This window comes from Dama dama, chromosome 12 (assembly GCF_033118175.1).
Source record: "Dama dama isolate Ldn47 chromosome 12, ASM3311817v1, whole genome shotgun sequence".
In the NCBI taxonomy this organism is placed as follows: Eukaryota; Metazoa; Chordata; class Mammalia; order Artiodactyla; family Cervidae; genus Dama; species Dama dama.
In genome coordinates, this window is record NC_083692.1 from 51,530,792 (window position 1) to 51,674,970 (window position 144,179).

At 39.2% G+C, this 144,179-nt stretch overlaps 3 protein-coding genes and 1 non-coding gene across 9 annotated transcripts; 2 read left to right on the top strand and 2 right to left on the bottom strand.

Moving 5' to 3' along the window:
• The first annotated feature begins 44,533 nt into the window (after positions 1-44,533).
• On the top strand, positions 44,534-50,222 carry GCNT3 (glucosaminyl (N-acetyl) transferase 3, mucin type). The gene is made up of 2 exons (XM_061157273.1): positions 44,534-44,726; positions 48,040-50,222. The coding sequence occupies exon 2, from the start codon at positions 48,091-48,093 to the stop codon at positions 49,411-49,413; it is 1,323 nt and encodes a 440-aa protein (XP_061013256.1). The 5' UTR covers positions 44,534-44,726; positions 48,040-48,090; the 3' UTR covers positions 49,414-50,222.
• A 16,316-nt stretch (positions 50,223-66,538) lies between these two features.
• On the bottom strand, positions 66,539-95,989 carry GTF2A2 (general transcription factor IIA subunit 2). The gene is made up of 5 exons (XM_061157280.1): positions 95,970-95,989; positions 73,438-73,558; positions 72,714-72,818; positions 69,235-69,361; positions 66,539-66,832 (listed from the first exon to the last, which is right to left on the bottom strand). Exons 2-5 carry the CDS (start codon positions 73,507-73,509, stop codon positions 66,807-66,809), a joined length of 330 nt encoding a protein of 109 aa, XP_061013263.1. The 5' UTR covers positions 73,510-73,558; positions 95,970-95,989; the 3' UTR covers positions 66,539-66,806.
• Positions 94,184-94,304, top strand: LOC133067558 (small nucleolar RNA SNORA19). Its single transcript, XR_009695339.1, has one exon. It is a non-coding gene; the product is annotated as a small nucleolar RNA SNORA19 (small nucleolar RNA).
• On the bottom strand, positions 95,980-121,199 carry BNIP2 (BCL2 interacting protein 2). Of its 6 annotated transcripts, XM_061157276.1 has the most exons (13): positions 121,022-121,199; positions 114,121-114,227; positions 113,179-113,246; positions 112,530-112,706; positions 110,593-110,769; positions 108,014-108,116; positions 107,300-107,431; positions 105,162-105,248; positions 104,948-105,046; positions 104,177-104,212; positions 101,607-101,654; positions 100,463-100,537; positions 95,980-96,115 (listed from the first exon to the last, which is right to left on the bottom strand). In XM_061157276.1, the coding sequence occupies exons 2-12, from the start codon at positions 114,168-114,170 to the stop codon at positions 100,480-100,482; spliced, it is 1,035 nt and encodes a 344-aa protein (XP_061013259.1). In that variant the 5' UTR covers positions 114,171-114,227; positions 121,022-121,199; the 3' UTR covers positions 95,980-96,115; positions 100,463-100,479. The 6 variants fall into 6 exon arrangements, with proteins under 6 accessions (XP_061013259.1, XP_061013257.1, XP_061013260.1 ...); XM_061157274.1 differs by lacking the exon at positions 100,463-100,537 and having other exon boundaries at positions 95,986-96,115; positions 121,022-121,194; XM_061157275.1 differs by lacking the exon at positions 95,980-96,115 and having other exon boundaries at positions 97,021-100,537.
• Between the last annotated feature and the right edge of the window lie 22,980 nt (positions 121,200-144,179).

The following is a 144,179-nucleotide window of genomic DNA, read 5'->3' on the forward strand; positions in this document are numbered from 1 at the left end:
TACCTGGGTTCAGTCTCTGGGTTGGGAAGATCCCCTGGAGAAGGGAATGGCTATATCGTACATTGTCTTTATCCATTTATCCAACAGTGAACATTTAGATTGTTTGCATGTCTTGGCTATTGAAGGTAATACTGCAATAACATGGGATTGCAGTTATATTTTTAGTTTCTTTTTGGATGAATACCCAAAAGTGGAATTGCTGGATCATATGGTTCTATTTTTAACTTTTTTATAAGAAACTTCCATACTGTTTTCCATAGTGACTACACCAATTTATCTTTCCACCAACAAATGCACAAGGGTTCTCTTTTCTCCACATCCTGGCCAATATTTGTTATTTGTAGACTTTTTGATAATAGTCATTTTCACAGGATAATAGTCATTCTCTGACTCAGCTCCTGTGAGTCCTTCTGTAGAAGATCATGGCATCTGGTCCCATCACTTCATGGCAGATAGATGGGGAAACAATGGAAACAGTGACAAACTTTATTTTTTTGTGCTCCAAACACACTGCAGATGGTGACTGCAGCCATGAAATTAAAAGACCCTTGCTCCTTGAAAGAAAAGCTATGACCAACCTAGATAGCATATTGAAAAGCAGAGATATTACTTTACCACCAAAGGTCCATGTAGTCAAAACTAGGGTTTTTCCAGTAGTTATGTATGGATGTGAGAGGCGGACTGTAAAGAAAGCTGAGCACTGAAGAATTGATGCTTTTGAACTATGGTGTTGGAGAAGACTCTTGAGTGTCCCTTAGACTGCAAGGAGATCAAACCAGTCCATCCTGAAGGAAATCAGTCCTGAATATTCATTGGAAGGACTGATGTTGAAGCTGAAACTCCAATACTTTGGGCATCTGATGTGAAAAATGAACTCATTGGAAAAGACCCTGATGCTGGGAATGATTGAAGGTGGGAGGAGAAGGGAATAACAGAGCATAAGATAGTTGGATGGCATCACCAACTCAATGGACATGAGTTTGAATAAGCTCCGGGAGTTGCTGATGGACAGGGAAACCTGGCGTGCTGCAGTCCATGGGGTCGCAGAGTCAGACACGACTGAGTGAATGAACTGAACTGATCTATTTTACATATGGTAGTGTATATGCTTCCATGCTACTCTCTCCTTTCACCTCACCCTCTCCTTCCTCCCCCAACCTGTATCCATAAGTCTGTTTTCTACCTCTGCGTCTCTATTGCTGTCCTGCAAATAGGTTCATCAGCACCATCTTTCTAGGTTCCATATATATATATACGTTAAATATGGTATTTGTTTTTATCTTTCTGACTCTCTTCACTCTGTACCTAGGCTCTAGGTTCATCCGCATCATTAGGACTGACTCAAATGCATTACTTTTTATGGCTGAGTAGTATTCCATTGTATTTATGTACCACAGCTTCTTTATCCATTCATCTGTTGATGCACATCTAGGTTGCTTCCAAATTCTAGCTATTGGAAATAGAGCTTCAGTGAACACTGGGGTGCATGTGTCTTTTAATATTAGTTTTCTCAGGGTATATGCCTAGAAGTGGTACTGCTGGGTTGTATGGTAGTTTTATTCTAGTTTTTTAAGGAATCTCCATACTGTCTTCCATAGTGGCTGTATCAATATACATTCCCACCAGCAGTGCAAGAAAGTTCCCTTTTCTCCACACCCTCTCCAGCACTTGTTTGTAGAGTTTCTGATGATGGCCATTCTGACCAGTGTGAGGTGATACCATCTCATTGTAGCTTTGATTTGCATTTCTCTAATAATAAGTGATATTGAAAATCTTTTCATGTAGTTGTTAGCCATGTGTCTTCTTTGGAGAAATGTCTGTTCAGGTCTTTTGCCCACTTTTTGATTAGGTTGTTGTTATTTTTTTCTGGTATTGAGTTGCATGAGTTGCTTGTATATTTTGGAAATTAATCCTTTGTCAGTTGTTTTATTTGCCATTATTTTCTCCTATTCTGAGGGCTGTCTTTTCATCTTGTTTATAGTTTCCTTCATTATACAAAATCTTTCAAGTTTAATCAGGTCCCACTTATTTTCGTTTTTATCTCCATTACTCTAGGAGGTGGGTCATAGGGGATCTTGCTATGGTTTATGTCATACAGTGTTCTGCCTATGTTTTCTTCTAAGAGTTTTATAGTTTCTGGTTTTATATTCAGGTCTTTAGTCCATTCTGAGTATACAGTGGGGTAAAGATAGTCTCTTCAATAAGTGGTGCTGGGAGAATTGGAAAACTACGTGCAAAAGAATGAAATTAGAACACTTCCTAAAACCATACACATGCATCTTTTTGAATTGTGATTTTTCTCAGGGTATATGCCCAGTAGTGGGATTCCTGGATCATATGGTAATTTTACTCTCTCTAATCTTATGGTTGGTATCCCTGGCCCTCAGCCCCCAACCTTTCAAAAGTCACTTCATTAACACAACGAAAGACACTTTTGCCACTCTAAAAACTTAGAAAATTTTAAGAGTTTTAGGAGCCCAGTGCCAGAAAAAGGGCTGAAGACCAAATATATGTTTCTTACTATAAATCACAGTACCACACCCAGGAAGGAAGTAATCCTCCCCTTCCATCCTCAGGATCCCTTTGGATATGTATCTCTACACTCAGGGATGACACCCCTTTAGATTCAAGTCTCCTCTTCTTGGGCAGGATCTGTCTATTTACTTTGCAACTCCAGAATAGCCCCGAAGTATTCCAAAATAAAAGATTAACTTTAGCACCAAAACTGAATACTGCCTTTCCTTTAAATGGAACACTCCTGGCAGTGTTGACATAGTGGTCTCTGCGGCTTCCAGCTATTAAGGTACCAGAATTGTTGGGTGCATCAGTCACTGTGTTGGGAGTCTTGGGAGCTTGATTCCTCTGGAGGTGGGTGCAAGTGGTCACCGTAAGTTCACATGCAGAAGGCTGAGGAGATTTGCTGACAGGGACTCACCTCAAGGAAAGAGAAATTCAAGTGCGGGGTTGTGGCTGGGCGTGGGACTGGGCGAAGAGGCGTGGGAGTTGAGAGTACAACACTGCAACATTGCGCCTGGGTCCAGTGGAGAGGGTGATGGCAGCAAACAGCAACTACTTATAGCAATGGTACAAACCAAACCAAAAGAGTGGATTTTTTGGGTTAGAGACACAATGTTGAAGAGGTTGAGCTAGCATTAAGCTCAGTTTAACACTTGGGGCACGCTGGTGAAGGAAGCAATTAATTCTTTGGGAAATATCTTTAAGATAGTCTCAAAGTGTCAGCAGGATCAGCTATGTGGGCCTGTGATCTATGCCATCTCCTAGGACCCTGCACTCACAAGGGCCCTGTGCTTGATTTAATGCTGTCACTGTCTTGATAGTCTTTTTTTTTTTTTGTCTTGATAGTCTTAACTTTTTTTCGCATGGGACACTATATTATCATTTTGCTCCAGGCTGTGCAATTATGTAGCCAGTCCTGGGTGTCGATCAGAGAGAGGGATGGTGCCAGCACGGTTGCACTCCTTTTGCCAGCAGTAGCTAAAATGTGAGGTCTTGGTGAAACACTGGAGGCAGGGTCTCCTAACAATGTTGGCTCAGGTTGTTCTCAGCTCAGCACCAGCAAGGTGTCTGTGTCTTTAAAGGCACAAGTAACTTCAGAGGCAGTGGGTGGCAGGGACTTGGCTTGGGCAACAGTGCTGTTAACAGGTGACTCTAGCTACAGTGGAAGCTGTAAGGTTCTTGCAGGTAGCTCTTCAGTCTGGAGATGGTTCAAAAGAGTAGTTCAAGAAAGGAGAATCTGACATCCCAGTGAGCACAGGACACACCCCCAGGGATGACTTTAAAAGGCCAAGAGTGGTGGTCCTGGTCCCCAAAGCCTGTGGGACTGGAACCAGAGACAGACTTCTAAAAATTTTATTTTTACCCCAAGACTGGTGCAGCCTGGGGAAACAGGTGTGACACATGAAAAGTGTAAATTCCAATACAGATCTGTTCACTAGATTCTGCAGCTGATCCTTTGTCGTCATTGCTAAGTTGTGTCCAACTCTGTGACCCCAAGAACACCAGGCTTCCCTGTCCTTCATTGTCTCCCAGTGTTTGCTCAAATACATGTCCATTGAGTCGGTGATGCTGATCCTTACCAGGCCCTAGTAAAGGGGGACCTTCTAGCCCATTGACATATTTGTAGTGGGGATAAACATAGTTCCCTGGTGGCTCAGACAGTAAAGAATCTGCCTTGAAATGCGGGAGATGTGGGTTTGATCCCTGGGTCGGGAAGATACCCTGGAGAAGGGAATGGCTACCCACTCCAGTATTCTTGCCTGAAGAATTCCAAGGACAGAGGGGCCAGGCAGGCTGCAGTCTATGGGGTCAGAGAGAGTTGGACACAACTGAGCGACTAACATTTTCAAACTTAGTTCTAGACTCTAGGCCAGTATGAATGAGTAATGACAGTAACGCCGGGTTATGCTCATGTCTGTTATTGTTTCAAGGCATTTTCATAACCTTTGACATGAATGAGCACGAGAACCAACCTGTGAGGCAGGTCAGGTCGGAACCATGCCCGGTGAGGCTAGAAACGTCAACTCACGTGCACACTGGGACCCTGCAGGTGGAATGCGGGTGAGTGTGTTCTTGTGTCTCCAGACTGGCTAGCGGAGTGCTTTCTTTATTTTGGCAACTTGGAACCCGGAATAGAAACTGGGGCACAAAGAATACATTGAATAAATCCTTGCCAGTTTCACTGAACTTGAAGTGAAATGATAATGTGTGGAATCCAGTCCCTAATTTTCTGATTGAGACTTGATGACCCAAAGAACTGTAGAGCTTCATGCTTGTTGGAGAGGGAGGTCTTAAGAAAAACTATGGCAGCAGAAACTAACACAACATTGTAAAGCAATCAGACTCCAATAAAAAATGAAAAAATGAATTTAAAACAAAACTCAAAAACAACAAAAAATAGAAAAACCATGTAAAACTGAGAAATGAGGCAAAGAGTGCTGTATACCCTTTCAAAATCATATTAGTCACTTTAAGCGTCGTCTAACACACCTGCTAAATCATCTGATACTGAGAGATAAGATTTTAGGCTGCTATTTCCTACTGATTAGGGCCCAGAGTCCATAAAAGTAGTGTTAACTTGTGGATTTTTGCCTTGAACAGATGAAAATGATTTTGTCTGTTAGAAAAGATAACCTGAAAGCTTACAGTTGATTTATCTTTTACAACACTGACCAGAAGGTTTATTTTGGCATTCTTTTTTTCCTTTAATTATATATTTACCCATCCTATCCTCCTTGGAATCAGCTCTAATATTCTACTGATTCTCATATTAATGAGTTAAGTATGTCTTTGACATAGGCTCCCTATTAATTTATGTCATGTGTTAAACTTCTTGAAATTTTTACTTTGATAGTTTAAACCTGTATTACTAAAATTTTGCTTGGACTGAGTTATATTTTAGATATTTTAAAAATGAGACTATGTTAAAATTCAGATTTGTCTATTACTATTCTATTCTTTGGTACATGTAATTATAAATCTCCAAGAAATAGTTTTTGACAGCTGTAATCACATCAGCATTGCATCAATACATTGGATGTTACCTTTCACATTACATGTATTCCTAAAAACCTTCATTATGAAGAAGTTTGAGCATGCATAAAAATGGACAGAATAGTAAAACAAGCCTCGATGAAACCATCATATAGCTTCAGTATTTATTAACCTATTAGCCCATCTTGACCTTTTTATACCTCCATTTACTGTTAATTTGAAACATTCCAAGATATATCATCTTATCTGTAAATATATTCTTAAATTATGACATAAAATGAGACACAGATTATTTGAGTCATTTTGTCTACCTCTATTGACATGGCCTGTCAATATATCCAATCTCAAATATTCACATACTTGGTTTTTTCTGATGAAGCTAAATGTCTGTCTTGGGAATTCCCTGGCAGTACAGTGGTTGGGACTTGGCACTGTCACCGTGGAGATTCTGTGTTTGATCGCTGGTTGGAAGACTAACATCCTAAGCCACATGACTCAGCCAATTAAAGAAAAAAAAAAAAAACACCTGTCTTTTTTTCAGTTGATATAACATGAATATATTTCTCTCACTGTTATTAGAAAACATTGCCTGGAAAAGATTCACTAATAAATCCATCTAACTTTAAAACTATACATATTACATATGTATATAACATGATCAAACATGGTCATATTGATTTAAATATTTTTGTTTGTTTTAAATTTTTAGGTAATAAAGACTAAGGGTAGTAGTAAGGAAAAAAAGACGAAACAAAAAGAGGAACTAATCTGTAGTTTCTTAACTTACAAGATAGACTAGGTAGCACAAGGGAACTATTCTAGTAGTATAGTTGATCTTTGAATAACACGGGTTTGAACTGCGTGGGTCCACTTATATTATTTCAATAAGTATATTAGAAATTTGTTTGGAGATGAGCAACAATTTGAAAAAGTGAGCAGCTGAATAGTGTAGCATTCTCTTTCCCTTAGGAAAAAAATAGCATATCAGTCTGTCATCACAGGTGAGTGGCTTAAAAAAAAGTAACAGTTTTCAATACAATTTTATGAATATAACTGTAATATAGCATACCATAAACATTTTATAGCGATTCATTCATTAGGGTAGAGGCTAGTCTGCTGTGAAGCAGTTGTATTGGTTATACGAGGCTACCATACAGCAACTATATTGCTGCTTTTCAATGCATGAGTCATTATACTTGTAAATAAATATGAATTTCTTTTCCACATTATTTTTCCACTTTTGATGTCTCATGTTGGTAATACATATAATACCTACAGTATTTTGTCTCCTATGAGGCAAAATTGATATAGGTACTAACAGACAATTCATCTCATAAACAGACAATGTAAACTTACAGTATCAATAAATACAATGTCATAAGTTATTTTCCTTATGAGTTTATTAATACTTTCTTTTCCCTAGATTACTTTACTGTAAGAACATAGTGTATCATGCATATAACATACAAAATAGGTATTAATTGACTGTGTTATCAGTAAAGCTTCTGGTCAACAGTAGGCTTTTAGTAGTTAACTTTGGGGGGAGTCAAATTTTCAACCATGAGGGCAGTCAGCATGCTTAAATCCCACGCTGTTTAAGGGTCAGCAGTGTAAAAGTAGTAGAGGAGCTTAAGGGAGATATGGAACATGATTGCATGGGATCAAGTCCTGGTCCTCCAATGAAGCAGCTGTGTAACACTCAACAACTTAATCTGTCTGTGTCCTCATCCAACAAAACAGGGGAAACCGTAGTACCTACTTTGTTAGGAGGTTGTTATGAGGATTAAGTACTATTTAATCCTAAACCCCATAGTCCAGAACCTGGCACATGGCAAGGACCAAGCAGATATTAATAACAAGAGGGAATGATGCTCATTTTTTCAGATTGTCTTCCAGATCTCACCCAAACTTTACAAAATTTACATTCTCATGATTATAGTGGGCATACAGTTTTGTAATCTGTATTTTTTCCTGTCTGTAATTTGTCTTTTTTCAAATAACAATTATATACACTATCCTGTGTGTCGAATTAGCTTTCACAATAATAATGTTGTTTAATATTTCATAGTGATGTGGCCTGCTTTGTTAACCTCTTACTCTAGTATATGTGTCCACTCATTTGCTAAGTTGTGTTTGACTCTGTGGCCCCATGGACTGTAGCCTGCCAGGCTCCTCTGTCTATGATATTTCCCAGGCAAGAGTATTGGAGTGGGTTGCCAATTCCTTCTCTAGAGGATCTTCCCAACCCAGGGATTGAACCTGCATCTCCTTCATTGGCAGGTAGATTCTTTATTTAGGTTATTTCTGTTGTTGTTGTTTAGTCACTCATTCGTGTCCAACTCTTTGTGACCCCATAGACTGCAGCATGCCAAATTTCCCTGTCCTTCACTATCTCCCAGAGTTTACTCAAACTTAACATCCATTGAATTGGTGATGCCATCCGACCATTTCATCCTCTGTCGTACCCTTCTCCGCCTGCCTTCAATCTTTCCCAGCATCAGGGTCTTTTCAAATGAGTCTGCTCTTCACATCAGGTGGACAAAGTATTGGAGCTTCAGCTTTAGCATCAGTTTTTCCAGTGATTATTCAGGACTGATTTCCTTTAGGATTGACTGGTTTGATCTCCTTGCAGTCCAAGGGACTCTCAAGAGTCTTCTCCAACACTACAGTACAAAAGCATCAATTCTTGGGTGGTCAACCTTCTTTATGGTCCAACTCTTCACCCACATATGACTACAGGAAAAACATAGCTTTGTCTCTATGGACCTTTGTCGGCAAAGTAATGCTTCTGCTTTTTAATATGCGGTCTAGATTTGTCATAGCTTTTCTTCCAAGAAGCAGGCGTCTTAATTTCATGGCTACAGTCTCTGACTGCAGTGATTTTGGAGCCCCCCAAAATAAAGTCTGTCACTGTTTCCATTGTTTCCCCATCTATTTGTCATGAAGTGATGGAATCAGATGCCCTGATCTTCGTTTTCTGAATGTTGAGCTTTAAGCCAACTTTTTCACTCTCCTCTTTCACTTTCAAGAGGCTCTTTATTTCTTCTTTGCTTTCTGCCATAAAGGTGGTGTTATCTGCATATCTGAGGTTATTGATATTTCTCCCCACAATCTTGATTCCAGCTTGTGCTTCATCCAGCCCAGCATTTCTCATGATGTACTCTGCATATAAGTTAAATAAGCAGGGTGACAATACATACTCCTTAACATACTCCTTTCCCAATTTGGAACCAGTCTGTTCCACAGTTTGTTGTGATCCACAAAGGCTTTTCATAGTCAATAAAGCAGAAATAGATGTTTTTATGGAATTTTCTTTCTTTTTCAATGATCCAATGGATGTTGGCAATTTGATTTCTGGTTCCTCTGCCTTTTCTAAATCTAGGTTGAACATCTGGAAGTTCATGGTTCATGTACTGTTGAAGTCTGGCTTGGAGAATTTTGAGCATTACTTTGCTAGCATGTGAGATGAGTGCAATTGTGTGGTAGTTTGAACATTCTTTGGCATTGCTTTTCTTTGGGATTGGAATGAAAACTCACCTTTTCCAGTCCTGTGGCCATCTCTGAGTTTTCCAAATTTGCTGGCATATTGAGAGCAGCACTTGCCCAGCATCATCTTTTTTGAGTTGAAATAGCTCAACTGGAATTCCATCACCTCCACTAGCTTTGTTCGTAGTGATGCTCCTAAGGCCCACTTGACTTCGCATTCCAAGATGTCTGGCTCTAGGTGAGTGATCCCTCCATCGTGATTATCTGGGTCGTGAAGATCTTTCCGTATAGTTCTTCTGTATAATCTTACCACCTCTTCTTAATATCTTCTGCTTCTGTTAGGTCCATACCATTTCTGTCCTTCATTGTGCCCATCTTTGCAGGAAATGTTCCCTTGGTGTCTCTAATTTTCTTGATGAGATCTCTAGTCTTTCCCATTCTATTGTTTTCCTCTATTTCTTTGCACTGATCACTGAGGAAGGCTTTCTTATCTCTCCTTGCTATTCTTTGGAACTCTGAATTCAAATGCATATATCTTTCCTTTTCTCCTTTGCCTTTCGCTTCTCTTCTTTTCTCATCTATTTGTAAGGCCTCTTCAGACAACCATTTTGCCTTTTGCATTTCTTTTTCTTGGGGATGGTCTTGATCACTGCCTCCTGTACAATGTCATGAACCTCCATCCATAGTTCTTCAGGCACTCTGTCTATCAGATCTAATCCCTTGAACTATTTGTCACTTCCACTATATAATCGTAAAGGATTTGATTTAGGTCATACTTGAATGGCCTAGTGGTTTTCCCTACTTTCTTCCATTTAAGTCTGAATTTGGCAATAAGGAGTTCACGATCTGAGCCATAGTCAGCTCCCTGTCTTGTTTTTGCTGACTGTATAGAACTTCTCTATCTTTGGCTGCAAAGAATATAATCAATCTGATTTTGGTATTGACCATCTGGTGATGTCCATGTATAGAGTTGTCTCTTGTGTTGTTGGAAGAGGGTGTTTGCTATGACCAGTGTGTTCTCCTGGCAAAACTCTGTTAACCTTTGCTCTGGTTCATTTTGTACTTCAAGGCCAATCTTGCCTATTACTCCAGGTATCTCTTGACTTCCTACTTTTGTATTCCAGTTCCCTATGATGAAAAGGACATCTTTTTTTGTGTTAATTCTAGAAGGTCTTGTAGGTCTTCATAGAACCATTCAACTTCAGCTTCTTAGGCATCAGTGGTTGGGGCATAGACTTTAATTACTGTGGTATTGAATGGTTTGCCTCGGAAACAAACTGAGATCATTCTGTCGTTTTTGAGATTGCATCCAAGTACTGCATTTTGGACTCTTGTTGATTATGATGGCTACTCCATTTCTTCTAAGGGATTCTTGTCCACAGTAGTAGATATAACGGCCATCCGAATTAAATTCGCCCATTCTTGTCCATTTTAGTTCACTGATTCCTAAAATGTTGACGTTCACTCTTGCCATCTTCTGTTTGGCCACTTCCAATTCACCTTGATTCATGAACCTAACATCCCAGGTTCCTATGCAATGTTGCTCTTTACAGCATTGGACTTTACTTTCACCACCAGATACATCCACAACTGGGCGTTGTTTCCGCTTTGGCTCAGTCTCTCTATTCCTTTGGAGCTGTTTCTCCACTCTTCTCTAGTAACATATTAGGCACCTACTGACCTGTGGAGTTCATCTTTCAGTGTCATATCTTTTTCTTTTCCATAATGTTCCTGGGGTTCTCAAGGCAAGAATGATGAAGTAGTTTGCTATTCCCTTCTCTGGTGAACCACGTTTGTCAGAACTTTCCACTGTGACCTGTCTATCTTGGTGGCCCCCATAGTTTCATTGAGTTAGACAAGGCTGTGATCCATGTGATCAGTTTGGCTAGTTTTCTGTGGTTTTAATTTTCATTCTGTCTGCCCTCTGACGGATGAGGATGAGGCAGTTGTGGACGCTTCCTGATGGCAGGGACTGGCTGCGGGAAAAACTGGGTCTTGCTCTTGTCGGCAAGACCATGCTCAGTAAATCTTTAATCCAATTTTGTGCTGATGGGTGAAGCTGTGTTCCCTGTTTGGGAACACAGAGAGTGATTTCTAGAGCCTTGCTATTATACAGAAGTTAGATATTTTTTAAGGAGTGAGAGAGAAAGAGAGGTGCCAGGAATGTGTAGGGGACAGCAAAAAGGGGGACAGGGCTATTGATGAGGAAGGTAGAAAAAGTGTTCCTAAGTACCCCCACCCTCATCTCTGTAAAAGCAGAAAAATTTAGGTGCTGCAGAAATAGTCACAGAGGTTGAGAGGGTTAACAGGGGCCTTAGAGGTCAAAGCCACTGAACCTGGAACTGGAAGGTCTGTCTTGGTGTGGGGACCCCAGCCCACCATCGGCGTACTGCTCAGCTTCTGTGCATCCCAGTGGTCTCACCAAGGTCCAGGGATCCCCACCTGCCACCCAGGATGATAGGAACCTGGAGAGCAGCCAAAACACTGAACATCAAAAGGATGGTTCTGGCTGCCAAACCTGCCATCCAGAAGGAGTTGGTAAACTTCTTCAGGAACAATTTCACTGTTTCTTGGAGCAGTGGGGTGACAGCAGAGAGAGAGGGATTGTGCAACCCATGGAATAATCCAGAAGTGAAACAGGGAGGCATATGGCCCTCTCCTCTGACAGCTGACCCAGGGAGGCTGAGCTCCAGTGGTTTTACCTGAGGCTGGCCAGGACCTCTGTCCTACCGTGTCTAGGAAACTGCCTTTGGCATAAATTCTAGAAATGGCAAATCTCTGCTCTGAAATCTCTGGGCATCCCTGGTAGCTCACTGGTAAAGAATCTGCCTGCAAGGCAGGAGGCCCAGGTTCGATACCTGGGGAAGATCCCCTGGAGGAGGGAATGGCAACCCAATCCAGTATTCTTGCCTGAAGAATCCCATGGACAGATGAGCCTGTTAGGCTACAGTCTATGGGGTCACAAAAGAGTCAGGCACGACTTAGCGACCAAACAGCAATTGCTCTAAAACCTTTGGTTCCAGTCCTCTCGGCGCTGGCCTTGCAACACTCTTTCTAAGATTTGCTAACAGGAAAGTGAGGTTAGTGAACCCTGGGGATTTACAGCGCAGACAAAAGAAGCTCTCACTGAGTACCATTTTTTTTTTAAGTAGTGAAGGTATTTGTAAAAATACATGCATAATTCACATAACTCTGTAAGTGATTCACTTCTCTCTTTCTGTAGAAAATAAGCTTCATACCATCAAATCAGACTAATGTGAGACTTTACCTTTTCCCTGGCCTGCTACCCCACACAAAAAGGAGCCTGGGGGTAGAGAGGAGGGAGTTGGAAGGTCCTGGGTAATTTCCCCACTTCTGCTTTTCTTCCTTCTCCTTTCTCTCCTCTTGCTAGAATACTTACTGTGTTTTAAAAACTTTTTAGATTGTAATAAAAATATGTTCAAACTGCTTTTATTGGTTAATTAAAGAAATACATTCAGGCTAACAGAAAAGTTGCCAAAATAGCACCCAAAAATCCCATATATGTTTCATTTCCCTAAATATTAACATTTCACTACTTTTGCTTTGTAGTTTTTTCTCCCTCCCTTATCCCAACTCCCTGGACACACAAAAGCACTTATTCTTTTTCTCTGGGCACCATTTAAGAATATGTTACTTACTCATGAAGCTTCCCTGGTGGCTCAGCAGTAAAGAATCTGCCTGCAAATGTAGGAGACATGGGTTTGATCCCTGGATTGGGAAGATCCCCTGGAGAAGGTAATGGCAACCCACTCCAGTATTCTTACCTGGAGAATTCCATGGATAGAGGAGCCTGGCGGGCTACAGACCATGGGGTCGCGAAGAGTTGGATACGACCATATAACAACAATAATTTATACCTCCTGATCATCAAGGCTGTATATTGTCACCGGGCTTATTTAACTGATATGCAGAGTACATCATGAGAAACACTGGGCTGGATGAAGCACAAGCTGGAATCAAGATTGCCAGGAGAAATATCAATAACCTCAGATATGCAGATAACACCATCCTTATGGCAGAAAGCAAAGAAGAACTTAAGAGCCTCTTGATGAAAGTCAAAGAGGAGAGTGAAAAAGTTGGCTTAAACCTCAACATTCAGAAAACTAAGATCATGGCATCCGGTCTCATCACTTCATGACAAATAGATGGGGAAACAATGGAAACAATGACAGACTTTATTTTTGGGGGCTCCAAAATCACTGCAGATGGTGACTGCAGCCATGAAATAAAAAGATGTTTACTCCTTGGAAGTAAAGTTATGACCAACCTAGCTGCTGTTGCTGCTGCTGCTAAGTCGTGTCAGTCGTGTCCGACTCTGTGAGACCCCATAGCTGGCAGCCCACCAGGCTCCCCTGTCCCTGGGATTCTCCAGGCAAGAACACTGGAGTGGGTTGCCATTTCCTTCTCCAATGCAGCAAAGTGAAAAGTGAAAGTGAAGTCACTCAGTTGTGTCCGACTCTTAGCGACCCCATGGACTGCAGTCTACCAGGCTCCTCCATCCATGTGATTTTCCAGGCAAGAGTACTGGAGTGGGTTGCCATTGCCTTCTCCGAACCTAGACAGCATATTAAAAAGCAGAGATGTTACTTTGCCAACAAAGGTCCATCTAGTCAAGGCTATGGTTTTTCCAGTGTCATGTATGGATGTGAGAGTTGGACTACAAAGAAAGCTGAGTGCTGAAGAACTGATGGTTTTGAACTGTGGTGTTGGAGAAGACTCTTGAGAGTCCCTTGGACTGGAAGGAGATCCAACCGCTCCATCCTAAAGGGAGATCAGTCCTGGGTGTTCATTGGAAGGACTGATGTTGAAGCTGAAACTCCAATACTTTGGCCACCTGATGTGAAGAGCTGACTCATTGGAAAAGACCCTGATGCTGGGAAAGATTGAAGGCAGGAGGAGAAGGGGACAACAGAGGATGAGATGGTTGGATGGCATAACAGACTCAATGGACATGAGTTTGGGTAAACTCCATGAGTTGGTGATGGACAGGGAGGCCTGGCGTGCTGCAGTCCATGGGGTCGCAAAGAGTTGGACACGACTGAGCGACTGAACTGAACTGGTCCATAACCCTGAAGACTTACTTCATTTTGTATTTTGTAATTAGAATATCCTCTTCCATGACCACAGCACAGTTAGCATGTTCAGGAAATATGACCTTGTCTGCATTCTAATTTTGTCAGTTTTCCCCTTAGTGTTGTTTACAGCACATTTTTGTTTATAGTACATTTTTCTATCTAGTATTTTTCCTATCCCAGTGCAGGATCGTGTGTTACATTTGCTTTCCGATCTCTTTAGGCTGCTTTAGTCTAGAACTCTTGCTCAGCCTTTCTTTAACTTTTCAGACACTGACCTTTTTTTTTGTTTGTTTTAATGTGGGCTATTTATGTTACAGAATGTTTCTCAATTTAGGAATGCCCTGTTTCCTCCTCATTATAGTCAAATCTGGCTGGAACATTATGTAAGAGAGTGTGTGTTCTTCTCAGGATGTTGCATCTGGAGGCAAGTTTTATCTACTTGCCACTCATTGGAGATGATAATTAGTCTCCAGGTCCAGGTGTCAAGGTGTTATCTAGTTTCCCCACTGTGTTAATTATTTTACACTTTGGAGTCAATAAATAATCTGTGGGGGCACGTTAAGATCATGCAGATATCCTGATCCTCTTCAAACTCTCTACTCTGTATTTAGAATCCATCCTATATTTAGAATCCATGATGGTTCCTGCATAGACCAGCCTTTACTGTGATAGTTGCAAAATAATGGTTTTCCCACTCTACCACTCCCTACAGTAGAATGCCAATATCAGTTTGTATTCTTCTGTAGGGAAGGGCACTCCCTCCTCTCATTTGCCTGTTTGCCATTCTGTCCATCCATCCACCCATCCATCTATCCATCATATATTGATCTATTTTATCAGTATAAACTCATGGATCTCTACTCAATTTGTTATACTCTAATACTGTTTAATATATTTTAACGCTCAATCGTTTGAGATAACCTCAAGTTGGTTCCTGTGTTCTTTTAACATGCTTCCACTATGTTTTGTGTACTCCCTTAATTCGTGGCACAGTAAGATATTCCAGTCTCATGTTGGTCCTTCCTTAGCCCAGCTCTAGAATTATGCACTTCTCTGAGGAGCCCCAGTTCCATTTAGGCGAGAAGCCAAAAATCTGGGCACTAAAGGTGCTTACGGTTTTGGGGGTATCATTGCTCCTAGGCTCTGTCAGTGGATTGATCTAAGGGAGGTATGTATATACACAAAAACTGATTGATAATTTCTAAAATTATACACGTACACATTCTAGAAACCATGAGTTCATCCTGGTACTCTAATTTTTCCCCATACGAGTTTTTTTCCTTTCCCACTTTATATTTTCCTGCTTCCATAGTGGGGACACTGGTTCTCACCAATGTCAGCGTATTTATCATGTTGCTTATTTGCTCAGACCTATGACAATAGTTTTAGATTTTCAGGCTCAACCACTGTGAAAAACAAACTTACTAGAAACAATTCAAGGTTTGTTTGCAGTTCTTTTGTCTTTAGCCTACAGGTACATAGGCTGCATTCAGAGTTATTTGGATCAGCTCTCCCCCTCGCCATCTTCAGTTGGGTTATATCACTTATTTGAAATACAGTGGGGTTTATTTATTTTTATTTGTCTTTAGTTTTATTCCCTCTACCCTCAGCTGCTTAATTTTATTTTTTGAACACACAGAACATTATCATGCTTCTAATAGGTAAAGCGGTTCAAAAAGATATACTCAAGAGAAGTATTCCTTTCACCCATATCCTTTCCATTTTTCCTCTCTTTCCCCTTCCCTTTTAGGTTTCATTACTTCTTTTTCTGTACATAAAAAAAAGTAGATACATGTATATTTTCTCCCCCCTCCCCTTTTTCTTTTATTTTGCTTTTTTAACTTGACTGTATATCTTGGAAATTATTCCATATTAGTTTAGGGAGGTCTTCCTCATTCCTTTGTACTGTTGCAGAATATTCCATTGTGTTGATGTACTATAGTACAAACATCTCCTATGTTTGGTCACTTACATAGTAGTTTCAAGTATTTTGCAATTGTAAAAAACACTGCACTGAGTAACTTTGTACATTTTTTTTTCCAAATTATTCAGTATGCAACTTCAGGGCAAATTCCTAGTAGTGAAAATTGTTACATCAAAAGATAAATATGTCTGTAATTTTGTTGTTCAGTTCTTGTCATTTGCCAAGTTGTGTCCGACTCTCTGTAATTTTTTTAGATACTGTCAAATTCCTTTCTCAAAAAATTACACTATTTTGTGTTCTCACCATAAATGTTTGAGAGGGTTATTTCCTCAGACTCATCAACATATGCTTTTCAAGGTCTGGAATTGTTAACTAGTATTTTTCTTATTAGTGAAGTCAAATGTCTTTTCACTTGTATTTAAGGGTCATTTTTTTTTTTAACCAACATAAAATAATTGTATTTATTTTTTTTAATTTATTTTTATTAGTTGGAGGCTAATTACTTTACAATATTGTAGTGGTTTTTGCCATACATTGACATGAATCAGCCATGGATTTACATGTGTTCCCCACCCTGAACCCCCCCTCCCACCTCCCTCCGCATCCCATCCCTCTGGGTCATCCCAGTGTACCAGCCCTGAGCACTTGTCTCATGCATCCAACCTGGACTGGCGATCTGTTTCACACTTGATAATATATATGTTTCAATGCTATTCTCTCAGATCACCCCACCCTCACCTTCTCCCATAGAGTCCAAAAGTCTGTTCTATACATCTGTGTCTCTTTTTCTGTCTTGCATATAGGGTTATCGTTACCATCTTTCTAAATTCCATATATATGCGTTAGTATACTGTATTGGCGTTTATCTTTTTGGCTTACTTCACTCTGTATAATGGGCTCCAGTTACATCCATCTCATTAGAACTGGTTCAAATGTATTCTTTTTAATGGCTGAGTAATATTCCATTGTGTATATGTACCATAGCTTTCTAAGGGTCATTTTTTTATCAGTTGATTTTCTGTTTGTGACTTTTATTTTTCTATAAAATATTTGGCCTCTTTTCCTTCTATTTAGAAACTTATATATTAAGGATATTAGCCCTTTAATTGTGATATATGTTGCAAGTACTTTCTTCCAAATTCATTTATCTTTTTATCTTGCTTTTGGTCTATGTACAGATTTTATATTTATGCAGTTAAATGTATCAGTCTTTTCTTTTATGGCACATGGATTTTGAGTCATTAATAGAAAGTCTTTCCTTATAGTCAGATTACATAGAAATTCATCTATTTATCTTCTACCATTTGAAAAGTTTCTTTACAATTAACATCTCATATTTTCAAATATTTTTATTGAAGTCTAATTTATGTATAGTAAAATATTTATTCTTACATGCATCACTCTGTCAGCTTTGATGAATGGATGTCCAAGCACAGAACACTTCTGTTGCCCTCTCTCTTTTCAAAGCTGTCAGATCTGCCTTGTGTTCTGAAGGTTCTCCTTTTCCTAGTCTGCCTCCTGCCCCTTGACCCATCACAGATATCTCTCCCACCCCCATCAGCCCGTAAAGCTCTTAGATGTTTAATCTTGTCTTGTTTCTGTCTCTTGGAGGACTGGTACTACTTGTTAGGCAGTAACAGAAATGACCTGTGACCCAAAGTGAGGACTTTGTGCTCCATCCTCACAACTCTTGAGTCCTGCAGGGCTGGAGTTTCCAGTTCCCGTGGGATGTACTCTTATCTGGAGAAAGAGCCTGTAATCTATACCTGTCACTAAGGTCCTTTGAACTACCCACATCCAACAGCAGTGGGTGAGGAGTCATCATGTTAGCAGGAGTATTGACCATAATCATCAGAAAGAGCCACAAAATGGGTGCTTTCACACAATGGGGGGCAGGTAGGAAAGTGTCTAGAAACTTGGGGGTAATCCTTTGTCTCATGTATTGTGAAGCAACAAAAGAAGGGTCTGATGACCAAAGGTGCAGACCCTAGAAAGTGAAGGTATATGTCACATTACTAATAAGACACCAAGGCCAATGAGTTGATAGATGAAGGTGAAGGGAATTTAGAGTAGATTCTGGATAAGGGACTGAGTGGCACCAGGTCCATTGCTGAGGCCAAACAGGGCTCTAATTCATCCCACTCAGGGATTCAACCCATCCCTGAGTTTCCTCTCAGGGAGAGAGGCCCGCGGGAACTCCAGATGCTGCCCTGTGAGTATTGAAGCTGCACTTTCCCTAGGATGACCCCAGCCTACGGGCTGCACACGATGGGGGCGTGTGTGCCCACAAATTCCTGCCAAGTACGGAACTTCTGTATCAGGCAACTTTGACTCCTTGTTATCCTTGCCAAAACTTTCTCAGAACTGCACTGTGGGCTGATGTTCTTCCTACATAATCCTTCATTCTCTCTCCCTTTGACACATGACCTAGGTTGTTGGACCTAGATTGTTGTTTGAAAATATCCCCACCAGCTTTATTCTTCATAGGCAGTCCGCCAGTAATCTTCTTGCATGTTCAATCCCATTTTAGTGTCAACAGCTCAAAGGACCTGAACCAAAACTTCAAGGTTGCTGAAACAGAGTGGTTGATTCTCTTCTGTATTTAAAATTGCCCCTCCCTAGGGCCTGGAGGCCATGTCATTTTTCATGTACTTTCTTTTCTAAGCATAATTCTCTCTCCAATTTCCATAAGGGTAATCATCCTCCTTTAGCGATCTCTTTTATGAGTCTGACAGAATCCTGGCCCATCCTTATCACCTGACCTTTAGACAAGCCCAGACAGGTCAGCAACCCTGAGTGAACACAGTAGGAGCTCACATGAAGACCCTAGACGAAGCAGTCACATTGCACCAGTCACAGAAACCAACTCTGAGGGTTCAGCTACCAAGCAGAAGGCTCATACTCATACTGCATTTGAAATAGAATCTCAAGAAAGCTGATGTTTCCTAGAAATTAGGGTTCCTACATTCTTCTTTTAGGAGCCAGTGAATTATACAGACTTTGGCGTCTACCCCAGGCTGGTATACTTTGATTTACAAAGGGTTTACATTATTGAAGAGTTCTTCAATGTTATACATATATACACACAAATATGTATAATGGTTATATATGTAACTTATGTGTAATTTATGTAATTGCATAGAAAATGCACACCCTGTATACAGTATATTGGCTTCACTTGTGGCTCGCTAGTAAAGAATCCACCTGCAATGCCGGAGACCTGGGTTTGATCCCTGGGTTGTGAAGATACCCCGGAGAAGGGAAAAGCTACCTACTCCAGTATACAATATACAGTATACAGTATAGAACTGCATCTTTATAGAAGTTTCATGAACATCCCTTTTCTCTTTTTTTCTCCTTATTCTAATAGGACAGTATCAAAAACTTCAAAGTGCAGTAATACAGTCGGTTCAAATCATGTGTAACGAGAATGATAAGATAATCTTCCTTTATCTTTCACCTCAAACACATCCTCAGAAAACATTAAGATGATATTAGACTAAAAATGTAATCACATTTTTATGGTCAAAATCTGAAAACTTGGACTTGGAGATTTTCAAGCAGAGGACAGTATCCTAATCGAATTATTCCCATTTTGGAAAGCGGGGAACAAAGGAAAAGAACTAAAACTGATCTGTGTAATAATGTGAGCTGGTGGCTATATCATTTTTGTTTTTTAGTTGGGGTATAGTTGCTTTACAATATTGTTAGTTTCTGCTGTATACTGAAGTGAATCAGCTACATGGGTACAGATAGTTCTCTCCGACCGCCCTCACACACTCCACTTGGCGGCCCGCCCCTCTCGGTGATCACAGAGCACCAGGCTGAGCTCCCTGTGCTATTCGGCAGCTTCCCACCAGCTCTCTGTTTACACATGGTAGTGTATAAATGTCAATCCCAGTCTCCCAGTTCATCCCCCACATCCCCCACATCATGTCCACACATCCGTTCTCTCAATCTGTGTCTCTTTCCCTGTTTTGCAAATAGATTCACCTTGAGAGGGAGTTACCTTGCAAAGAATGAATCCGTTGGGAGATGAGTTCTCTTCCTTCTTGGGATTAAACTATATTTATTTCTCCATGTTCTGTGCTGGACTGTTGAGAATGGAGAGTGGATGTTCTGAAAATTAAAACTGTGGGCTCTATTGTGAAGGGTTGGGAGTGATAATTGCCATCACTGAATATCCTACTGAGCCATGAACCCCTTGAATCACACACACACTCTGACTTGTCATTCCAGATGCAGACTGTGGAAAATGTACAGCAAGTGGAGGGCAGGGAATACTGGGGTAAAATTAATCCCTACAGATAGAGGTCCTGGTTTTTTCTTTGTTTGTTTTGTTTGCACCATGTGGGATGTGGGATCTTAGTTTCCTGACCAAGGATTGAACCTGTGGCTCCCTGGATTGGGAACTCAGAGTCTTACTGGACTGCCAGAGAAGTCCCTGGTCTGGTTATTTTGCATAGAAGGCAGAGGCAATATGAGGTAGGCAAGAGATCCAAATTAGGAGCTTGGGAGTGCTTTGAGAGAAATTTCATATCAAATTATAGCCGTTCTGTATTGATTGAATTCTCTTGTTCAGTCACTCAGTCGTGTCTGACTCTTGGCGACCCCATGGACTGCAGCATGCCAGGCTTCTCTGTCCTTCACCATCTCCCGGAGTTTGCTCAAACTCGTGTCCATTGAGTCAGTGATGCCATCCAACCATCTCATCCTCTGTTGCCCCCTTCTCTTCTTGCCCTCAATCTCTGCCAGCATCAGGGTCTTTTCCAATGAGTCAGTTCTTCACATCAGGTGGCCAAAGTGTTGGAGCTTCAGCATCAGTCCTTTCAATGAATATTCAGGTTGATTTCCTTTAGGATTGACTGGTTTGGTCTCCTTCCTGTTCGAGGGACTCTCAAGAGTCTTCAGCACCACAGTTCGAAAGCATCAATTCTTCAGCACTCAGCCTTCTTTATGGTCCAACTCTCACATCTGTACATAATTACTGGAAAAACCATAGCTTTGACTATTTGGACCTTTGTCAGTAAAATGATATCTCTGCTTTTTAATATGCTAAGTGTGTCATAGCTTTTCTTCCAAGGAACCAGTATCTTTAAATTTTGCGGTTGCAGTCACTGTCTGCAGTGATTTGAGAGCCCAAGAAAGTAAAATGTGTCAGTGTTTCCACTTTTTTCCTATCTATTTGCCATGAAGTGATAGGCCTAGATGCCATGATATTATTTTTTTGAATGTTGAGTTTTAAGCCAGCTTTTTCACTATCCTCTTTTACTCTCACCAAGAGGCTGTTTAGTTCCTCTTCTCTTTCTACCATTAGAGTGGTATCAATCTGAAGTTGATATTTCTCCTGGCAATATTGATTCTGCATGTAAGTTAAATAAGCAGGATGGCAATATACAGCCTTGATGTATTCCTTTCCCAATTTTGAACCAATCCAGTGAGTTTCTTCCAAATCCTTCAATAAAGACTGACACGCCCGGACAATATTGGTGGTTTCCTTGAGGACAATGAAATGAACCTTTCTCCTGGCCCCTGAGGACAAGGTGTGCCATCTTCTCACCAGAAGTGAAGCTCTAGGCAATGGCAATGGGAACTATCCTGAACAGAGTCAGCAGCAGGGCTGAAGAAGCATTCACTGTGGGGATTCCACTCATGTGTGATACCCGACAGAAATTCTGCCTCCCTGATATTTACCAGGAGACAAAAGGACCCAATCTGGAGGCCATCACTAATGGTCTCCACAGGGTCAGAAACACCATGTAAGTCACACGAGCCTGTGTGAGCAAAAAAGTGACTGCTGACCGTAGTACTCTGCCCATTTTGTGTGGCAAAAAGTAGGTCAGCTTCCTCCATGGTTTGCTGTGGGACAAAAAGATCCCAGACACAGAATGTTACAGTATTCTGAGATTACTCTTAAGAACTGCATTGCGGGAAGGATGGAGACGCATGATCAGACTGTTGGGCAATCACCAGAGACTGATATCTTACCACATCAAAATGACAGAATGTATTTTATTGATGATTATGACCTAAGATCCCTTTTGAGTGTTGCCCTGTGTCCACAGAGAGGATCACGTGACATCAAGGCAAGACAAAGGGACTTTGTGATATACCGTAAGGAAGGGAAAAGTGGATCTTATAATTCTCTCTTGGCAAACTTTAAATGGCTCTTTGAAAAAGCAGTTAACATGTATTTTAAAAAGATTCCAGTGTTAGCCAAAAAAGTCGTTAAGAATTGATTGGGTTTCTAAAAGTTTATCTTGCTTTCTGTAGCCATTTACCACTCTGTTGTGGTAGAAGGAATGATTTATTTCTTTCAAGTGTAACTTTCTTCTCTAGTTTCCAGAAAAACATAAGCGTGAGTAGCAGGGACACTGTGACGAGAAGTCTGTACTGATTTGGGGATCTTTATGGAAAAAAATAACAGAATGTACACTGTATTTATCTAGCATTAAGCATCAGAAATTAAAGGCAGAAACACATACCCTGAAGCTGTTAATAACTCTTTGTGGTACTGAATTGGAAAATTGATCAAAATTTTAGGTAAAATGAAGCTGGTAGTATAACATTTTATCTTTGCAATGTTAGCAAATTCTCATTTTTTTCATTTGATTAATATGAATTAAATGCACATGGGATGAAAGAGGCTGAGCCGGGTCTTGAAGGACTATGTGAAATAGTTGCAGGTCAACAGTTCTTTCACACAAGACATATTAACCGTGTTGGCCCACCCAATAGTAGGTTTTATGCTTTATGGTTACCATGAGACTTACATATAACAACTTATATTTATCACAATCTGTTTTAGGTTGATAACAACTTCAGTTTGAACACATTCTAAAACTCCACATCTTTACTGCCCCCACAGTGTTTTATATTTTTGATGTCACAGTTTTACATATTTTTATCTTATATATTTCTTAACTAATCATTGTGGCTGGTTAATTTTACTATTTTTGTTTTTAATCTTCATGCTAGTCTTAAGTGATTAAAACACTACCTCAGTCCTGTCTGACTCTTTGCGACCCCATGGACTGTAGCCAGCCAGGCTCCTCTGTCCATGGAATTCTCCAAGCAAGAATACTGGAGTGGGTTGCCATTCCTTTCTCCAGGGGATCTTCCTGACCCAGTAATTGAACCAGGGTTTCCTGCACTGAAGGCAGATTCTTTACCATCTGAGCCACCAGGGAAGCCCAGTTACCTTTATCTTTATACTCTCAGATGTTTTCTTATTCTTAATTAGCACCTTTGCCTTTCTGCCTAAAGAACTCCCTTTAATATTTCTTGTAAAGCCAATTTAGTGGTGATGAACGTCTTTAGCATTTGCTTGTCTGGAAAGCTCTTTATGTCTCCTTCAATTCTGAAAGATAACTTTGCCAGGTAGGGTATTCTTGCTTTTTGTCTTTTCAGCACTTTGAATATATAGTGCCATTCCTTTCTAGTTGCAAAATTCCTGATGATAGTCTCACGGGGAATCCTTTGTATGTGAGAGTTGTTTTTTTTTCTTGCCACATTTAAGATTCTTCCCTTGTCTTTACCTTTAGACATTTTGATTATAATGTGCCTCAGTGGGTTTCTCTGGGTTCCTCTTCTTTGAAATTTTCTAGACATTCTGGGTCTGAATGCCCATTTACTTCTTTTTGCCTTATGTTTCCTATCTCTTTGTTGAAGTTCTCACTGTGTTCATTCATTTTTCTCCCAACTTTGGAGAGTATATTTATGACCATTAGTTTGAATCCTTCATCAGGTAAATTACTTTTCTTTGTTCCATCAAGGGTTTTCCCCCTGAGGTTCTATCTTTGTCTTTCATTTGGAACATAGTCCTCTGTTTCTTCACATTGCTTGACTCTGTTGGTTTCTATGCAGTAGATAAAACAGCCATCTGTCCCAGTCTTGAAGAAGGGGCCTCATGTGGCAGATTAAACCCAGCCTTAGCTTTCAGTAGTTTCCAAACCTTTGGGATTGTCCAAGCAACTCATTTTATTTTTAATCACTCCCAGTGTTCACTTGGGGTGTTTACTTGTCAAGGACTGTCTCTAGAATTGTTCGTTTCTAGGGACCCAGGAACGCAAACCTTTCTGGCCACCAGAGCCAGGTGATTCAGAATCGTCCCCTGGGTAGCAGACAGAAAGCCCAGGAGCCAGACATATGTAAGAGCTGGCTGTGTGCTATAGATGTATCAAGACTTCCTTCCTTTTTTAGGCTGAATTATATATATATATATATTTACACCACATTTTATTTTATCCATTCATCCATTGATGATTTGCAATGCTTTTTAACATGTTTGAGGTATAACTGACATACAGTAAACTGCACATATTCAAGTCCACTTTCTCTCTCTCATATGGCAGGCCTCACCGTATCGTGCTTTGCTTTTTGGTGCTCAGGAGATACTGCATTTTTTAAAAACTAATTGAAGGTTTGCGGCAACCCTGTGTCAAGGGTCTATCAATGTCATTTTTCCAACAGCATTTGCTCACTTTGAGTCTCTGTGGTACGTTTTGCTAATTCTTGCGATATTTCAAAGCCTCCACCAGCAAAAAGATAACTCACTGAAGGCTCAGATGATAGAATTTTTTAGTGATCAGGTAATAATTATGGTATGTACATTTTTTAGACACAATGCTATTGCACACTTATTATACTGTGGTAGAGTGTAAACATAACTTTTACATGCACTGGGAAACCAAAAATTTTTCATAACTTGTTTATCACAATATTTGTTTTATTATGATGTCTGGAACTGAACCCACAGTACCTCCAAGGTATGCCTTTTTGGATATGTATGTGTATATATTCCCACAAAATCATCTCAATACATATATATTTCTATTTCTATAATATATATATTCCCATAAAAATCATCATCCATAAAGTATATATACATATATATAATCCTATAAAATATACATATATATATTTCCATAAAATCATCATTTCAATAAAAGAAAATCCCTTTATGATGCATCATTGAAACAAAACATACAAAAGGGGCATAGTTTACATAAGAGAAGCAAATGTTCATTGTTGGTGGAATAATCACAATCCTAAATTTTCTCCCAAATACCAGTAGAGTGTTTTTTGAGTGATAACAAAGAAGGTTAACTATAAAGCCATAAAAACTTGTGTTTTATTATTGATCCTGGGTCAGGCAGTGTGCCCGAATGTAGGAAGAATGAAAACATTCCTTGAAACAAATTTCAAAGCCATGGAATGTCAGTGTGACATGTATATCTCTGAACTATGATGAAGGAGTTGAGTGTTAACTTGTTAGGAACTTCCTGCTGAATTTGAACGGAAGCTGGTCAATACCCAGAAACAGGTGATTCCATGGGGCCAAGACCCAAGCTCCAAATGTGGCCAAATATAAAATGCTGAACAAACCCCAGGCTTTTTCATCCTCAAGATTACACTGTCAATGCTAAAAGTTAGAGCACAGGTTACAGGTCAAACTTGTTGAAACATGTTGAAAGGAACTCTTTCTATAAGCATAAAGTAAACATTCTAAATGACCAGAAAGCTTTGTGTCTAGCATATTTGTTGTAGCATTTGTTCTTCCTCAGTGGCTCATGAAAAGTGATGCATCTTTTAATCAACGGTATCTTACATCCTAAGAAAGGTGGTGATTAGGAAAATATATGAAAGGCAGTTTCAAGCTTCCAAGCATGGTGTTTCTGATTGTCACCCCTTCTTTAGATGCCTTTGTGTCCTGCACCCTAGAATTTGTGAGAAGGTTGGGCTCAGGCTTCACAGAATAGGATCCTACCTGGTCAAGCAGACCTCGGCAGTCCTATTTAAATATTATTACTAGCCCAAGCTAGTACATTTCACATGTATTCAAACTACAGTTGACCTTAGGATAACACAGAAGTTAAGGGAATTGACCCTCTGTGCAGTCAAAAATCCAAGTATAACGTTATAGTCACCCCTCCACATCTGCAGTTCCACATCCATGAATTCAACCAACCACAGACCGTGGAATGCTACAGTATGTATTTATTGAAGAAAAAAGTCTGTGTATAGCTAGATCTGTGCAATTCAAACCTCTGTTGTTCAAAGGCCAGTTGTATTACTTCAGACATGGTGAGTTTTCCCTGAAATGATGAAGCAAGGTTAAATGTCCAGACTTTTATACCTTTCAACTGTTGTGTAAGAGAGTTCAGCCTGTCTCACCCAGCAATAAATATTTATTTATGTATTTAAATAATATTTCTGTCTCCTTGCTCATCTCTTCCTTGGTGACTCAGACGGGAAAGAATCCGCCTGCAATGCTGGAGACCCAAGTTTGATCCCTGCGTTGGGAAACTGCTGGAGAAGGGTATGGCAACCCACTCCAGTATTCTTGCCTGGAGAATTCCATGATCAGAGGAGCCTGGTGGGCTACAGTCCATGGGGTGGTAAAGAGTCAGACACGACTGAGTGACTAACATATACACAGGTAGATATGTAGGTTTATTTAACCACTCTCCAGTCTGGGCCGATTGTGCTATAGAGTATTATAAGTGGCAACTGCCTGTGGAAGAGCTGGCTTGGTAAGTTTACTTCAGTGGAGAAAACGGAAGTCAAGGCAATGACTGGACTGAACTGATCACATTTTTTTTTAAATTGAAGTGTAGCTGATTTGGGGGCTTCCCTGGTGACTTAGACAGTAAAGAATCTGCCTGCAACGTGGGAGATCCCAGTTTGATCCCTGGGTTGTGAAGATCCCCTGGAGAAGGGTATGGCTATCCACTTCAGTATTCTTGCCTGGAGAATTCCATGGACAGAGAAGCCTGGAGGGCTAGAGTCTGTGGGGTTGTAAACAGTCGGACACAACTGAGCGATTGACATAGCTGATTTACAGTGTTTCAGGTGTACTGCGAAGTGATACAGTTATACACACACACACATTCTTTTTCAGACTCTTTTCCATTATAGGTGAATTGATCACTGACTGAACTTGTTCACCAATATAACCACATGATTTTATTTTCTATTCCATCCATTTCATTCCAGTCTGTTGGTTGGACATAAATACTAGCCACAATCCTAGGTCCTGGGGCTACATAATAAATAAGATATAGGCTTTATCTATAAGAAGGTGGCTGGCCAAAGGCATGAAATAGAGGAGTGCCAGGCCAGAGAGTAATTGACTATCTTTACCACATTGTGACAAGTGCCAAAGGAGGTTCAGGTTTTGACTGGATAATCCTGGTATCTAAGCCTTCTGCTTATAAAACAAAATGGAAAACAAAAATTAATAGGAACAAACATTAGGTCTCAGCCTAGGAGTGACCTTTCTCACAGGTCCTCCCTAACGCACATATTTGATTCCAAAGCACCTTATCATATCACCTAAAACATGGTCTAACACCAGTCTGTATTCTCTAGTAGTCTGTTAACTTCCTCAAGATAAGGGCCTACATTTGGCCCACCAAGAACTCCCTTGTATGCCGTATTGAAATGATAAATATTCTTTGTGAAAATATTCTAAAAAGAATGTATCATTTGCTTCCCTTGATGAATATCTTTTTTTTCTAGAGAACTTGCTCTTCATATTTATATTTATATATATATATATATATATTTTTATATATTTTAAAAACTCTACCTTTGAATGTTTAAAAGTAGCAAAATTAATTTTTTAAATGAAAAATCTAATGAAAATGTGTTATCAATCTACAGACATGATGTAGATGATCATAAGTTGTCATCTCACATTGGCATATTTATTTTGGGGTGAGAAAATATTTATCTAGCATGACAGATATGTTAATTGATATATCTTTGATATCTGCAGATGAGGAAGCTGACAAAGAGCAGGATGTCAAAGAAAGGCACGGGTGTGGGGAAGCCTGCATCTGTTCCGGGTGCCCTGGATGCTGCTGTCAGTGGTCTTGTCCCTGAGCAAGGTGGGTTAAGGATAAAGGAACCATGCTGAGCGAAGGTGTCTGGATTTTATTCTTTGAGCCCATTCCCCGAGCAAAGGGAAATTGTTGGGGATTTGTTTTTGGCAGGGGAGCTGCATGGGCAGAGCTATGTTTCAGGTGATAATCTGAAAACAAGGGAGGCCAGACTGGCACAGGGGAATAATTGAAGAGGCTGCAGCTATAGAGTTTAAAGGCAAGAAAGGAGGGTGGTAAGGATGGAGAGCTAATCAAGGAGGAATCTGAGGGCTTAGCAATCTGCCAGAAGACTATTGCACTCACTGCCCTCATTGCCTGGGAATTACTGCTCCATAAATGTCTTACTGAATGAACGAATTCCTGTAGATGGGAAGAAACAAGGAGGAAGCTAAGATTACTGCCAAGTCGAGCCCTGGTGCCTGGGTAGACAGTAGAGTTGGCCAAGATTTGGAATGATGGGTCTGGAGCAGGAACGGCAGAGAAGATGTGCTCAGGCTGGGTCAGCGGAGGGGTCATCAGCCTCTCTTTTCTTTTCCCAGTTGTACTTCCTATGACTGCGTTTCTGCCCTGCTGCCAACTTCTTCCAGTCCTATCAGCACTTTTTAGTTGTCACTTTTTGGGGGGAGCAAGGAGGTTCGATATTCTTGTTTTTTAAGAAACTTCTGGGCATTTGCATGCTCCATGGGAAAAATCTCATCGTCTTTGTTGCAACTGTAGTAAGATCTTAATAAGACAAAAGGTTCAATAACTGGCAAAGGGTGTTCTGTTTAACTGAATTTTTCTGACGTCCTTCAGGTAAAGTAGGAACCTTTAAAAAATACTTGGGTGACATACTTGTAAAAAGGAGAAGTCTACTTTACTTTGAAGGCAGATGGTTGACAATTATCATTAAGAAAAATTATTTAGAACTTGGGAATAAGAGGAAGAGGTAGGCAGCATACCCTTGCAGTCATGATATGAACACAGGGGCATTCTTCAACAAGCTCACCCAAGGGTTAGTTACTTACCTGAGGCAGGACTTCTCACCTTCACGCTATTCATCTTTTGGGCAGGCTACAGCTTGGAATGGGGTTTGTCCTCTGCATGGTAGGATGTTTAGCAGCATCACTAGCCTCTACTCACTAGTTGTCATCCCCCCACCCCCCGACTCCCAGCTGAGTTGTGGCCAGAAGCCATCATCTCCAGATGATGCCAAATATCCCTTGAGAGGCAACATCACTCCAATTTGAGAACCACTGATTTAGAGAATGAATATTTGACTTCGCTGCTGCTGCTGCTGCTAAGTCGCTTCAGTCATGTCCGACTCTGTGCGACCCCATAGATGGCAGCCCACAAGGCTCCTCTGTCCATGGGATTTTCCAGGCAAGAGTACTGGAGTGGGGTGCCATTGCCTTCTTTGTGACTTCGCTATTTGCTGTTAATTAAGGGCGCAGACTCAGTCAAGTAACTGCTCTATTTGCAAATCTTACTCTGTTGAGATGCAAACAATTCCTCCCCAGTAGAAGAGAGATTCCAAATGTTATGGTTTTCTATTATCTTGTAGGGCATGAGCCAGTGGAGTATCTGCAAGAGGAACTTGACTCTTAGCCTTCTTTTATCAGTTCAGTTCAGTCGCTCAGTTGTATCCGACTCTTTGCAACCCCATGGACTGCAGCACGCCAGGCCTCCCTGTCCATCACCAGCTCCCGGAGTTTACTCAAACTCATGTCCATTGAGTCGGTGATGCCATCCAGCCATCTCCTCCTCTGTCGTCCCCTTCTCCTCTCGCCTTCACTCTTTCCAAGCATCAGGGACTTTTCGAATGAGTCAGTTCTTCGCATGAGGTGGCCAAAGTGTTGGAGTTTCAGCTTCAGCATCAGTCCTCCCTTTGTAAGTGTGTACAAATAGCAAGTTTCTCAAAATCTCTTGGAACCAGCTTTACCATCTGACTGCTTCCATTAAGTAGTCAGCCGGGCATTTGATGCATTTCAGTGTATGTTTGGAAAGGGTTGTTTTTTAACTTTTGGGAAAATTATGCATTAGCATGGTTAACTTTTCCTGGCAATCTCATGACTTGGGGCTGCCAGTGTGAGCTCTGGGTCAGAAGGCTCCTAGCTTTCGGATTGGTTTCTAAGTCTTCTCAGATCTCTCCCTGTGGTGCTTCTACATTCTTCCTGTCCCTTGCAACCCTTTCCTCTGGCTGCTCCCATCGACCAGCCACCTACCTGGTTGGGCCCTCATCATATCCACTCGACCACTGTCATATTTGCCCTGTAGTCCTCACTGCCAGTCTTTTGCTCGCTCCTTCCTCCCATCCCTGGTAAAGTCCACCACTAAAGGATTTCTGAACCGTGGCTCTGACATGATGCTTGCTTGCAGGACGAAGACTCCAGGCAGCAGAAACTCAGATTTTTTTTTTTTCTTTTTAAAAATTTTGTTGCAGTATAGTTGATTTACAATATTGTGTTAATTTCTAGTGGACAGCAAAGTGACTCAATTATATATATGTATGTATGTGTATATATATATTCTTTTTCATATTCTTTTCCAGTATGTTTTGTCATAGGTTATTGAATATAGTTCCCTGGGCTATACAGTCAGACCTTGTTGTTTATCTTATACATAATATTGATAGTTTGCCTCTGCTAATCTCAAACTCCCGTGCCTTCTCTCCCCTACATCCTCCTCCTTGGCAACCACAAGTCTGTTCTCTCTATCTGTGAGTCTGTTTTTCTTTCATAGATATGCTGATTTGTATTTTAGATTCCACATATAAGTGACATACGGTATCTGTCTTTCTCTTTCTGACTTATTTCACTTAGTATGATGATCTCTTGGTCCATCCATGATGCTGCAAATGGCATTATTTCATTCTTTTTTTATGGCTGATCTAAACATTGTGTGTATGTATGTGTGTGTGTGTGTGTATACACACACGCACACACCACATTTTCCTTATCCATTCTCTGTCAATGGACATTTCCATGTCTTGGCTATTGTCAGTAGTGCTGTGGTGAAAAAAGTGGTCTTTCAGATTCAGGGTCAGAGGTTTGGATTAAGGTTTAGAGTTGGGGTTCCCACATAGAGAGGAAACGGAGACCCAGAGAAGTCAAATGCTGTGCTGAGTTGCTTCAGCCATGTCTGACTATTTTCAACCCTGTGGACTGTAACCCACTAGGCTCCTCTGGCCATGGGATTTCCCAGGCAAGAATACTGGAGTGGATTGCCATTTCCTCCTCCAGGGGATCTTCCCAACCCAGGAATCGAACCCACGTCTCCTGTGTCTCCTGCATTGGCAAGCAGTAGCTGACTATAAAATCACACAGAGAGGGAGGGAAATCATTTTGAAGAGGTTAGTAATCAGGTTGAATGTCCTGAGGTGGTCTCTGGACACTGGCTTTTGCATAAATCCCAGATATTACCTCTTCCCCTGTCATTTCCTTTCCATTATGTCATTCCGTTGCACTCCATAAATCCCAGGTGTTACCTCTTTCCCCGTCATTTCCATTCCATTTCCATTGCAGGGCAGAAAATGGTTTCATTCATGGGCGTGAGGAAGGGAGTGCCAGTTAACCCAAGCGTTTTGGGCTTCAATCAGCACTTCTCAGGGCAATCCTGACCAGCGTTCCTTGAGCTTTAATATCTTGCCTGCTTTTACCCCAGAAAGGGCTGCCTGGCTTCCTTCTTCTGCCACTCATTGGATTGTGCGGCTGGTTTTTCCTGATACTCCTGTAGTTAATCTGTTTGCTTTCCACTGGCTGTTTCTGCTTTCTTCCAGCCCACTGGCCTCTCAGTGTTACTTTATCTTCCTGCACGAATACTGCCTTCTAAACTCTCCTTTTTGTGCTTCTCCCGCAGAGAACCGGTAAGTGTGTTAGCCCCTTAAAAAACTTTCCCCCTACGAGTATAATTGAGTCAGCTTCATGTCAGATGCTGTTTGTCTTTGCACAATTGTCTAGATCACAATGTGTACCATATCCACTTTTCTTTCCTCAATTGGGATTGTGATTAGAGCCCCACTAGAGTATCGTATTTAATACCTGAGCTCTATCACTCAGAATGTAGCCAAGATTAAATGCTTCTTAATAGAGGTAATAAAATTTCATGTGGTGTGTATGTGGCTCAGTTGTGTCTGATTCTTTGTGGGCCCATGGACTGTAGCCTGCCAGGCTCCTCTGTCCTTGGAATCACTCCAGCAAGAATACTGGAGTGGGTAGCCATTCCCTTCTCCAAGGGATCTTCCTGACCCAAGGATCAAACCTTTTCCCTCATTGTAGGCAGATTCTTTACCATCTGAGGCACCAAAAATCCCATTATATAATACCAATTAAGATTTAGTTTGTTTGCTTTCTCTTTTTTTATTCAGGTTCTGATATTCCCCACAAAATCACCAGCACTGTATGGTTTTTCAAAATCACGAACTGGTGTTTATGTAATCAAAATTGAATGTATTTTTAGAGCTTAGTGACACTCCCCCTTCAGGCAGCACTGTGTTCTTAGGTCCCCATGCCCCCTCCTTCCCCCATGCATTGGTGCTTGGCATTTTCCTGAAGTACTAAGTCAAAAGGCTCACAGTTTTAATTCAAAGCATAGTTGTTTGATCCTATTATAATCATTACCTTGCCTATTTCATTCCATACATCAAAATATATTCCAGATGAATCCAAAATTTAAATGTTAAAAATCACAAAAATTTTTTAAAGAAAATGTGAGTGAATAGCTGTATGGCCCTGGAGTAGAAATGGGCATTCTAGGCATTATATGAATTTCAGAAGCCAAAGCGAAAGTATAGATAAATTGAACTACATTTAAGATAACTGCAAACTTGAACACATCAATGTTAACCGTTGGAAAGAACCCCATAAAACACAGTCAAAGTCAAACAACACATTGGGAGGAAATACCTCTAAAACCAGAACAAAGGATAAATAACTGATAAATTCAAAGAGCTCTTACAAATCAGTTAGAAAAACTAAAAGCCCTATAGAAAAATGGACAGAAAAAAAATCAACAGGAAAGAAATATAAGAAGAAATACAGGGACTTATCTGGTGGTCTAGTGGTTAGTACTTAGCACTGTCACTGCTAGGGCCTGGGTTCAGTCCCTGGTTGGGGAACTAAGATCCTGCAAGCCTCATAGTGTGGCCAAGGAAAAAAGCAAATGACCAAAAAAAAGAAAAGGAGCCCAAGCTCACTAATAATCAAAGAAAAGTAGACAAAAATCATAGTGGGATAGCATTTGTCATTTTCTGATTGTGGAAAAGACAAAAAAGAGAGAGATAATATCCCGGGATGCTGAGGGAAAACAATTACTTTTGTGGTTAAAGTGGGTAAAAGCTTTTGGGTAGTGCCAGTTTAGACAATTGTAAAGCTGTATAATCTTTGACCTAGAGATTATTCTTTTAGTAATTTAGTCAGTAAAAATAACTGAACAAAAAAAAAAAAAAAGAATAACTGAACACAACACAAAACTATAATTTTTAATGTAGCAATTTTTATAATAGGAAATGCATTGGGAATAACTCAATTTACATTGACAAAAATGTATGGACAGTGAATGACTTTCAGTGTGTATTGTAAAGAGAAAAAAGCAAGATTCAAAAGGGCAGATAAAACAGAATCCTCTTTTTGCATCAACATCATAATATTGGCTTCCCAGGTGACTCAGTGGTAAAGATTCACCTGCCAACATAGGAGAAGCAAGAGACATGGGGTTCGATCCCAGGGTTGGGAAGATATCCTGGAGGGGGAAATGGCAACCCACTTCAGTACTCTTGCCTGGGAAATCCCATGGACACAGGAGCCTGGAAAGTTGCAGTTCATAGGGTCACAAAGAGTTGAATACAACTGAGCATGCACACACACACAATAATAATAATAATAATATATGTTCACTGGTGTTGATATGCATTTTTCTAGAAGTTTCCTACCATGAGTCAATCATTAGGTTTCTGGGTGGATTCAGTGATCCTCCCTCCCTTCAGAGAAGGGCAGGTTTCAGACATTCAACCACCTGGTCACTCACTAATTCCATAAATGTTTGTTGTGCCCCTGAGGCAGTGAGAGTGAGGTTAAATAAACTGTCTCTGAAACTGACTGCCCGTGTGAACCCACCACATGGTACTCTTCTTGGGCAGATTAATTTCTTCCCTTAGACATGATCCACTCTGCCTTCCACTGTGAGTGGAGAAACTGAGGCCCAATGAAGGTAAAGCCTGCGTTCTAGATGGCTTCTCAGTTAGGGAGAGGCAGAGGCCTTGCTGGAATTGTTCAGGAGAGGCAGCCTGGCTAGGAATTGTATTCCTAGTGTGGTCAGGGAAGTGCGGATAAGGGAGTGGTTGTCAGTCAGACCCCAGGGTACAAATTCTGATCCTCCTGCCTGCTAGTTGTGTAGCTTTGAGTAAGTTACTCGGTGTCTCTCTGCCTTACAGGATTTGTTGTGAGAATTAAATGTAAAGGGCTTGAGACCCTGCCTGGAACACAATATGTTTCAGTCTATGTTGCTTATTATTTGCAAGCCTTCAGGGATTAAAAGGTGGACCAGCAAGCATGGTCCTTGTAACTGAAGGAATTTATGACATACTGGAGAAAGTGTTGGGAAATACTATGATGAAGTAATGTTTCAGGATCTTAAGAGAACAAGGAAGTAGGGGGGTCACAACCAAGCTGAGGCCTAGAGGTGGCAGGGGACCTTTCCCTCTGGGTGGAGAGAATAAACTGGGTCAAAGTCCAGAGCTGAGCACAGAAACGGTTACTTCCAGGAACTGAATGGAAAGTGGGAAAAATTCTTGATCTCATGCTAGGGTGAGGAATGCTATTGTTCTCTTGAGGATAAGGCAACTAAGGTGACCCTTCAGCCTGACTGTTTGCTCTGACCCTACTCTTTGCCTGACAGATCTGCACAGTCATCCAGCACGATCTAAAGGCTACCTCTTCCAGGATGTCTCCCAGGGATCCCACTTTCCCACAGAGCTTTCAGTCTACTTGGTACAAGTACCCTTGGCACTTTCCACATGTAACTGTCCCTGATTGTTGATTTCTCTTTGCTACTAAACTGTGAGCTCCTCCATGATTCTATATTTGCATGGCACTTGCTTACCAGTGCATGCCTGTTGGTATGGATGAGATAACGGAGGCAGGGAGAGGGTCTGGGAGCATCCCAAGGAGAAAGAGGTCCAATTTCTGCTTTGAGTCCTTGAATTCCACACCCATTCCACCATGGGTTCCTGTCCACTGTCAACCATGGGAAGCATACCCAGGCTGCAGCTGCCCACCTTTACCGTCCACGGCAAAGACAATGCTTGTATTTAATATTCTGTAATAACCTACAAGGGAAAAGAATCTGAAGAGGAATATATATATATATGAATGAGTGAAAGTCGCTCAGCTGTGTCCAACTCTTTGCAACCCCATGGACTGTAGCCCAGCCATTTCCTTTTTCCACGGGATTCTCCAGGCAAGAATACTGGAGTGGGTAGTCATTCCCTTCTCCAGGGGATCTTCCCGACCGAGGGATCAAACCCTGGTCTCCTGAACTGCAGGCAAATTCTTTACTGTCTGAGTCACTGTATATACATATACTTATATAACCGAGTCACTGTGCTGAAACACCTGAAACTAATATGACCCTATAAATCAATCATACTTCAGTTCGAAAAAATTTAACAAAGGAAAAAAAAAAAAAGACAAAGCTAGTCTCCCATGAGCTGGAACTACAATATTTGAAGCCTTGAGAGGTACCAAGGACCAAGTTCAGTCTGTCTGGCCTCCCAATTGCTCAGGAATCCACTCTGCCTTTCAGACCAGCAGGTGTAGGTGGGGGAGAAGTCACAGACACCACTGGTTCCTACAAGCCTGCACTCCTCCTCCTCCCCTTTCCCTCTGCTCCCCACTCAAGAAGGTAGACTCCCTCGGCCCAGGGCCCAGCATGTTGTTGCAACAGTCTATGACTGAAAGATGCCGATGACCATAACCACACACATGAAACCATACACTGTTGTCCACAGTGCATACTGTAGATACAACCTTCTGGGCTCAGATAGCCTAGAGAGGGCCCCATCCTAGAAATACTATTTTTTGTGCTCTCCAAAAGGATGGCATGAAGAGCCAGTAGTTTTCTTATTTCTATTTTGTTAAGCTCAAGAAACTAGAACCAAGATATGTGTTGTTTTGTCATTTAATGCATTTTTATATTTCTATATTAGTTGGCATGGTGGTCATTTTCCTTTAAAAGATCATATGAGTAAGTGAAGTGGCACTTTGTGTTTTGTGGTGCAAGTGTTCCAATTTTATTTAGGTTCTCGTTAAAACTTCCAATTTTACATTTGTTAAAAAGATATCTTCTATTAGTATCCAGCTAGACTTAAATACATGCACATACACACAATCCTACATCACCCCCTCCCCACAAAAAATAAAGACTAGATCTGTTTACACAGACCTGCAAAGAGGTAAAATAAGGAAAAAGCATCATGTTTGACTTCTGCAATCAAAGACAGCATGATTTTTTTTTTTAATTGAACTATAGTTGATTTAAAAATACTGTGTTAGTTTCTGGTATCCAGCAAAGCGATTCATATATATATATATTTCTTTTCATATTCTTTTTTATTGTTTATTACAGGAGATGGAATATAGTTCCCTGTGCTATACAGTAGGACGTTGTTGTTTATTCTATATATAGTCATTTGTGTTTGCTGATTCCAAATTCCCAATTTATCTCTCCCCTAGCCCCTTTCCTCCTTTGTAACCATAAATTTGTTTTCTGTTTGTTAGACTGTTTCTGTTTTGTAAACAAGTTCATTTGTATCATATTTTAGATTCTACATATATGTGATATCATATGGCATTTGTTTTTCTCTGACTTTTTTCACTTAGATAATGTCTAGGTCTATACATGTTGCTGCAAATGGCATTATTTCATTTTTTGTGGCTAAGTAATATTCCATTGTATAAAGATACCACATTCTCTTTATCCATTCCTCTATCAATGGACATTAGATTGCTTCCACATCGTGGCTATTATGTTATTAAAGAGTGGAGAGCACTATTTTGTTTTGTTTCCTAAGATGATTCTAAAGTAGCTTTTTTAAAAAATTAAAAAAATATAATGTCTGTGCATTCTAGATAAATTAGAAAACTGATGAGACAAAAAGGGGAAACTGAAAACCAGCAACAATCACACAACCCAGATTACCATGGTTAATATTTTAGCACATTCCTTTCCAGACATTTTCCTGAAATGTGTTTTCAAATAAGAAACAAATAATGGTGATGGTGTTATAGGGATAGGAGAGGTGGTGGTAGAGAGTATAGAAATTAGAGCTCCTGTTCGGTACTTTGCAGGTTTCAGAACTTTTTACTCCCCTGAAACCTATGCCTGTTTCATACCTATGTTTCTAAATGTCCCTGAGTTAGGAAACAGCTTCTGTGTTTGTGATTCATGTCAGAGACCTGAAAAAATAGTGGCCACATAAGGCAGAAAATTTCTTTCTCATATAAATGAAGCCTAGAAGTAGGCAGTCTAGAACTGGTAAAGTGGCTTGATAGCTCCCTTCCTCAATGTTGTCTCCAGGTCCTAAGTAGCTGCCAGAGCTCCAACCATTACATCTGCTTTCATGATAATAAAAAGAAAGGAAAGAAGGGCTTAGCCTCTCCCTTTTAAGGAGATTTCCTAGAAGCCCATTTTACACTTTAAATTGTATTTTTGTTTATGATTTTTTTCGCAGTCAAATCTGTTTCTTTTTTGTTTATAATTTTCAGGTTTTGATATAATAGTTAAAATACTTTCTCAACCTAAGTATCATTATTCTGTATATTTCCTGAACTTTTAGAACTCTTTTCCTATTGGTTTTAATCTGTAGTTTATTTATGTTTATAGTGTGGGGTAGGGATCTAACATTCTTTTTCTAAATGACTTCCATAAGGGGATGTTTTCTTTAATCCATAATATCTATTCTTCTCATAGCGATTAGCCAAGATCCTTCCTGAAACAATGCAGGAGGCATTCAGACAAATTCTTAATATTCTTTTTCTAGATTTCACTAAAACCTACACTAATTTGTTTGCACTTGTACTTCTAACCATTTATTTTTTAGTTTTAAATTCTGGTCCTCCATTATATCCAACACGCATCTTTTTTTGCACTTATACATGGCATTATAATCTATTTTCAAACATTTCTCCCACATGGGACTATAAACAGCTTGAGTTGTTGTTCAGTCGTTAAGTCATGTCTGACTCTTTGTGACCCCACTCTAGCACTCCAGGCTTCCCTGTCCTTCACCATCTCCTGGAGCTTGCTCAAACTTACGTCCATTGAGTCGGTGATGCCATCCAACCATCTCATCCTCTGTCGTCCCCTTCTCCTCCTGCCCTCACTCTTTCCCAGCATCAGGTTCTTTTCCAGTGAGATAGCTCTTGGCATTAGGCGGCCAATGTATTGGAGCTTCAGCTTCAGCATCAGTCCTTCCAATGAATATTCAGCTTGAGAGTAGGGACTGTCCTTAATCCACTTGGTATCTCTAATACCGAAATGTTAGCAGCTTCCTCAATGTTAAATGCAGTGAGCGAATAAAACAGTGTCATTGTATATGTCATTTGTTACAGGTTCCCTTTAAAAGGTTACTTTATAATGACTCAGTAGGAGGTAACATAATCTCAAATTAATATGCCTTTAAATTTGAATTTTGGCAAGTTTCTTCTGAGGAAGTTTCTTAAGCAAAATAGATTTAATTAATGCTGTTCGGATTTCAGTTGGCTTCAACTCTGTGATATTGTATTTTTGTGTACAGTTGGAGGGTGCCTCTATCCATCAAGTCCAGTAATTAGTAGTAAGCCTTGGTTTCAAGACTCCAGTACTTAGAGGATCTTCCAGGGACACCAAGGAAGCTGTTCAATTCAGGAAACATTTCTGCTGCATCTGTCATTTGCAAGTTCTCACACTAACTACTCTAAGCAGGCAGAGCTGAGTCAGAAATGGTCCTTGCCCTTGGGATCATGAGACCACGATGAGGACGAACAAGTGTGTCTTGATGTGTTCACGGAGTGGGAGTTGGGGTGGCATAGAAAAAGCCTGGCCATGGCTGCCCTTCCATCTGTGGTGCTGAGAAGCAGGAACCCTGGCCTTGGTAGAAAGCGGAGCATCACCCAAAAGGGCGGGCAGAGGGAGTGAGGAAAGGGGGCTTCCTTTATAACTTGGCGAGTGATCCACCTTGGGAATGGGAGGAGCAGGGAGAGTTGGATTAGTTTACCTGAGGAGATTGTTTTCTTTTCTCTCAGAAGTTTCCTCTGCATTTAGCAAGTAAGTTCTTACTGAGTTCTGTGGGGTGTTTTTTTTTTTTTTTCTCTTCTTCTTCTTCCTTTTTTTCTTTTCTTTCTTGAATCTTTTTTCTTTAGGAGTGTGGAGTGTGTCCAGGGGGAGGGAGAGCTTTGCGTGGGACTGGAGAGTGCCCCCAGGAAGCCAACCTTAGCTGAGCCTGAGTTGTGTTCTACATCCCTGATTGGAGACCAAGATGATCACACTGGGTCTCTGAACCACTTCTCTGTGGCTAGAGACCATAGTCCATCTTCTCCAAGAGCCTAATGATACAGAACACTGAATGAGGTGAGGGCTTAAAGTACCTACACCCCACCTTCCTCAGTACCTTCTATCTCTTTCAGACTCTAGTTCTACCAGTCTGATAACATATTAACTTGGCTTGGTTATCTCTCTTTATTTCCTTTGTCTCTGAGTCATGGGCCCTTCTCCTTAGCCGGTCAGTGGGGCTCCCCTTGCTCTCTCTGACCACAAGCAGACTTTCTCTTCTGGGTATCATTAGAATTCTGCTAATACCTACTGCACTAGGAAGTGAGATAGAATGAATATGTTTTCAGGAGCTTGCAGTTAATGAGAGGACAAAACTGACAGATACTAGAGATGAATACCACCCTAATGAAATAAGTAAAAGGATGCATTTGCTAGTTTGTAAACTCAGCTTCAAATGGTTGGATCTCTGCTGCCTGGACCTTCCTCTGACCCTCTTGTTGGAACTATAGGGTGTGTGTGCATGTGTACGTGCTGGGCTGTGTCTGACTCTTTACAATCTTTCTCAGAGTAGCCTGCCAGGCTCCTCTGTCCATGGGATTCTCCAGGCAAGAATACTGGAGTAGGTTATCATCTGCTACTCCAGGGGATCTTCCTGACCCAGGGATGGAACCTGTGTCTCTTGCGTCTCCTGTATTGGCAGGTAGATTCTTTACTGCTGTGCCCTCTGGGAAGCCCAGGGTTCTCTGTACCTCCATCAAGGTTAACACCAAACTCTACCGCATTCTTCCAGATCCATCATGTTGAGCCTGCCTTAGTTTCCCCATTTTTGGAACTCCTAGACCATTTCACAGACAAACAGAGGTTTGTGATTAAAGACCATGGAAGAAGGTAAAACTGTTTGCCAATACTCAGATGAAACTCATGATTAGGAGAAAAGGACTGAGGGGTCTGAGTGTGAAAAGTCTGCTATTTCAGAAATGAAACCAAAGCAATAGTCATTGTGAGAACTCAGGACCGTGTCAGACATATTTATTATTGGGCTTAATGTTGCTTTTATTTTCAATACTTGAGGGAGGTGAGTGTGTGTGTGTGTACGTGTATGCTCAGTTGTGTGTGGCTCTTTGTGACCCCACTGGGATTTTCCCAGCAAGAATACTGGGGTGGGTTGCCATTCCCTCCTCTAAGGGGTCTTCCTGACAGAGGGATCAAACCTGTGTCTCCTGCATTGACAGGTGAATTCTTTACCATTGAGCCACTAGGGCCCTCATCAATTTCATTGCTTGGGACTAGTAAATATCTTTGTCCCCAGGCTCACCTGGCTTTACTGTATCTCAACAAGGCTAAAAGAAACCCACATGAAGGGATTCATTTCCTAGGTCTGGGCTCCTGCCTTGAAACTTGCATGGTCGCCAGGCACTCTGGGGCTGGGCTCTTCCTCCCTCCTTTTTTTTTTAAAGTATTTATTTATTCATTTTGCTGTCTGCATTGGGTCTCAGTTGGGCACTGGGCATCTTCCTTGTTTTGCTCAGACTTTCTAGCTGTGGCACAGGGGCTCAGTAATGGTGGTACACAGCCTTAGTTGCCTGACGGCATGTGGGATCTTAGTTACCCAATCGCAGATGGAACCTGTGTCCCCTGCATTGCAAGGCAGATCCTTAACCACTGGGCAGTCCCCTGTTCCTCCCTCTTGCCAGTGCTGAACTTTCTCTTCAAGGCCAGCATGGAGTTAAGGTGTGGAATCTGCTGTATTGTGATCTCTGTGGGTTGCCTGGCTCCTGATCTTCCTGTGTCACTCTCCAGCCATTCTGCTTTCTCTCCTGCATTTCCCTGGCGTCAGCTGACACCTACCCCTTCTCTCTGCAGTGCTAATACTGACCACGTATATGAAAAGCACAGAGAAGGGGCCAATTCCAGGTCTCTTCCCTGATCTACCTGTCTAGCCACATCACCAGCATCAACATTTTCCCTTGATCCAGAGTTAAAGACCACTATTTGTACCCTCCTTGAGCTATTCTGGGAGAAAACTAGGCCCCACTGGAGATCACCTAACAGTTACCTTCACCAAGGGGCTGCGTATCCAGCTTTAAAGTCAAGCTACTCACTGTTGTTGTTCAGTCGATAAGTGGTGTTCAACTCTTTGCAACCTTATGGACTGCAGAATGCCAGGCTCCTCTGTCTCTCATATGTTATCTTGCTTAATCTTCACAACAATTCAATAAAATGGGCATTATATATATAGCCCCATCTATATAAAGGAAGTCGTTGAGGCACAGAGGGATTAAAGAATCTGCCAATGGTCACACAGCTAGAGAGTAACAGAGCCAGGATTCAGAGCTAGATCTCTCCTGCCAAAACCCAGGTGTGCCACTTGGTGTTGCTAATATGCAGACTATCTTAACAAAATATATCCACAATTTGTTAATGTTCTATTAGCATATATTTAACAAGTAAAAGTGGATACCTGTTTCAGTTCAGTTCAGTCGCTCAGTCGTGTCCGACTCTTTGCGACCCCATGAATCGCAGCACTCCAGGCCTCCCTGTCCGTCACCAACTCCTGGAGTTTACTCAAACTCACGTCCATCGAGTCGGTGATGCCATCCAGCCATCTCATCCTCTGTTGTCCCCTTCTCCTCTTGCCCCCAGTTCCTCCCAGGATCAGGGTCTTTTCCAATGAGTCAACTCTTCGCATGAGGTGGCCAAAGTACTGGAGTTTCAGCTTCAGCATAAGTCCTTCCAATGAACACCCAGGACTGATCTCCTTTAGGATGGACTGGTTGGATCTCCTTGCAGTCCAAGGGACTCTCAAGAGTCTTCTCCAACACCACAGTTCAAAAGCATCAATTTTTCGGCTCTCAGCTTTCTTCACAGTCCAACTCTCACATCCATACATGACTACTGGAAAAACCATAGCATACCTGTTTAGGTTACCTTAAAAATCAAATATTTAAGATATATCTCTATTGAGAGATTCTGTGAATTTTTTTTTTTTTTTTAATGGGAAAGATGGTGAGACTTTGAGGTGGTCATCAAAGCAAAGAAAGATATAAAACAAATTAGATTTTGCTACATCCAGATACTGAAGTAAGTGTTATCCTTTAATTGTTTTTGCCTCCGAGTGACGAAAGCTGGTAGAAGACAAGAGCTGATGGGGGGGAGGGGCATAAGAGGGGGCGTATATGACTTCATATGGCTGTCTGCCATTGGTTTGTCTTCATCTATAGTCAGAAACCAGCAGTGCATACTAAGTTGCTTGTCACCTCTGACTCTTTGCAACTCTATGGACTATAGCCCACCAGGCTCCTCTGTCCATGGGATTCTCCTGGCAAGAATACTAGAGTGGGTTGCCGTTCCCTTCTTCAGGAGATCTTCCCGACCCAAGGATCGAACACACATCTCTTATATCTTTACCACTAGCCCATAACAGGCAGAGGAGGTCCCCAAAAGAAAAAGACCTAAATTCCCAATGCTTTACTGGGGGCTGTGTAAACAATTCTTGTAGAAGGGAGGCAGCACTAACTCGCCCCGGATATTACTCTGTTGTCTTTACATGAAGCCTGCCCTTCTGGACTCACCTTTGTTATGTGGAATGGGGGCGTCTGCAAACCATGTTAGTGCTTTATCAGCGCCCCCTGTTACACTCTGCCAATAGGGGGCGCTGGAGCGAGGCTGGAGGCGGAACTTCCTGTTGTCTTTCTCTGTACCTTGCTTACCGAGCATCACCATGGCAACGCCCTTCTACCTCGCTGTGGCCATTCCTTTCTGTGCCCGCACTGAATCCAGTTAACAGTAGCGGAGGACGGAGACACCAGGCTCTTCAGGAGAGGTCTGGATCTCAGGCGAAGAGGATCTCCTCTGAGCTCAGTGACCCAGGTACCATCTGCTTAGGGTTCCCCTCTCAGAGGTCTGAGTTGCTGCTTGTTGGCACCCTCTTCCCAAATTCTCAAGTAAACAAATCCCAAGTATCTCCCTCATTCCCGCCTACTTCCAGCAATTTCTACTTCCCTAATAATTTAGGATCGTCTATCCCTACCCCCACTTTCACTTACTTGATACCTAGTTAAATTCTTTCCATGAAATTATTAATATTACATTTGCTATTTCAAACATTTGGCGAGGAATGCTGCATTCTTGCCTGGAGAGTCCCAGGGACGGGGAGCCCAGTGGGCCGCCGTCTATGGGGTCGCACAGAGTCGGACACGTCTGAAGCGACTTAGCAGCAGCAGCTGCATTTTTGGAGGAGTGATTTGAGGGTGAGAGAGACAAAGTGGCAAGCAATGTGAGCAGTTTTTTGTTTTTTCTTGGGTGTGGCATATGAGGATCTTAGTTCCCTGCCTAGGAATTGAACCTGTGTCCCCTGCTTTGGGAGGTCATAGTGTTAACCACTGGATCACCAGGGAAGAACCTGTCAGCAAAGTCTCTGCCAGCAGTTTTGAAGGAGGCATTTTTCACACTGTATTGCCAAAACCATCTATGGGACTCTCTTGGTGTTATCCTTTGTTCAGACTGCCAGGAACCCTAGGGTCTCAGACATTAGTGAGGGAGATCTACAATTTGGAACCTCAAGGATATTTCTTCAGCCTAAAGATTATTAACAGTCATGGAAAGGCAAATGGATTTTTTGGGTTTTGTTTTGTTTTTTTTTGAGCAGTTGCCATGAAAGACCAAACTCTGGTTTTTACTTACCTTTTTTCGCTTCAAATAAAACAACAAAAGAAACAACTTTGAAGGTCATTTTTATTGCTTCAGTCTTGAGTGAAATTCAGCGAGTCTTCAGGGAACAAAAGAGGAGTGACATCTGATCTCCAGGTCAAAAGAAGGCAAGGGAATACCTGTATGTTTTTATGGCTCCTTGTTAAGAGGGAAAAAAGCTTTCAGGTTCTTGCATGAGTATTGACAGGTTGTTATGAATGATTTTGCAGCAGGAGAGCATGGCTACAAACTAGGCTGTTTTGGATCAAATAGCTGCTTGCCTTCTCAGACATTGCCAGCATTTTTTTCTGCTTGCTCACCTCCCTCGGTGACTTGTTCTCGCAAATACAATCCTGAATGATATACCTGAGCTTGCTCTCTTATCTGAGAGCAGGAAGCTGGGTGAGTGACGGAGGCACCTGCTGCTCTTTACTTTACAGAGATTAAGAAGAAGACTGCCACAGTCTCTCTTGGATGTCCTGTGGAAGTTAGAACACGTATTCTGGAGAGGCTGAAAGGAGACCAGGAGATATGGTGTTCATGTTCGCTTCCACAGAACCCAACCCTTGGAAAAAGAAACACCCCATGGCAAGAGATCTTCCCTAAATAGGACAGAAGCTATTAAAGGTGAGAGTTTTCTTTATTGTTCATTTTTTCTTCTTCTTAGATTTCCATAAGTTATTCCTCACGTGGGTACAATCTTATGTATCAAAGGAGATTGTGATAAGGGAAAAGAGTTATTGCTGGAAGGATATGTCACATTTTGTCTCTCTTTTTCACCTTTTAGGAATTTTTTTCCCCCTATAGTATCTGGTTTTCTTTGGTACTAAGTGTCCTAGTGATTCAAATAGACATTTAAATAGACATACTTTTTCATATTCTTTTTCATTATGTTTTGTCACAGGACATTGAATATAGTTCCCTGTATTGTATAGTAGGACTTTGTTTATTTTTAACATAGTAGTTTCTAAGTACCCTGTATTGTATTTAAAATGTAACTGTGGTGGAGGAACAAGTATCAAGCTTACAGACACACACACACACATACACAACTGGGGACGATGAGGGAACACACACACACATACACAACTGGGGATGATGAGGGAACACACACACACATACACAACTGGGGACGATGAGGGAACACACACACACATACACAACTGGGGACGATGAGGGAACACACACACACATACACAACTGGGGACGATGAGGGAACACACACACACATACACAACTGGGGACGATGAGGGAACACACACACACATACACAACTGGGGACGATGAGGGAACACACACACACATACACAACTGGGGACGATGAGGGAACACACACACACATACACAACTGGGGACGATGAGGGAACACACACACACATACACAACTGGGGACGATGAGGGAACACACACACACATACACAACTGGGGACGATGAGGGAACACACACACACACACACAACTGGGGACGATGAGGGAACACACACACACATACACAACTGGGGACGATGAGGGAACACACACACACACACACAACTGGGGACGATGAGGGAACACACACACACACACACAACTGGGGACAATGAGGGAACACACACACACACACACAACTGGGGACGATGAGGGAACACACACACACACACACAACTGGGGACGATGAGGGAACACACACACACACACACAACTGGGGACGATGAGGGAACACACACACACACACACAACTGGGGACGATGAGGGAACACACACACACATACACAACTGGGGACGATGAGGGAACACACACACACATACACAACTGGGGACGATGAGGGAACACACACACACATACACAACTGGGGACGATGAGGGAACACACACACACATACACAACTGGGGACGATGAGGGAACACACACACACATACACAACTGGGGACGATGAGGGAACACACACACACATACACAACTGGGGACGATGAGGGAACACACACACACATACACAACTGGGGACGATGAGGGAACACACACACACATACACAACTGGGGACGATGAGGGAACACACACACACATACACAACTGGGGACGATGAGGGAACACACACACACATACACAACTGGGGACGATGAGGGAACACACACACACATACACAACTGGGGACGATGAGGGAACACACACACACATACACAACTGGGGACGATGAGGGAACACACACACACATACACAACTGGGGACGATGAGGGAACACACACACACATACACAACTGGGGACGATGAGGGAACACACACACACATACACAACTGGGGACGATGAGGGAACACACACACACATACACAACTGGGGACGATGAGGGAACACACACACACATACACAACTGGGGACGATGAGGGAACACACACACACACACATACACAACTGGGGACGATGAGGGAACACACACACACATACACAACTGGGGACGATGAGGGAACACACACACACATACACAACTGGGGACGATGAGGGAACACACACACACATACACAACTGGGGACGATGAGGGAACACACACACACATACACAACTGGGGACGATGAGGGAACACACACACACACACACAACTGGGGACGATGAGGGAACACACACACACACACACAACTGGGGACGATGAGGGAACACACACACACATACACAACTGGGGACGATGAGGGAACACACACACACACACACAACTGGGGACGATGAGGGAACACACACACACATACACAACTGGGGACGATGAGGGAACACACACACACATACACAACTGGGGACGATGAGGGAACACACACACACATACACAACTGGGGACGATGAGGGAATATGGACGAGTCCCAGATTTGCTTCTTATAAGTATGTGATATTTGGCAAGTTATTTAGCTTCTGTTTTCCTCTCTATAAAAGAGGCCTAATAACACTGTGTTTTAAGCATGTTGTGAAGATCCAACAGGACAACGTAAAGAAATATTTCTGATTCATAGAAAGCACTCATTAAATACTGACATGCATAGCTCTGTGTGTCTCTGTGTGTGGATGGTGGTGGTTTAGTCGCAAAGTCGTGTCTGACTCTTGTGACCCCATGGACTGTAGCCTGCCAGGCTCCTCTCTCCATGGAATTCTCCAGGCAAGAATACTAGAGTGGGTTGCCATTTCCTTCTCCATGTGTGTAGATATATTTTATTTATTTTTGGCCTCACTGTGCAGCATGTGGGAAATTAGTTCTACAACCAGGGATTGAACCTGCACCCACTGCCTTTGAAGCGTGAAGTCTTAACTACTGGGCCACCAGGAAAGCCCCTGGATAGATTTTACATCTGAGTAGACTGAGAGTTATCTATATGAATGACTACAATGTATTTTTGAAATTATGTTCAATTTTTTGTACTTGTTTAAGAACATTTTCTTTAAAGCATGGCTAGATGCCATATCTAACCAGTGAATTATGTGTGGTGAAAGCATCTAAAATATGAACTGTCAAATAAGACCAAGAAGTGAACTTTATCTTTTAAAAGCACTTTGGAGTTCTAGAACTGAAGGTGAGAGTGTGAACTTCCTGTCTTTTCTGTCTAGACCTATCATAAATTCTGTCCTCCAGATAAAAGCTACTTTAGACACAGGGTGGTAAGGTGTGGGCAGAAGTCCTCTCTTCCTTGGAATAAAGGGTGGGGACTTCCTCTTACTCAGTACTCCGTCACAGCAGCAGGGCTGTTTCCTTTTCTCTCTCCCGGGTGGAGGTGGATCCGGGTCCTAACTCCAGGCTCAGCATGATCAGCTGGTTTGCAGCGTCAGGTTACAGATCTCCATCCACAAGGGTCCCAGGCAGGACTTGACTGAGGATATTTGTTTAGAGAAGAAATCTATCTTTGCCATCACTCTGGAGTTGGAACTTGATGTTCCTTGAGGATGTTCCGGATTAGTTTGTAACTAAAGGCATTTTGTTCTGTCCAAGGATCTCCTCCTCCGCCTTCCCTGTGCCCAAACTCTGCCGATCTCTCATCCCATGAAGATGACTGGGTGGAAGAAGAAGCTCTGCCGGGGTCATCATCTGTGGGCCCTGGGCTGCTATATGCTGCTGGCCGTTGTTGCTCTGAGGCTTTCTCTCAGGTTGAAATGTGATGTAGATTCCTTGGATCTGGAGTCCCGGGGCTTCCAAAGTCAGCGTTGTAGAGACGTCTTATACAAGAACCTGAAGCTGCCAGCAAAGAGATCGATCAACTGTTCTGGGATCACACGAGGGGACCAGGAAGCGGTGAGCCAGGCTCTCCTGGACAACCTGGAAGTCAAGAAGAAGCGGTTGCCTTTCACTGACACCGATTACCTCAACATGACCAGAGACTGTGAGCGGTTTAAGGCCCGAAGGAAGTTCATACAGTTCCCACTGAGCAAAGAAGAGTTAGACTTCCCCATTGCATACTCGATGGTGGTCCATGAGAAGATTGAAAACTTTGAACGGCTGCTGCGAGCTGTGTATGCCCCTCAGAACATATACTGTGTCCATGTGGATGAGAAGTCCCCAGAAACTTTCAAAGAGGCAGTCAAGGCCATTATTTCCTGCTTCCCCAATGTCTTCATGGCCAGTAAGTTGGTCCCGGTGGTTTATGCCTCCTGGTCCAGAGTGCAGGCTGACCTGAACTGTATGGAAGACTTGCTCCAGAGCTCGGTGCCATGGAAATACTTACTGAATACATGCGGGACAGACTTCCCCATAAAGACCAACGCCGAGATGGTCCTGGCCCTCAAGATGCTGAATGGGAAGAACAGTATGGAGTCTGAGATACCTTCTGAGTACAAAAAAACTCGCTGGAAATACCGCTACAAGGTGACAGACAGACTGTACCTAACCAGCAAGATGAAGGACCCTCCCCCTGATAATTTACCTATGTTCACGGGGAATGCCTATTTTGTGGCTTCTCGAGCCTTTGTCCAGCATGTCTTAGAGAACCCCAAATCCCAAAGACTGATTGAATGGGCCAAAGACACCTATAGCCCTGATGAACACCTCTGGGCCACCCTTCAGCGTGCACCATGGATGCCTGGCTCTGTTCCCTACCACCCCAAGTATCATATCTCAGACATGACTGCCATCGCTAGGCTGGTCAAGTGGCAGGACCACGAGGGAGATGTCAGCATGGGGGCACCTTATGCACCTTGCTCTGGAATCCATCAGCGGGCCATTTGCATTTATGGGGCTGGGGACCTGCACTGGATTCTCCAGAACCATCACCTCTTGGCAAACAAGTTTGACCCAAGGGTGGATGATAATGTCCTGCAGTGCTTAGAAGAGTATTTACGTCATAAGGCCATCTATGGGACTGAACTTTGAGCTGTACTGTGGGCGGATTGCTACCTGAGGGCCAGGGGCATGTGCCAACATGCCTAGGGCATGCTGGTACTGTGTGGGGTGGGGGACGAGGGCTGTGGAATTTGTGGCATCCCCCAGGGTCAGAGGCCTGCTCCTGGAGTGTGGAGAGTAGATATGCTGACTTGCAGACTACTGCCCTGGGTGAACACTGACTGGTAGCTCAGCCCACTTCCAATAGCTCCTTCATTCACTTTCTCACTGAGTTCATAATAAGAACCAGCTGTCTGGGTAAGTGTGGGAGGAGACCTGGATTTCAGTTGAATTGGTATTGACTTTTCCACTCTCTGGGGGTGCCCATTCCTAATAATTCTAGGCTTGGTAGTGGGGAGAGGACTTTGATGGACAGAAGGCCTCCTGTTTTGTACTATTAACTTAATAAATAGCTTCTGATTAAAATCTCTACCTCTTTTTTTTGGTCTAGCAAGCCAGAAATAAGATAAAACCACGAGACTTTTTCTCGTAACTCTTGGTGACATTTGAAATCCCTGGTGGCCAGCAAGAGAATCACCATTATTCCTTAGTGACCATGGCAGGCTGTATAAATGGCCAATGCACAAGAATGTAAAGCCCCCCTTGTTTTGTTAATGTTGCCAGAAAAAAAAGCCAGGGTGATTTAACCAATGTGACCATCCATATCCTTACAGGAAAATTACAGCACTAATTTTGCAAGCTTCACAGCCAAAGCTTAATGTTCCATAACAAAGATTGAAGCAGCCATTAGGTAAGGTCACCATATAATTTACTGTCAAAACTGGAACTCATTTTAGTTGGCGGGGGCGGGGCGGGGAGGGGGCGGCGAGGGGTACCGGGGTACAGGGGGGAGGGTGGGTAGCCTGTAGTATTAATGATTATTTAGATAATAAGAATAAACTAGGTCTGGTTACTCCATCTTTATGCCTCTTGAGTCAAAACTCTTATTTAGGTATGTGAATGGAATGGTCACTGATTTTGTGGTTTATACATTTCCTTGGGGGGAGACAGCTGTGGGTGTGTGTATGTCGTACGTGCATTCTCTGCCCCAGCCTTCTTAGCCACCTGCCCAACAAATGTTACCCGGTGAAACAGTTTCTTTTCTAAAGCTCCAGAGATAATTATCAGGTTGTGTTAGTTGCTTAGTCGTGTCGGACTCTTTGCGACCCTATGGACTGTAACCCACCAGGCTCCTCTGTCCATGGGATTCTCCAGGCAAGAATACTGGAGTGGATTGCCATTCCTTTCTCCAGAGGATCTTCCCGACCCAGGGATCAAACCTGGTCTCCTGTATCACAGGCAGATTCTTTACCGTTTGAGCTACAGGGAGATCTCAGGTTATCAGAAGGCAATTAGCTGCAAGTTACATTCTTCTATGATGGGGAAGTGATCCTTTGTAAACAGATAAGCATATCTTGTATATGGTAGAACTGGTTTTCTGCATACAGTACATTCTGGAAAAGTGATTTACACACCAGTTTGTATAATTTGGGGCTTCCCTGATGGCTCAGTTGGTAAAGAATCCACCTGCAATGAGGGAGACCCTGGTTAGATCCCTAGGTCTGGAAGATCCACTGGAGAAGGGAAAGGCTACCCACTCCAGTATCTTGGGCTTCTCTTGTGGCTCAGCTGGTAAAGAATCTGTCTGCAATCTTGGAGACCTGGGTTCCATCCCTGGGTTGGGAAGATCTCCTGGAGAAGGGAAAGGCTACCCACTCCAGTATTCTGCCTAGAGAATTCCATGGACTGTATAGTCCACGGGGTCGCAGAGTTGGAACACGACTGAGCAGCTCACTCACTCACTCACTCGTATAATTTGAATGACGTTCCCATTAATATGTCACGCTGCAATGTGCCTGTATTTCTTCACTTCTGATTTTGATTCAGTTCCTCGAGTGTTCTCTCACAATCAACTTTCCCAGCATTCCATGTACTCTGACATAGCTATGACTGTGTCTGGCACAGTGGCTTTCCTAAGTTAGTGATTGCTTCTGTAAGGTTGTAGTCCTTTGATAATGGGCAATGCCACCACCAGCTTACCTGCACTGTTGCAGGGTCCTTGTTGCCTTGCTCTCATCATGGAGATGACTAATGAGTAGTCAGTTGCTCTGCAGTGAGCCCTGTAAGGCCTGTCCTTAGCAGCAATGACTATAGACCTCTCCACCTATTAGCCTGAGTGTCCTTGGTCCTCCTGTGAGGGGGCTGCAAGGGGGCAGAAAAGTTTCCAAGTACACGTGCCCTGAAAAAAGAACTTGGGTCTTTGGCTTCATAGTCAACTTCCTCTTTAAATTTTCATGTGGAAAAAAAAAATGTCTTTATATAAATACATTGAAAAGATTAAAATGTGAACTTATCATTTTGGGGGGACAAGTTGCTGGAATTGTCCAAGCATTGACATTTCCTCTAGAAACATTATACATTCAGGTGAACAGGAAGTGCTGTTTATTTAATAACAAACACAAGGTCTTCATATCAGAAGGGTCAAATTTCGCCCTCCTTGGGTTAGTGTATTTTAGAAATTGTACAATTAAACCAACCCATCTGTTGATTTTTCCTCCTCTCATATCTGTTCCTATACCTTATCTCTGGAAAGGAAACATCCTATTAATGAATTGAGCAACTGTGTTTGTATTCCTTTAGAAAGCTTGAATTTCCTCTTTTGACTTGTGGACTGTTGATAAGCATTGCTTTAATAACTATATTTTTGCTGCACACTCTGCCCATTGTAATATGCCCTCTTTTCTTGATTTTGTGAAAATTTAAGAAAGGAAGTAAAGGCAGTTAATTTCGTTTGGAAACAGATGATATAATTTATTTGGGGAGAACAAGTATTTGAATTAAAAATGGACAGAATAATTAAATCCACAGCCTGCCTTAAGTACTTCAGCTGAACTGAATTTATCTACTGTGACTTCTTTCCCTTAGTTGGTCAGTCATTACAGAGATATAGTTCCCATCTCTATGATGCTTGAGTATATGACAAGCAGTGGAATAGCTCATTCATTCATTCTACAAATGTTAATTAAGCTCTTACTATTTACTAGGCATTGCTCTTGACACCAGGGTTAGTGTAGTCAATAAAACAGAGATTCCCATGCTAATGCAGTTCACATACTAGTGGGAAAACAACTATAAACAGTTAACATATATGTATATTAGAAGGAGACAAGTGCTAGAGAGAAATTGAAGGAAGTGAATGAGACCTTCCAGTGGGGAGGAAAATTTTAAATAGTGTGGTCAGGTCCGGGAGGTGACATTTTAATGAAAAATGTAACATTTGAGTAAACGTCCGAAGGAGATGAAGGAATGACCCGTGAGGATAAATGGAGGAAGAACATTCTAGGCCAAGAGGAAAGACTTGCATAGCCCTGAAGCAGGATCACACCTGTCATGTTTAAGGAGCAACAAGGAAACTGGTGTAAATGGAGCAGAGCAAAGGGAGGGGTGAAAGAGTTAAGAATACAGGGGAATCATCACAGCACTGTTTATAAATACCCAGGACATGGAAGCAATCTAGATGCCCATCAGCAGATGAATGGATAAGGAAGCTGTGGTACATATACACCATGGAATATTACTCAGCCGTTAAAAAGAATTCATTTCAATCAGTTCTAATGAGATGGATGAAACTGGAGCCCATTATACAGAGTGAAGTAAGCCAGAAAGATAAAGAACATTACAGCATACTAACACATATATATGGAATTTAGAAAGATGGTAACGATAACCCTATATGCAAAACAGAAAAAGAGACACAGAAGTACAGAACAGACTTTTGAACTCTGTGGGAGAAGCTGAGGGTGGGATGTTTCGAAAGAACAGCATGTATATTATCTATGGTGAAACAGATCACCAGCCCAGGTGGGATGCATGAGACAAGGGCTCGGGCCTGGTGCACTGGGAAGACCCAGAGGAATCGGGTGGAGAGGGAGGTGGGAGGGGGGATCGGGATGGGGAATACATGTAACTCTATGGCTGATCCATATCAATGTATGACAAAACCCACTGAAATGTTGTGAAGTAATTAGCCTCCAACTAATAAAAAAAAAAAAAAAAAGAATACAGGGGAAGACGATGTATCCTGACGGCCTCTGTGACACATAAGGTGGACTTTGTCTTCTCTGAGAGAGATTATAGGCCGCTGGAAGGTTTCGAGCAGAGGGCTGACATGATCTGACTAACACTTGAATGCGGCGTTGGGGACAGATTGGTTGTTTGGGAGGCGGGGGTGGGAGCCGGGAGGCTAGTGTAGAGGCCAGCGTGCTGATGCCAGCCCTCGTAGCCCTGGCGGAGACCCGGGGAGCAGCAAGAGAAGTGGTCTGAGTGGTCAGATCCTGGGAATGTTCTGAAGGTTCACTATGAGTCTGCTGACAGATGGAGTTTGTTCATGAGCAGTGGAGGGGTTGAGGATGACTCCAGGGGTTTTGTTTGGGTGTTAGGTTTAGGAGGACAGGGCTGCCATGAACCAAGACAGGCACACTGTGAAAGAGTGGTTGTTGAGGGGAAGACCATGGGTTTGCCTTTGAAGATATAACACTGAAGATGCCTATTAGACATCTGAGGACAGATGTTGAGGGGATGACTGGGACAGGAGTCCGGGTTCAGGAGAGAGGTCTGGACTGGAGACACTTAACCTGGTGTTCCTCAGCTTGTATACTATATAAAGCCATGAAATGGGATGAGCGTGCCCAAGGAGTGAACAGAAATAGAAAAGAGCCTCCCAGATGAGTCCTGAGGGCCTTCCAAAGTGCAGAGGTTACAGAGATTAGGAGGAACCAACAAAAGAAGAGTTGGAGGGGAGCAGCTGGTGTAGTAGAAGGAAAAGAGCTGGGTGTGTAGTGTTCTAGAAGGGTAAAGGAGAAAGTATCTCCGGAACGAGGAAGTTGATGACTATGCCCCAAACTATGCAAATCATTTAAGATGAGGATGAAGGCAAGACTATTGGATTTAACAATGTAGAGTTGGTCTTGATAAGATCAATTTTTTTGTGGTGTGTGGAGGTGAGAATACGATTGGAGGTGGTTCAGAAACAATGTCAAGAGCAAAATCTGGCTTTGCGCCAGTATAGATAAATGTTTTGAGTCTTGCTATCAGGCAAGAGAGGAGAATAAAAGTAAAAGAATGGAAGGTTAAGAGCAGTTTGTCCTAAACATTAGAAAAGTGATAGCATGTTTGTCAGTTGATGAGAAAGATCTAGTCAAGAGGAAAAGATGCAGGAATGAGATGGGTTACCTGCCAGAGTGACATCCTAGTGAAGAAGATGGGGTCATTATGTAGCGCACAGGAGAAAGGGCTTGTCTCTGATGGGAGCACGAACGACAGTTCACCCACAGGAACAGGACTGAAGGCAGAGTAGATGGGCTCAGATGTACATAGATGGGCCAATGTGGTGGTCTGTAGAGTTTGTGGAGTTCTATCCTTCTCTTTAATTAACATTTTATTTTAGGTATAATATACATAAAAGGGGCTTCCCTTGGCACAGTGGTAAAGAATTGGCCTGCCAAGGCGGGAGATGTGGGTTCTATCCCCGGGTGGGGAAGATTCCCTGGAGTAGGAAATGGCAACCCACTCCAGGATTTTGGCCTAGAAAATCCCATGGACAGAGGAGCCTGGTGGGCTGTAGTCCCTGGGACTGAGTCAGACACGACTGAGAAACTGAGTATGTGCACGTACACACACACACACACACACACACACGGAAAAGTACAAAAATCCCAGATACATAGCTTATAATTTTTACAAAGTGATCAAATCTGTGTAACTAGAACCCTGATCAAAAATCAGAACATTACCAGCAACCCAGAGGGCTCCTGTGCCCCTTTCCCATTACTACCTAGGCTGCAGCAAAGATAACTGGACATTGAAACTCAGCAGGACCCTGCAGGGCCCTTCTGGGTACAAGCCCTTCTGTGTCTCCAGTTCTTGTTTGTAGGAAAAGCTTTCCTTCCCTAGGTATTCCTAAAATTTCAAAGAGCAGACTTGAATTAATGACTAGAGAAAGTAAATGTGGAAAGAGCAAGCTTGAACATTGGAATCAGAGGATTTCTTGTTCCTCCTGAAGGGAGGTAGATAACAGTCTCAGGCATATCTTTGAATTGTCCTGCAGAAACTAAGACTCACATCTGGTGGAGGATCACAAGATCATAGACCCCAGGCTGGTAGAACCAGAAGATTAACAATTAACATTCCTGAAACCTCACCCAACCTGATCACACATCCTGCAACCCTCACCTCTAAAGTTGCCTTTAAAAACCAAAACCCACTGGGAACTTTGGGTCTTTTGAGTATTTAGCTGCTCAGTCTCCTTGCTTTTGTTGTTTAGTTGCTCAGTCATGACTGACTCTTTTGTGACCCTAGGGCCTACATGTTCATGGTTCCTCTGTCCATGGGATTTCCCAGGCAAGAATACTGGAGTGGGTTGCCATTTCCTTCTCCAAGGGATCTTTCTGGTCCAGGGATTGAACCTGGGTCTCATGCATTGCAGGCAGATTCTTTACCATCTGATCCATCAGGGAAGCCCACAAATAACAGTACTTTCCTTTATCACCATCCTGTGTTACTGGACTGGCTCGGCAGCATTCAGGTAAGTGGATCCAAGTTCACTAACACCACTACTCTGAGACCTGCTTTTGAACTTTTTGTAAGTATTATGTTCTCTTTTGTTTATGACTCCTTAAACTCAACATTCTGAGTTTCATCTATGTTGCATGTAGTCATAGCTCAATGATTTTCACTGCTGTGTGATATTCCCTATGTGAATATACCATAGTTTTATCCATTCAATTGCTGATGAATATTTGGGTTAACTTTTATGAATTGTGCTCTATGAACTTCTTGAAATGTTTTACAGGGAATATATGTATACATTTCAGTTTAGTAGGTATGTAGGAGTGAAACTGCTGGGCCAGAAGGTATACACATGTTTACCTTTAATAAATAGTTTTTACAACATGATCTCCCAATATAACCCCTACCAGCAAGGTGTGAAAGTTGCATTTGCTTCATTTCTTTCCTAATATTACTAATCTTTGTAATTTTAATCATTCTGGTGGGTGCTGGTGATATTGGATGGTGGTTTTAATTTGCATTTCCCTACTGTTCAGTAGATTTTTCAAATGCTTATTGCCATTTGGATATTCTGAAGTTCTATTTTGATTACTTTTATTTTATTCAGGCTTCCCTTGTAGCTCAGTTGGTAAAGAGTCTGCTTTCTATGCAGGAGTGAGTGAGTGAAGATGCTCAGTCCTGTCTGATTCTTTGTGACCCCATGGACTGTAGCCTACCAGGTTCCTCTGTCCATGGGATTTTCCAGGCAAGAATACTGGAGTGGGTTGCCATTTCCTTCTCTAGGAGATCTTCTCGACCCAGGGATTGAACCCAGGTCTCCCACATTATAGGCAAATGCTTTACCATCTGAGCCACCAGGGAATGCGCGAGTCCTGGGTTGGGAAGATCTCATGGAGAAGGAAATGACAACCCACTCCAGTATTCTTGCTTGGAGAATCCCATGGACAGAAGAGCCTGGTGGGCTGAGACAGCAAGATGATTTTATGAGGAAATGGGGAAGAGATAGTGGAGGTTTAGAAAGAGGAAAATGTATTAAATGTTTCAGCTTGGGAACTGGAAAAGAAACCAGGAAAAAAAATGATGCCTGGCAGCATTAAGAACCCATTGACATTAAGGAAAATGAACATAAAAAGAAATCAGCCACTCATTCACATTCGGCTACAAGAGTACAGGTGTGTAGTAGGAAGAGAGGCTTTACTCAGGTTTGTGGTTTATCCTAGCAAGTATGAGAAAAAATTATCAACTCCTGGCCAACCTGCTTAATCTACATGCAGACTAAGTTTCTAACCCCAACTGGGCTATTTTGAAGTAAAGCCCAAATATATTTTTATTTTTTTTAATAATTTTATGTATTTATTTATGACCATGCTGTGTCTTTGTTGCTGTGAGGGCTTTTCTCTAGTTGTGACAAGCAGCGGCTACTCTCTACTTGCGATGTATGGGCTTCTCATTGCAGTGGCTTCTCGTTGTGGAGCACATGCTCTAGGGCTTGTAGGCATTACTGGTTGTGGCACATGGGCTTAGTAGCTCTGAGGCACAGGGGATCTTCCTGGACAAGGGATTGAACCCATGTCTCCTGCATTGGCAGGCAGATTCTTTTATCACTGAGCCACTGGGGAATCCCCTAAATATATTTTTAAATTAACTTATTCTTCAGTATGTAAATCTCAACTGAGATAAGTAATAAACATTTAAAAAACTCAACATATTGTATTATACCTAACATAGTAACAGTAATTCTTTGATACCAAATGTTTTTAAATTTTGTCCAGTGTCTTAATTACGTTGTACAGTGGCTTATTTGAATTAAGACACACTGGGTTGATAAATCTTGTAAATCTCTTTTAATTTTAGATTCCTTTCTCTGTCTTTTTTGTTTTGGCAGTTTGCTAAACAAGTTTTTTGTTTTTTTCCCTGAATGGTCACCATGTTTTGGATTCTGCTGATAGGATGCCAGCAATATTATTTAACACATTTAATATGTTCTTGTCCCCAATATTTCTTATAAACTGGTACTTAGATTTAGAAGCTTAAAAGGATTCAGGTTTGAAGTTTTGTCAAAAAAATTCATTTTGGTATCTTGTATTTCCTATTCCATCACAGCAGGAGGTACATTTGTCTGTTTGGCCCTTTTTTTTTTTTTTGTCGGGATTGAACTATGGGGTTTGGAAGTTGTCAGGTGGATTATACATTTCCTATAAACTTTTCACTTAATCATTTAAGCAGCCATTGAAGATCATTGTTTAGTCCTATTATTTTATAACAAATTACAAAATGGTGGTATCCTAATTCTATAAATCCTTCATTTAAAATTTAATGTGAAGCAAAACTTCCTTATCAACTGTATTGCTACTCTGAAGAACAATTATTTCCCTTTGCCAGTTTGCAGAATAATGAATTGGTTACCTAATGAAAATGAATCTACGTGTATTTATTTATAACTCCAGAAATGTTAAAAAACATAATTTATATGCTGTGATTCACTGCACTTATCTTAATGATGCTCCATCTTTGGCTAGTGTATTTTCCTATGGCTAAAGGACCAAAGTACCACAAACATAGTGGCTTAAAAAAACAGAAATTCACCTGTTTCACAGGTCTGGATGTCAGAAGTCTAAAACCAGTCTCACTGGGTCAGGACAGCGTGTTGGCGTGGCCATGCTCCCTCTGAAGGCTTTCGGGGAGAACCTGCTCCTGTGTCTTCCAGCTTCTGTGGCTGCCAGCATTCCTTGGCTTGTAGCTGCATTGCTCCAGTCTCTCCCTCCATGGTCATATTGCTTTCTTTTCTCCTGTATGCCAAGTCTCCTCCTGCATCCCTCTTATAGATACATGTGATTGCACTTAGGACCCATCCTGATTATCTTACACTTTCCCGCATTCCAAGATCCTTAATAACATTTGCAAAACTTTTGCCACATAAGGAAACATTTACACATTCCAGGGATCAGGACTTGGTATCTCTGAGAGTCATTATTCAGCAAAGAGCCTTTGATTTCAAGTTGGCTGTTTCCTTGGGATATGATTCCAGTAATTTTTGATAACTTCCTCATTTTCTGTTATAAAAAGCCTTTCTAAGATTGTACTTCTATCCTTTACCTTTAGTTAGCTATTCTCATAAAAATTTTCTGGTTTTTAAATATGAATAGTATTTTTAAACCACAATTTTGGCATTAGAGATGCTCTTTGTAAATGGGTTGTCACTGAAACAACGGATCCAGGAATCAAGAGGGTGAGTATGGCTCTTGGCAAAGTTACATTCAATAACCCATTGAAAAGAATTTTTGCTTCCTGTACCTGCAACTTTGGGCTCTGCTTTTTGGGCCCCAAGGGAGGAATTCTTCTACCAGGAAACCAACAATGTTCCCACTGAACTGGAAATTGAGATTCCCCCTTGAGTATTTAAGGTTCTTGTGCCCCTGGACCAATGGGAAAACAACGGTGTTATTATATTGACTGCGGTGAAAGGTGAGTCACTTGACTATGTCTGACTCTTTGCAACTCCATGGACTGTAGCCCGCCAGGCTCCTCTGTCCATGGAATTCTCCAGGCAATACTGGAGTGGGTAGCCATTTCTTCTCCAGGGCATCTTCCCAACTCCAGGGGTCGAATCTGGGTCTCCTGCACTGCAGGTGGACTCTTTACTGTTGGAGCCACCAGGAAGCCCATTGACTGGGGTGGTTGATCCCAATTATCAAGGGACATATCGCTGCTGCTAAACACTGTGGTGCTGGAGAAGACTCTCGAGAGTCCCTTGGACTGCAAGGAGACTCAACCAGTCCATCCTAAAGGAGATCAGTCCTGAATAGTCACTGGAAGGACTGATGCTGAAGCTGAAATTCCAATACTTTGGCCACCTGATGCGAAGAGCTGACTCATTGGAAAAGACCCTGATGCTGGGAAAGATTGAGGGCAGGAGGAGAAGGGGACGACAGAGGATGAGACGGTTGGATGGCATCACCGACTCAATGGACATGGGTTTGGGTGGACTCTGGGAGTTGGTGATGGACAGGGAGGCCTGGCGTGCTGCGGTTCATGGGGTTGCAAAGAATCAGACCTGACTGAGCAACTGAACTGAAATACTGTAACTCACTGGAGTGCCTTAGTGCCCCTATATTCAGTTGTAAAAGTTAAAGGAAGACTGTAGCAATTCACTAAAGGTAAATTCACTAAGAACTTAAATACTTCAGCAATGAAGTTTAGGGTCTCCTACAGAACCCCAGTCAGCTATGGTGCTGACTGGAGGCAACTGGAAAATGGTATGGGCTGTGTCAAAAAGACCAGCCTGGTGGCTAATTTATAAAAACGAGGGCTATGCCATTCATGTTTGTTCGTTCTATGGTGTGTGTATAAACTACATGTTTGATTCCTTTTTAAAATGCTGCAATTTTCAATCACCACAGCTTTCCTAAACTCTGTGTCTTCTCAGCTCAGCAGGGTTGCCAGGCTCTGTTTGGGTTCCCCTTCTCCCTGTGTCTTTAGTCTGGATATTGCTCCATGTAGACAGCTGGACGACTATGGACCTCATCCTTACCCCCGCCTGATTCTCGGGGATTACAGCCTTGTGTCCTGCCTGTGGTCTACTGTCTGAAGAACACAGTTTCATACATTTTGTGTACTTTTCCAGTTGTTTACAGAAGGAAGTTAAGTCCTGTCCTTGTTATTCTGGCATGACTTGAAGTCTCTGAAGATGGCAACTTAAAAAAAAATTGACATTGACAGGTAACGTTTTATTAATCTTAGATGCACAAAGTGATTTTATATATGTGTATATTGCAAAATGATTACCATGATGTTAACATCCATCAAGACAGAAAATTTTTTTTCTTGTGATGAGACTTAAAAGTTAGATCTACTTTCAGTTCAGTTTAGTTGCTCAGTTGTGTCCAGCTCTTTGTGATGCCATGGACTACAGCACGCCAGGCCTCCCTGTCCATCACCAACTCCTGGAGCCTACTCACACTCATGTCCATTGAGTTGGTGATGCCATCCATCCTCTGTTGTCCCCTTCTCCTCCTGCCCTCAATCTTTCCCAGCATCAGGGCCTTTTCCAATGAGTCAGTTCTTTGCATCAGGTGGCCAAAGTATTGGAGTTTCAGCTTCAGCATCAGTCCTTCCAATGAATACCCAAGACTGATCTCCTTTAGGATGGACTGGTTGGATCTTCTTTCAGTCCAAGGGACTCTCAAGAGTCTTCTCCAACACCATGGTTCAAAAGCATCTATTCTTTGGCACTCAGCTTCCTTTATAGTCCAACTCTCACATCCATACATGACTACTGGAAAAACCATAGCTGTGACTAGATGGACCTTTGTTGGCAAAGTAATGTCCCTGCTTTTTAATATGCTGTCTAGGATGGTCAGAGATTTTCTTCTAAGGAGCAAGCGTCTTTTAATTTCATGGCTGCAGTCACCATCTACAGTGATTTTGGAGCCCAAAAAAATCAAGTCTGTCACTGTTCCCATTGTTTCCCCATATATTTGCCATGAAGTGATGGGATCAAATGCCATGATCTTAGTTTTCTGAATGCTGAGTTTTAAGTCAACTTTTTCACTCTTCTTTCACTTTCATCAAGAGGCTCTTTAGTTGTTCCTCACTTTCTGCCATAAGGGTGGTGTCATCTGCATATCTGAGGTTATTGATGTTTCTTCAAGCAATCTTGATTCCAGCTTGTGCTTCATCTAGTCCAGCATTTCTCATGATGTACTCTGCATATAAATTAAATAAGCAGGGTGACAACATACAGCCTTGACGTACTCCTTTCCCTGTTTGGAACCAGTCTGTTGTTCCGTGTCTAGTTCTAACTGGTGCTTCCTGATCTGCATACAGATTTCTCAGGAGGCAGGTAAGGTGGTCTGGTATTCCCATCTCTCTCAGAATTTTCCAGTTTGTTGTGATTCCCACACTCAAAGGCTTTGGCATAGTCAATAAAGCAGATGTTTTTTTTTAACTCTTGCTTTTTCAATGAACCAGCGGATGTTGGCAATTTGATCTCTGGTTCCTCTGCCTTTTCTAAATCTAGCTTGAACATCTGGAAGTTCATGGTTCACATACTGCTGAAGCCTGGCTTGGAGATCTACTTTTAGCAACTTTTAAACACCCAGTTGACCCCTGAACAATGAGGCCCAGGGTTGATGACCCTTTGCAGTTGGCCTGTGTGACTTACAGCTGGCCTTCTGTATACGGTCTTCCTGAATCCGCAGTCCCACATCTGTGGATTCAACCTACTGTGCGTCGCGTAGCACTGTTGTGTGTGCTCAGTCGTGTCTGACTCTCTGCAACCTCATCGACTATAGCCTACCAGGCTCTTCTGTTCATGGGATTTGCCAGGCAAGAATAATGGAGTGGGTTATTTCCTTCTCCAGCATTGTGGTACTATTAAAAAAAAAAAATCCCTGTATAAGTGGACTTGCACAATTCATACTGGTGTGAATGATAGTACTTTTTAAAAAAAAAATTGAATTTCTTTACAATGTTGCTTTGGTTTCTGCTGTACAATATGAGTCAGCTGTAAGTTTACACATCCCTCTTCCCTCTTGAGCTCCCTCTCACTCTCCCCATCCCACCCCACCCCTCTAGGTCATCACAAAGCCCTAGGCTGAGGCTCCCTGCAATACAGCAACTTCCCATTAGCTGTTTAAACACATGCTGTGGATACATTTCAGCGCTCCTCTCATTTGCTCCACGCTCTCCTTCACTCGTCACCTACAGCCACTGTGCTGTACAGATGTCCTCTGGACTTGTTTATATTGCTGCAGGTTGGTATCTTATGACACCTCCACTCATTTTGCTCACGCAGGTCACCACCTGCTTCTGGCAATAAATGTTCTCTGTAGCTATGAGTTCAGTTTATTTTAGATTCTACATATAAGTGAGTTTATACAGTCTTTCTCTTAACTTTTTTCACTTAGGATAATGCCCTCAGGATCCATGTTGTGGCAAATAACAAGATTTCCTTTTTTAAAAAATGGCTGAAAAATAATCTGTTTATTGTGGGCCACAGATTACACTGTACGCATTCATGCACCCATGGTCACTTATTTTCACATCTTGACTATTGCAAATAGTGCTGCTTTAAACATGGGTGCAGGTTATGTTTTTAAGATAAAAGATTTCATTTACTTCACATAAATATTCAGAAGTGGAATTGCCACATCATATTCTAAGGTTTTAAATTTCTGAGCAATCTCCAAAGTCTTCAATAGTTGTTGCACCAATTTACATTCCTGCCAACAAGGCATGATGGTTCCCTTTTCTCTCATCTTTGCCTGTCTTTTTGATAGCAGTATTCTAATAGGTGTGAGGCGATATCTTACTGTGGTTCTGTGTTGCAATTCCCTGGTTCATGATGGGCATCTTTTTGTGTACTTGTTGGTGTTACTTATGTCTTCTTTGGGAAAATGTCTATTCAGATCTTCTACTTTTAGCTATTGAGTTGTCTGTTTTTTTGGATATAAATCCATCAGATATGTAATTTGCAAATGTTGTCTTCCATTCTTTAGGCTGCCTGTTCATTTTATTGATGGTTTCCCTTGCTGTACAGAGAAGCTTTTTAGTTTGATGTAGTTCCACTTAGTTTTGCTTTTGCTGCCTCTGCCTTTGGTATCAAATACAAAAAAAACACACAATCCCTGCCGAGACAGAGGTCAGGAAGCTTTCCGTTTTCTTTTAGGCCAATGACTTCTGGTCTTAGGTTCTTCAGTGCTTTCTGAATTAATTTTTTGGTGTGTAGTGTAACATAGTGGTCCAGTTTTGTTCTTTTGTATGTGGATGCCCAGTTTTCCCAATGTCACTTATGGACAAGACTGTCCTTGTCCCACTGAATATTCTTGCCTCCTTTGTCATAAATTGACCATTTATGTGTGGGTTTATTTCTGGGCTCTCTTTTCTGTTCCATTGATCTATGTGTTTGTTTTTATGCCAATGTACTACAGTGTTTTCATTACTATAGATTCATAATATAGTCAGAAAGCAGAAAGTGTGATGATTTCAGGGTCGTTCTTGCTTTAGCTATTGAAGGTGTTTTGTTCACTTTGGGGAACAGAATGAGTAAAAACAGAGGAAGAAAGGATTAGAGAATAAGACAGTTGAAATATTCGAGAGAGAATACTGTTGACAGTTTTCTTGCACAAGGCTCTCTTGAACTAATCCTGCTAAATCCTTTGCTGCATGCGTGTCTTAAGACAAGGTAAATGCCTTGCCTCAAACCTTGTGCACATTTTTCTACCTGTGTACTAGAAAAATAAGATTCTATCGTTACTACAGCATATAAAAAATGGTTGAATTTTCACCAATTTAGAGGGCAATTTTAGAATGGATTGACAAAATGAAGGTTGCAAATTCTTATTTTAGCTCTAATAGAGCAATAGACTTTTCTCCTTGCACATTAAGAGGCAAGTAAGCTTATTATCACTAGAGCCTGTGGGAGAGCACAAAGTGGTATACGCTCTGGCCTTGTCTCTCCTGTAAAGTCTGAGTACTACCATGGTGGGAAGATTGGAACACCTATGTCACTATGCAAATGTTAGCCATGTGATGTGTATGCAAATAATTAGAACTGAGAGGGACTGTCAGGCTGTGACTTCTGCAGTCGTGCCCAGGGAAAAACAGGTGTGTGTATGGTGGCTGAGCTAAATACAAGAACTGGTTTCAACCTGTGGAATGTTGGTATAATCCCTACGGACTACACCTGGGGCATTACAGGTATATCTTAAACACTTGGCACTCCGTACCAGTTACCTGGGTGAATATGAGTGAGTACTGAAACCCATGCAAATCCTTCCTGTCCTTTGCTGTGTTTTCTCATGACTTCTTTGTTAAGAACTCATAAGGAAAGAGATCAATATGGGTTACACTCAATACAAGTGGGTTTAAGTTCTGAAGGATGGGTAGGATTTTGATTCTGAAAGGTAAGTCATGAGAAATGAAGGAAACTGCATAACCAAAGACAGAAATCTTTTTTTGTGTCTTTCTCAAATTAACTGAGCAGACTATGCGATAGCTGGTACGGAGGATTAGGAAGAGAACACTGGAACAGATTATGTAGAATGGGCTGCAAGAATGAAAGTTAACTTTTAATGTTAACAAACACTGACACACTGAGGTAACACTAGGGGCACCCAGTCCTTCCTACCATTACTAGGTTACAGTAGTCAACCATTTCCTACAAGAAGCTCAAGACCTAGGCCAACGTGCTTCTGTATCTTTTGCAAACACAATCTAGTGACATCATTTACAGGATTTAAAATTCCCAAAAGTATACACCTCCAGTCACAGACTTCTTTCTGTAAGATCTCCATGACTGTTCATAACATGAAAGTTTAAACCATTATTCCTTAGGAAACAAATTTCTATAACCATTGTTAAGGCTACTATCAACATTACTTGTCTTGTAACCAATTACTTGTCTTGTAACCATTATGTTGAACCTTCAAAATAAACAGGTATTGATCTTGACTAACTGCAGTTAAGACAAATCCTAATTACATAAAGCCTTTGGTAAATCTGTAAAAGGGGGAACAAAGTTCTTCCAGGGTAGTTGTGAGGATTATCTAGAGGAAAAACACATACAGCACTTAGCATTTACCATAACGAAGTTAGTGATGTTGGCCCTTCTCTTACACAGATCAGACTTGAGCACTGATTAGTTAAAAAATGATGACACCTATAACATGCTTTCTCAACAACAAAAGCTGAGGGATTGTGTGCAATATAAAGATCTTTTAAATATTTTAACAGGTTTATGATGGAGAGTGAAAAGACAGCATCACACTGAAAAGGGTTGAACTGGGGGGGGACCACAGGATGGGGCTGTAAAAGCCTGCTTCTACTAAATGATAAACACTCTGCGAGACATTTTAGAAATGCCACATTCTTCATCATGTATTCCTAGACTGACAAAACTTTTCCTTCAGGTACACAAAGATATGGCAGACAGTTAATAGGACTTTTTACTGAAAGTCTAATAACTGGTAAGATGTAGCACACTCTAGAAATGAAACTTGACTGTTACGGCCAATTTATTTATATGTCATGTGAAGACTATTTTATATTGTTGCAAATAGGTTTTTTGGTTTTATTTTAGCTATGAAGGTCACTCAGTCGTGTCCAATTCTTTGCAACCCAGGAATTCTGCAGGTCAGAATACTGGAGTGGGTAGCCTTTCCCTTCTCCAGGGGATCTTCCCAAACCCAGGTCTCCTGCATTGCAGGTGGATTCTTCACCAGCTGAGCTACAAGGGAAGCCCTTATTTTAGCTATATAAGCTGTCTAAAGATAGTCTAATTTTTTCCTAGTTGAGTTTTTCACACCAGTGATTACCCTTGTTTTTGCACTTTGAAAAAAAGATTTTTATAAGGAGAGTTCCAGTCTGGAATTTTGGTTTTGCCCTGCTAATGCTTTCATCAGTTAAACTTGCAACTGATAACTAACTTGACTCAATGAAATGAACGCATGTTCTACTTTCCTCTGCAAGGAACATGGTACTCTTTCAAAATGCTTAACCTAGTATCTTCATATTGTGAGTTTAGTAGCTCTAGCAGTTATTACTCACATTGAGTTTTAAAATGAATTTATTAAGGAATGGTCCTAGGAAGGCAACAATGTTTGATTTGTCATAAAAAAAAAGTTCTGTTTTTTTCATGCTGTATACTAAAGAGGGTACAGAGTTATGAGCTTCTTTCTATTGGAATTCTCTATAGCACAGAGTAGTCATTTCTGCAATGCTAGAATAAATTAAAAAAAAAGTCTCTTCTATGCTTCTCTTCAAAAAGCGATGAACATTAACAGGATGGCATTAAAAAAGCCATTTCTTTTTTCTATTCATTCTGTAGTACTGGAGCCAGTATCTAGGAAATAGAGGAGAAAAAGAGTAAATTCAAGAGGCAACTTAAATATTTCGAGAAAATCTTTCAAAAGTAAAACAGGAACTAACAGTGGTGAAGAAGGGGAGACAAAAAGCTGACCACAGTAGTATATTCTGTGCTTAAATGTTGTTTTACCTTAATGGGAAAGTCAACCTTTAGCCTCTATATTTATGTTAAGAAAAATCATGTTACATTACATTTGGTTTATATACTTTTTTTCAGGTTCTCTACTTTCCCAAAATTTAAAACCACAAAGGACAATAATGTATAATCAGAAGAAATTTGTATTTAATTCCTGGTGAGAAAAAAAAAACCCCAAATTCTAGCCACTATCACTTTTTCTCTGCTTCTCTGTTAGGAACAGAACTGTATTTCAGAAAGCTGACCTGTAGAAAAAATGGTTTTATTTCACAGTAAGCACTGCATTTATCTGGTTAGGAATGGATAACTGCCACAGCCATTTATATTTTAATGACTTTTTTCTGCTGACACAGAGGAACATGGAACACAATCTAAACTTTTCTTGAATACTCAATTTTTTTCTTTGAAGAGCAATCACTTATACTGTGCTGTAAGTGAAGCAAGCTCCTCAGAAGCCACTGAAGGAGGTAAGGCTGATTTGTACTTTATATCCACTAAAGTTTGAGAAAATAAGATACATCTTTTATCTTTAAGAAACAAGAGAAATATACTTTAAGGACCACTTGTAAGTAAAATACATATGCTTACATGGACTCCTTGATATTAAGTTTGCTCAGGGGCCTTCACTGACTTTTTGGCTATTAAATATGTTTCAAATAATTGAAACTGACACTCTGCTAGTCTATATCTGTGCTGTCTAATATGGTAGTCACTGGCTAGGCATATGTGGTTAAAGGTTAACTAATAAAAATGAGACCATTAAATATCTCAGCTACCCTAATCCCTTTCAAGTGCTTAATATCAGATGTAGCTACAGGAGAGTACAGACAGAAAATTTCCATCAGGATACTGATCCATATAATTAACTCATTTTGGTAGAGATCTAGAAATTACACAGTAGTGCTCAAATTCTATAGTAAAAGTTTGAAAACCTAAGGGTTGTAAGGATGCTATTAGCCTAAATTATAAGAAAGACTTGGAAAAAAAAATACATTAGCTGACGTACAGAAATGTTATCACTTGTGATCCAGGAGCTATTTTTAAACACTTTTGTTGTTGCTGTTATAACAAGGACCAAAGTATATGATAACTATATAAAGTCATCCTAAAGTTCTTAGAATGATTATTCCTAGTTAACCTTCTGAAACGTACAAGCCACTATAACATTGCTCATTTTAGAGAGACTGACATCTGAAAAAGACAATTTCTTTAAAAACAGAGAAAGGTATAATTTTAGGCAGCTATCAAAAATCAGGTTTAAGAGAACAACAGTTAATGAGTTGTGTGAAAAACAATGTATTCACAAATGAGTATTACTATAAAGATACATATAAGCAAAGGCTAGCCGATCATATACTCAAGTGATACATTGATACGTTATCTCCAGATGATGTTACAAATGATGTCTTTTCTTCTGTGTGGTTTTCTGTCTTTATATCTTTTCAGTGATTAGAGCGTTTCTTTCAAACGCAAATTATAAAAATAAAGACCTATAGCCCAAGAAATGTAGTGTTTTGCTTTCCACATTTGTCTTTCTGTTGCTTTTCACAACACCCCTTCTTGGAATGTGACAGTCTTCTCTACTGAATTTCAGGAATAATTGCTTTAAATACAAACTGTTCAGAATACAAAGTAAAAAAGTAAGTATATTTAAAATACAATTTTTATATTTTATTTTTGCTAATTGAATTTAATCATGGGACAGAAAGCAGAGAAAACAGTTTCTGAAACATTAAAGGCATGAACAAGTTCCTAGGTCTGATGTGAAAATATCTGCGAGTAACAGATGAGAAGACTAGAGGTGTACCTTTATGACTGACGGGGCTCTTATAATTATTTAAAAGATTTTAAATAATCACTTTAAAATGTATAGCTATCCAACAACAGAGAAACCATAGGATAAATTGTTGAAATTAAACACTTCCTTAAAGAAAAAGAAAAAGCTTGAGAAATACTTCAAACCTGTAACAAATAGGGAAGAAAAGCTTACTAATTTGTTCCCCTTTCCCCCAACACAAATTCAACTTGTGCAAGTAGTCTATGTGTCATATGAAATGTTTACAGCTAAAGTTAGTAAGAGGACTATTTGAGATCCAGAATTTAGAATCTGAGAAAGAAGCCAGGTCTCTAGTTGGGAGCAGATCATTAGCCAACTTCCCCCCTTACTTTCAGATAACTGTCCAAAGACACATGACAAGATTTCAAGTAGCTTTGCTTTCATAGTAATTAGGGTAGACACTTACTTTTACCATCACAGGCTACAATTTTCACTTTATCCACTTTAATAAGTTCTGTCACCTCTCTGAATTCAACATCATTCAATACAAAAGTCCACACGTTATCGCAGAATCTGTATGTATTTAGAGAGCCCTTTAAAACAAAACATTGAGGCAAACCATGAAAAGCCATTTTTTCCCCCCTCACATTTTTCTCCAGACAACTTAAGAAATCCTAGCTACAAGTACATAATTCTCAAAATAGGATGAAAATTAAGGAAAATAAAGCAAACAAGCTAAGTGTTAAAATACCATACTATTACTTAAAAAAAAAAAAATCCTAGATAAAGATGCAAGTTAAGAGTTTATTTTAGTTAACAGACTATTTCCAGCACTGGAAGAGCCTGCAAATTACTCACCTGAAATCTGAAGAAAAGCTGAAGGGAAATTTGAATTTGTATTTCTACTGCCCTCATGTGGTGAAATTATGAAAATGCATTTGAATTTTTATGAAAATACTTTTAAAAAGCAACTTATTTTATTGTGTATGTTAATTCTCCACATTTGTACAAATCCATGGAATTCCTAGAAACATTACTATATTAGCCACTAAGATGATAACATCATTGTCCTGTGTAACTGACATTCTTCTAATTTCTTTTAGGAAAAATGTGTGTCTGAACATTAAAAGGGTCTTTTGGAAGAGTGTAATGAAGGTGCAAGGATGAATGCCAGCAGAATATAATCAAAACCTGAGCGACATACACACGCACATGGATTCACAAAATACTGAAATTTAGTATTTGGTAAGATAAGTTATATGCCTACGACCTTCAAACCAGAAAAAACAGTGTTATCTAGAATACCAAAATGTGAGTTCTCATTTACTTAATGTCTCATAACTTAATGTCTTACAAAGTTAGGATGACTAGGGAAACTATAATGGTTATGACTTAATTTACTAAATTCATTAAATAACAGGAATAATTACCATCCTAAGTGCTAAGGATACAATGGTAAGCAATACACATATGATCCCTGCCACCAAAGAGGTTTAGCTGAGCAGGGAAGATCATTCAAACAAGTAAATACATAGTGTGAAGTGCTACGTGAGCTTGAGTTACTTGGAGTCTAGCAGGGGCACCTATGGGTGTAGAAGACAGGACAGAGAATGCTTGAGTTCCAAAGACTAAGGAGTCAAAGGAAAGAAAGGTGGGATAGCAGAAATGAAGACAAATACTTGGAATGGGATAATAAGTTCCAGAAACCAGAATATGACAAGAGGTCCTAAGTAAAAGAGATCATGAACTTTGGGAAAGCTTTCATATCCTGAGGGTAATAGGAGGTCAATGAGGGATTTCAAGCAGAGCAGTAATGTACCAAAATTGCATTTTTGGTGATGGCATGAAGACCAGACTAGAGGGGAGTCTGACTGGAGGAAGGAGAGCCCCTAAGACGCTGATACTTTAGCTGGCTGTGTCAAATAGGTGAAAGAGGCTGGGCAATAGCAGGAGCAAAGGGTCCTGAGAAGTGGAGAGGTTTTAGAAAGCAGATCTGTCAAAACTTGACAACCAACTGGATATGGTTGGATAGTGAAGAGAGAAGTCTTTGTTATTCCCAAGTTTTTGGCTCGTGTAACAACGCATTCATAGAAAAAGCTGGTTTGAGAGGAAAGTTAAATTTGAGTTTGAGCTACAACTTACTGCGCATCCAGTGAACAGCTGGACTGTAAAAGCAAGCATGGGAGAATATCAGCTTTAAAGTCAAAGACTGGATGAGATCATGAAAGGAGCATATGTGAAGCCCTAGATAACCCCTTAGGAAAACCAACAATTAAGTAATACAGACAGTAGGAAAATTACAAAGCAGCCTGAGAGAAGGGTCAGAGGATAGAAGGAAAGCTATGGTTTTCAAGAGATTAATCAACAGTATTACTGATTGTACACTGGATTTATCAATAACTTGGCAAGAGAAGTTTCAGTCGAGGTGTGGGATTAATGCATTGAAAATCACTCAGAACATATTGTTAAGTAAAAAGACAGAGTTGTAAGTGTAAAAAAAATTTTTTTTAAATTAGATCTGTTCTTTTGACTATAGTTTGAAGCTTTTGGAAGGCTGAAAAACCAAATGCCAACTTCAATGTTCATTTCTGGCATCCCTGAGTGTGTGTATAATCCATGATCCTATGAACATGTAGGTTACTGTCATATCCAGTCGGTGGTAGCTGTGTCAATAATGTGAACTAGGTAGGTCACTGTCATTTACAATTAGCATGTGAACATTGAAATATGCTGAAATTCAATACTTTCTATTCAAAATACTCCTTGTATATGATAATATGCAGTTACATTGTATCTTTAATATACATTTTTCCCACATTTTTTTTACCTGTATCTATAACTAACACTTTTTAAATCCTTTAAACAGATTCATACTAGAAATATACAATAAGTAGGTGATCACTCAGACCTTATGAACCCTATGACTCTGTAAACAAATTCTCTACATGGGCTAAAGTTTATGTACCAACATGGCTCAATTTAAAGGATCAAGTTTTGAAATAAAAAACTAGGCAGATGTGTATGTATGACCGTACAAAAAAAAAGCTAACTCTGCCAGAATTACTACTGTTCAAGAATCTAATGATGAAATTTTATAAAGACATATTTTACTCTAGATAATTATTAGGCATGTGAAACTGGTGTGACTTGTTTACAAATATAAAATACATGCAGATTTTATCCCTTCACGTAACTAAGTCAAATGTGGCACTGTTTGTCTTCTTTTGCCCTCTATACCCAATATCCAGAACAATGCCTTGTACTGACAGGCATTGAAATGTTTGCTGAATAAATGGCATTTTGTCTTTTGTGTTTTTCATCACCAGCTAAAACCAAAAACCCCAAACACTGACATTCTCTTAAATGCAAATTAACATCTATGTTCTTTTTATATGATGATTTTCATATCTTTTAATCTGAATTTACTATCAAATTAAGATTTTGTTCAGTTTGGGCTTACTGTTCAAAGTATAAATGATTCCTATGAGACCTAGCTACCAGAAGAGATCATTGTCTGCCAGTAAGCCATGCCATCTAAGAGTAGGTGGGACACAACATGAAATTTCTAGAAATTACATTATACTTCCCTGGCCAGAGTTTAAAAATCATAACTGATCCTTAGAGATTACTCTCACTTACCTTCAATCCTGAAGATACTGTTTCAGATGTTTGAAATCTCAGTAACTCTTCAGGGAAGGTAGCCAAACATACATAGGCTGATTTATGAAATAATGGAATAAAAATCCAAAAACAACTGTGTCTCACATTAAGTGGATGAACTGGTAGATATATCATTTAAATATAAAACAGGATTCAATTGTTCTAAAACAAGTTTTAAAGTTTGATTAAGTCATCTCTTTTTATGATTAATAAATACAGAGGTACTGTAAAATCACTATTGTAACAACCATGGTGCAGCTTCTAGATTTAAGAATATATCCTTACCCTGAAGTTGACTCGGTTCCTGACCCTCTGTGCCAATGCTGCATTTATAGCCTTATCAAACTGAAGTAGAACTTGAAGGGCAAGTTGGGGGGTAATCTGTTGAGACTGAGAAAAAATAAAGGTCATGAATCCTGTTTGGGAAGAACATTAAAGACAAAAATAAAAATACATGAGTTATCATCTAAAATTTAACTAAGGTTAATCAGAGCCTCTAAACTTGAATTCCTTGTTCTTTTTTCTGTGATAACAGGCAATTAATAAGCAAAACCTGACAGTATTTTCTTACCCTATCTTAAAACAAACATAGTTTTGAAAAGAAAACATGCAGTGATGTTACAACATGAGGACAAAACTTTTGTCTGTCACTCCTTCACAGTGTCTGGAAAGAAGTTTTCACTGATAAATGGAAGGAACCACGTCTTGAGAGAAAACTTGGGATCAGTAGTAATATGTTAAAAAAAAAAAATCTAATAAACTTCATCAAAGTTCAAGATATATGAAAATAAATGGAAATACACAATATGTACTTGGATGAGACGTTTATGTAAAAAACGTTAATTTTCCTAAAATTAAAAATATGAATTCAAAAATTCTAATTTACATCTCAAGACTTGCATTAGTTGTCTAAAGTTAAAGCTGCACACAATATGCTATTTTCATAATTATGAGAACAAGAATTACTATACATCCATCTGAATAAAAATGTTGATATTTAGTTTCTCACCTGTATAAGCTCATCGAGGCTCTCCTGAAGACTGTTTCCCAATGTGGTATTTCTATACAACTGATATGCCATGGCTTAGGAGGGAGAAATTCTTTTTTTAATTCAGGCTTGCATTGATGTCCTAAAAATTTAATATGAAAGTATTAAAAAAACATTATAAAATATGTAATACAGTCTACTTCATATATTCAAATATACACTATTAGTGGGCTTCCCTGATGGCTCAGTGGGTAAAGAATCCGCCTGCAATGGAGGACACACAGGCGACATGGGTCCGATCCCTGGGTCGGGAAGATCCCCTGGAGGAGGAAAATCACAACCTATTCCAGTATTCTTGCCTGAAAAATCCCACTGACAGAGGAACCTGGTGGATTACAGTCCAAAGGATCACAAAGAATTGGACATGACTGAATGACTCAGCACATACTACATATACTATATAATAACTTAGGAATTACAAGGAATGGTTAAAAATGATTTTTCTGTTTTTCTATTATTTCAACATAGGCATTTGCACTCCTTTATACAAAGTGTGTGTGTGTGTGTGTATATATATATATAAATGTACACCTTTATCATTTCTTTCAAACATCTACCTTTTGACCTACTCTGGACTTTACCATGTACCATTTTTTTCCACTTACTGCCAAGGCAGTGATTCAATCTCCAGCTCACATTTGTGTGCCTTCCCCTTCATTTTCCTATTCTCTTAAAACACAGTATTTATAGTGCCTATCAAGAAGATAGCACTGTGACAGGTATCATGGGAGAGGAAGATAAAGATATACTCTGATTTTAGATAATTTATAGTTTTGGGAAGGTAAACATACAAAGACATACAAAAGAAATTTAATAGAGAATAAGAACTGTGACAGATTACACAGAAGCTGAATGAGTTGGCTCACAAAACCTTCCTGATTTCTTCAAGCTAGACTTTAGCCAAGCAAAGGAGGAAAGTCACCTCAGGCTGAAAAAATAGGAGGAGTAAAGCCACGAAAGGATGAAATCATACAGTCTATAGAGAGAACTGCAAATTAATCCATATTAGGGTATAGGTATATGAATAGGAAGTGGTCGGACATGAGGCTGAAAAAGATGACACAGATGGATTTGTCAGGAAAGGTGCCAGAGTTTTACAGTGAAGGTAAGGGGAGCCCCTAAGGCTCTTTAGGCAGGAAAGGTCAGACAAATGGGCAGCAATGTAAAGGACGTACTTGAATACAAGTTTAGAGAGATGAGGGATGAGGGCTTGAAGAAGAGTACAGATTCAACAAACTCTGAGCTTCGACCACATGTTGCGTGTAAGATCCCTGACCCCGTGACACTTTCAGTCTAGAGATGGACAGGAGACAGCTGTACACAAGAGTAACCATCAAGTAAAACTTAGCAAAAAATAACAGCCGCCTGCACATTACATACTTTGTGAGCATCTGATACACCTGATCATTCCTGCCTTCCCGGTCTTTCCTCTGGCTTTTGCGACCCCGCATTCAGTCTCCTCCCACCGCACTGGGTACTAGTTTCTTGTTTCCTTTGGTGGCGTGCTCCTCAGTAACCTGACTTCTAACTTCTGACTTTTAAGTCCTGAGTACCCCAAGGCTTCTTACGTCCTTTCTGTATTTGTTTACTCCCTTAATTACCCTATCTAAGCTACAACTTTAAATACACTGTATTTATTGGCTGGTGACACGCAAACTTTTTGCCAGTCCTGACCTTTCATATGCCCATGCTGCTGCACACAAAATGGCATCCTTGACACTGGATGGAAATATCAAATAGTAGATCAAATTAAATTAGTCAAAACCAAATTCTTGATATTCTTTCTTCAAAACTTTTCTGCCCCTGGTTTGCTACCTCAATTAATAGTAAATCTAGCCTTCCAGAAAGATGGCCCAAAAACCTTACGGTCAACTTCTCTCTCATCCTGCATGCAAGCTATCAGCAAATCCTTTCAGCTATTCCTTCTGAATACAGCCAGAATCAAACAACTTTGACCATCTCCACTGCTAGTACTAGATCACCATCATCTGTCACTAAGATTTACAGTGACAGAACAAGATGTCACCCTCTTTCTACCCTTGTCTGTCCCACCTCTGCCTGCCCCTTGATTTGTTACAGTGAACTTTTTAAAACAGAAATAAAATCACATCACTCATCCATCAAAACCTCTCATGGCAGCATCCTACTTCAAAGTAAAAACCAAAGTCCTCCTAATGGTTTTCAAGGCCTGAATGATCTGGGCCCTCCACTATGTCTCTGGAACTTGACTTCTTCCACCCACTCCCTCACTGACCCTGCTTCGGCCGTACCAGTCCTCTGCTCAAATATGGCAAGATGTTCTTGTTTAGGGCCTCGGCACTGGCTGTTCTTTTTGGTTCAAATGTTTTGTGCAGGTACCTGCATGGTTTACTCTCTCATTTGATTCAGATCTCTGTTCAGCTATTACTTCATCGGAAATGACTTTTGTGACCAACCTAGAAAAAAGAACTGCCCCGCTTTCCCTTTGCACTGTTTCATTTTCATTCGTACCATAAACTGAAGCTGATATAAATATGCTTATCCTGTTTCCATCCCCACTAAAACAGATGTTCCCTAAAGATAGGACTTTCATTCACTTATATATTTATCATCTGGAGCAATGCCTAGTACACAGTATGAATTCAGTATCTGTTCGTGAATAAATAACTTGGTGATATGTCAAAATGCCAATATCAAATTGTATTGCCATTAGGTGCATTTATAATAGGTTTTCTACTTTACTGAAGGAAGTGAAGCAGTAAGAACTTTAACTCTCAAAACTACATCTAAGCACCTATCAGTATCTACATACTCTGCTTGTCACTAAAGTCAAACTATCCATGTTGTTACCTAAATACAATCCTTCTACCTGTGTACCAGGCCCTAACCTCTCTAGGACAGGATATTGTTCTAAGAATTCAATTATTCCTTCTCTATCAAATTCCCCTGTCTATGGATCTTTCCCGTGAACAAACAGGAGCTATATCTCTCATCTTAAAAAGTCTCAACTTGATTTTCCCGCCAGCCTCACTTTATTTCTCTATTCCTCTATGTAACAAAAACGCCGAATAGTTGTTTGTATTCACGGTCTCTCATTCCTTTTCTCACATTTTGTCTTAAACTTACTCCTTAAAGTTTTGCCTCAAGCATTAAATGAAACAGATTATGAAGGTTATCACTGGCAATGCTACAACTAATAATCCTCAACTCTTAGTTCTCACCAGACTTAAGCATTTGGCAAAGCTGATTGTTCCCTCCTCTTTGATAAAGGATCTTGTCTTAGTTTCTGGGCTAGTACACTTTTAGGGTCGTTCTCTTAAATTTACTGGTCCCTCCTCCTCAATATCGTTTGCTAGTTGATGCTTTTCTCCCTTAACTCATAATTTCACAAGACACCTCCTTGGTTCTCTGACTTTCTGTCTACACTCATTCCTTGCTGCTATCACTCTGTCTCATGGCTTTACACACCACTGCTGAAGATCCTCAAATTCGTATATTGGCACAGACCTTGCTCTGAACTCATTCCTGGATCCAACTGCCTACTCAGGATCTCTATTTGTTGTCTTTCCTATCTCAGTTGATAAAACTCCATACCTCTATGGGCTTAGGCAAAAACCTGTGAAGCTATTCCTGACCACCTTTTCCTACCCCTGGTCTGGCCACCTTACCTCCACATCCAATCTCTAGCATAACCTGTTAACTCTACTTTCAATATGGATTCAGAATCCAGTTGTTTCTCACCATTTGTACTGTTACCACCCTGATGTCTGCCACTATCAACTGTCATTGGGATTACTGAAATAGCTTCCTAACTGGTCTCCTAGTTTCCATGCTTGCCCTCTATATGCTAATCCCAATTCAGCAGCAGGTGCTCTTTTAGAACACAATATTTCTCTTCTTTGTGCAGAACTCTCATGTAGCGCCACCCAAGCTGGACAGGTGATAGTGGAGAGTTCTAACAAAATGTAATCCACTGGAGGGAATGGCAAACCACTCCAGTATACTTGCTGTGAGAACCTCACGAACTATATAAAAAGGCAAAAGGATAAGACACGGAAAGATGAGCCCCCGAGGTCAGAGGATGTCCAATATACTACTGGGGAAGAGTGGAGGACACCTACTAACAGCTCCAGAGAGAATGAAGCGGCTAGGCCCAAGTGGAAAATGACACTCAATTGTGGATGTGTCTGGTGATCAAAGTAATATCCAATGCTGTAAAGAACAAGTATTGCATAGGAACCTGGAATGTTAGATTCATGAATCAAGGTAAACTGGACATGGTCAAGCAGGAGATGGCAAGAGGAAACATCAACATTTTAGGAATCAGTGAACTAAAACGGATGGGAATGGGTGAATTTAATTCAGATAACCATTGTATCTACTACTGTGGGCAAGAATCCCACAGAAGAAATGGAGTAGCCCTCATAATCAACAAGAGTCCAAAATGCAGTACTTAAAAATAACAGAATGATCTTGGTTTGTTTCAAGGCAAACCATTCAATATCACAGTAATCCAAGTCTCTGTCCCAACCACTGATGCTGAAGAAGCTGAAGCTGATCAGTTCTGTGAAGACCTAGAAGACCTCCTAGAATTAAAACCAAAAAAAGATGTCCTGTTTATCATAAGGGACTGGAATGCAAAAGGAGGAAGTCAAGAGATACCTGGAGTAACAGGCAAGTTTGGCCTTGGAATACAAAATGAAGCAAGGCAAAGGCTAACAAAATTCTGCCAAGAGAATTCACTGGTCATAGAAAACACCCTTTTTCAGCAACACAAGAGATGACTCTCCACATGGATATCACCAAATGGTCAATACCAAAATCAGATTGATAGCATTCCTTGTAGCTGAAGACAGAAAAGGTGTATACAGTCAGCAAAAAGAAGACTTGGAGTGCCGAAGAATTGACGCTTTTGAACTGTGGTGCTGGAAAAGATTCTTGAGAGTCCCTTGGACTGCAAGGAGATCAAACCAATCAATCCTAAAAGAAATCAACCCTGAACATTCACTGGAAGGACTGATGCTGAAGCTGAAACTCTAATACTTTGGCCACCTGATATGAAGAGCTGACTCACTGGAAAAGACTTTGTCGCTGGGAAAGACTGAAAGTAGAACAGCAGCGTGAAGGAGGATGAGATGGCTGGATAGCATCACTGATTCACTTGGGCAAACCCCAGGAGATGGTGAGCGACAGGGAAGCCTGGTGTACTGCAGTCCATGGGGTCACGAAAAAGTTAGACACAGCTTGGTGACTAAACACCACCACCTATTTTCTCGATGACCTCATCCACCATCTCCCCCTTGTTGTTGCCCTTCTCCAGAAACAATGGCTTCCTTATTTTTCTTAGAACATGACATACATGTTCCTGCTTATATAAGCCTTTGTGACAGCTGTCTTTTCTACCTGGAATGATCTTCCCCTGGATATCCACTTGGGTTTCTTAATCCCTTTAAGAACTTAATGGGGCCTAAACAGACCACTTATTTAAAATCCCACCCCCACCTCCACTCTGCAGCTCTCAATCTCCCTCACTCTGCTCTATTTCTTTGATGGCACCATGACCTTCTAATACATTATATAGTTTTCTTATTTTATGTTTACTTTTCTGCATCCTCCAGCAGAATGTAAAGCCTACCAGAGCAAGGGCTTTTATCTGCTTTTGTTCACTGACGTAAACCAGCCAACAAGAACAAACACTACCTGGCACACAATGGAAGAAAAGTAAACATCTGTTCAAAAAATAAATGAAGGCAAAAAACCAGTAAGCATAATGTGTGGAGTAGGTTAGGGGGATAAAGAAGGCAAGAAGGAGTACCAGTAGGAAGATATAAACTTGACAAAAGTAAGAGTATAGAATCTCGTGTCCTCCCCACTTCCCATTTAAGATAAGTCCAAAAGTTACCTAGAAAGCAACTAGACGTTACTAATGAATTATCGGGAGAAATAAATAATCCTGTTTACAACTGCCTCAAGAAGAACCAACCATGTAGAAATAAATTTAGCCAAAGAGATGAAAGATCTGGATATTGAAAACTGCAAGACAATGATGAAAGAAACTGAATATGATACAAATAAACAGAAATTCCATGCATGTGGATTGGAAGAATCAATATTATTGAAATGTCCATAATACTTAAAGCAATTTACAGATTCAACACAATTCCTATCAAAATTCCAATGCCATTTTTCAAAGACATAGAACAAACAATCCTAAAATTTATATGAAACCAGAAAGACCTCAAAATGCCAAATTCATCTTGAGAAAGAAGGACAAAGCTGGAGGCATCATGTCTGCTGACATCTAACTCTATAATGAAGCTACCATAATGAAAACAGTATGCCACTGCCAATAAAAACAGACGTACAGATGAATGGAAGAGAATAAAGAGCCCAGAAATAAACCTATGTGTGTATGGTTGATTAACTTATGATAAGAGAGACAAGAATGTTGTACATGGGGAAATGACAGTCTGTTCAATAAAGGGTGCTGGGAAAACTGGGAATCCTCATGACAAAAGAATGACACTGGACCACTATATTACACCATACACAAAACTAAACTCAAAATGGATTAAAGGCTTGAAATATAAGACCTAATACTATAAAACCTTAAAACTCCTAAGAAAAAAACAGAGATGGTAAGCTCCTTGATACAGATCTTGGTGACGATTTTTTGAATCGGACATCAGAAGCAAAAGCAATAAAAGCAAAAATAAATAAGTGGGATAAGATCATAGTAAAAAGTTTATGCACAACAAAGGAAACCATAAAAAAATGAATAGGTTACCTACTGAATGAGGGAAAACATTTTCAAATCATGTATCTCATATGACGCTGCTGGCCAAACCATATAAGAACACAAAACTCAACAGCAAAAACCCAAACAATCCCAGTAAAAAAAATTATAAATTGCATATGTAATATAGTCTATTTCATATATTCCAATGTATACTATTAGCAGTTATCAAAAAGACAATTAACAGCAAGTACTGGCGAGGATGTGAGTTAAAGGGAACCCCTGTGACTTGCTGACAGGAATGTAAACTGGTACAGCCACTATAGAAAACAGTATGGATGTTTCTCAAAAAAGGAAAACAGAACTCCCACATGCTCCAACAATTCCACTTTAGGGTACTTATCAAAAGAAAAAGAAAACCCTAACTGGGACAGATATATGCGGCCCCATGTTCACATGTATTCAGAACAGCCAAGTTATGAAGACAACCTAAGTGTCCATCAAAAATGGAACGGATAAAGAAACTGTGGGATGGGAGACAAGATGGCAGAGTAGAAGGACATGAGATCATTTCCTCTCACAAAAACACCAAAATCACAGCTAAATAACTGGAATACCAAAACAAACTTTCTATATCCACACGTAAAGAAGCCAGGACACTGGGAAACTCATAGGATACTAGGTCAGACCTGTATGCTGGTACTGGAGGGCCTCCGACAGAGGTGAGTAGTGACAGCAGCTCATTTCGAGGACAAAGACGAGGGTGGCAGGAGTTCTGGAGAGTACTCACTGGTGTGAGCCGTTCTGGAGGCTGACATTTTCTTACTAAACAGCCTGTAGGCCCCAGTATGGGGATGCCTCAGGTTAAACAATCAACAGGGCAGGAACACAGCCCCACCCACTGGCAGACAGGTTGTCTAAAGTCTTCCTGAGCCTACAGTTTCCTACTAAACACACCCCTTGACACGGCCCTGTCCACCAGAGGAACAAGACGCAGCTCTACCCACCAATGGTCAGGAGCCAGTCCTTCCCATCAGGAGGCTTGTAAAAGTCTCTTAGATCAGCCTCATCCAAAAGGGAGCAGACAGTAGAAATAAGAACTACAACTCTGCAGCCTGTGGAAGAGAAACTGCAATCACAAAAAGTCAGATAAAATGAGACAGGAGAGAAATATGTCCCAGATGAAGGAACAAGGTAAAGCCCCAGAAAGGGAGATAAGTAATCTACCCAAAAAATAATTCAGAGTAATGACAGTAAAGATGATTCAAGATCTTGAAAAAAAGAATGGAGGCACAGGCCAAGAAGATGCAAGAAATGCCTAACAAAGACCTAGAAGACCTAAAAAAGAAACAAACTAAAATGAACAATACAAGAAAATGAAATGAAAAATACTCCAGAAGGAATCGATAGCAGAATAAATGATGCAGAAGAACAGAGAAGTGAGCTGGAAGACAGAATGGTGGAAATCTCTGCCATGGAGCAGAATAAACAAAAAAGAATGAAAATAAAAAATGAGGACAGTTTAAGAGACCTCCGGGACAACAACAGATGCACCAGCATTTGCATTATAGAGGTTCCAGAAGGAGAAAAGAGAGAGACAGGACCTGAGTAAGTACTTGAAGAGGTAGTAGCTGAAAAGATCCCTAATATGGGAAAGAAATAAAAGATATCCCCAAGTCCAGGAAGCAGAGTCCCATACAGTATAAACCCAAGGAGGACTACACCAAGACACACAGTAATCAAACTGACAAAATTTAGGATGAAGAATAAATATTAAAAACAACAAGGGAAAAACAACAAATGAAAAAGAAGAGAAATCCTGTAAGGCTATCAGCTAATTTTTCAGCAGAAACTCTACAGTAGGGAGTGGCACAATACATTTAAAGTGATGAAAGGGAAGAACCGACAATCAAGAATATTTTACCTAGCAAAGCTCTTGTTCAGATTTGACAGCGAAATCAAAAGCTTTACAGATAAGCAACAGCTAAGAGAATTCAGCGCCACCAGACCAGTTGATAAAGGAACTTCTCTAGGTGGAAAACAAAAGACTGCAACTAGAAACAAGAAAATTATGATTGGGAAGTTCACAAGTAAAGTAAACATACCGTAAAAGTAGGAAATCATTCACACACAAATATGATACTAAATCTAGCAACCATGAATAGAGTACAATGCAGGATAATGGAAACACATTTGAAATTAAAAGAAAAGCAACTCATGGTAACTGCAAACTGAAAATCTACAATAGATACATACATACACACAAAAGAAAAAGGAATCCAAACACAATTCTAATTATCATATCACAAGAGAACAAAGAAAAAATAAGACTGTCAAAAACAAATCCAAAACAATTAAGATGGCAATAAGAACATGCATACCGATATACTTTAAATCAAATGGATAAATGTGCCAACCAAAAGACATAGCCTGGCTAAATGGATACAAAAACAAGACCTGTATGTGTGCTGTCTACAAGACACCCACTTCATATGAGGGAACACATATAGACTAAAAGTGAAGAAAACATAGGCAGCATACTCTTTGACATAAACCACAGCAATATGTTTTGGGATAAACCTCTTAAGAGTAATGAAAATAAAAACAAAAAGAGTGAAAGTTAGTAGCTCAGTTGTGTCCGACTCTTTGTGATCTCATGGACTGTAGCCCACCTGGCTCGTCTGTCCATGGAATTCTCCAGGCAAGAGTACCTGAGCGGCTTGCGATTTCCTTCTCCAGGGGATCTTCCAGACTGAGGGACTGAACCTGGGTCTCCTGCATTGCAGGCAGATTCTTTACTGTTTGAGCCACAGGAAGCCCTCAAATGGGAACTAATTAAACTTAAAAGTTTTTGCACAGTAAAACAAACCATAAAAAAGCAAAAAGACAACCCACAGAATGGCAGAAAATATTTGCTAAGGATGCACCCAACAGGGGATTAATCTCCAAAATTTATAAACTTATATAAATATAAACTTGTAATTTATATAACCTTATAAAAATATAAATTTATAAGCTCAAGGAGGCAATATCAAACAACTAAACAACCCAATCAAAAAATGGCTAGAAGACCTAAATAGACATTTCTCCAAAGAAGACACAAAGATGGCCAAGAGACACATGCAAAGATGTTCACCACCACTAACTGTTAGAGAAATGCAAATCAAAAGTACAATGAGATATCACCTCAGGCTGGTCAGAATGACTATCATCAAGTTGTCTACAAACAACAAATGCTGGAGAGTGTGTGGGGAAAAGGGAATGCACCTACACTCTTGGTGGGCATATAAACTGGTAGGCACTATTGCCAACAGTATGGAGGCTCCTTAAAAAACTAGAAACAGGGACTTCCATGGTGGGTCAACGGTTGGGACTCCACACTGTCAACACAGGGGGCACGGGTCCCATCTCTGGTGGGGAACTAAGATCTCACGTGCTGCATAGCCAAAAAGTTTAAAAAAATAAATAAAAGTGGGTGTTAAAACACAAAAACTAAAAATAGAACTATCATATGATCCACCAATCCCACTCCTGGGCATATATTCAGAGAAAGCCGTTGTTCAAAAGGATACATGCAACCCAATGTTCATCACAGTGCCGTTTGTAAGAGTCAAGACATGGTACCAACCTAAATGTCCATGGACAGATGAATTAAGATGTGAGTGAGATATATATATAAAATATAAGATGGAATATCAGCCATTAAAAAAGTGAAATAATCCATTTGCAGCAACATAAGTGAACCCTGACATTATCATACTAAGTTAACTCAGAGAGAGGAAGGCAAATATCATATGATATCACTTATACATGTGACATAATACAAATGAACTTGTTTACAAAACAGAAACAAGCTCACAGACTTAAGAGACACACTTATGATTATCAAAAGGGAATGGTGGAAGGAAGGTATAAATTTAGAGTTTATAACTGAATCACTTTCCTACACACCTGAAACTAACACATTGTAGCTCAACTATAATATAAAATATACATTTAAAGAAATAAAGAAATTATGGTATCTATATACACAATGATCATTCTGTCAGAAAAAGAATGAAATCTTGTCATTTATGGCAGGGATGGAACTTGGCATGATACTAAGTGAATTAAAAGTCAGAGAGGAAAAAAATACCAAATACTCTGTCTTGTTTGTGCAATCTATAAAACAAACAAAAAACCCAAGTGCACAGATACAGACAGACTGACAGTTGCCAGAGGTGAAGGGAGTCAAAAAAATGCAACTGCAAAACAACAGAAATTTTCAATCATATTCAAAAGGCAGACCTTATAATACACAGATGTATATGTTTATGCATGCATGCATGCCAAGACACCTCAGTTGTATCCAACTCTTTGGACTATGGACTGTAACCCACCAGGCTCCTCTGTCCATGGGATTTGCCAGGCAAGAATACTGGAGTGGGTTGCCATGCCTTCCTCCAGGGGATCTTCCTGACTCAGGGATCAAACCAGCGTCTTTTATGTCTCTTGCACTGGCAGGCAGGTTCTTTATCATTAGCGCCACCTGGGAAGCCCGTACATATTTACATATATGTTAAAAATACATATGAAGACCTACAAGACCTTCTAAAACTAACACTCAAAAAAGATGTCCTTTTCATTAAAGGGGACTGGAATGCAAAAGTAGAAGTAAAGAAACACCTGGAGTAACAGGCAAGTTTGGCCTTGCAGTACAGAATGTAGCAGGGCAAAGGCTAATAAGAGTTTTGCCAAGAGAACGCACTGGCCATAGCAAACACCCTCTTCCAACAACACAAGAGACAACTCTACACATGGACATCACCAGATGGTCAATACTGAAATCAGACTGATTATATTCTTTGCAGCCAAAGATGGAGAAGTTCTACACAGTCAGCAAAAACAATACTGGGAGCTGACTGTGGCTCAGATCATGAACACCTTATTGCCAAACTCAGACTTAAATTGAAGAAAGTAGGGAAAACCACTAGACCATTCAGGTATGACCTAAATCAAATCCCTTATGATTTTACAGTGGAAGTGAAAAATAGAGTCAAGGGATTAGATGTGATAGGTAGAGTGCTTGAAGAACTATGGATGGAGGTTTGTGACACTGTACAGGAGACAGGGATCAAGACCATCCCCAAGAGAAAGAAATGCAAAAAAGCAAAATGGCTGTCAAAGGAGGCCTTACAAATAGCTGTGAAAAGAAGAGAAGCGAAAAGCAAAGGAGAAAAGGAAATTCATCCATTTGAATGAAGAGAAGCAAAGAATAGCAAGGAAAGATAAGAAAGCTTTCCTCAGTGATCAATGCAAAGAAATAGAGGAAAGTAACAGAAAAGAAGAGAAGCAAAAAGCAAAGGAGAAAAGGAAGGATATACCCATTCTTTGAATGCAGTCCAAAGAACAGCAAGGAGAGATAAGAAAGCCTTCCTCAGTCATCAATGCAAAGAAAGAGGAAAACAATAGAACGGGGAAAGACTAGAGATCTTTTCTAGGAAATCAGGGATACCAAGGGAACATTTCATGCAAAGATGGGTTCAATAAAGGACAGAAATGGTATGGACCTAACAGAAGCAGAAGATATTAAGAAGAGGTGGCAAGAATACACAGAAGAACTGTACAAAAAAGATCTTCACGACCCAGATCATCACAATGGTGTGATCACTCACCTAGAGCCAGACATCCTGGAATGTTAAGTCAAGTGGGCCTTAGGAAGCATCACTATGAACAAAGCTAGTGGAGGTGATGGAATTCCAGTTGAGCTATTTCAAATCCTAAAAGATTATGCTGTGAAAGTGCTGCACTCAGTATGCCAGCAAATTTGGAAAACTCAGCAGTGGTCATGGGACTGGAAAAGGTCAGTTTTCATTCCAATCCCTAAGAAAGGCAATGCCAAAGAATGCTCAAACTACTGCACAATTGTACTCATCTCACATGCTAGTAAAGTAATGCTCAAAATTCTTCAAGCCAGGCTTCAAAAGTACATGAACCGTGAACTTCCAGATGTTCAAGCTGGATTTAGAAAAGGCAGAGGAACCAGAGATCAAATTGCCAACATGTGCTGGATCATCGAAAAAGCGAGAGTTTCAGAAAAACATCTACTTCTGCGTTATTTACTGACAATGCCAAAGCCTTTGAGTGTGTGGATTACAACAAACTGTGGAAAATTCTGAAAGAGATGGGAATACCAGATCACCTGACCTGCCTCCTGAGAAATCTATATGCAGGTCAGGAAGCAACAGTTAGAACCTGACATGGAACAACAGACTGGTTCCAAATAGGGAAAGGAGTACGTCAAGGCTGTATATTGTCACCCTGCTTATTTAACTTCTATGCAGAGTACATCATGAGAATCGCTGGGCTGGAGGAAGCACAAGTTGGAATCAAGATTGTCTGGAGAAATATCAATAACCTCAGCTATGCCGATGACACCACCCTTATGGCAGAAAGTGAAGAAGAACTTAAGAGCTTCTTGATGAAAATCAAAGAGAGTGAAAAAGTTGGCTTAAAACTCAACATTCAGAAAACTAAGACCATGGCATCTGGTCCCATCACTTCATGGCAAACAGATGGGGAAACAGGGACAGATTTTATTTTTTTGGGCTCCAAAAATCACTGCAGGTGGTGACTGCAGCCATGAAATTAAAAGACACTTACTCCTTGGAAGAAAAGTTATGACCAATCTAGACAGCATATTAAAATGCAGGTGTGTTACTTTGCCAACATAGGTCCATCTGGTAATAGCTATGGCTTTTCCAGTAGTCATGTACGGATGTAAGAGTTGGACTATAAAGAAAGCTGAGTGCCTAAGAATTGATGCTTTTGAACTGTGGTGTTGGAGAAGACTCTTGAGAGTCCCTTGGACTGCAAGGAGATCCAACCTGTTCATCCTAAAGGAAATCAGTCCTGAATGTTCATTGGAAGGACTGATGCTGAAGCTGAAACTCCAATACTCTGGCCACCTGATGGGAAGAACTGACTCATTTGACAAGACCCTGATGGTGGGAAAGACAGAAGGCAGGAGGAGAAGGGGACGACTGAGGATGAGATGTTAGACAGCATCACCGACTCAATGGACATGAGTGTGAGTAGGCTCCAGGAGTTGGTGATGGACAGGGAGGCCTGGTGTGCTGCAGTCCAAGGGGTTGCAAAGAGTCGGACATGACTGAGCGACTGAACTGAACTGAACAATACATAATGAGTTAAATGTTAAATTAAATTGAGCTGATCAGAGAACATATGAATTGGTATTCTGAAAACACTGAATTTATCAAAATACAATTAGGAGTTTTCAAAGTGATGTAACATATAGAGTTATGCCAAAAAACTAAATAGAAAGGCAATGTAGATGTTTTCTTTTTTTTTGGCCACACTGAGGGATGCATGAGGGATCTTGTTTCCCTGACCAGAGATCAAACCCAGGCAGTGAAGTGTGGAGTCCTAATTACTGGACCACCAGGGAACTCCCAACATACAGACTGGGAGAAAATATTTGCACATCATGTATCTGATAAGGAGTTAATATTCCAATATATTAGGAGCTCACACACCTCAAGCGCAAAAAAGCAAAGTAACCTGATTAAAAAATGGACAGAGGATCAGAACAGACATTTTCCCAAAGATGACATACAGATGGCCAAAAACTACTCATGATTAATTACCAGGGAACTGCAAATCAAACACACAATGACATATCACCTCACACTCATCAGCATGGCTATAATCAGAAAGACAAGAAGTAAGTATTTGGTGAGGATGCAGAGAAAAAGGAATCACTGTACAACGTTGGTGGGAATGTAAACTGGTACAACAAATATGGCCAACAGTATATAGGTTCCTCAAAATATTAAAAACAGAATTATCATATAACTCAACAATTCCACTTTTGGCTATTTATCTGAAGGAAAAGGAAACACTAATTCAAAATGCTATATGCAAAGCACAACAGATGCACACACACACAAATAACACAAACACAACACTAAAGACAGTCATCAAACCATAGGAGAATCAATGATTAAGGAAAAAAAGAAGACTGTCAGAAACAAATCCAAAACAATTAAGAAAATGGAAAGAAGAACATACACATCAAAATACCTTAAATGTAAATAGATTAATGCTCCAACTGAAAGACACAGACTGGCTGAATGGATACAAAAATAAGACCTGTATATATGCTGTCTAAGCGATCTACTTCAGACTAGGGACACATATAGAAAGTGAGGGGATGGTAAAAGATACTCCATGCAAATGGAAATCAAAAGAAAGCTGGAGCAGCAACACTCCTATCAGACAAAACAGATTGTTACAAGGGTCAAGGAAGGACACTACATAATGATCAAAGGATCAATCCAATAAGATATGAGAACTGTAAATATATATGCACCCAACATAGGAGCGCCTCAATACATAAGGCAAATGGTAACAGCCATAAAAGGGGAAACTGACAGCAACACAATAATAGTGTGGAACTTCAACACCACACTTTCATCAATGGACAGATCATCCAGACAGAAAATCAGTAAAGAAACACAGGTCTTAAATGATACCCTAAACCAAATTGACTTAACCTATACAGGACAACAGAGGATGAGATGGCTGGATGGCATCACCAACTCGATGGACATGAGTTTGAGTAAACTCCGGGAGTTGGTGATGGACAGGGAGGCCTGGCGTGCTGCGATTCATGGGGTCACAGAGTCGGACACGACTGAGCAACTGAACTGAACTGATACAGGACATTCCATCCAAAAGGAGAATACACTTTCTTCTCAAGTGCACATGGAACACTCTCCAGGATAGATCACATTCTGAGCCACAAATTGAGCCTTGGTAAATTTAAGAAAAATGAAATCATGTCAAGCATCTTTTCTGATCATAATGGTATGTGATTAGAAATAATTATAGGGGGAGAAAAAAAAACCTGTAAAAAACCCACAAATAGTGGAGGCTAGCTGATATGTTACTAAACAACCAATGGATCACTGAAGAAATCAAAGAACAAATTTTTAAAAACCAAGAAATAAATGACAAAGAAAACATGATGATACAATCTCCATGGGAAAGAGCAAGAGTAGTTCTAAGAAGGAAGTTTATACCAATATAATTTTACCTCAGAAAACAAGAAAAATCTCAAATAACAACCTAATCTTACACCTAAAGCTATTAGAGAAAGAAGAACAAACAAAACCCAAAGTTACTAGCAGGTAAGAAATCATAAAGATCAAAGCAGAAATAAATGAAATCGAGACAGAGAGAACAGAGAAGAGGAATGAAACAAAAAACTGGTTCTTTGGAAAGAAAAACAAAATTGACAAATCATTAGCTAGACTCATCAGGAAAGAAAAGAAGGCTCAAATAAATTAGAAATGAGAAAGTAAAAAGTTACAACCAACACCACGGAAATACAAAGGATCGTAAGAGACTGTAAGCAACTATACACAAATAAAATGGACAACCTAGGAGAAATAGATAAATTCTTAGAAAGGTACAACCTTCCAAGACTAAATCAGAAAGAAACAGTAAATATGAGCAGACCAATCACAAGTACTGAAACTGATTAAAGCAAGACTCCCAAGAAATAAAAGTGCAGGCTCAGATGGCCTCACAGATGAATCTGTCTCTATCAAACATTTAGAGCAGAGTTAACACTTATCCTTCTACCGAGAGAAAGAAGAAAGTCAGTCACTCAGTCGTGTCAGATTCGTTCTGATCTCATGGACTGTAACTTACCAGGCTCCTCTGTCCATGGAATTTTCCAGGCAAGAATGCTGGAGTGGGTTGCCATTTCCTTCTCCAGTCCTTCTACCACCCTTCTAAAACTCTTCCAAGAAGCTGCAGAGGGGGCTTCCTCGGTGGTTCAGTGGTTAAGAACCCACCTGCCAGTGAAGGGTCATGTTCAATCCCCGGTCCGGGAAGATCCTTCCCACCACAGGACAACTAAGCCAGTGTGCCACAACTACTGAGTCTGTGCCCACAGCCCATGCTCCGTGACAAGGGAAGCCATGCAATGAGAAGGCCATGCACCGCAACTAGAGAGTAGCCCCTGTTTGCCACAACTGGACAAATTCTGCATATAGCAACGAAGACCCACAGCAGCCAAAGACAAATAAATATGTGAATCTTAAAAAAAAAAAAAAAAAAAAAAAAAAGCAAAGGAACACTCCCAAGCTCATTTTACAAGGCCACCATCACCCTGATACCAAACCAAAGATACCACAACAAAAGGAAATTACAGGCCAATATCACTGATGAACATACACACAAGAGTCCTCAACACAACACTAGCAAACTGAATACAACAACACGTTAAGAGGATCATACACCATGATCAAATGGGATTTTTCCCAGGGATGCAAGGTTTTTTTTTTTTAGCATTTGCAAATCAATGTGATATACCACACTAACAAATTGAAGAATAAAAGTCATATGATCATCTCACTGGATGAAGAAAACTCTCTTGACAAAACTCAACACACATTTATGATAAAAACTCTCCAGAAAGTGGGCAGAGTGGAAACCTACCTCAACATAATAAAGGCAATACATGACAAAGCCACAGCTAACATCATTCTCAACAGTGAAACACTGAAAGTATTTCCTCTAAGATCAGGAACAAAACAAGACTGTCCACTCTTGCTACTTTTATTCAACAGTTTTGGAAGCTCTAGCCATGGCAATCAGAGAAGAAAGAAAGAAGAGGAATTCAAACTGGAAAAGAAGTGTAACTACCACTGCAGATGACATGATACTACACATAGAAAACCCTAAAATGCTATCAGAAAACTACTAGGGCTCATCAGTGAATTTGGTAAAGTTAGACGATATACAAAGACATCTCTTAGATTCCTATACACTAACAACGAAAGAAAATAAAGAGAATTTAAGGGAAAAAAAAAATCCCAGGACTTCGCTGGTGGTCCAGTGGTTAAGAATCCTCCTGCCAATGCAGGGGACATGGGTTCAATCCCTGATATGGGAACTAAGATCCCACATGCCACAGGGCAACTAAACTAAGCCTATGTGCCACAACTACGGAAGCCAGTGTGCCCTAAAGCCTGTGCTCTGCAACAAGAAAAGTCATCACAATGAGAAGCCCCCGCACCATAACAAAGAGTAGTCCCTGCCCTCCACAACTAGAGAAAGCCCATGAGCAGCAATGAAGATCCAGTGCAGCCAAAAATAAATAAATAATAATAAAAATCCCATTTATCATCACATCAAAAGGAACAAAATTCCCAGGAGTAAAGCTACCTAAGAAGGCAAAAGACCTGTACTCTGAAAACTTTATAAGATGCTGATAAGTAAGCAAAAAGTAAGCAAAGTAAGCAAAGATGAAAGTAAGCAAAGATGATACAGATGGAGAGATATACCATGTTCTTGGAATGACGATTCAATATTATCAAAATTATTATACTACCCAGGGCAATCAACAGATTCAATGCACTCCCTATCAAATCACCAATGGCATCTTTCACAGAATCACAACAAAAAAGTTTACAATTTGTATGGAAACACAAAAGACCCTGAATAACCAAAGCAATCTTGAGAAAGAAAGAGCTGGGGCAATCAGGCTCCTTGAATTTGGACTGTACTGGCACAAAAACAGAAATATAGAACAATGGAACAGGATAAAAGTCCAGAGAAAAAACCATGCACCCATAGTCAATAGTCTATGACAAAGGAGGCAAAAACAGACAATGGAGGAAAGATGGTCTCTTCAGCAAGTGGTGCTGGGGGTACCTCCCTGGTGGTCCAGTGGTTAAGAGTCTGCCTTCCAACGCAGGGGACTGAGGTTTGATTCCTAATGGGGGAACTAAGATCCCACATGCTGTGGAGTAACTAGGCCCACGCATCCACAGCTAGAGAGCCCCTGCACCAAAACTACTGGGCCTGCACGCTCTTGTGCCACAACAAAGACCTGGTGCAGCCAAAAAAAATTTCAAATACTCAAATATCTTAAAAAAAAAAAAGGTTGGGGGAGAGGGGGACTTCCTTGGCAGTGCAATGGATAGGAGTTCACCTGCCAACGCAGGAGGCATGCATTTGATCCCAGGTCAGGGACGATTCCACATGCTTGGGAGCAACTACGCTCAGGCACAACTACCGAGCCCAAGTGCTGCAACTACTGAAGCCTTGGCACCTACAGCCTGTGCTCCCCAACCAGAGAAGCCACTGCAATGAGGAGGCCATGCACCACAGCTAGAGCGGAGCCCCTACTCTCTGCAACTAGACAGAATCTGTGCAGCAACGAAGGCCCAGCACAATCAAGACAATGCAACCAAAAATCAGTAAGTATATAAATGACAGTAATCTTAAAAAAAGGGGGCGGGGAGGGGGGAAAGTGGTGCCGGGAAAACTGGACAGCTACATGTAAAAGAATGGAATCAGAATATTCTCAAACACCATACACACACAAAAAAAACTCAGCATAAAGACCTAAATGTAAGTCTGCGTACTATAAAACTCTTAGAGGAAAACACAGGCAGAACACTCTGACATAAATCACACCAATATCTTTTGGGATTCACACCCTACAGTGAACTGAAAACAAAAAGAAACAAATGAGACCTAATTAAACTCAAAAGCTTTTCTACAAGAAAACCATAAACAAAACTAAAAGACAACCCACAGAATGGAAGAAAATATTTGCAAACAAAAAGACCAACGAGAGATTAATCTCCAAAATAAACAAATAGCTCATTCAAAAAATGCGCAGATCTAAATGGATGTTTCTCCAAATATGACTTCCCTGGTGCCTCAGTTGGTAAAGAGCCCACGTGCAATGGAGGAGACTGCCTGCAATACATGAGACGTGGGTTCAATCCCTGGGTTGGAAAGATCCCCCGGCGAAAAAAATGGCAACCCACTCTAGTATTCTTGCCTGGGAAATCCCATAGACAAAGAAGCCTGGCAGGCTGCAATCCATGGGGTTACAAGAGTGTAACATGATTTAGCAACTAAACCATCAGCACCAAACTGGACAGACAGAGGGCCAAGAAGCACACGAAAAGATGGTTAAAATTGGAGAAATGCAGATCAAAGCTGAAATGAGGTATCATTCCACACCAGTTAGAATGGCTATCAGCAAAAGGATCTGGAAACAATAAATGCTAGAGAAGGTGTGGAGAAAAGGAAACACTATCCGCACTGACGATGGGAAGGTAAATTAGTGTACCCATTACAGACAATAGTGTGGAGCTTCTTTAAAAAAAAAAAAACAAACCAAATACAAACCTACCATATGACCCAGTGCTCCCACTCCTATACATGCACCCCAACGTTCACTGGAGCTTCCCAGGTGGTGCAATGGTAAAGAACCTGCCTGCCAAACACAGGAGATGCAATAGAAGTGCGTTTGATCCCTGGGTTGGGAAGAGCCCCTAGAGTAGGAAATGGCAATGCACTCCAATATTCTTGCCTGGAAAATCTCACGGCCAAAGCAGCCTGGTTGGCTACAGTCCGTGGGGTCACACAGTAGGCACGCACACAATGTTCACTGCAGCATTATTTATTATAATAGCTAAGAGTGTTAGTCACTCAGTCATGTCTGACTCTGGGACCCCATGGACCGTAGCCTGCCAGGCTTCTCTGTCCATGGAATTCTACAGGCAAGAATACCAGAGTGGGTAGCCATTCCTTTCTCCAGGGGATCTTCTAGACCACGGGACCAAAGCCAAGATATGGAAGCAGCCCTAAATATAGATGTGGTAGGTATATACAATGGAATATTACACAGCCATAAAAGAGCAAAATAATGCCATCTGCAGCAACATGGCTGGACCTAGAGACTGTCATACTATGTGAAGTAAATGAGACAAAGACAAATAACACATGATATCACTTCTATGTGGAATCTACAAAAATGGTACAAATGAACTTATTTTCAAAACAGAAATAGAGTCACAGATGTGGAAAACAAACTATGGTTACCAGGCGGATGAGGGAGAGTGATATAGGGAGATGAAGATTGACATATACACACTATTGTACATAAAACTGCTAACAGTGCACATTTCACTGGCTTTTTTTATGTTAAGAGAAAAGATATTTCTGATGAGCTAAATAAACCTCTGGAGATAAATGAGCAGCATAACTAGTCATTGCTGTCTGTCATCTTCAGACAACAGGCAATAGCTTCATCTTACATTTTGTATTTCTTTGCATTATGATGGTTTTGCAAGTTAATAAAAATGAAGAAGCACTGCAGGTGTTTTAGTATTTGTTGTACAGAAAATATAACTTTTTAAATTAAAAAATAAAAAAGTAAAAAAAAGATAATAACGACCTGCTGTAAAGTACAGGGAACTCTATTCATATTCAGTAATGACCTACACGAGAAAAGAAATCTTAAAAAAAAAAAGTAGATATATGTATAACCTACTCACTGTACACCTGAAACACAACTATATCAACTATATACCAATTAAAAAAAAAAAAACACAAAAAGATATATATACTCTTCCACTGCAGCATTATTTACAACAGTCAAGACACAGAAACAACCAAAATGTCCATTCATGGATAAATCAATAAAAAAAGGTTTGCTGTATATAATGGGATGATGATTCAGACACTTAGAAAAGTGAAATCTTGCCATCTGAGCCAATGTGAAATGGGCTTTGAGGGCATTGCTGCTGCTGCTGCGAAGTCACTTCAGTCCTGTCCGATTCTGTGCGACCCCATAGAGGGCAGCCCACCAGGCTCCCCGGGCCCTGGGATTCTCCAGGCAAGAATACTGGAGTGGGTTGCCATTTTACACCAAGTCAAATAAATTACACTGAGTCAAATTAATTAGAGCAAGACAAATACCACATGGTCTCATTTACGTATGGAAACCAAGAAACAAAAGAAAATTAAGCTCATAGAATATTAGGAGTAAGAGAAAAGGATGGATGAAACTAGAAACTTCTAATTATAAAATATAAATCATAAAATTATAAATTAATAAATTATAAAATACATCGCAGGGATATAAGGCACAGCATGATGACTAGAGTTAATAATATTGTATTGCATATTTGGAAGTTACTAAGACAGATCTTAATCCTTCATAAAAAAAACTTTTTTTTTGCAACCATGGTGACGGATGCTAACTAGACTTACTGGGTTGATCCTTTTGCAATATGTACAAACATCGAATCATGTTGCACACCTGAAACTCATGTAGTTATATGCCTATTATACCTCAAAAAATAGTTTTACCAATAATTATTTAAATATTTATTAAAATTACTTGCTTTAATAGTCTTAGATTCCCAAAAATTGCTTGTGAGATGTTCTAGATACAGTTTGAGCCACATAATTTTAGTACTACTCCATTTTGCAGTTTAGAAAAGTAGAAGGCTCCACGTTCGGAAGTAACCCGACAGTGCTAGTCTTTCTTGAGCAAACCATCCAGTTTAAATTCACTCTAGTACGAATTCACAAGGGGTTTGAAAGCAGGATTCAAGTGACACAAGAAAAAGATATTTAAAGAAAGCGACCCCTCGATATTGGGGGGTGGGTGGGAACCCCCCTGTAAGCTTTAAGACATTCACCTGGCTAAAAATACGGTGCTAGGCTGAGGACCTTTCTCCCAAACCCCCGTGTCCCCTGGACTGTTTACTTGGCACCCGGTGGACAACAAGCCTCCTGGCCGCCTCCCTTTCCTTCCCATCCCGGGAGCGCCGCGGGACCATCCAGGCATCGAAATCGGTAACGGGCCAGGCCGAAAAGGCCCTCCCAGAAGACCGAGTCGACGTAACGCCTGCCCTGGAGAGTTGCAGGGAGTGCGGGCTGGTTCACCCAGTACCTGGGGAATAGGCGCTTCCCGCCTCGGAGCGGACAGACGTGGCGCAGCCGGCAGTTCACTCAAAGGTACCTACTTCCCCGACCACCTCTCCCGCCGCAGCCGAGATCGCAAGAGGTGGGCCGACGACCCGGAAGCGCTCGCAGAACCTGGAAGTGACAACACAAGGGTGGGCCGAGAAGCCCCGCCCCTTCCCGCGCCCGCCATCCACTCACGCCTGAGAAGGCGGGGGTGTGGAGAGAGGAGCGTGGAGCGGCAGTTTTCAAGCTTACACCGCTCAACCCACTTACATCCCGAGTAACTCACCAGGTTCACTACATAATGAGTAAGAGAATTATAACTTTACAGGCTGTTCTTCACTATTAGAAAATCTAAGGCAGTCACATTTAATGCCCGCAGTGTGTTTAGCGTAATACTGTTGAAGACCCTATAAACTGAAGACAAACTCTTAAATAAGTTTATAGCAAGAATTTCTTAATTCAAAACAGTGCGGCAATTAACTAAACCCAGCAAGCGCTTGGTTTGTGAACCATATAGTTAGTACTTTGATTTGGGAGAATCTGTATTTAAAACCTGTGCCTAATACAAGACAAATACTTAAATATATATTCGCATTGTGTAATCTCAAGTGGTATCCTAACCGTGGAACAAAGGAAGCGGGAACGTGCACAGCTGTTTGCCGTTAAGCAGCTGAACAGTGATGACAGGAGTAAATGCAAAACAAGGGCTACCATCTGGAACCTCTGAGCAGGTCCACAGAGTAAACAGGTTATTATTTATGCTATGTTTTCAGCCACTTAGTGAACCGATTTCACTGGTGGATTCCTCATGACTGAACCAATTCCAAACCATCAAATACAAAGTGTGATTATAGTTAAGATAATGTTTAAAACTAAAGCAGGATGAATTCTTCACCCCTCAATTGGAAGCAGCACCCAAACTACAGAAACAAGAGTGAAGGTCTAAAACTATTTGAAAAGCTTGCAAGATAAACTTTGTAAAAATTATGTAGTGAACTGGGAGACAGAAAAATGTGATAAAATGAGTCAAAAACAAACTTTACAATTAATTTATTTAAATTCATTAACGTTGCAAAAATATGATGTGCAACAAATCAGGACACAAGTTATTGTATTCCTAACAAGTCAAAGAAAATATTACATCTTTGTATCAATAAATCAAGACCAACCCTAGTATTTCTTACAGGGACCAACCACATCAACATCTTGCACACACAGATTTTAGAAGTGAATCTCTCTCACTGTAAAAGGAGAGCACTAGGCTACACATTATGTGAATAGTGGTAAAATGATCACAGTAGGTTAACTGTGTCTAAATGACAGCCTGTGAACGTGTAGTAAGAAAAATGTTTGAATTCTTGAAATACACATATCAAAGTGCATTAGTGTCTAATGAATTCTGAATTGTGTTCCATGAGCCCCAAGGTCTGTGCAAGTCAGTGCCCTGAACATCACAAATATTTACTAGCTAGTTTATGTAAATAAAACTGTTTAAGGGGCATAACTTTAGAAAATTCAAATACAAAAAGTGCAGTGGAGTAGCTAATTAACGTTACTTTCCAAGTTCCTCCTTAGCTAAAATGAATGTGAAAATGTATCAAAATTTCAAAATGCAAATGTTTTAACCTCTTGCAGAATGTCTTATAAAGCAGAACTAACTATCTGAAAGAGATAATAATTCTTTAGTAACATGAAAGCACTAAACCTTTGATTTTCTTCTGTGGTATGATGTATTAAGTGCTTTATGTAGACTTTCCATAGCATTTTTAAAGTAGTTCTCAAAACATAAGAAATTAGGTAGATCATGCAGCAAAGTAACAGTTCTCTTCAAATTTTAGTGTCACTCCTTGCCGGTCAACACATTAGTTTCAATTACCATTTACAACTTCAAAGGAAAGTTACATTACTAGGACTCATCACCATTCTGATTCTAATTTATTCAGAATCTTGGGGTAAGAAGAGAAGGGTGAAAGGTTCCCCACGTAATTCTTCTTTACTATCACAACACCAATAATCTCCCACTTCTCTTACCCAGCTGACCTTCTCATGCAAGCATGCAAGTCTAAGTCCTTAACTTTCTGCCAGCAACTCAAATTCCACAATCCCTATTCCCAACACAGTACTTGGTCTAACTTTTAAGTGCATTAGTTCTTCTAGATATCCCACCCTTCTGAGATCTGTGATCCATTTCTCAAATATCTATATGGGATAAGAAAAAACATAAGGCATGAAAAAACAGAATGGGGTAGCCATTATCTATCTATTTTCAGTCTATCTCCTCCTCCTCCTGATTGAGCAATGTTAGCAATTCTCCACATATAACATGGGGCAAAGGATGAAACTACGGTCACCTTATATACAACCTTTCCAATCTCATTAGGAAACTGGACTGTTCTACTTGATAATCCTAATGCTAATTTATCTGTCAACTGAAGATCTAAAAAGCCGCTTCTGTATTAATTCAAACACTTTCAAATTCCCTGAGCACTCACATGACAACAGCCAACAGTCATTTATAAGAAGGCTCTATTAAAAAAGTGGATTCCTTACCTTTTTAAGTTCTGTAATTGCAGCTGAAAGACAGTCTAGATACCTATATAAAGCTATCAATCAACAAATTTCAATATTCAGTATAGTTACCTAATAATGATGTCCATTTTGGAACAATACATTAAATGTTTACCAGCCATGAAATGTCAAAAGTAACCTCTCCCATAACCCTACATTTTAATCTGAGCATTGTAATTGCCAACATTCCCTATTTAAACTTGCTTCTGTATGAAAAGACAAAGAAAGCAGAAGGAAATATGCTTTCTCATTGGAGGTATTACCAGCCTTCACACCCTTCACTCCATAGACTCCTTATTCATGTATTCTGTATGCAGCCTGCAATATTCTGTAAATTCCTGCTTGATACAAAAAATGGTACCAAGAGCTGCCATATATAGTACTTCCCTTAACAAGGACACAGTCAGTGGAATCTTAGATAACAACTAACTTTATCCCTAGGCCCTACTTAGAATCATATTTCTTTACATATTCCCCCACCCCCAGTTAAAAAGACTAGTAAGCTTAAATTGTGGGATCAATATATTGACTACCCTTGGTGCTAATAAGGAGTATGTCCAAGAAGAAACACAAATTACTTTATGAGAAACTTTTGACAAAAAAAAAGACACTCTGAACTCAAACACAACAAAAAATAGTGACAGAAGCATCAAATTAAACAAGTTAAATCCATGATCCCAGCAGAAAGATAAAACAACACAATTATATCTATTTACCTTAATCAGTAATGGAAAATTAAAATTGAATGATACAGGGAAAATGTCACATAACTACTAATGTCACATAGTCACATTACTATTTATAAATAACAAATTTAATAAATACTTTTCCTCTAGCCTACTTGTTATGATCTTCAGTCTCATATTATGAAACATTATGGGGCACGTCCCTGGACCAGATTCTATTAAGGTATAGGTTAGAACAGGCATTCTTTTAAATCTAATGATTGATAGCACACCCCTTTGCTTGTATCACATTCCCTCTGAATTTTAATGTTCTAATAAAATATAGGCTACCTCTACTTCAAAAAAAAGAAAAAAGTAGGAATATGCACCACTTTTGCAACAAGTTGTATCTATAGTCAGGAACAATGCTTGTGAAAGCAAAAGTCAATAAACAGTAACGTGTTGAAACTGAAGAACTGGGTACTAAGTGGGAAGGAAAGTCACATATTAAAAAGCTCAGCCCAGTTTGAGACTACTTTTCAGATGAAAAAATAATCACTTAAAGCACTCTACAAATATACACTCTAATCAAAAATAAATTCAGTATGATCCTTTATTCATAATTCTCATATAATAAATTCAGAAGGAATGCCTAAATTGTTAGTTTGCATTGGCAACACAAAGTATTTCGAAGATCTGAGCAAGCAATGTGGTTTTGGTTTTAGTCACTGTAATGACAGTAGTTCAGGATCTGCCTACAGTTGCTGGATCCAAGTCAAGTCAGAAGGCTGCTGAGGAAAGAGTCTCATCCTGGGAATCCTCTAGCCTCTCCCAAAATAGGACTTGCGTTAGTGTGTCAAGTTTATGAGTGGGGAGGACAAAGAGTAAAGGAAATTCTCTTCTGTAATAGAAAAGTTTATACTGAAAACAGTAATGATAAAAGCCAATCTAGGATAGAATAAATCTTGAAGGTTTAGCTCTCAATTTCATTACTTCTCAAAAGTAATTTTCATTACTTTTCATTGAGCTTTCATCTCAATTTCATTACTCTTTTCACATAAATTACCTTATGTGAAGGGCTGGAGCATGGTATGACCCTTAAATTAGGAAAGTACTGAGTTCAACAAATATATGAGTCCCACAAGTATATTAGACCAATTTGTTGCTTTTGGATGATTTTGTGGGTAATTAAGTTCTACCTGGGGGCATAAGTACAATTTCAATGTAGAGTCAAGGTACTTACCAAATTAAACAAGGAGTTTATATGCTTACACCAAATGCGTCATCCACAACACCACAGTATGACGATGCTCTAAGACTTACAAAATAACTTAGTTTACAGTACTGTCAACACAATTTAACAGAAAATGTGAAAATACACCACATCTAACTAGGTCAAACACCCGATAGGAAAGTATTTTGGTAAAGTGCCCACATTGAAAGCAGTTAAAAAAAGCAGCCCTGTTTTCTAAAGAGAAGAAGTGACAGTGAGTAACTCATCACATTCCCTAAATGTTACACTGCACTCACACAAATTCATAAGAGTGATGTCCTGGACACACAGCTTATTTCACATTAGTGAACAAACCTAACATTTTAATGAAGTTTTGACTTTTGGCCAGAAGATAAAATGTCCAAAATATACACATATATACACAAACCCCAGTTCTTAACCTCTTTAAAGTCTCTAATTCTAGAAATGGCTTTTTGATTTGTCTTTAAAAGAAAAAGTGTGCAATATACTTCTATTTGTGTCTGAATTAAGAAACAATAAATGTTAAATGAGAAAAATGTTCAGAATAGTACTAATCTACTTAGATTATATACACGACCTTTGAGTATTCATGAGAACCAGTTTAACTGTCCCTCACCTTATGAGCATATTTTCTAAGTGACCCAGGAAGTATATTTAACCATTTACAAAAACAAAACTTCTAACATGCACTTTAAAAAATCATGGTCTTATTTACCTGCATATTTGTCCACAAGAAAGGTATACATTAAAAAATATTGCTCAAAAACATAAAAATATATATTATCTCTTTCCTTTTTCCATTTAGGCATATAAATATTTTACTGAAGAAAATGCATCATTTAACAAACAAATGCAAAAACTGCTTTATATAAAGTGTGGTTCTCTGCTATTTAGTAATATAAAATATAAAATGATTACAATATAATTAGCTAGTAAAGTACTAAATTCAAGAGATCTGCAAACCAATACAGCAGTGAACAGTCCCTTATACAAAAGTCCATTAAGAAAAAGTCAAGTCAATTTTGTAACAGGTTACATAAAAATCAGGACCAATAAATGCATTATAAATGCAAAAAAGCACTGCTTCATCAGCACATTCTTCAGTTGTGTTTGGACTAGATGCCAAACTTACTGTTCATTTTTCGGTTCATCTTGTTTTCCATTAAGCTCTTGATCAACTCTGTTTAATGAAAAATAATACAGATAATAAGTTAGCAGTAAATGATCAATTTTCTTTTTAAAAATAATGACTAATTTTACCATAGATTATTATTCTGTTAAAAACAAAGCTTTGCAAAGAAGCAGACATAGTAAAAAGGTTACCAAACATTCTCCCAACCAGGAAAAGATAACTTTTAAAGGCAAGAGGACACTGGCAAGAATGTGACTGCTGCTGCTGTTTTTTTCCTAAGGAGTATAAGATACTTCATATACAAACACACATAAATTTTATTAGAAGTTCAAATTACAACAGGCATATTAAGATGCTGAACTGTAACATGGCTGGGGCAGGGAGCTAAGTGATCTGAGTGGCAGGAAAAATAACTTGTCAAAAACTATTTTGTTAACTGATATATTTAAATGCCACAACTGTCACCAACTGATCAAAAAGTTCAGTGATGAAAGTACATCTTTATGGATGCTGTAATTATTCTCCAGAATTTTACTGGTACACTAAGAATTTGAATGCATTTCATTTATCTTGATAGTAAGAAGTCACATGATTTAATAATCAGAAATATCTAGATGTAGATTAAAAATTAGGAGAATTATGTAATTACCCACAAGAAACTTACAGACAATCCTTCACAGATAATGTACAACAATTTATAACTATTATATTTGTATATTTTTATTTGTAGTACTTTGAACCACTGATGGAGTGGAGTTTAAAACATCTAGGTATGATATATGAAGATACTTTTCACACTTGTTTCCATTACTATGATCAAAGCCTTGGCCTGTGGTAAAGCCAGATTAACAACATTTAAAAATATTAGTTATACTGGTATCAAAAGTTTGAAAGGTACATATTCTTGATAAGGCATGCAATATATACATCAATCTTTTCAACATATGAAATATCAGTATGAACTAATTTCATAATTGCTTTATTTTAAAACTCTTTTCAAACATTTTAATAGTCAACATCTATCTGGCTACACTTACACTGAGTTGTTTGAAACCAACATTTAAAACTGCTACATTTAAGCACACTCAGCTTTGAATCTTCCTATCACCAGTACTCATTATAGAGATTTTACCTTGAGTAAGTTCCCCACAGGTAGCTTCTGTTAATTTGATATTAAAAACATGCCCTTCTATTTTTAAACTTGAATGTTGCCATTTTCAAGCTGACAAGGATTATTTTTGAAGACTAAAGAAAATTTGTACAAAAACTAAGAAGTGCCTGAAAGATATATGTAATGATTCTATTTAAGGTTAGATAAAACAAAAGTTTAAAAAAAAAATTCAAGATAAAAATAATATTTGTAAGTTTCAAACAATACATTTAAATAAAAAGTACAATTCCACTTTTTTTCTGGTGCCCAAGTTATTTAACTAAGAATTTTGTAAAAAGATAACAACACAGCAGATTTCATCCACAAAGGCAATTCATTTTGAAATCTACAAAGCAGCTGGCTTCAAAATATTCTATAATTACAGACTACATTTCAATCAGTTGTCTGGCAAGTGCACACCAATGCCTTGAGAGGAGTGAGAAATGAGCAAGATCTAAAATCATTGTTCTTATCTCTATCTTAAAGTGTTTAGCTGTAAAGTGTCATACAGAAATGTAAAGCTATGATTCGATCACATGGTCAACTGAATTCTTGCTCATCAACAGAGCCAAAATGTGTTTGAAGTTAAATATGAAGTTAAGAATATTCCAGCTTTAATTCCTCACAGTGGTCCAAATAATAAATAAATCTATCACCTTAACTCTTATGAAAGATTGTATTAATCTGTTTTGCTGATTTAATTGCCAAAATTTTAAAAAGTCAGATCTAAATCCTGTACTTTTCTAAATTACTATATAAAATAGTACTAATTTATACCCTCGCCTTTCATCTTCTATGCTAACATATTAACAGATGACAGTTTGTTATGCTCAAAGCAGAAGTATTCAAAATTAAATTAAAGATGGAAAGCAGAGTGTTTAACTATCAAATGGTACATTGAACTTTTAGGTATTTTATCACATGGAGAATTTGACTAGTTAGCAGGCCATTGTTTAAGCATACAAGGAAATCAATGTTGGTTAGCCAAAGAATATCTGCACTGTAAATATAATTATCAACCCCAGGGGGGAAATCGGATATATTAAAAAAGTACATAAATATTTCAAAAGCACAAACTGGTATGGTGTTATAAGTAATTGGTTTATCAAAGAGCATTCTTAGGAATTTACCATCTGTTATTTATACCAAAAGGAGGAAGGAGATGTGGTCTTTATTTTCTAACTGGCATTATTAAGTGGCCTTTATTTTGTAACTGGTCTTTATTTTCTACGTAGAGAGAATCTAAGCCACACTCAGCAGCAGGAACTTTGCATTGACTCCATATTTGGATCCTGGAGTATATTTATATTTACAAATGCTGTTATCTTTGTCTACAAGCTAACCAACCAATAAGGAAGAGTTAGTCTGTGCAATGCAAATGGACTAGTCTAGATGCAACCCAGTCAAGGTGTGCATATACCTTTTCTTTTTCTTTTTTAACTTTTCTTCTTCATACCTTGGTAGGGAAGAGTTATTTTAGTAAATATACATGTTATGAAGATGAACAAAAACTAAAAAAAAAAGCTCTAACAACAAACTCAAGTTTGTAGGCAAACTCAAAAATATTTAATACACTATATAGAAAGTCAGAACTGACGTAAGAAATGTGGCGTTGATATATTCAACAAACTAAAACCTCAGATTATTAGAACAAAGAAATATTTTTCTATATTATAGCACTGTGATACTCAAGTATTTATGTTAACAGCCTTCTGCTAAGTCCTTCTAGAAGTTAGATAAGTAAATTTGGTAAATAGAACAAATTACAGCCACTGAAAAGTATCAAGGTTAGGCTGATATAAATATATTTTATTTCCCTAGTAATATGATTATTCGATGCCATAATGAGCTTACTTAAATTTGAAGAGCAGCATGTTCGGGTGTGGAGAATGTGCTTTAGTACTGACCAATCAAGAATCATCTCTTAGACTGTCACTAGTCTTTAAAAATATAAATGAACCAAACCAGAAACAATTTCTCCTACTTCAACTGATAGCCCAAAGAAAATGGTGACTTAAAAGGAAGGTGTTCAAAAACGTCTTCTTCCCCCTTTTCTTTGTTATAAAAAAAAGAGCAGTTACAAAATATTTATAATATATGAAGGGAGAAAGAATAGGTACCAAAATATTTACCATTAGTATATCAAAATATAAAGATCTAAATACAATGAAATAAATAAAACACAACATACTGTTTTATGCATTCTGGTATTCCAACATATTCCATGGGGACAAGCTCTGCTAGTTCTGCCAAATTAAAGACGTATCTAATTTTTTGGCTGAATTTTGAGCTATGGAAAAAAATAAAGATAAATACCTTAATATTTCTGACCAACAGAATTGACAAAACATTCATACAAAGAGTTTGTAGGTTTTTTTCTGAGTTAATGGCTCTCAGAAAATTACCTAATAAATGGTCTTGTAACAGCCAGAAGTGTTCTTATAAACCAAGAGGGATGTACAATGATTAGAGATTTTAGGTTTTTCCGTAACCTGGAGTTAAAAAAAAAAAGAAAGAAAATTGAAAAAGCTCTACAAATTCTAATGCTAGAAGAAAAGCTAAGTCATCAATAAGTTTGTACAAGTCTATACAAAAGCTGTCATTTAGATATATTACTAAAGACAACAAAAGATAACAAACAAAACAAACAAAAAGCACTCCTGAATTGAAATGGTCCTTCCCACTGCCATGAAATTAATTCTACTTCATTCATATTTATTTTTACAGTGTAGCCTATAATGTCTCCTAGTATACAACTTGTCTTCAGGACTCTGTCAGTCAGGGGTAGAGGTCAATGATGAATATAAAAGTAAGCTCTTTTCATTTCTCAGGAATGGAGGGGAAACTGTTACTGATTTCTTCAACAACATGAAAGGCACTGGGCAGGCAGAAAGATGAGAGGGGAAATCACCTAGGGAACAGGCAACATCAATCAGATCTAATGTATTCTTATGGAGTCTAAATGCAGAAGGAAATGGCAACCCACCCCAGTATTCTTGCCTGGAGAATCTCATGGACAGAGGAGCCTGGTGGGCTACAGACCATGGGGTCGTAGGAATCTGACACGACTTAGCGACTAAACCACCATCACCAACACCAAGTCTAAAATTCTGATTAAAAGTTAAATGCACACCGAGGAAACCATAACTGAAAGAGACATGTGTACCCCAATGTTCATCGCAGCACTGTTTATAATATCCAGGACATGGAAGCAACCTAGATGCCCATCAGCAGATGAATGGATAAGAAAGCTATGGTACATATACACAATGGAATAATATTATAATATTATAACAGCATAAATTAAATTAATTTAATTAAATTAAATGTAATTAAATTAAAAATATATCTTTTTAAATATATTAAAAAGAATACATTTGAATCAGTTCTAATGAGATGGATGAAACTGGAGCCCATCATACAGAGTGAAGTAAGCCAGAAAGATAAACACCAATACAGCATACTAATGCATATATATGGAATTTAGAAAGATGGTAATGATAACCCTATATGCAAGACAGAAAAAGAGACACAGATGTACAGAACAGACTTTTGGACTCTATGGGAGTAGGGTGGGATGATCTGAGAGAAGAGCACTGAAACATGTATATTATCAAGTGTGAAACAGATCGCCAGTCCAGGTTGGATGCACTGGGATGACCCAGAGGGATGGGATGGGGAGGGAGGTGGGAGGGGGGTTCAGGATGGAGAACACATGTAAATCCATGGCTGATTCATGTCAATGTATGGCAAAAACCACTACAATATTGTAAGGTAATTAGCCTCCAACTAGTAAAAATAAATGAAAAAAAAAGTTAAATGCATTATCCTAGACAACTTAAAATGATGAAATAAAAACTGCTGTTTTATTGTTATAGTTCACACTTATCATAATCATTAAACATTAAAAAATTACATGAACCAGCCAATGTCATGTTCATGTATGAAGAGAAACCTATTCATAGGCCTCAGTTGATTAAACTACTCTGAATTAGCTGTGGTCAAATCAAACCAAAGAGAGGATCAAAATACCTTCTATTAGCATGGACAACTCTTAGAGGAATACAATTCTAGAGCTCACTCCTAAGAAAGATTACAGATAAATAAGCATCATAAATAACCAAATATAGTAAGCACTACGTGCTCAGTTGTGGCCGATTCTTTGCGACCCCATGGACTGTAGCCCACCAGTCTCCTCTATCCATTGGAATTTTCCAGGTGAGAAACTGGAGTGGGTTGCCATTTCCTTCTTCAACTAAGCACTATAAATGAAGCAAAAGCCAGAATGCAATAAAACAGGAAATGTACTGAATTCCCCATCCTTTCCCAAAATATAAATTATAGGAAAATGTCTGATGTGGTACAAAAGAGAAATAAAGAGCAATTTTGTAAGTCTGAAAATAGAAACTTGCTATGAAATTAGTAAATGTAATTTATGAAGTAGATACATGGTGCCTATAAGTGGTAACAGAAAATAAATTTTAAACTAATAAGGACATTATAAAATTTATTCAGACTAGCTTTTAACTTGTATTTACAATACCTTCTATCAATTTGTTGATAGCATTTCCTGAGCCATCCCAGACTGGGCATTTTTCTTCGAGTTGTTGCACCATTTAAATATACTATCATGTAGTTTTCCGCTACTAACAGCTCCAAAGTGCCAATAACATACCTATAAAAATAAAGTCTTAGACACTACTATGCAGAACCAAACCACGTTTATCCAAATAACACAATTCCCTTCCCTCTCCTTCACTGAAAGCAAAAATTCAAAACTCTATTAGTTAATATTATTACTATTTAAAGAAAAAAAACTTCTTTCTTTTAGAAATACACATTGAAATGCTTATAGATGATAAATACTTGCAGGGATTTGCTTCAAAATTATATGAGGGAAGTATTTATGGGAATAATGTATAAACTGATAATTGTGGAAGTGGATGATAGTTAGAGAAAGATTTAATATATACTTCTCCCTACCTTTGTATATGTTTGAAATTTCCCACAATAAAGCACTCAATGTGTTCTCAAATGTAAAATACAGAAGTTGGAACAAATAATCTGTAATATCCCTTCCAGTTTTAAAACAACAATTCTTCTGTTGAGTTGGAATAGTTTCATAATGCCAAATAACAGACTTAAGGAACCAGAACCAGGATATTTACAATTTTTACCTAGCTAAATAAAGTTCACTTTCTTAAACTAGAGATCTGATTTACTCAATTCTTTCCAAATATTGTGATGATCTACTTACTTAAAGAGATTGTCCATCAGGTATCTATAGTTAGGTTGACCACTTTCAGGCATAAAACAGACAGCAAACACAACAATGGCATTTAATCCATCTCCATAATACCCTGAAAAAGAAACCAGCATTATTATACTCTGAAGACTTTTCAGGGGATATCATTTATAATTGATAAATTATAGTGGTTTATGTTCCACACATTTCTGAATCAAAAAGTATATTTTCTGCTGTCATTGGTCTGACCTTGTATAGTCTTACAAAGACCTTTAAATCTTCTCTTCTCAAAAACAATAAAATTTGACGAGGAAATGGTGGCCATATAAACCAGAAATCCACTTAAATTAGCATACTCAGAAAGCTAGCCCTACTTTATCAAGTAGACAGAATGATATAATCCAAGAATGTACATCTGCAATAAAACATTCTTATGCAACTTTTACAGTGGCTGCTTTTTAAAAAACAGTTTTACATTCAATGATATCTAGCATTTTGTAGCTTTTAGGGTCTTACCAAGTAAGAAAAGATTATATCTCTGACATAAGACTAAGTGAAGAAAAACAGCACTAAGATATGTTTTAATTATAATCTCTATAATGTAAATGTTTTAATTATAACATATTAAGCTGTAACCAACAATGAGTATTTCTGCTTTAACTTTCATTCCTATTGTTTGCAAACATGCACTGATAAGGTTGAACACTTCATTAGAATCTTCAATACCTTTCTTAACCCCTTAGTCACAAAACACATTGCAGTAACTCAGTAGGACAAAATGGCCCAAATTACCATGTTGTCTTAAATAAAGTGCTATGTCTCAAAGATATTAGGTTTAAACCATGAGGCAGGTCTCACAACTTGCTTCCAATGAATGATCTGAATTAATATACTATCTGTGGATTCCTGATCCATATTATCCTGTTTTCTTCACTGAGTAAGACTAAATTAGGCAGAATAATGCAACTGCAAACATTCAAGTGATTTGTTTTCAAATGAATGAAGACCACAGAAGTAAGACTATGTGAAAAAACCAATCTGCTTGACCTATGTGGCACCTTGTCCTACATTAGGAGGAATTCAGGTTATATGACACAATCTACAGAGTAACATTCTGGTGCTCTTTATTTACAGTGACTATGTTAATTTCTACATACAGGACAGTCAGAATGATAGAAATTATAGCTGTACTTCATAGCTTTTCCTATTTGACTTGTAAATTTCTTAAGGAACCAAGCCTTATATTTGCATATTCCAGAAATACACAAAGCAGGTGTTCCATAAAAATATGGAATGAATTCTCTACATTGTAGTAAAGCTAAGTGATTTGTTCACAGTTTTAAGCTATATTAAGAATCATATTTTAGAGGGCCAGGTTGTATTTATAAGCACAAAAGACTTGTACAACAATGTTCACGGCAGTTTTAATCAGAATAGCTCAGACTGGAAAAAATCTCACATGGTCCATCAAAATAGAGATGGATAAACAAATCAGCAGTAACAAGGAATGAACTGCAGATACATGCAACAACAAGGATAAATGTCAAAATCATTATGCTGAGTGAAAGTAGATGAGTGTAAACTGTGATTCTAGTTACATGAAATTTTGTAACAGGCAAAACTAACCATGGGGTAGGCATTAGAATAATGGTTACTACAGAAAGGGTATTCATTGAGAGGGAGTACCAGAGAATTTTCTGGGGCAATGAAAATGTTCTGTCTGTCTAGGGGGTGTAGATTATATGAGTATATATGGTTATACAGGCATTTGTCAAAACTCAGTGAATCATACACTTAAGATTAGAGCATTTCTAGTGAAACAAGAAAAATAAATACTCTATATCACTTGTATCTGAAGTATCTAAACTCTTAGGAACAGAAATGAGAATGGCGATTACCAGAGACAGGATAAAAGGGGAAATAAGAGTCAAAGTACAAACTTCCAGTGAAAAGATGAGTAATTTCTGGGGACTAATGTACCACATGGTGACAATGGTTAACACAGTTAACAATATCTATTATGTACTTAAAAGCTGCTAAAAGGGTAGTCTAGACCTTAAATGTTCCCACCACAAATAAGAACTGGTAATTATGTGATGTGATGCAAGTGTTAGCAAATGCTATGGTGGCAATCATTCCCAATACAGAATGCCATCAAATCAACATATTTTATACCTTAAACTTATATACAATGTTATATGTCAGTTTTATCTCAATGGATATGGAAAATAAAAAAAGGAATTTGCAAATACTGCAAAAAGAAATAAAAGGATTAGAGTATTTTACTCTATATAAATTACAAATGGATAAAAAGAGGAGAGTGTTAAGTCCTAGTTTAAGGGTGTTTAGGGATAAGGGTGGAGGGAGATAGTTTTCACTGTATACTCTTATACTTTTGGAACTTATTGTATGTGTACATTAACAATTTTTAAATGTTTTATTCTTTTACTTCAAACCTGCTACATTTCTAAAAGGACACAATGTTTATTATACTTTCAAAATTATGTTAATATCTCAAAGGAAAGATTCTCTAAGCATCCACATATCTGATAGTGTATTAAAAAATCTGAAAAATCTTTGGTAACTCTTACCTCCATGGCTGATAACTTTCTTATAGGGTTCAATTGCTTTCATATCAACCCTGTGGTCCTGTTCTCCAATTCTGAACATACGCCAGCGTCGTCCATCGTCTTTCTCCTCTGCTGCTGTATATTCAGTAATTGAGCCTTTCCTAATAATTTCAGTAGTCTTGGGTTTTGGAAGATCATCTGTCAAAATAAAAGATTTTTGAATCACAGATTGTTACTTACACAATAAAAATCAAATTACATGTTAACCACTTTACTATCTAATTAGACTGTTCAGAGAATATTTTGTATTATACCTTCTGTGGAATTTTTTTTTTAACTTTTTATTTTATATTGGGATATAATTGAGTAACAATGTTGTTAAAGTTTCATATGTACAGCAAAGTGATTCAGTTATACATATACATGTATCTATTTTTTTTTCAAATTCTCTTCCCATTTAGGTTGTTACGTAATATTGAGTAGAGTTCCCTGTTTGTGGAATTTTAAATATTTCTTCCATAATAGAGGAAAAGGCTTACTCTTGATATAAGGCCATTTTATTTTTGGAAATCATAGTTCTTTAACTTTTTTTGTATTGCTTAATTCACAGAGACCTAATCGCAGTACAACATACATCTACAATTTGCAGATTCTGTTGACAACACTGTCCTTGACAGATAGTTACCACTATATTAACTAAAGCAACTCTCTGGGGGCCAATGTTTATTGTTGTTGTTGAACACACAAATTATTCCCCAAACATTATAATAGCAGATAGAAAGTGGTTAACAAGTCAACAGTTACTTCTCATTTGATCAGTTTCATAAAGCAGAAAATTATTTGATAATATTCCAAAGTTACATGCAAAAGTCCGTTTTAAATTGACATTAGCCAAAGCACAAGCACCAGTGATTAGGTATAATTTACATTTTAAGGTTGCATTTTAGCTGATTTTTCATGATGTAATGATTTTCAAAATTTTCGTATCACAGTCCTTACCAAGAGATGGGGAGGGGGAACCTACTGTATGTTAGTTGTTTGTTTCCAAGACAAAGCTGTTAACGGAAAATATCCTTCCAGGAAATGACTACAGCAGCATTAAAGAAAGAAGAGACAAAACACATAGGCAGAAAACTATTTCAGTATCTTTATAAAATATTGTTTACTACTGGATTGCTTATTGAACCAGTAAAATGGGGAAGAAAAAAGAACAAAAGATAAAGTACATTAAGAATCTTAACTCTTTACTGCAGATAACATACCTAGTGCTAAACACTGCTTGGAAGCAAAAGTCACTTAAAAGATGAAATATGCACATATAAATTATTCCCAACTACAAAGATACGAGACAGCAATTATCTAACTAAAGGAAGCGTCCAAAGCAAAACACGTGCCAATCCCTTTCAATTCCAAATAGCTAATGATAACAAATGTAAGAGTGGAGTCAAGGAGACTACATTAGTTCAAGTTGGTTATTTACAAAGTGCAGCACTATCAGATGAACCCACTAAAAAAAAAACCTCAAAAAACCACCTCAAAACCTTCCCTATAGAACTCTCTCTGCAAATTCTTAACTATTTTTAAGAATTCCCTAAAATATGCTTTTCAGAGCTTTCCCTCTTAGTTGGTCGACTGAATAAAAGAACATGCTGTAATTATCAAGCAATATTTGGGAGCAAAATGGAAAAACAACTTTACAGCATTGGGCAATTAAAAAAAAATAAAGCCACATGTAATCTACTAGAAACAGTTTGGAAAGCCATAATATTCAACATTAGACAATTTTTATATCTTTACAACCTATACATGAACTTTAGAACTGATAACATCTTATTTCAATAAAATCCCTTAGTCACTGATTTTAGTTGGTTTCATGATAAAGTGAAAATGCCACTGTGCATATACATGAGCACAAACATTCATTAATAAAGGTCAGGTAAAATCAATGAAACACCTACCTTCCCACTCAAATTCATTACTGTCCTCCGATGGCGTATCTAAGTCATCTAAGTCAATCTCCCCACTTTCATCCAAATCGTCTGACAACACAGAGCCATCACTAGGATCCAGAGTTAGGCTAATGTCGGGAGCCATTAATTTCTTTCTCACTTTATTGCCATTAACTTCTAGTGAGCCTGGAATGGGTTAAAAAGAAAAATCAAAAATATATTTAGAAAAAATGCTTAGATGCATAAATCGAATAAGAGAACTTAAATCACTTTATTCTTGAGAAAATAACATTCATTAAACAATTCCAAAGCCCTCACTTACAAACTTTGGACTTTGATCACTACTGCTTCTGTATCACAGCAAGCTGACACATCCCAGCAAGGATATGCCTTTTTAAATAACAGAAGCAGAACTTACAGTCACTATTTACTACTAAAAATCATCTTGCCTCTCTCCTTCATGATCAAAATTTCTAAAGCCCAAGGGTATGTTTTTGCAAAGTATTCCAAAGCATTCCAAAAATGCTTTCCTAAACAGTCAACTTACCCTTTGGCACCCTATGATGGAACAAAAACTGAGTATATTTTATATCTTGACAAAGTGTGTTAAAAAGAAATACCACAGATAAAAGTCTATTTCTAAGTGTCAAGTTCTTACCAGGCTGACTTTCTGGTCCAGTTACAGCTAATATATCTGCTTCAATACTATCATCTTCTGGTAAAGGTCTAAAACACACAGACATAATTTTTAACCCAGAAATTAAAGAATAAATCTTTTGACATTCAAAGATCTATTAAAATAGCTTATAGAAACACTTATGTGAAAAACTAAATAAAGCAATGTTTCTTAAGCTTGAGTAATTCACAAACTACTGTTAAAGAAAATTTTCAAACTGTCTCATTTGATTTACATATCTATATAAGTAACACATAAAAGTAGGTATATATTCCCTATGTAACAGCTCTTAAATACAACTACAAAACAAATTAAAAAAAAATCATTACTTTACAAAATGAATATATGAATTTAATGGGATGTACAATACAATGTATGATGAAGCTAAACTGTCACAATGGAAATATGAAAATGATGATTATATGTTTCTGAGCTCAGCATTTCTATATTATGATTATCATTCTGTGCTATGCAATGACTCAGTACTCTCACCAGCTGTTCCTATTCCAACTGCTAAGTAATCTTCTTATGCACTGAGATGGTCTTCTGACCAAAATGGCATGGAAGTATCCCTTAAATATATGGTCTGCCTTTGCTCTTTTTATCTTACCCTAACCGGTGCCGACAGAATTGTAAATACAAACACAAATGTGTCAAGGTAGCTCACCAGATACTATAGAAAGCTTTCCTGGTCTAACTTAATAAGTTTTGTCTTAAAATAAAAGCATACAATAATTCCTACAGGCTTCTAAAGACCATCTTCCTCTAGAAACCCTGAAGACTCTATTACTAGTACAAAATGAACATTTTGCAACACTGGGTTTCTTGAAGAAGTACAATCAATATTCATTTATTAAGTGACACCTCAGTAAAGAAGTAGTGAAGTTCCGTTTTGAATCTGTTTTCATTTAAAACATTGCTCACATTGGAAAATCTTCATCTTGCCATTCTTCCTTAAGTTCTACACCTTCCATCCTCAGTCTGGACTCAATGTCAACTACAAACTCCTGATAATCTAGAGTGCCAAAATCCTGTTAAAAAAAGAGAGAGAGAAAGAAAAAATTTCATAGGCTTATTTTCCACATTATCTGTCGAAAAGATGCAATAATCTTATATTTGAGTTCACACTTCCACCCTGGTCAAGAAATAAATTTAGTGGGTTCCAACTACTACTTTCCATTCCCCTCTCCCGGCCCCAAGAATTAGAAAAGAGTCAGAGTATATATATTCTAATAATCACCATTTGTAATAAGGGTGCTGTGCAGTGAAGTATTTATTATACATGTATACATGCATGTGTGTGTCCAGGACATGATTTACAATTTATTAGGTACTGTGAATTATGGAAAAGCAATTTTGGGGCTGAGGGGCACAAATAATAGAAGTAAATAAATATACTCTCTATTCTAGACCCATAATCAAATTTTCTGTTCTTTGTAGAGAGGTTAATTCTGGAAATTGAACACTAGTAACTAGCATTTATACTCTTAATTCAGCAGAGCCCAAGTGGTGGGCTGTCTCTTATATCTACTTCACCATAGTTCCAATGCCATAATTTCTGAGCCACTTAAAGAGGGCTATTCAGTACCTGTTCAGTAGATGAATTATGCCATATTTTTATTTGTTTCATATCTATACCAAGATTTTCTCATGTAGTTTAGCAAGAGTTTTCAGACACTGATCTTAGTGAATATTTCTATTCATGCAACTACATGTTTTAACTTAGTTTCAGTTTTTCTAAGGAAGGATATGGGTGTTATTATCCTCAGTTTAAAAATGACGGATCTAGAGTTTGGCAAGGTTGATGGAATATGAAAGAGAGGTTTAAATATATTTAAGAGATCATTAAGATCAACTGGTTATCAGTATAACAAAAACTGTGGTAACTTGAGGGGGCAGGAGGTATAAACGGAATATCTGGTTCTCTTACATTAGAGTAAGTCAATAGATGACTAAACTTAACTTTAAAAAATGAAGTAACTCCTGAGAAATCTGTATGCAGGTCAAGAAGCAACAGTTAGAACTGGACATGGAAAAACAGACTGGTTCCAAATTGAGATAGGAGTAAGTTAAGATTGTATACTGTCACCTTGCTTATTTAACGTATATGCAGAGTACATCATATGAAATGCCTGGCTGGATGCAGCACAAGCCAGAATCAAGACTGCAGGGAGAAATATCAATAACCTCAGATATGCAGATGACACCACCCTTATGGCAGAAAGCAAAGAAGAAACAAGAGCCTTTTGATGAAAGTGAAAGAGGAGAGTGAAAAAGATGGCTTAAAACTCAACATTCAAGAAACTAAGATCATGGCATCCAGTCCCATCACTTCATGGCAAATAGATGGAGAAACAATGGAAACAGTGACAGACTTTATTTTCTTGGGCTCCAAAAGCACTGCAGATGGTGACTGCAGCCATGAAATTAAAAGTTGCTTGCTCCTTGGAAGAAAAGCTATGACCAACTTGGATAGCATATTAAAAAGCAGAGACATTACTTTGCCAACAAAGGTCCATCTAGTCAAAGCTGTGGTTTTTCCAGTAGTCATGTATGGATGTGAAAGATGGACCATAAAGAAAGCTGAATGCTGAAGAATTTATGCTTTTGAACTGTGGTGTTGGAGAAGACTTGAGAAGTCCCTTGGACTGCAAGGAGATCAAACCAGTCAATTGTAAAGGAAATCAGTCCTGCTTATTCATTGGAAGGACTGATGCTGAAGCTGAAACTTCAATACTTTGGCCACCTGATGTAATAACTGACTCATCGGAAAAGACCCTGATGCTGGGAAAGACTGAAGGCAGGAGGAGAAGGGGATAACAAAGGATAAGATGGTTGGATGGCATCACCGACTTGATGGACATGAATTTAAGCAAGCTCTGGGAGCTGGTGATGGACAGGGAAACCTGGTGTGCTGTAGTCCATGGGCTCACAAAGAGTCGGACACAAGTGAGTGACTGAACTGAACTGAACACATACATCTCAAGAGATAGAAAGTATTACTAGTTATCACTAGAAGTTTTAAAACAGAGGTAAAAGTGATTGACACCAGTGGAAGAAGAAAGAAGGTGGGATGGGGAGAATGAGGCTTTTCACAGTAAATCGTTCTAAATTATTTAACTTTTAAAACCATGTATGTGTAACCATTGGTCATGTTTAATGGCTGCCTATCTGCTGTGTCATTATAACATTCAAAACATACACAAAGCTGTACCAAAAAAACCATTATGTTCCAGAACAACAATAACAAAATTACACAGAAGTTTTCTAAAGTGTTAGATTTCACACAATAAACTAAATTCTTATCTCTGCCAAGACTGGGAGGCTTTTTTCCCAGTTGGAATTCTTACTTAGGCTTAAGAGTTTCAAAAATCTTCAAAAGGTTTACATTTTTGAGGAGCCACTTGCAAACAGAAAAAAAGCAAATGCTGTCTTTTCTTCACCAACATATTTGCTGGGAAGAGTCAGTTAATTTATATGTAGGAGTAAGGCATTTTTAATTCTCTGGGAAAAACTTAAGCAATTTTGAGAGATGAATGGAAAACACTTAGAATAATCTTGACTTATTTAAGCCTTTGATATTCACTATAAAGTGGACTAATGTTTTATCCTAGATTTAATAACCAGAGACGTTTCATTCTTTAGTTTTGCATTTGTACTGGGCGTTGGAAAAATAACAGGACATTCTCCATATTTCTTCAAATACTTCACATACTCAAAAATATTTAATATTTCAAAAATATAAGCAGTGACTGGAAGTTGCTATGACTATGTTCACAACATCTAGCACAGTGTCTGGCACTTAACAAGCTTGTAAATATTAGTTAAATTTAAAAATAAATATTTAACTGTATGGTGTAACACTGAATAATAAGCATTTGTTTTGCTCAACCTCAAGCTTATTTTTCTAATTAAACTACATAAATAGGCTTCCTGTTAAGTTATACACCTCAATAAAGAGTAGTGAAAATATTTGGGGCAACTAACGTAACTGTCCATTTCTGTTGGTAAAAATATTCCATGTTTGTAAGAGAAAATATACACCTTGTGCAATTCTAAAAAATAAACCATGTCTTTTCACTATTTTACCACTTCAATAAGTCTATCACGTGAAAATACTACTTTATACACAGAGAACCAGAGCCTGTCAGCTCACTAAGCTGATTCATTCAATTTTTACTTTAGTATCATTGAATCACATGATGTTAATATACCCCAGCAAGTGGACATGCATATTTAATTTGGGAATAATTATTTAAGCTTGTTAAACAGGACCTAGAGGGAGAGAAAAATAGGTTCACTCTAAACCATTTCATCACAAATTTTAGAGGGAAAAATATTGATTGATACACTAGGTAAAGTTTAAACTAGGTAAAGTTAAAAAGTCCTTGAGGACTGTTCTTAGAATCACATTATCAGCAGTTGTAAGAACAGGAAGCAAGAAAGGAGCAACATAAGCATAACTCTGAAGGAAATCAGGATATCGCTGACTCACAATATAAATAAATCAGAATGGGGAAGTAATAGTGTAAGATGCTAATTGTCAAAACAACCAAATGTAGCAGGAATAACTTGATTTCTCAACAAACTTGCGGTAGCGGTGGTACATCGTGACTTATGCCAGTTATCAGTGGTGGTGATACAGATAAATTCAAAACGGTAGCTGACTTCAGTGAGCTGTGGTGGTAAATTCAACCAAGATCAAAGTGGGGATTTCCTCATGCAGCCTAACAATATAAGTAAAAATTAAATATTACGATCATATTTAGAAACACCCAAATTATAACTTAAAATTTTACATGACAACTTCACTATTATGTAGTTTAATACAGATGGTGGAATAAGTGCTAGTACTCAACATGTACACTCAAATCAATTTTGTTCGGCAAAAGGAAATGGTTAGGCAAGCCTTTCACATCCCCATTTAAACGAAAGGACTTTGTTTCAAATATTCATGTTCACATTTTCCTATGAAGCTGGCAACCCTGGTAGCATATAGGAAAATACTTTTGGCCAGCCTGTATGTTCAGGAAGATCACCAATACACCTCTGTAAAGATCCTACATGCCTGCTTCTCACTGCTTCCTTGAGAGCAGAGTCATGTAGGTTTTTAAGAACGAAATGACACACAGACACTAACACCTTAGAATGGCTGTTATCAAAAAGACCAGAAATAGCAAGCAGTAGTGAGGGTGTGGAGAAAAGGAAATCCTTAGTGGGAATGTAAACTGGCGCAGCCATTATGGAAAACAGGAAGGAAGTTCCTCAAAAAATTAAAACCAGAATTCCGGTACAATCCAGCAATTTCACTTTTGAGTATTTATCGGAAGGCAATTAAAACACTAATTAGAAAACATGTGTGTACCCCTATGTTCATAGCAGCATTATTTACAATAGCCACGGTATGCAAGTAACCTAAGTATTCACTGATGAATGAATGGATAAACACACACACACACACACACACACAAAGGAATATTATTCAATCATTTAAAAAAAATTTGCCATCTGCCACAACATGGGTGGACCTTGAGGGCATTATGTAACATAAGTAAAGAAAGTCAGAAAGAGAAAGACAAACACGTTATGATCTCACTTACGTGTGTGGAATCTTAAAAAAACAAAACAAAAATCAAAGCTTACAGACACAGAGAACATATTGGCAGTTGCCAGAGGTGGAGGGTAGAAAGTGGGTGAAATGGATGAAAGGGGTCAAAAGGTATAAACTTTTAGCTATAAAATAAGTTAGTTCTGGAAAGGTACAGCATGGTGACTATAGTTAGTATCACTGTATTAGATATATGAAAGTTGCTAAGACAGTGAATCTTTAAAGTTCTCATGATAAGAAAAAGATTTTTATAACTAAATATGGTGATGAATGTTAACTAGACTTATCATCTGTATTTGGCAATGCATACAAATATCGAAATCATGATGTTGTGTACCTAAAACTAAAAAAAAGTTATCTGTCAATTACATACCTCAATTACATGTGATACCCTATCAGAAATGTTAATACAAAATTCAAGAAAAATTACAACAGTGCTGTTTCTCACAATTGTGAAGACAAAGCACAGGACAATTATGCCAACCATAAAAGATACATTTATTATATTATCAGTATGCAGAACATACCAGAGAGCTCTGAGACCTTTAAGAATATTAAAGTCTAATAAATGAGATCTAATACTTTCTAGAGTCACAAATATTAGATGTAATATAAAAGTATAACTTTGGAATATTATTATCATCACATTATACTAGCACTCTGCTTTGCAGAGTGTAAGACTAAGACGACATCTTTGGATCCACAGTCAGCCAAGGTTAAATTATCTGATCTGGCTATACATATACTTCCTTTCTTAGGCGTCTTTTTCCATTGCTGCTCCTTCTGTGAGCATTACACCAGGTGAATGAAGAGAACCACTTTCCAAAGAGTGCTTTTCCCATTTACTGTTTGTGTATCTATCTCATACATTCCAACATATAAAACATATAAAAACACAAAAACATATATAAACATAAAACATATATAAACATATAAAACACTGGGGTTATTATCCCCATTTTAGCTTATATTTGAGGCAAATAACCACATCCTGGTTTCCAGGTTATACCTAGGATGTTTCTAATACAGCATACTGTCTCCAGTTCACTGGCAACTTTCTACAGAATAAGGCTGTCAAGCTAGATTTGGCTAAACTTAGCTTCAAAGGTTCTGTAATGCCTAAAGACCACAGTAACACTAACTTATGATGATTGAATTCAAGTCCTATGTTTGCAGAAGACCTGTCATACTTCCTGTCTAAAACCAACAATATTAGGCTGCAACAGAGATTATGAAAATTAAAAATAGTGTGTGGAGAAAATGTAAAATGATAAGAACTAAGGAGAAGGTATGCAAGTTCATCAAGAAAATGGTCTATAGGATAACTAGATACAGTAACTTCAGTTAAAATTCTGAGGAAACATCCATTTACAAATTGTAGAAATTCCTATACAATTTTAGATAAAGAATACGTTTAATTTTAAAAATTAAGTAGTTAACCATTAGGAGAAGTAGCCTAATTCATTTTTAAAAAAGGTGAAGAAGGGGGAAAAAAAAGCAACAACAAAAATCAATGACACATTTCATTAAATTATCTGGAAGGCGCTAAGACTACCTGGATGACTAAAGCCGTGCTCTCAAAGAGCTTGCCAGAGCACAGCAGACCAAGGGGAAGTTTCAAATCGACGTAATAGACGCAAATAAATTTCTGATTTAATATGCGTTGGTCTAGCAGATCATCCGTGGCATTAGGCGCACCAGGGAAACCCACGCCACTTGTGCCAGCTATTTAAGTAAAAGATAGTGTCCATGCAGGAACTCAGCTTTTCACGTATCAAGGTCCATGACCAATGCCGCTTCCTTGTCTATTCCCCAAGGGTGTGGAGCACGTTAGACATCCACGTTTCTTTGTTCTGTACCAGGACCGACATTGGTGAGAAATAAGGGACTACCAGGGCCCAGCGACTGCACCCAGACCGGGAAGTGTGCAGGCGGCAGAGAGGGCAGGTTCTCGGCCGGGCACAGCCACCACAAATGGAAAAGGGCTGGGCGAAGTGGGGCTAGCAAGGGTGGCAAAAAGCAAAGAGAAGCCTGGCCAAGGGCGGGGGCGAGGCGGGGCGGGGATCCGGGAAGCGCCTCCGGGCAGTTCCTAGGGCGCCTGCGATAACGGGTAAAGCTCGGGGCTTCCTTTCTCGGGTGGCGCCCTTCGGGTGTCTGCCCCCGAGGCCTGCTCTCAGCTCAGACCCGCCGGCCCCAGCCTTCCCGAGGGGCACTCACCCCGGAGGAAGCCTTGGCCTCCTCGTCTCCTTCGCCCCGCCAGGCCGGCGACGTGGGGCTGACGGCCAGGTCGCAGAAGGTAGCGCCGAGCGCAGCCCGCTCCTCTCGGACGGCAGCGAGACCCGGGCCCAGCCCCTGAGCCACAGCGGCAACTGCAGCGGCCGACCCGGATACAGAGAGCCGCTCCGAAGGAAGTGACAACACCCGGAGCTTCTCCAGACCCCGCGGCCGCAGGAAGCCCAGGCAGAGGCGGGGCGTCCTCGTGAGGCCCTCCCCGCGCCCACACCCTCAGCGGCGGCGGGCGGGGCGCGAAGGAGGAACTACCGCTCCCGCCGCTTTCTGTTTTCTCCTGGTCGGCCAGCGGAGCTGTCAAGCGTTTCTGTTAGGTTGGCAATCGGCTACACATCTGCAGGAGCTTTCTCTTGCTGCACTGGGCCACTGCCCTTGAGCCTCAAAAAGCCATTTTTATATTCTTTATGTTGGCTTTACTGATCATTATGATTTACAGTATATAATAAAATGGATGCAAAATAGGGGAGGAAAAATAGTTTGTCTCATTGGGGAAGTAAAACTCAGAAAAACCCTTTGTTTGGTATTATTCTTAAGCGAACAAGGCAAAGAAATACAGGAAAACAATAGAATTAGAAAGACTAGAGACCGCTTCCAGAAAATTAGAGATACAAAGGGAACATTTCATACAAAGATGGGCACAATAAAGGACAAAAATGGCAAGAACCTAAGAGAAACAGAAGAGATGAAGAAGTGGTGGCACGAATACACCGAAGAACTGTACCAAAAAGTCCTAATGACCCAGATAACCACAAAGGTATGATCACTCACCTAGAGCCAGACATCCTGGAGTGTGAAGTCAAGTGGGCCTTCAATTCAGTTCAGTTCAGTCGCTCAGTCGTGTCTGACTCTTTGCGACCCCATGAATTGCAGCATGCCAGGCCTCCCTGTCCATCACCAACTCCTGGAGTTTACTCAAACTCATGCCCATCGAGTTGGTGATGCCATCCAGTCATCTCATCCTCTGTCATCCCCTTCTCCTCCTGCCCCCAATCCCTCCCAGCATCAGGATCTTTTCCAATGAGTCAACTCTTCGCATGAGGTGACCAAAGTATTGGAGTTTCAGCTTCAGCATCAGTCCTTCCAATGAACACCTCTCTTTAGGATGGACTGGTTGGATCTCCTTGCAGTCCAAGGGACTCTCAAGAGTCTTCTCCAACACCACAGTTCAAAAGTATCAATTCTTCAGCACTCAGCTTTCTTCACAGTCCAACTCTCACATCCATACGTGACCACTGGAAAAACCAAGTGGGCCTTAGGAAGCATTATTACAAACAAAACTAGTGGAGGTGATGGAATTCCAGCTGAGCTATTTCAAATCCTAAATGATGCTGCTGTTAAAGTGCTTGCTGCACTCAATATGCCAGCAAATTTGGAAAACTCAGCAGTGGCCACAAGACTGAAAAAGGTCAGTTTTCATTCCAATCCTGAAGAAGGGCAATGCCAAAGAATGTTCAAATCACCATACAACTGCGCTCATTTCACATGCTAGCAAAGTCATGCTCAAAATTCTTCAAACTAGGCCTCAATAGCACGTGAACCAAGAACTTCCAGATGTATAAGCTGGATTTAGAAAAGGCAGAGGAACCAGAGATCAAATTGCCAACATCCACTGGATCATAGAAAAAGCAAGAGAATTCCAGAAAAATATCTACTTCTGCTTCACTGGCTATGCGAAAGCTTTTGACTGGGTAGATCATAATAAACTGGAAAATTCTTAAAGAGATGGGAATACCAAACCATCTGACCTGCCTCTTGAGAAATCTGTATGCAGGTCAAGAAGCAACATTTAGAACTGGACATAGAACAACAGACTGGTTCAAAATTGAGAAAGGAATATGTCAAGGCTGTATATTGTCACCCTGCTTATTTAACTTATATGCAGAGTACATCATGCAAAATATTGAGCTGGATGACTCATAAGCTGGAATCAAGATTGTGAGGAGAAATATCAACAACCTCAGATACTCTCATGATACCACCCTAATGGCAGAAAGCAAAGAGGAACTAAAGAGCCTCTTGATGAGGGTGAAACAAGAGGTGAAAAAGCTGGCTTAAAACTCAGCATTCAAAAAGCTAAGATCATGGTATCCAATCCATAGATGTGGGAGAAATGGAAACAGTGACAGCATATTTTCCTGGGCTCCAAAATCACTGCAGATGGTGACTGCAGCCATGAAATTAAAAGACGTTTACTCCTTGGAAGAAAAGCTATGACAAACCTAGACAGCATGTTAAAAAGCAGAGACATCACTTTTCTGACAAAGGTCCATATTCAAAGCTATGGTTTTTCCAGTAGTCATGTATGGATGTGAGAGTTGGACCATAAAGAAGAATGAGTGCTGAGGAATTGTGGTGCTGAAGAAGACTTTTGAGAGTCCCTGGAAGAGCAAGAAGATCAGACCAGTCAATCCGAAAGGAAATCAACTCTGAATATTCATTACAGGGACTGATGGTGAAGCTGAAGCTCCAATACTATGGCTACCTGATGCAAAGAGCTGACTCATTGGAAAAGATCCTGATACAGGGAAAGATTGAGGGCCAGAGGAGAAGGGAACAACAGAGAATGAGATGGTTGGATGGCATCATCGACTCAATGGACATGAATTTGAGCAAGCTCCAGGAGTTGGTGATGGACAGGGAAGCCTGGCGTGCTGTACTCGATGGGGTCATAAAAAGTCAGACATGACTTAGCAACTAAACAACAACAAACCTCAGAAGAATCCTTAGAGTTTGGTAAAATTGTCCTGGGCGAACAGCTTTATAACAGTGCTTCTCAAATTGTTATCAGAAAACTGGGTTCACCTCTTAGTGGGGATTGAGCCAAAAGATAACCAAGCTAAAGATTACGGGAAGGATTTCTTGCACCAAGCAAGGAGTATGCTAGGGAATCTTTCCCAAAGTAGTGTCTTCCAAACAGAGAAATTTAGGAAGTTGTAAGCCAAGGATTCATGCATATGCATGAAGGGGCTTGAGCAGAGTATATTGCAACATAGAATTGGGGCAAAGTTTGACAGAGTCCAAGCTTTAGTTGACTGAAGTCGTTTGATGGTGAGAAAAGGACAATATCATCATTTCTTAGGTTCCCATTGATCTGGTGGTTGAGCGTTCAGGTTAATTTTTACCACTGAAACAGAACTGGGAGTCTTTACAATTGTCTTTGCTATTGTTTCTTCTTTTGCCAGATACCAGTCATTTGTTCTTCTGTTTCTTTAAGATCCTTAGTACTCATAGTAATGTATATATGTCAGTGCTACTTTCTCATTGACATATATACACCACCATGTGTGAAACAGGTAGCTAATGGGAAGCTGCCATGTAGCACAGGGAGCTCAGCTCTGTGCTTTGTGAACACCTAGGTGGATGGGTTAGGGGTGTGATGGGTGGTAGGGAGGCTCAAGAGGGAAGGGATGTATGTACACTTATAGCTGATGCATGTTCCTATATAGCAGAAATGAAAACATTGTAAAGTAACTATACTCCAATTAAAAAATAAATTTTAAAAAGTGATTTAAAAAACAAACAAAAAATAATTTAAAAACAATAAAAAGAAAAAAGATCCTTATTACTGACAGCCATTTAAAGGCAAGCACTGTGGCCAGGGTTGGATCACAAAATGGCATTGGCCTATAATGGCTTCTCTTATGTTAAAACGCTGTATCTAGTTCCTTTCCTCCGAGGACCCACTACCCTATCTGCTTACAAAACTATATTCAGAGAATGATCAACTTATTTAGTTGTGGACCATGCTTTAGTAAGATAAAAGTATCAGGAAAATTTCATCCTTAGAGTCAACAGCCATAAAATTACCTGCCAAGTTGCTATAAAGTTTTCTAAACATTTATTCTCAGTCTCTGTACTATTTGTCTCACTGTGGCCTGAGTAGCAACACTGCTCTATAGCTTCAATGAACTAAGATTAGTTTGGAGAATGTAATCCCAAACCCTAAATCCCTGCAAAGGCCCAGTAGTCAACAATTTGGGTAGTACACTATGGAATGGTGGGGCTTGAGGGGAACTGAAAAGCTCAAAATTTTAAGTCATTGGCCCAAAATGCAGTTCCTGGGTTTACATTGCTTTGGAAACATTTACTCAAAGCTGGCAGGGGGTTAAACTCTGTGTGTCTCATCTATAAAATGGGGAATAAGTAATACTTCATAGGACTTCTGTGAGATAAAGCCATATGTATATTAGAACAGTGTATGGTATGCTATAATTGTGTATATGTTAGGTATTATTTTCCTATCAGTTTTGTTAAGTTGCTGGCAGAGTGAACAACAAAAATAAAACTCATCAACTAATAGAGATTTAAACAACTTCTTGGATGATGCTCCTTAGAAAATAATTTCATCTTCAATTAACAGATTTTTCAGTTCCATGTCCTGCAATGTGTAATATTCTCCACAGGGTGGCAGAAAATAATTTGAAATAAACAGTTATGTGGTTTTACAATCTTTAGTTTCTTTTTCATTTCACTGACTTTATTGTTTAAATATGCTTGGTCAGTATTTGTTTTGGATTTTGAGTAAGCCATTCTACTATTTGACTTTTTATCCCCATCTCATGAATTATCCATTCTTATTGCTGAAATGTTACAAACTATGGATAAGACAAGAAGGATAGTTGCACTATTAACACAATTATGTATAGCCTTTCAGATTTTTGTATACATATATATATATATATATAGAGAGAGAGAGCGATAACCATAAAAGTAGCTCATATTTTATAAAAATAATTTATCTAATAGCTTATAATCTAATTTTTTCTTCTCATTTAAAAATATATCCTGAATTCCTTTTCTGGTCAATAAGTATATTTAATACCATCATTTTTATTATGGATAATGTATGTACTGACAATTCCTTATTGAACATTTAGGCTGCTCAGTTTTGGATACTCTATCTAGTGTTAAAGACAACACTGCACAGAGCATCCAAAAGGTCAGAAACATAGGACTGACTTATTTTCCAAACAATATATTGGCTACATTTTCAAATTATACATTCAATATGTTTTCCCTCAACTTTTAGGTAAAATAACTTGAAGCAATGGGTCCAATTATTAATCTGAAAAAAGAATATACTATTTTCCCTGTGTTTGCAAACTTTTCAGATTATCTTTAGTGTACTGTGACAATCACTTGCTTTTTCTATGTGGTTCTGTGAATAGGTAGACATTTAGACTCCTAAAAATTGGAAAATAATTCAGAGGTGCCTGTTATGCCCAATGTCCGAATCCCCGAGCGGGAAGAGAGAAGGCCTCCAAGACAATGCAACTTGCAGGAAGGGAAGTTTATTACTGACTCGAGCCAGGACTCTCCGCCCGCAACCAACGCAGTGGTGTGAGTCAGAGAGCCCGAGCCCAAGCTGTTACACAAATTTATAGGGTGAGAAGCGGATTGGTTACACATTTGCAAAGCAATTTCATTGGTCAATACTTTCGCCCGCGCGGGACTTTCCTGGGGGTTTCCACCCCGTTCCTAATTTCCTAATTGGCAACCAGCGGTCAGTATTAAGTGAAAGCTAATTGGTCCTAACTGGCTAATTGGTTGTATCCAGGTGGCCTGATAATCTTACCAAGTAGGAAGGTCTACTCCTAATCTAAGCTGCGTTACTTCTGCTCACCTCACAGTGCCAACTAAAGAATGCTGCTAACCATGTGGTACTACAGGGATTGAATCCTTAGAATTGCAGCTGCTGACTTTTAATATAAGACTCTGAAAGGAGTTCAGGGTGGAGATCCGGATTGAGGCCCTTTATGATCTGGGAAAACTGGCAGAATTAGCCTTTAGGTAGTTAGATATTTTCAGGAGAAATTTTTTATGAACCTGGATTCTTGCGTCTTTCCATATTTAGAAAAGCACTAAAACCATTAACTAAGATGTGTTCCTTGTGACTAGCAGCAAACTTCTGAGATGTATGCTTGGTTGAACATTCCCCCTTTGCCAAAGTCACAGATATACTGATCTCCCCTCCCTCTTTACCTCTTTGGAACAGTATATCAGAGCTATCTGAAATGCTGTCTTCCTGCTATCGTTCTTAGAAAGACACAGAATAAAGTCTACTTGCAATTTTTACCTTGTGAGTTTTTTTAAGTCCACAAAGGAAAAATGTGTGGCTTCCAGACCTTAAGCACAAAGCAATACATTAGCTCAGTGCCACCATCGGTCTTTTCCTCCGTGGATTTTGGTTTTGGTGTTATGTTTAAATAGACCCTCCTCACTCTAAAATTAAACAAGTAGTCATAGTTGTTTAGAGTTCATCTTTTTAAAAAAATACGAACATTAAATCCAACTGGAATTTTGTATATGTGCTTATGATATGAGGTAAGGAATCTGATTTTTACTAAATTGACACAATATTCTACCCAACATCATTTACTGAATAATACAGTAAAATTTGGAACTTGACTAGGACTCAATCAAGTGAATGTTAACCTTCAAAGTTATCATCTAAGGTCACCCACTTTGTTCAAGTACCCATTCACAAACATTTTGACAAACCTTTGTATTCATTCACAGATCATTAGACAAATCTTTACTGGACAATATTGTGAGTCCTGAGGGTTGGGCCCTGAGGATAAGATGAAAAAGACATAATGTCTGCCTTCAAGGAGCTCATAGACTAGTCAGAGAAAAGGGCAAGTGAAGACAGTAAACAGTTTGGTAGATTGAGTGATCTTAGTACTTCTAAGGTGCAGCTAAACAGAAGGGAGCTAACCAGATTGGGGGGGGGGGGGGCAGATGGGGTCAAGAAAGGAAGACTTTCTGCAAGAGGTATATCAAGCTTAAGAATAAGAGCAGTAGGGACTTCCTTTCCTGCTGGCAAAGTGGCTAGGACTCCATGCTCCAAATGCAGAGGGCACTGGTTCTATCCCCGTTCAGGGAACTAGATCTCACGTGCTGCAACTTAAGGGTTCTCATGCCCCAGCTAAAGACCCTGCACATCATAATGAAGATCAAAAATCCATGTGTTGCAACTAAGATCTAGTGCAGTGAAATAAGTAAACATTAAAAAAAATAAAGATTAAGAGGAGGATCTTCTAAGCAGAGGGAATGGCATATAAAGTACCTGGCGTTCATTGTGGCTAAAGCACAAGCAATGGGAGTATGAGCAGGTATGAATGGCTATAGTAACAATAAGTAGTTAAAGGCCAGATAAAAAAGGGATTTTTTTTTTTTTGCCCTGAAAATTGAGCTGCCATATGATCTTGCAATCTCACACCTGGGCATATCTCTGGAGAAAAACATAATTGGAAAAGATACATGCACCTCAATGTTCATAGCAGCACCATTTACAACAGTAAAGACATGGAAGCAACCAAAACGTCCATTGACAGAGAACTGGGTAAAGAATATGTAGTACCTACAGACAATGGAATATTAGTCATTAAAAAGAATGAAATAATGCCATTTGCAGCAACATGGATAGACCTAGAGACTGTCATACTAAGTAAAGTAAGTGAGACAAAAACAAATTAACATATGATTATCACTTATACATGGAATCTAAAAAAATGATACAAATGAGTTTATTTACAAAACAGAAACAGATTCACAGATACAGGAAACAAATTTATGGCTCCAAAAGGGGTGGGGGAAGGACAAATTAGGAGTTTGGTATTAAAATATATACACTACTACACATGAAATAGATAGCCAACAAGGACCTACTGTATGGTACTGGAAATTATACTCAGTATCTTGTAATAATGGAAGAGAACATAAAAAGTATATATATATTATATATATATATATTCAGTTATAGGCATATAACTTAATCACTTTGCTATACACCTGAAACACATTATAAATCAACTATATTCACACACATTATAAATCAACTATATTTCAAAGAAATTTTTTTAGAGTAAAAAAGAATGTTTCTTTAATACCAAGGATTTATCCAAGCCAATAAATATGATGAGCAAACTGGAAATGCAATCAATTACCACTTTCTAACTACCATCCAAAAGAAGAGCTTGAAAATGACCTGCACAATGGCAGCTTCATTAGGATAAGCCCTAAGAGAAACCTTTGAGAGGGATAGTCCTCATTGGAATATATGCTTTAGTGTATATATTAAGATTATTCATGTTCTTTGTCATACTTCATACACCAAAACCAAAGCACTCAGTCAAAATGAACTTAAGTGATGAACCTACTCCCTAACCCCACCTCAATCTTGCATCAGAGGTGAGATGAGGGGTGATAAAGAAGACATTTGAGACAATGCTAAGAAAATGTGTGTGTAAATTCAGAAGACATATGTACATTAAACAAAACTCTTCAAGACTGCTGCACTCTCCACTGTATAATTTTATAGACAGATTGTTATTGTTGCTTATGAGCATATAAATTCAGTGATGTTTGGCAGCCCACTAACAATTTTTGAAAAAAATTAAGTATCCTTTTTACATGGGCTGAAGATGTCTTTGCTAGTTGAGCTTGAGGGTAAAACTGGATACAATTATATATTCATTTAATTATTCATAACATGAGTCTGAAATGAATGTGTATATATTTTTCACTTATTCACTTTATAAAATTCAAAACTAAACCCAGCAGCAGCTTTGTCTTTGATATGGTGACAAGTTTCTTTTCTACAGTGAACCAGTAAAAGATATTGTTCCAGAGAGAATTTCTGCTTCCCAGTTTCAGAAAATTCAAATTGGACTGCCTACATACATTACACCTCACTATTGGGTGATGCTGCCACATACTACAGGATAGATACAAGGAAGCATCAGCATACATTCCTATGAAATATTTCTATGCATAGAGTTGGGATATGGTCATTTAAGAGGAAAACTAGGCTGATTTACTGGAGTATTTCAGTCTGCAGGATTTTAAGGATTCAACTCATTCAGGGAAATAGCTAGGTTATGGGTTAAAGTCATATGAGAATAAGAGTTCAGATCTGGATGTGGTCATGTTTATTGGGGACAGTTCAGTTCAGTCGCAAAGTCATGTCTGACTCTTTGCGACCCCATGGACTGCAGCACACCAGGCCTCCCTGTCCATCACCAACTCCCAGCGTTTACCCAAAATCATGTCCACTGAGTCAGTGATGCCATCCAACATCTCATCCTCTGTCGTCCCCTTCTCCTCCTGTCTTCAATCTTTCCCAGCATCAGGGTCTTTTACAAGTCAGCCCTTCGCATCAGGTGGCCAAAGTATTGGAGTTTCAGCTTCAACATCAGTCCTTCCAATGAACACCCTGGACTCATCTCCTTTAGGATGAACTGGTTGGATCTCTTTGCAGTCCAAGGGACTCTCAAGAGTCTTCTCCAACACCACGGTTCAAAAGCATCAATTTTTCAGTGCTCATCTTTCTCTCTCATCCATACATGACCACTGGGGACAGTAGGGATGTGCATTTCATTCAATAGAAGTTAGGAAGGAATAGTACTAGGCTTCCCTGGTAGCTCAGCTAGTAAAGAATCTTCATGCAATGCAGGAGACCCCAGATCAATTCCTGGGTCAGGAAGATCCCCTGGAGAAGGGATAGGCAATCCACTCCAGTATTCTTAGGCTTCCCTGGTGGCTCTGATAGTAAAGAATCCTCCTGCAATGTGGGAGACCTGGGTTTGATCCCTGGGTTGGGAAGATCCCCTGCAGGAGGGCATGACAACCCGCTCCAGTATTCTTGCCTGGAGAATCCCATGGAGAGAGGAGCCTGGCAGCCTCCTGTCCATGGGGTCTCAAAGGGCCAGACATAAGTGAGCAACTAAAGCACAGTACACCTTAGATTATTATCAAAATTAACATTGTGAACAAAGCTTAAAGTCCCTACTCAAGTCCTATATGAAGATATTAATGCCTGGTGGTCGAGTGGCTAAGACTCCACACTCCTAATGCAAGGGGCCCTGGTTTGATCCCAGGGAACTAGATCCCACAGGCCATAGCTAGCAGTTCGTATGCTGTAACTAAAAGATCCTGCACCCTGCAACTAACACTGGGCCCAGTCACATCAATAAATGCTTTTTAAAAGATGTAGATGCAGTCTCATAAAGGAAATGGCAAATGAGCTTAAAACTATCAGATGGGATATATTTTATAACATACAAGCACAAACTTTGGCAAAACATGGCAACAAATAGATTGGGAATCATGATTGTCATCTGGGAAGATGATGGGCAGAGATCCATCTACCCCAAATAGGAGTCATTACCAAAGTATCATTCCACTTATTAATTAATGCCTTTGCAAACATATGAGACATAGTATTACTATGCTTGGATTATTACTAAAATACAGACTCATTTTGAAGAGGGAAGTAGATTTTACTCTTCCTTCTCTCCTTTAACATATGAAATCTTTTTAGCAGTATGATCATCAAAATTAGAAACATACAAATAACTAATCACCTTCAATTAAAAATGCAGAGTTTGATTGATTAATGATGATGATGATGATTTTTACCAGTGTTAATGATTTTTTAATTCTTTCTGGGCTGGGTAACCAAAAGTGGGAATTGATAACTAAAGTGAACTGTCCCACAGCCAACTATAGTTCCTGCATTGACATTACACAAAATTAGATACAGCAGTGTTGTTCACCAAAGCATTACAACTTATTCTGCATCTTTAGAGTTGAAGTACAATTTTATTTATTTCAAGAAAACATGTAAGTGCATTTTAAAAAACACAAACAATTTGGGGCCAATTGGGAATTTCATTCTACTTAACGAAAAATGTTAACATGGCTCTATGTAAGGTAAATGCATTTTTATTTTTTATTTTATATGAATATAAAAATCAAAAGTTTGTATTATCTAATCCACTACTGTGATGGGCTAAATGTTCTACAAATGTATTTCCTAAAATACTCTAACCTCCTAAAAGTAACTACCTCAGCTGAGAGAATCTAGGTGATATTACTTATATTTTGAAACACTGGAACTCTGTAAATAAATAAAATGTACTACCTCAAATTCTTGTTAATGAATTTCAGTAAAAATGATGAGAAAATATTAAAACTGTACTATTCTTTTTCACTCACACAGTTCCCTTATAACACTTAACGACAAACATCTTTCTTCTAATGTAATTACTAAAGAACCAGATTATAGTTACTAAAAACAAAGAATACTTTGTAGTTTTAGGTGTTTATAAAATGAGGAGAGATGAAATGATAGATATTTAGCATGAATTATCATCTTTCTTCAATCTCTGAAATTTTAGAGTATTAACTCTTCAGCAAGGTCTCCATTAATATGAGGAACTTTATGTATACACACACACACCTATATATGAGATGCTATTCCATCTGACAATAACCTTATGCAGGCACTATTTATAAATATTGTATCTAATGTTCTTGTTGTAGTTTGAGATATGAGAGAGTGTAGGGGTAAATTTAAATCAATAAGATGACTAATGCCTGAAACTGCATTATTAGTCTTCCCTTAATTAGCTTATGGCACTGGTTCCTTTTAGAATGTAATTAATTTTTCATAGAATGGCTTAACACATAAACCTTATGTGAAAATAGAAGGCTAGGACTGGACTTGGGTTAGGAGAGGCATTTTAGTTCTTATTCCACTACAGTCTCTGTGACCCTGGGCAAGTAACCTATGTCCCCTAGAACTTCAGTTTTCTTGTCAGCAATTTATGAGGTGCCAGAGACTCATTTTTACCTAAGTTAGCATTTTGTCTGAAGTTGGGCTTATCGTTTCATTACATTTTAGGAATTCACAAAAATGTTAAGTGAATGTTTAAGTATAAACATCTGAAAATTACTGGCCTTACATGTTATCTATCTTTTTTTAAAAAATGGCATAAAAAAAAGAAGACAATCCAAATACATAAATAAAATCCACGCTAGGTCATAGGAAAGATACTTTAAAGAATCTGAATATTTACCAGGGATATTGGTATTTACAGTTTGCAAGCTTGTACAATACAGTAGACAAAATCTTGAACTCAGAATCAGCAAATTTTCTTTAAAATTCCAACTTGGGACTTCCCTGGTATGCAGTGAATAAGAATCCATCTGCCAATGCGGGGGATATGGGTTCAATCGCTGGTCTGGGAAGATTCCACAGGCTGAGGAGCAACTAAGCTTCTGCAACACAACTACTGAGCCTTGTGCTCTAGGGCCCGGGAGCTGCAGCTACTGGGTCTGTGAGCTGCAACTACTGAAGCCTCTGCACATATAGCCTGCGCTCTGCGCCAAGAGAAGCCATCACAGTGAGAAGCCTGAGCACCACAATGAAGAGTAGCCTCTACTTGCTGCTGCTGCTGCTGCTAAGTCGCTTAGTGTCTGACTCTGTGCGACCACACAGACGGCAGCCCATCAGGCTCCTCCATCCCTGGGATTTTCCAGGCAAGAATACTGGAGTGGGTTGCCATTTCCTTCTCCAATGCATGCATGCAAAGTCGCTTCAGTTGTGCCCAACTCTGTGCATCCCCATGGACAGCAGCCCACCAGGCTCCTCTGTCCACGGGATTCTCTAGGCAAGAATACTGGAGTGGGTTGCCATGTCCTTCTCCGCTCCACTTGCTACAACTAAAGAAAGCCCATATGCAGCAATGAAGAATAGGCACAGCTGCCCCCACCCACCCCCGCCATAAAAATTCCAACTTGACTACTGAATTTGTAATTCTCCTCCCTTCTCCTCTATGCAACATGCATTCTCTAAGACTAGAAAATAGGTACCAGTAAAAGCCTTCCTCAGTGATCAATGCAAAGAAATAGAGGAAAACAACAGAATGGGAAAGACTAGAGATCTCTTCAAGAAAATTAGAGATACCAAGGGAACATTTCATGCAAAGATGAGTTCGATAAAGGACAGAAATGGTATGGACCTAACAGAAGCAGAAGGTATTAAGAAGAGGTGGCGAGAATACACAGAAGAAGTGTACAAAAAAGATCTTCATGACCCAGATAATCACAATGGTGTGATCACTCACCTAGAGCCAGACATCCTGGAATGTGAAGTCAAGTGGGCCTTAGAAAGCATCACTACCAGCAAAGCTAGTGGAGGTGATGGAATTCCAGCTGAACTATTTCAAATCCTGACAGATGATGCTGTGAAAGTGCTGCACTCAATATGCCAGCAAATTTGGAAAACTCAGCAGTGGCCACAGGACTGGGAAAGGTCAGTTTTCATTCCAATCCCTAAGAAAGGCAATCCCAAAGAATGCTCAAACTACTGCACAATTGCATTCATCTCACACACCAGCAAAGTAATGCTCAAAATTCTCCAAGCCAGGCTTAAGCAATACATGAACCATGAACTTCCAGATGTTCAAGCTGGTTTTAGAAAAGGCAGAGGAACCAGAGATCAAATTGCCAACATCTGCTGGATCATCGAAAAAGCAAGAGTTCCAGAAAAACATCTATTTCTGCTTTACTGACTATGCCAAAGCCTTTGACTGTGTGTATCACAATAAACTGTGGAAAATTCTGAAAGAGATGGGAATACCAGACCACCTGACCTGCTTCTTGAGAAACCTATATGCAGGTCAGGAAGCAACAGTTAGAACTGGATATGGAACAATAGACTGGTTCCAAATAGGAAAAGGAGTATGTCAAGGCTGTATATTGTCACCCTGCTTATTTAACTTATATGCAGAGTACATCATGAGAAATGCTGGGCTGGAAGAAGTACAAGCCGAAATCAAGATTGCAGGGAGAAATATCAATAACCTCAGATATGCAGATGACACCACCCTTATGGCAGAAAGTGAAGAGGAACTAGAGCCTCTTGATGAAAGTGAAAGAGGAGAGTGAAAAAGTTGGCTTAAAACTCAACATTCAGAAAACTAAGATCATGGCATCTAGTCCCATCACTTCATGGGAAATAGATGGGGAAGCAGTGGAAACGTTGTCAGACTTAATTTTTTGGGGCTCCAAAATCACTGCAGATGGTGACTGCAGCCATGAAATTAAAAGACACTTACTGCTTGGAAGGAAAGTTATGACCAACCTAGATAGCATATTAAAAAGCAGAGACATTACTTTGCCAACAAAGGTCCGTCTAGTCAAGGCTATGGTTTTTCCAGTGGTCATGTATGGATGTGAGATTTGGACTGTGAAGAAAGCTGAGTGCTGAAAAATTGATGCTTTTGAACTGTGTTTTTGGATAAGACTCTTGAGAGTCCCTTGGACTGCAAGGAGATCCAATCAGTCCATCCTAAAGGAGATCAGTCCTGGGTGTTCATTGGAAGGATTGACGCTGAAGCTGAAACTCCAATACTTTGGCCACCTCATGTGAAGAGTTGACTCACTGGAAAAGACCCTGATGCTGGGAGGGACTGGGGGCAGGAGGAGAAGGGGACGACAGAGGATGAGATGGCTGGATGGCGTCACTGACTTGATGGACATGAGTTTGAGGAAACTCCGGGAGCTGGTGATGGACAGGGAGGCCTGGAGTGCTGCGATTCATGGGGTCGCAGAGAGTCGGACATGACTGAGTGACTGAACTGAACGGAAGAAACAGATGGCAATCTCAGGGAGTCTTAAGAATTGTCTTGATCATTTTTGTTTAAGGACCATTCTGAAAATGAGTTGCTTCAAAGTTTAGTTTATAAGCATGCCTCTTCTGATAACAGTTTTGGCTTCAGTTCTTTATTTGACCTAGAGGTACAGAAAACACATGCTGGAATGAAATCACTTGAAACTTGTTCCTCTTTTGGATCTTAATAATTCTTTGTGTTTTAACTATTAAAAATAGTCACTCTCTATATAACCAATTTCTTTACATAGCTATCTATTTTAAAAGTGTTCATGAAAATGTATGTATTTTCAGGTTCTTACAGCTAGAATACATTTTCTAAAGGTGTCCCAGGGCCTCCTAAATAAGGGATCTTTTTGTTAAATTAATAAAGCTATAAAAAAATAAGCTTTTCACTTCAATGTATTTTAGGAAGGAAAAAAAAACAACTCACAGGTTGAAGTCTTTATTGCCCTTCTTCCCCCACACCCTCATAAATTGGTTTGGTGTTTAATTTTTGATCTAGGAAAGAATAATTCATTTTTATCTTCATTTAATTTTAATAGTCAAGGAGTAGTCTACAGAGATTGAATAAATTTAATCCTTCTGCAATTAGTGTCAAATTAATTCATTCTGGATGTGGATAACTAAAGAAATACAGACCCTCCCACACACTGACAGAAATCTTTATCAGGTTTAATGTTTTATGTAAATGATCCTACTAGAAAGGAAGCTTGTCTTGTCTCTGCCTCCTCCCTTTCTGTCCTCGTTAATTGTTTGTTTTGAAACTAAAGTTTCTTGGAGGACGGTAGTCTTCCCTGGATCAACTGTGTGATCCTACAAGAATAACATTCTGCCGCTGATTTGGCTCCTTTGGGTAGAGAAATGAAAATTTCTCCCCTAATAAAATTCACAGCTACATAACTTCTGTGTGATGCTTCAGCAAGGATGGTATGGTCAGACATCGTGAGGACGATCTGGCCATGTCTTGTGAGCAGCAAGCAGACAGGATTATGGTAAGGAGCCATTGTTTCACACAACATGATCCATCTGGTTCATCCCAGCCTTGTCATCCAAGGATGATTTCCTGAGCAGGACTGTTGTCCCTCCTATTTATCGAGAAGCCCAGACACAAAAAGCTACCAAGTAGGTCGGCATCCAAAACATTTAAAACTCCTTCTTCTTTCTTTCCTTTAAAATTAGCATTTGGGATTATATGGTTATTGTCAATATAGGTTTTATAATTAACCATCTTAGTAGATGAAGAACATAACAATCTAATACTTTCTTAATTACTTATACAGCTAAAAATGCGCAGTGGCAATTGCTAAACATGACTCATCAAGGTTTCTTTTAAAAGACAATTTAGCTATCTCTTGTCAAGTCACTATTTAATGTTACTTTCTATATTTGCTGTGATAAGCATTAAAATTTGTATATTGGTTGATAAATCATTGTTTAGGAGTGTCTAAAGGGTTCAGTAAATGGTATGAAATTGCCATAGTGTAATAAATGGTTATTTGATAATGAATGAAATTGTTTGAAAATACTGTTAAAATGTCAAGTTTAAACATATACATCATTACTCAAAAGGAAGGCAAACATGGAAACCACAGTGACATCATAAATATACTGCAATAAACACATTTATTTATACTGAGCAAGTTGTAGGTACTTTGTACAAATGTGCACGAATTGATATATGAAGTTAATTTCCATCTGCAAAAGTAATTGCATTGGTTTAACTTATTTAACTCTCCTTACAATAATATTTACTGCAGAAAAAGAAGGTAAAGAAATAAATGATGATAAATAGATAAAATACATAGGAAATGGGAATTGTTTTACAATTTAATTACACTGTCACATAAAATTATCACACAAATACACCAACCCGACAGCAGAAATACATTAAAACTCTATTATCTAATGCAGAGGACAGTTTTTTTTTGTTGGCTATTATTTCATTTGCTCATTTAAAATAATTTTGTTTTTTTCCCTCCAGCATGAAATGTTAAACAATCTCAAAAGCAAAAAATAGTAAGTTGGAAACAAAAACTGCCTAAAGGAAATGTTTTGCTCTGTCCAATATTATAAAGATTGACACAACAATCTAAGAAAAGGGCAACAAAAGCACGCCATCCCTCATGATTGATAAATAGAAGAAACATAAACTCAGGATAGAAAGTGAAGTTAATTGATTTGTTAGACTTCAGAACTCACAGGAAGTGTGAAAATAACTTAGTAGTTGTACAGCTTAAATGGCCTAACACTCCATTTTGGGATAAATAAATATACACAGCAAAGATTCATTGGTCTTACAAAACCAACTCAAACCTGTATTTCCTAACACTTTCTAGCCTTATGCTAGATACTGGGCACTGTTTTGGCTCTGTCCTTAAAAAGCTAACCATCTAATAAGGGAGATGAGACATGTTCATAAGAAATAAGGCTTTTATGTCACAGTTGGTTATTTATTGATTGATTTGTATATGTATCAGGTTGTTTTGCTCAAGTTTCCAAGCCATAAACTGCGACCAGAATGTAGTGCCCAAACCTTTCTATTAAAAATCCTGAGCTTTGGTATCAATTTTTGTCTCTGATATCTAATCCTAAAAATCCTGCAATGTATTTATTAATACCTAATTTTGTAACATTCCTTAGGTTATTAGGGCAAGAATAATTTTATTTAGTCTAGGAAAAATACAAAATTGAAAAGTACAAACTTTAGTTTGAGAAAAGTGAATTACTCAAAGGGAAAAAGTAATTGAAGGAATAAGTGAGAATTAAAAATAATTATCAAAGTGAAAACTTAAAGGTTTAATGCAACTAATAATATACAGTGATTTAAAAGCATATCCTGCAATTTTTTCATGAGTGTCAAATATTTACCCAGGGCCAATAAACTAACTTTTTAGATGGTATTTAGTATTTATGAAATAAAGCCATATTTCTCTTTCATTTCTCTCAATATTCATCCAAATAGAAGGCAAATTGATGGGTCTTCTACAGCCTGGGGGTTAAATAAGACTGTAACACATACTTGGATCTTAACAAACTGGAGTTATTCTTCTAATTTGTTATCAAATTACTAGTAGGGAAACATAAATTATGAATGAAAAACAAGAAAATTTTCATGGGTTCAGCTGACCACTCAGGACTTATCTGAAATTAATTATGCTATTTTCTAAGCTAAGGAAATCTGATAATTTTCTGATCACTGTATTTGAAGCATTTTTAATAGTAGAAGTTTTAAAGAGTCATTTTACTGTTTTGTCTGTTGATATGTATGTGTATATATAGTCATTCTATGTATATTTATTTAGGTATAGCCTCTATTACATGTACATTTTCAATGGGTAACATTTCTTTCTTAAGTAAAATAAGCAGAGGTAATGATGAATACAGTTGCAAGAGCATTCAAATAGTTTAAAATTTTTAAATAAAATAAGAATACAAATTTTTAGTATTTTATTTCCATTTTTATTGCTGTTAAAAGATTTTTAATGTCAGATGTAATGATTAGATAAATGTAAACATAATTCTTATCAGAGAGCTATATCTGATTTTTCTTAATGGCGTGATATATGATAATTAAAGTGTGCTTTAAATCTTAAGGGCTTCCAGGCTATTTTGGCTCCAGTTGGCAAATTCATTTATAAAAGAAAAGAAGCAGACATTGAAATAGGTAAAATACAATAATAAAAGTAATTCAGACATGACAATGGAAAATGGAAATGCTTAAAAAGAAAATTTAGAGTATCAGATATTGATGAGAGTAGAATCATAAAATGTTATTCCTAGAATGGTTTTCATATTCCTATAAATTAAATAAACTGACTCACTTCTGAACATTAGGGTCTTCAAAATGATATGTATATACTGAAAATATGATCTTTTTTATTGGCTATTGCTACAGAAAGGGTCATAAGTAATGCCAGCCATTATTAGAATTTAGAAGACATCATTTATTATACTTCAGAATGGCCTGTTACATACAATCGTTATTTAAGAAAATATTGAACATGGGATGTAGTTAACTTCTAACATATTGGAAATATCGTTAATTTAAAATTCAAATTTCTCTATTCTCAAAAACTGTGGTGTTTAACCACTATAAAAAATTTATACCCCATCTTAAATTTAAACATAAAACTCAAGAAAGATAACCAATGTTGTAAAACAGAAATGCCTACATCTCTCTGAACATATATGATGCTATCATGCTAACAGAGAACTCTTGCCTTTCTTTTCTAATGTCCTCTCAGTATTAATGCTTTCACTAACCCTAGTCCTATAGTTACTGCTCCTTCTTGCCCCTTGATGACACCAATTTCTCATTTGACACACTTTCCCAAACTGTGTCATTTGGGGCCCTGTTTTGTCTGATTGTGTGTGGAACTGCAAGAAGAAAATAGGGTAAATTCTCTTCCTCTTCCCTAAGATTAGAGGTGGGTCATATAATAGTCTACTCTCCCTGTTTATACAGAAATTACTTTCAAGTCAGGTCAAATTAAAATAGGAAATTATCAGTTGTGCCTGCCTTTTATGTCAGTAGAAGTATGAATCCTGAAATGCTGCACAGACCTTCCTAAGACGTGACCTGTCATGGATACCTGTAAAAGCCTATAGGGAGAGACCTCTCTAAGATGTGAAAAGTAGGGGTGAAGCCTAGATAAAAAATGGCTTAAGCCAAAATTGACTTCTCTTCTGTCAAGAAATCCATGCCTGGTTCTCTTTCCCTGGGGACCTTCTACTCTATCTTCTTATATAGCAGGAAAGCTATCAAAAGAAAGTTCATGACTGATTCCTGCGAATTGTGCAGTTAATCATTGCTATACAAGTTAACTGCCCCTGAATGCTTTTGTGAACACCAAGTCTAAAGGACTCTTCCTTCACAATCTGTTTCTAGATTTTTCTTACTGGTATCATCTCATCCTTAGATTACTACAGCAATTTCTAACTCATTTTTTGTCCTCTAGATTCTTTCTACTATAATCAGTGCTAATTATAGCCATTGAACTAATCGACCTAAAACAGTTTTCTATTGCTGCCTAACAAATTACTACAAATTTAGTGGCTGAAAACACCCTTTTTAATGTTCACAGTTCTGTGGGTCAGAAATCTGGACATAGTGTGACTGGGTTCTCTGCTTAGGATTTCACAAAGCTATTAGTAAAACTAAGATGTTGGCTGGGTTGCATTCCCATCTGGAAATGGGGCCCTCTTCCAGTTTATGTGGAGAATTCAATTCCTTGTGATCATAAGAGTCAGATTCCCATTTCTTACTGGCTAACAATGGGGAGATGCTTTTGGTTCCTTAAGGCTATTCTCATTCTCTGATAGGTAACCTCCACTTAAGGGCTCATTGGATTAGATCAAGTCCATCCAAGATAATCTACTTCCCTTAGAGTCAACAGTCATGAAATCAAAAGCTGCTTGCTCTTTGGAACAAAAGCTATGACAAATCTAGACAGCATACTAAAAAGCAGAAACATCAGTTTGCTGACAAAGGTCCACATAGTCAAAGCTACGGTTTTTCCAGTAGTCATATGTGGATATGATTTGGACCATAAAGAAGGCTGAGTGCCGAAGAATTGATGCTTTTGAACTGTGGTGCTAGAGAAGATTCTTGAGAGTCCCTTGGACAGCAAGGAAATCAAACCAATCAATCCTAAAGGAAATCAACCCTGAATATTCATTGGAAGAACTGATGCTGGAGCTGAAGCTTCAATTCTTTGGCCACCTGATGTGAAGAGCTGACTCATTGGAAAAGACCCTGATGCTGAGAAAGTTTGAGGGCAAGAGGAGAAGGGGGTAAGGGAAGATGAGAAGGTTGGATGGCATCACTGACTCAATGGACATGAGTTTGAGCAACCTCGGAGAGATAGTGAAGGAGAGGGAAGCCTGGCATGCTGCAGTCCATGGGGCTGAAAAGAGTCAGACATGACTTAGCAACTGAACAACAATGATAACAATTCAATGTAACATAACTTAATCATGGTTGTGATGTCCCACTCACACTCAAGGATAAGAATTAGACAAAGTATATACTAGAGATTACTAGAACTAGGGAATCTTGGGGCCATCTTACAATTCTATCTACCTATACAGTAAGTAGCCATTTAAATTTAGCAACATTAAAAACAAACCTAATTTCAGTGCTGTTTATTGCATCTTACTTCTTTCCTCTAGGTTCACTTTTCTCTTTGACAACATTATTTGTGATTTGATATTGGTTATATTATTATTTGACAAGATCTTTTAGTGATTATTTTATTGAGAGTCAGTAACAGGTAAGCACTTTTAGTTGCCAGAAAATGTCTTTATTTTAGTCTCACTTTTAAATTATAGTTCAGACTTGTGTGGAATTCTAATTGACATTTACAGCTACTTCTCTATTGCCTTCTGGCATCTGAAGACTGAAGCTGGATATTAGTTCAGTTGTACTTCCTTTGTAACTAATGTTTTCCCTCCTTGGTGGGATTTAACAGTGATATTTTCTAGTTCCACAAATCTAAGTGTGTACTTATTTATTTTCTTCTTGGTTTCTAGAATACCCTTTCAATTTAAAGATTCCCATCTTTCTTAAATCTTGTAAAATTCTGTATGTTTTCAAATGTTGCTTCAGTCAGTTCAGTTTAGTCCCTCAGCTGTGTCTGACTCTTTGAGACCACATGGACTGCAGCATGCTAGGCTTCCCTGTCTATCACCAACTGCTGGAGCCTACTCTAACTCATGTCCATCATGTTGGTGATGTCATCCAACCATCTCACCCTCTATCGTCCCCTTCTCCTCCTGTCTTCAATCTTTCCCAGCATCAGGGTCTTTTCCAATGAGTCAGCTCTTCGCATCAGGTGGCCAAAGTACTGCAGTTTCAGCTTCAGCGTTAGTCCTTCCAATGAAGATTAAGAACTGATTTGCTTTAAGACTGACTGGTTGGATCTCCTTGCAGTCCAAGGGACTCTCAAGAGTCTTCTCCAACACCAAAGTTCAAAAGCATCAATTCTTCAGCACTCAGCTTTCTTCACAGTCCAACTCTCACATCCATACATGACTACTGGAAAAAACCACAGCTTTGACTAGAAGGACCTTTGTTGGTAAAGTAATGTCTCTGCTTTTTAATACGCTGTCTAGGTTGGTTATTGCTTTTCTTCCAAGGAGCAAATGTCTTTTAATTTCATGGCTGCAGTCACCATCTGCAGTGATTTTGAAGCCCCAAAAATAAAGTCTGCCACAGTTTCCATTGTTTCCCCATCTATTTCCCATGGAGTGATGGGACCAGATGCCATGATCTTAGTTTTTTGAATGTTGAGCTTTAAGCCATCTTTTTCACTCTCTTCTTCCACTTTCATCAAGAGGCTCTTCAGTTCTTTTTCACTTTCTGCCATAATGGTATGTCATCTGCATATCTGAGGTTATTGATATTTCTCCTGGCAGTCTTGATTCCAGCTTGTGCTTCATCCAGCCCAGCGTTTCTCATGATGTACTCTGCATATAAGTTAAATAAGCAGGGTGACAATATACAGGCTTGACGTACTCCTTTTCCTATTTGGAACTAGTCTGTTGTTCTATGTCCAGTTCTAACTGTTGCTTCCAAACCTGCATACAAGTTTCTCAGGAGGCAGGTTAGGTGGTGTGGTATTCCCATCTCTTTCAGAATTTTCCACAGTTTGTTGTGATCCACACAGTCAAAGGCTCTGGTGTAGTCAATAAAGCAAAAGTAGATGCTTTTCTGGAACTCTCTTGCTTTTTTGATGAACTGGCGGATGTTGGCAATTTTGTCTCTGGTTCCTTCCTTTTCTAAATCCAGTCTGAACACCTGGAAGTTCATGGTTCATGTACTTGAAGCCTGGCTTGGAGAATTTTGAGCATTACTTTGCTAGTGTGTGAGATGAGTGCAATTGTGCTGTAGTTTGAACATTCTGTTGTATTATTTTCATTATTTTTTCCCCAAGAACTCTTAATTGAATAATATCCAAAATAATTTATTCTCCATGTATGTTAACTGCTCTTTCATATGTTTATTTTTTTGTATCTAAGTACTGCATGCTGAGAGAATCCCCCAGTTTTGTCTTCCAGTTCAGTAATTCTTTCTTCTACTCTTATCCAGAGTTTGTCCCTTCTACTGATTTTTAAAAAATGTCTTATCAGTGTAATATTCCATCTGAACACTTTAGTTTGCTTTATTAGCCATGCATTTTGTGTAATTTTTTACCTATACTATAATTTTTTTAAGTTTCAAAGGAAAATTTGTATTACTTTGCAGAAACAAACTATATTTGTTAGATTTAAAAAAAAATATTTTCTTTTGTCTGAAGTAAATTTTTTTTTTTAAACCACAGTTTTATTTGGCTCCTCCGTCCTAGAATTAGTTTCCTTGTTCTATTTTAGAATTTAAGTTTTCAGATTCTGGGGTGGGAGGTTTTTATTTTTGTTTCTTTTTGTGTGTGTGTGCTCATCTCCTGCTATCTAGTGATTTCATAGTTGCCTCAGAGACTCACGCCTAGAGGCCTCAGGCAAGAACTCAGTGTACTGGCAGCTGTCCCCAGGTCCCATCCTAGGTGATATTATTAATATACAAGGCAGTATTGGGTCAGGTCCAGGTAAAGAGGATGTGTCTATGTCCTTTCACCTCTCCAGATG

Coding starts and splice junctions, on each gene's coding strand:
- GCNT3 (XM_061157273.1), top strand. CDS start 48,091: ATGAAGATGACTGGGTGGAAGAAGAAGCTCTGCCGGGGTCATCATCTG.
- BNIP2 (XM_061157274.1), bottom strand. CDS start 114,170: ATGGAAGGTGTAGAACTTAAGGAAGAATGGCAAGATGAAGATTTTCCA. Junction 112,707..113,178: donor TGGACCAGAAAGTCAGCCTG/GTAAGAACTTGA, acceptor AACCCATTCCAG/GCTCACTAGAAGTTAATGGC. Junction 107,432..108,013: donor CTGATGGACAATCTCTTTAA/GTAAGTAGATCA, acceptor TTATTTTTATAG/GTATGTTATTGGCACTTTGG.
- GTF2A2 (XM_061157280.1), bottom strand. CDS start 73,509: ATGGCATATCAGTTGTATAGAAATACCACATTGGGAAACAGTCTTCAG. Junction 72,819..73,437: donor GCCTCGATGAGCTTATACAG/GTGAGAAACTAA, acceptor ATTTTTTCTCAG/TCTCAACAGATTACCCCCCA. Junction 69,362..72,713: donor GGAACCGAGTCAACTTCAGG/GTAAGGATATAT, acceptor TTTGTTTTAAAG/GGCTCTCTAAATACATACAG.